Source organism: Telopea speciosissima, chromosome 7 (genome assembly GCF_018873765.1).
Source record: "Telopea speciosissima isolate NSW1024214 ecotype Mountain lineage chromosome 7, Tspe_v1, whole genome shotgun sequence".
Lineage (NCBI taxonomy): Eukaryota > Viridiplantae > Streptophyta > Magnoliopsida > Proteales > Proteaceae > Telopea > Telopea speciosissima.
In genome coordinates this window covers 27626865-27746213 of record NC_057922.1, presented here as the reverse complement: position 1 = coordinate 27746213, position 119349 = coordinate 27626865, and the positions used below count along the sequence as shown (strand labels likewise).

Below are 119349 nucleotides of genomic sequence, written 5' to 3'. Positions count from 1 at the left end.
TTTTACTTGGAACGATATTCTTCATTATACTATTTGGTTACTTCAAAATTTGGATAATAGATTTATTTTTAACATTCTATTATAAGACTCATGCGCAGCAAATACACCAATAGAATGCCAAATAGGGTATCTATTTTGATTTACTAGTATAGTACCAATGAGGATCATATAATACTAAATAAACTATGCTTGTAACTATTTTGAACTTGTTAAGTACTTGATCGATACACCAAAAGCTCCGAAGCTGATGGAACGTGTTAAATCAAGCGCTTCTTATCTCATATTAGGCTGGCCCAATTTAGTGTCCATACACTAGAGTGTGCTCCATTAGGCACATAACAAACCATCATGCTTCCGCAGCCGTCGTCCTTGGTAGCTCTCACTCTAGGTAACTTTGACTCTGGTGGTAGGTAGCCCTTTCCAAGCGGTTTCATTCTACTCTAGGGCTTTTGCCTAGCAGCAGGTAGTCCTTTCTTGACGGTTTTCACTCTATTCCAGGTAGCCCTTTCTGTGATTCGAACCTATGACGTGGTGCCTAGCTCTGATATCAAATGTTATGTACTTGACCGATACACCAAAAGCTCCAAAGCTGATGGAACGCGTTAAATCAAACTCTTTAACCTATCCCATACTTCTAGGTTGGCCTAATCTAGCACTAATTCACTAGAGTGGGCCCCATTAAGCATATAACAGAACTGGAGGTACTAGTACCAGAACTAGTTCCAGACCGGTACCAGTAACAATTCTTAGCAACCTGAAAGGTCAACGTAACCCTTGATTTGAGTAATTTCGTACTCATCTTTTGCTTTTATTTTTGTTGAATAATTTATGGGAAGTAGTCTCCCATGTGTCTATCTCTCTCCTCCTCAAAACAAGGGGGCAGAGATGTCTTTGCACATGGGGAGGAGAGAGAGAGAGTCATGGGAGTGCTGGCATAGGCCACACTCCCGGACAGAGAACTTTTTCCCATACTTAATGTCCACAGTTAGGGGTTTTGGAACCAGATTGAATTGGCGAAGTACTAGTTTACCAAAAAGAAAAAAAAAATCTTTTGGTGAGAGGAAATAAATTTGGGAATAGGAGCGCTATGCAGTCGCAGAGTATGACTTGTACCTATGGTGAGACACAACCGTGCTCGAAATGACCAGTGCAACCCTGATCCTTTCCTCCTTTCCTGGGGGTGCACCAGTCATTTCGAGCATCTATCTGAGTACAGGTACACACCGTTACTGCGTAACTAGGTGGCGTTTTTTCTCCTATTAACTAAATAATACAGAATTTACATCGTCAATTCCAACCCTAACTTATAAAGCACTACCAGCTAACCTAGTAGCTACCGAGATAACATAATCATCCTTACGGATTACATTAACCTTAATACAAGTCATATTAGAGAAGATGGATACCAAAATACTAAATAGATCAATAGGCTAGCCAGCATGATTTCCCTACATCAGCGTAAAGTTTGGAACTAGTAACCCAAACTTCTATTTCCTGGTATCCTTTGTTAGATGGATTGTAATAAACGATAGATTAAATAAATAATTTGTTATTTTGGGAAAAGTGCTTTAGTCCCACATCGGAAAACTACAAGAGTTATAAATGGTATTTATTATATTATCTTCTTTATCTCTTGAATTAAATCGGAAAAGGGAGGCATTCTACGGTGTATATGCGAGGACGGCGTAGCCGTCTGCACACGTGAACGCGCACGCGCGGAGTGGGCAGTGGGCTGTAGAGGCGTTAGTGGCGTATACACGCACTTAGCACTTTACACGCTTGCATCGCGATATCTGATCTGCTACGTTGATTTTTTGAAATGATCAGATCCGTCGGATTAGAAGATCCTACGGTCACGTCTGATAGGATATGACTGTTGTGAACAGGTTCATCTCTGGTTTAATCTGGACCGTTAGATCGGATGGCAATCGATCTAATGGATACAGAATGAATAGATATGTCTATTCAGAAGAGGTGCTCCACTTCTATAGAATAGAAGTTTTGTGTTCAAACAAATTATCTCTCTCTCTTGCAATTCAGTATCTCTAAGTGGAGTTATGTGTTTTATATTTATTGCTTTGTTGATTCCTGAAGGTGAATTTGCCGTGTGGGGCAAATATCTCCTTTAAGATAGCAAGATCGCGTTCAAAATAGTTTGAAGTTTTCTTCTTCAAACAGAGTTTTTCTAACAATTTAAAAGAGATATTTTGTTACCATGGAAGGAGGATTAGACAACGCTGCTTTGAAGATGATGACGTCCCCAGACTTCGTCAAACTTGAACGTTTTGACGGCACCAACAACACCCGTTGGCAAGATAAGATGGTGTTTCTGTTGACTCGTCTGAAGATCTTTTATTTGCTAAGTTCTGTGTTGCAACCATTACCAGAACTGTCTGATAAAGACACTGATACTGTGAAGAAAAAAAGAAGTAAGCGTGAAGAAGATGAGTAAATCTGCCGAGGATATATTTTGAATAGTCTCTCAAATCATCTCTATGATTACTACAAGCCAATCAAGTCACCATATGAAATTTGAAAATAGATTGAAGAGAAATACAGAACTGAGAAAATAGGTATGAGCAAATTTCTCACCATGAAATATTTTGAATTCAGTATGAGTGATGGTGTCAGTATCATGGATCAATTTCATAATCTTCAAGTTATAGTGGAAAAACTCCGTGATCTTGAAATCACAGTTTCTGATTTACTCCAAGTGGGGGCGATTATATCTAAACTTTCCCCCAGTTGGAATGATTACAGAAAGAAACTTCTTTATATGACAGAAGATTTGTCTGTCGGACAACTCAAAAAGCATCTACGAATTGAGGAAGAGAATAGAATTTGTGATGGCTTAGTCATTGGTTCTAAAGTGAACACTGTTGAACAAAGTGGAGTTAAGAAGTTTCATAAAAAACTAAAGATCAATAAGAAAGGAGTTTTCAAGAATAACAGCAAAGACAAGAAAGACAGAGTATGTTTTCATTGTGGAAAAAAGAGTCACTACATTCGTGATTGTAAGTATCGAAAGAGCAGTAGTGTTCCAGACAAAGCAAATGTTGTTGAATCTGCATCACAAGATCTAGTCGTAATGATGGAAATTGGTATGATTACATAATTGCATATGGCTAGTGTGGTGAAATCTCAAGATTGGTGGCTTGATTCAGGAGCAACGGTTCATGTGTGCAATGACAAGATACAGCTCAAGACTTTTGAAGATATTGCAGGACGAGATGTTCTAATGGGGAATCACAATTCTGCTAAGGTCCTGGGAAAAGGAAGTGTTGAACTGCAATTTACTTCTGAGAAGAAATTGAAGTTAATGAATATGTTGTATGTTCTAGAAATTCGTAAGAATTTGGTCTCTGCTAGTGTGCTTTGTAAGAATGGTTTTAAAACTGTTCTTGAGTCTGATAACATGATATTGTCCAAGGGGGGGGTGTCTTTGTGGGAAATGGTTATTCTGTTGATGGGATGTTCAAGCTCAGTATTAATAAGGTGGTTTCTAGTTCTGCTTACTTGATTGATTGTTCTTTTGATTTATGGCATGCTCGTTTAGGACACTTGAATCTTAGATACATGAAAAATATGTCAAAACAAGGTTTAATTTCTTTTAAGCATGAAAATAAAAATAAATGTGAAGTCTGTGTTCAATAAAAAATGGTTAAGAAGCCTTTTCCAAATGTTGAGAGAAAGTCATAAATTTTAGAATTAATACATTCTGATATTTGTGAAATTAATGACCTCTTAACTAAAGGAGAGAAAATGTACTTTATAACCTTTATAGATGATTGTACAAGATTTTCACACGTATTTTTATTGAGAACTAAAGATGAAGCCTTTGACATGTTTAAAAGGTATAAAACAGAAGTAGAAAATCAAAAGGATAAAAGGATTAAAATTCTTAGAAGTGATAGAGGTGGAGAATATTTTTTCAATGATTTTTCTGTATTTTGTGAAGAACATGGGATAATACACCAAAGGTCTGCACCCTATACACCTCAGTAAAATGGCAAAGCTGAAAGAAAAAATAAGACACTTGTTGATATGGTAAATGCTATGTTATCAGGTGCTAGTTTACCGAATAACTTGTGGGTGAGGTATTATTAACTGCATGTCATATAAGTAATAGGATTACTTCTAAGAAAATACAATCAAGTCCATATGAGTTATGGAAAGGAAGGAAGCCTAACATTAGATATTTTAAGTGTGGGGGTGTTTAGCATTTTATAGAACACCAGATCCTAAAAGGATAAAATTAGGTCCTAGAGCACTTAAAAGTGTGTTAGTGGGATATACTAAAAATTCAAAAGCATATAGACTTTTAGACCTGGATTCTAACATAATTGTTGAATCAAGAGATGTGAAATTTATAGAAAATAAATTTATCAATGAATCAAAATCTGAGGAGGTACCTATTCAGGCACCATCTTCTATTTTGGAGTCTAGTGGTTACATTAACGTGGAAACTCAACCATCTCTTAGTTTGAAAAGAGATTCGAGTGTGATTAGTGAACCCAAAAGAAGTCAAAGAGTTAGAAAAGAAAAGGACTTAGGTCCGGATTTTATTTCCTCACAAGCTCTTGTTTTTCTTATGGAAGGAAATAGAGAAGTTGTTCTAAATGAAATACTAATAATATTCAATTTAGACGATGATCTTAAAACATATAGTGAGGCTATGTGTTCCAGGGATTCAGCTTTCTGAAGAGAGGTTATAAATGATGAGATGGATTCCATAATGTCTAATGGCACATGGGTGCTAGTTGATTTACCTCAAGGATCTAAACCCATAGGTTGTAAGTGGGTATTTCGAAAGAAAGTGAATACAGATGGATTTGTCCAAAAATTTAAGGCAAGGCTAGTTGCCAAAGGTTTTAAACAAAAGGAAGGCATTGACTATTTTGATACATATGCACCTGTTGCTAGAATAACATCCATTAGAGTGTTATTTACCTTAGTTTCATTATATGACCTATGTGTTCATCAGATGGATGTTAAAACATCGTTTTTAAACGGTGATTTAGATGAAGAGGTCTATATGGAACAACCCGAGGGTTTTGTTCTACCTGAAAATAATAAGAAAGTCTGTAAATTAGTTAAGTCATTGTATGGCTTAAAACAAGCGCCAAAACAATGGCATGAAAAATTTGATCAAATAATTTTGTCAAATGGTTTTAAACATAATAGTGCAGACAAATGCATATATTCTAAGTTTATAGACACATATGGTGTAATTATATGCCTCTATGTCGATGATATGCTTATTTTTTGAACTAATTTAGTTGGTGTACTTGAAACTAAAAAGTATCTTATTTCAAAATTTGAAATGAAAGATTTAAATGAAGTGGATATACTATTTTAGGAATTAAAATAAAAAAACATAATGAAGGGTTTGCTTTATGTCAGTCACATTATATTCAGAAAATTATAGAGAAATTTAAATTTCTTGACATAAAAGAAGCAAACTCTCATTATGATTCTAGTTCTAAAACAAACGAGCATTCAAGTAGGGTCGTGGCACAGCTTGAGTATGCTAGTGCAATTGGAAGCCTAATGTACGCAATGCATTGTACAAGACCTGATATAGCTTTTGCTGTTTGTAAACTTTCGAGATACACTAGTAATCCTAGTGTGGATCACTGGACAACCATGATCGAGTTTTTGGATATCTTAAGAAGACTATGAACTTTGACTTATTTTATAAAAACTTTCCAGCAATGTTAGAGGGATACTCGGATGCTAGTTGGATCACCAGTAGAGGTGATAATAAGTCCACATCTGGATGGATTTTCACACTAGCTGGTGGAACCATATCTTGGGCTTCAAAGAAGCAAACTTGTATCTCACATTCAACTATGGAGTCTGAATTTATAGCTTTGGGAGCAGCAGGAAAAGAAGCAGAATGGCTTAGAAATATGTTACTGGATATAGAGTTGTGGCCACAATCGATGCTTATAATAAGATCTACAACGGAAAGCCTAGACATATAAGCTTAAGACATAAATATATTAGACAATTGATCCGAGATGGTATAGTTACCATTCTGTATGTAAAGTCTAACAATAATTTAGCAGATCCTTTTACGAAAAGCCTACCTAGGGAGCTTCTAGAAGGTACATCCAAAGGAATGGGGCTGAAACCCTTATAGTCACCAGCAGTGGGAACCCAACCTTATGAATAAGGTTTAATGGGTAATAACTAGCTACTGTTAAGTGATTGTAAAAACATTAAAATTAATAGCCCAAAAAGTATCAATGTTAACTGTTATGAGTTGAGGGTAACTTTTATGAAGTTTTAATAAGGTTTTTTTTTATAAAGTAAGAGTATCTACAATAACAGAGATACTAAAGAAGAACTTACCTATATGAATACTGAAATGGTGTCGTTTCTAAACAAGAATTTAGGGTTTATTCTTGCAATTGGTCCCGAATTCAGGATAGAGCATAGGGCCGTAAGAGTGTTACTATGTTATAGATTTTGACATAGAATCAATCATAGTTGTGTGTGGTATTTTTTATTTTAATACTTGTAAGAATTGGTTTAATGCTAAGTCAATCACATTCTACATTACGACTCTGAAATACTTACACTAATTAAAGGTTTAATGTCAAGCCAACCTTTTCGTATACATAACTATGTAGTTAGAGATATTAAGATGTTTATTACAATCTAGTGGGGGATTGTTAAATAGATTGTAATAAATAAGAGATTAAATAAATAATTAGTTATTTTGGAAAAAGTGCTTTAGTCCTACATCAGAAAACTATAAGAGTTATAAATGGTATTTATTATATTATCTTCTTTATCTCTTGAATTAAATCGAAAAAGGGAGACATTCTACGGTGTATATGCGAGGACGGCGTAGTCGTCCGCACACACGCACAAGCAAGCACGGCGTGGGCAGTGGGCTGTAGAGGCGTTAGTGGCGTACGCACGCAATTAGCACTTTGCACGCTTGCATCACGATATCTGATCTGGTACGTTGATTTTTTGAAATAATCAGATCTGTCGGATTAGAAGATCCTACGGTCACGTCTGATAGGATATGACCGTTGTGAACAGGTTCATCTCTAATTTAATCTGGACCATTAGATCAGATGGCAATCGATCTAATGGATACAGAATGAATAGATATGTCTATTCAGAAGAGGTGCTCCACTTCTATTAAATAGAAGTTTTGTATTCAAATGAATTATCTTTCTCTCTTGCAATTCAGTATCTCTAAGTGGAGTTCTGTGTTTTATATTTATTGCTTTGTTGATTCCTGAAGGTGAATTTGCCGTGTAGAGCAAATATCTCCTTTAAGATAGCGAGATCGCGTTCAAAGCAGTTTGAAGTTTCCTTCTTCAAATAGAGTTTTTTTAACATCCTTTGCCAAAGCTTGTTGCTATCCCCACAAGATCCCTAGGGCATAACTCAAAGCAGCATAGTGAAATTTAGATTGAAAGAGAACTACAAAAGCACAACCACTAAAAATCATAATGATTAAAATAGCCATCACTAAAACCTGATATTCAGCCAATGACACAAGCAAATGGTATTCAGACAAAGAAATAGGGGAAGAAAAAGGTTAAGAAGCTAGAAACAGAGAGCCTTGGACAGTACTTGTACAAGGACATGATCCGTGCTAGAAGGTAGAGCGTTTTGAAAAACACATTTACTATGTTGCATCTAAATAGCATGCATAACGATAGTAGAAACAACTAACACAATTTAATTCTACAGAAGGAAAGTCAGAGCTCGCTATGGTCTAAAAAAGATTATAAATCAACGGAGATCGAAGGATTTTCCTGTGCCACCCCAATGGTCCAACAAACCAAATATGTTTAGAGAAAGAACAAGAGGAAAACAAATGCTTTCATGATAACTCATTAGATAGCCCACAAAGAGAACAACTAGGAACAAGTCAACAAAAACTTGACAAGCTTTCGTTCCACCCTCTTAACAATACCCGTCAAATTTTCCTGCCATGCACAGTTTAACGAGTCTGGTGAATCTTCACGTACGTGAGCGTATGTGAACGATTCACAGTCGTTCAGATGGGATATTCTCACAGATTGGATTCTATTTGAACGGTTGTGAGTCGTTCATATACGCTTACGTACATGAAGATTCCCCGCTCACCAGTTTAACCTACATTTTTTGTTTAGATCTTAATAACTCCATCTTCTTATATCTATACCAAGCAATTTTTCACCTAAATCCACAGGAATTTGTATACTCCATTTATTAGAATGGGGTACAAAAGACTACTAGTGGGAGCATTACTACAAGAAATATTCGGTGCTAAAGTTAAATACTAATTCCAACAAGCTCTTTTATAGAATGTTGCGGGCATGTCCATATTCAACATTATAAGTCAATCACTAAGGTCTCTTTAGCAACTGCATAAAACCAAAAACTATCAATGTCTTACTATATTTTGGTATCCTATACTTAAGGGAAATTTTACTTCAACCACGATGAAGGATTCACCCACAAATTTTCTGTTATAATTACCTACTCCCTATATGTTGGAGGTCCGAAATGTCTTTAACTGTTTTTAGATATTCATCGAATCGTAATGACGACCATCGAATAAGGGATTTCTGCTTCACTATGGGTGAAGAAAAACTCGATCCTTCTAGTTATGTGTACTATTAAAGTTTGAATATGACATTCAGTTTTATTTGGATTGCAAGGGTAATTCAAGGGAAGGAAAGTGAAAATTTTCAAACCTAATAAAGAAACTTTGGTGATCATTACCTTATATGGTTAAGTCGCTAACTCCAATCATTCTGTTTTTGGCCTTAACATTTCACTTTGCATCTAAATCCCTTAGATTTGAAAAATAAAATAAAAATTACATCTAAAAAGCATCATTACTAAATATGATAAGGAATTTAAGTAGTTTATCCGATCATGTTGGGTAATGATTATAAAAGTTCCTTCAAAAAAAGGGAAAAATTACACTGCCACCCTCTGAGGTTTATATTAAGTACAGAGCGACCCCCTGTGTTTCTAAATTATACAGCCACACCCCTTGAGTGGACGGTGTTAAATAATACATTTTAAATACCAACTTTGCCCTCTTCTAAAATAGAAAAACCCTTTTTCCTGTTGTCTTCTTCCCCAAATTTGAAGTTGTCTCCATCGCTGACCTACAACTCCACTGCATATGTCATCTCTCCCTCATCTCTTCTCCCTCTATTCTCTCTCGGATTTTTTTTTCCTGCTCTCATTCATTCTCTATTAGCCCTAAAAAATCTGCAAACCCAATCTGCTATTCCCTCTGCTTTCACCAGTCTAGATGCCCTGACTTCAGGTCAAACTACGACCGTGAAATTCAATTACCCGAACTTAATTGAAATCCCAGCCAAATCTTCTTCCAATCTCACTTCATCCATTCTCTGAAACTTAATCGGTCATTCACCATCTCCATTTCATAACTGAAATCATCCAATCCCATTCTCTATTTCACAGTCCAAACCGAAATCTCTTATTTTCCTTTTGCCTCTGGACCGACCCACTTCATCTCTTCCCTTCCACTAACTGAACCCTTTAATCCATCCCCTTCTTATATTCTTTTCTTTCCTTCCACTAACAAGAACCTCACTCACCGTCTCTTAATCTGAGAAACTCGTCTTATCATGATTCATGGGGTAAAGTTTTTGACGACAGGCAGGGTAAGGGAATGAATTCGTAAGAGCAATATCGATTGCAACAAATTACCGGAAGAGATTTAATTCTTCTCCAACTCCATGACCCTTTTAACTTTTGGAGCATTTGATGAGTAAACAATCGCTTGTCTTCTGGCTAATTCCTATTGAGATTTCCCATCTGAAAACCACGAAGACTTCACCTAAGGATATCAGTCATTTGAAGGGTAAGGTTTTTGGTCAGATTCATCAAAGAGGAGAATGCATTTGAATAAAGAAATTGCAACGGACACTATGCTTTTCTCCTAAGTCTCAACAACAGACACTATGCTTCTATAGCAAAGGGTGTGACCGAGAGAAAGAAACAGGGAATGGGCGAGAAATTGATGGAGGTGAAGAATCAGAACTGCGGAATGTGAGTGACGGAGATGGAGTAATGAGAGAATGGGAAGGGGAGAGAAGTGGTGAGGGACTCCTCTGTTCTGCGAGGAGTTGTAGGTATTCATTTATACATCTCTGTTTTGCAGAATGTTGAATAAAAAAATTGCAAGAGACACTATGCTTCAATAGCAAAGGTTGTGAACGAGAGAAAGAAAGAGGGAATGGGTGAGAAACTGATGGAGATGGAGAATCAAAACCGCAGAATGTGAGCGACGGAGATGGAGTAATGAGAGGATAAGAAGGGGGTGATAAGCTCACACCCCTAATAGGGGTTCATTAGTCATTTTATGTCATGAATTATCAACACCTTACCACTTAATGGGAATGATATAACGGAATGGGGCGGATTGTAACAACTAACCAAAACTCAGGGGGTGTGGCTGTATAATTTAGAAATACAGGGGGTCGCTCTGTATTTAATACAAACCTCAGGGGGTGGCAGTATAATTTTTCCAAAAAAAAAAACCATGGGTTCTTGCCTCTGATTTTAAACCAAGGATCATGGGTATGGAATGGTATTGCCCATGTAGTTCCAGGGTTGAAAGAACTTGTGTGTTGGAAAGTTGGGATTGGGAAATCAAATGATGTTTGGAAAGACCCATGGATTTTTCGTTGGAATTAGGTTTTTCTTGGTGTGAATTGAACCATTCTCCCATCTATTTCTAAAGTTTCTATGCCTTGACTGAGAGGTTTTGGAATTTACCTTTGCTTAGTTCTTTATTTTCTAGTGATATTATTCATCTCATTACTAAAATTTCGTTTGCATCAGTTGTGCATGATAATTTTCTTTTCTGTCCTTGTTCCAAAAATGGAGTTTTGATAACTAAAGACAATGGCAAGATTTTTGTCTTATGTTTACTCATCTAATTCTCAAGAATCTGTTCAAAATTCATCTAGACAATCACAGTCTCTGATAGTATGGTCTCTATTGTGGAAATAAAAAATGCATCATAAATTTCGAGTCTTCTTGTGGAAATTGTTGAATAAAGGGCCTACAACGAAAGATGAGCTATGTTGTTTCTTAAACATAGATAATAGGTGTGTTTTGTCGATTGGAAAAAGAATCTATTTGACATCTTTTGCTCTAATTCTTTCTCAAAAAAAAAAAAAATTGGGCAGCAGGAATTTTAGGGTTTAGTTCTGAATTTATACATGGCTCTTCCTTAATTGAGGCTCTAAATGTTCTATGCAGCTGATTTACATAGACTAGAAAGGAAATATCTTTTTTCTTATTTCACTATCACATATTATTTCTTGTGGATTTCAAGGAACCATTTGATTGTAACTAAGTCCCCGCCCCCAATTCAATGATGATCATGAAAAGCATTGAGAGATGGATTGTTGATTTGAACTATCTTCCATTAGATTGTGAGTATGTTGTCCCCAAACCCTTAATGTTATCCATATCTAATTATTGTGAGCTTCTTTCTGAAAGTTGTACTGTCATTTGTGATGGGAGCTTTGTTAAAGGGACTAATGAAGCTGGGCGGATATCAGTTTTTGCTTTTAATAATATAAATTGTTGGTGTTGTGATGGTTTTTGGGTTTGCAAGAAACACGCATAAATCCAAAGCAAGGGCCATGTACCAAGGTTTACAAAGAGCAAGGGATTTAGGCATCACAATAGTAGCCGTTTGAACTGATTGCCAAAATTTGGTTGGATGATTGGAAGAAGAAAATGAGAATTGGCCATGGGATATTTATACTTTCCTCTTGGACATTAGGATAATTAAATGCCATTCTAAAGTATGTTATCTAAAACAATATCAGGATTGAATTTCTATAGCCCATGAACTAGCTCTGAGGGCTTGAATTGAAAAACTCAATCTCCACATCTCAAATGATGTAATTTCTTTCCTTTTTGCTTAATTTAATAAAGCTTTTCTTCTCATAAAAAAAAAATCACTGTTAGGTTTGAAAAGTAACTTCCCTTCCCTTTAATTTCCCTCGCAACCTACATATTGTCTATGGCTTCTCGAAACTTTTCTGTTGTCTTCTCTTTTCTAATGGTTGTGTCCTTGTCCTAGTTAGAATTCACTATATTCTATCTATACTCATTTGAAAGAATTCTAAGGTTGCTTTTCGTATGCATTTTTGGAATGTCATACTAAACATAGCCTTTGTCTTCCACCCATGATCCTAAACATCTGAATCCACTATTTATTTTACGTATATTTGTCATCTTAACTTCTCAACCTCAACACTTTGTGGATCCAGACATCCCATCCCTTGAGATCTCAACTAGAAATCATGGTTAAAGAGATTGAAATATAAAGCTATACATTGAAAGCGTTTTGAAATCGTATAATGAACTTTTTGAAATTAAGATGGTGTTTGGTGCAATTTCTTGGAATGCATACCAAACAATCCTAATACATTGAAAGCGTTTGGAATCGTTTAGTAGATTTGTTGCAAGAGTTTGATAGCAATTCTAATACATTAATATGCGTGAATAACTTATTGCAGTTGAGAACTGGCAAACGTACAGTTCTAAATACACAAAAAAATGGAGTGGCTTGGATTTTAATTTGCTGCTGAGCTGGTCTTGCTAGGTGCCCAAAATGCAAGGTAGGAGCAAGAAGGCAAGAATGTGATCTTCAAAATTGAATGTAACCTAACGTCTTAACCCATAGAGTGATTTTCTTCAAAGCAAACTCTTAAACATTTGAATTCAATCAAGGATTGATCGTGCTCACTCTTAAGATTTTCAAGGATAATGGGTTTAACTTATTCTCAACACTTCGGCGATATTTGACTTTTTTTAACCATTTACCATTTCTGCAACTCAGATGGGACTGAAATTTTGTAAACATAAAGGCCCCATGGTTCCCTATTTGCATGTCAAGTTTCTGCCTAATCGGCATTGGTCACGACAAACCTTTAAAAAATAACGACAACAAAGAGGATGCAAGGGTCTATATGGGGGTGCATTGGATACATGAGAGGGTATGCCATTACATGGAGGGATAAATAATTGAATTTGAGACTGACATTGGACATGTAACTAATCCAGATCATTTCTTAGATATCCAACAGTCGGATTCTTCACATCACTCTTCCATGAGGAAGAATGAAAATCATGGTTACAATGCATTTGTTGATGGTAACAAGATTTTCCCTCAAAGCTCTGTTTGTTTCAATGTAAAATTTTCTATATAAATTTTACATAGAAAAAATTTTCCATTGTTTTCAGGGCGTAAAATATGATGCATTTCAAAATTTTGATCTTTTTTTTTTTTGTGCGTAACATGTTTGGTCGTCGTCTTCTTAGATTGCTGATCAATTGTTCAGGTACAAAGAACTGCCATTAACAAAAAACGGAGCATGAATCAAGATACTCAATACAACAATCATAACCTTATCCCAACTGAATGGGATTGGCTACATGGATCCAATAGAGGTTTTATAAAAAAAAAAAAAAAAAAAAAAAGATTCTAATCTGATATGGAAAACAAAAGAATCATCATCCTTGCCTTCTTACCTTCTTCATGAATCCAACATCTTTAGACAAAGGAAGACAACAAAACAAATAGGAAAGGAAATTAACCATCTACAATTGAGATAATGTTCTTAATAAGATATCTAATCTGCCATTCAAAAAGATTCCTCAGCTCGAGAAGAAATCTCCTTCCCCAGACCCTTGGCATCTTAATCACTTCTACCCTCAAAATACCTTCGTCACCAAGCCAGTCCTTCAGCTTGATGATGCTAATTGCTTTAGCTTCTTTTGAACCATACTGTCCTATCTCTTCAAGACCCTTTTGCACATACCCTGAGATCATGGCATTCCATGAAACTAAACTTGGGTCAAGAATTAACAGTTTCCAGATCTCTATTTTTGGCCTGCAGAAACTGACAAGGGGTAAATCCAAATTTGAGCATGGATACTTCTCCCTTTATTGGATTGTTTTCTAAAAAAGCATTCTTGCAATAGAAGAGCATTAGTTTTGAGGTTTCAGAGGTGATCCAGTATAGATGCCAACGGCTTCCATCAATCTCCCTGAATAACACAGACCCTTCAATCTTGCACAAAACTCTCACGGGTCCAAGGGGAGACATGACTCTCTCTGTAGGATAGGAATTGAAGAAGGCATTTCAAAATTGAGCAGAGAAATCGAAGAAGTAATGGGAAACATCGAAGTAAGAGAAAACTGGCGCCATGGAATTGGTTGGATGGAAGGGTTGCGATGGTGAGAGGAGCTTCTTTGGGGCTGGGGCGAGAGTTTTACTTGAATCTCACCATGGCAGGCTGCAACATTGAAGGACCGATTGAAGTCTCTCTTCAACGAAATTAATCAAGTGAAGGAAATGGGTAAAAAAAAAAAAAACTCTTCAACCACTTCAGCTTCATCTACAGAAAATAGAGCTCTTGGGCCAGACCTCTACGTGATTGCTGCGGGGGGCTATGATTATCACTCTTGAGCTACCTGCCCTTGGCTCGTTTTGTTTCTTTTGATTTTATCGGGCACAAAAGCATTTAATATTTTTTCAGCTATTTTACTCTTATTTCAGGCGTAATGTTTTTTCAAGGTGTTTTCTGGTAAATGCATACATCTTGGTCAAATTTTCCCTCCTGAAAATTTTCTAAATTACAAAACAAACGGCAGAAAATCTAATTTTGCAGTGAATTTGTTTTCTGATTATTTTACGCTGAAACAAATGGAGCCTCAAGTAACATAAAATAGGCTTGAAAAATTGAAACTGAACTAGAATGTTTTGTTTGAATGTACAATGACATGAGAGGATATCCTTCTACGTTCAGAGATAATAGTGAGTGAATTGGACTGAACTTGCACTGTTTTGGATGGGTTGTTGGTTTTCAGTTGGTTGCATTTTGGTAAAGTAGTTGATACTAGAGCAGTTTATTTCTTGATACTTAAATATATATAGAAATTTGTTTAAAAATAAATAAAAATAAACTGAGGAAAAGGTGGACTTAATAAAACCATTACATAGGCCTGAGAAAGTAACCCATGCATTCAGAACACAAGCCATGAAGTACAAGACAATAGAATCCTATGGGACACGGAAAGAGTGGAAAAAGGCAAATGGAAAATTGTTATCGGGAGAGCACAATATAAGTTAAAAACAATGAGGATAAAGGTGAAAGAATTTGAAAATAGATGATAGGGAAATTTCATATTGGTTGGGTTGGGTTTGACCTTGTGCAGGTTGTGTGCGTACGGATTTGGTCCTGATTTAGAGTGGCTAGCTACCGTTTAGGTACAAATGCTAAATTAACCAATTGCATTGTCATTTTTCATGCAATTTCAATTCAAACCATTCAACATATAGGTTACTGGTCTAACAGATTGATTAAATTCCAACATTCAAATTGACAGGAAAAATTAAACGAAATTAGTAATTGGCACTAAAAATATAGATTCCATATGTTTGATCTGCAAAACCAATAAAATGAGAACTCAGAAACAATCGTTCTTTAAACTCACAAGAGGGTGCATAAGCAAGTCACAGCACCGGAAAAGAAACCCAAGAGAGAGAAACCCAAGCAGGAGGATCAGAAATGAAGTCCTTCAGCATCTGTAATTCATAGTAGGATGAGAATACAAAGGGAGGTCAGGGTAAGAATGTTGTTCTTCCTCCCAACTGTTGGATTCCTCCGTCTTCCTCACTCAGCAAATAAAGCTTTTGTTTCTGGTTTTACGAATACTCTTGTATTGAATAAACTGGGGGTGAGGAAGACAGTTATAGATGCAGTTTTCATCAAGCAAGCAAACAATTCTTCTTCACGGAGAGAGGGGAACAAGAAGAGCTCCAGGGAAAGGAAGACAAAGTACTCCCCAAAAAGCAAACAAATCACGTATGGATTGAAAATGGGGAAAAATAAAATTGAATGGTAAAATTGGAATACTAAAAATGAGATTGGATGAAGTCCAAAGAAACTTTTGTTTTATATTGTGCAGAGATATCAACTAAGCTTTCAATTCATTTGAGTTATGCACTCAGGTCTTTTTATTAAATGTAGGGAATAGTGTAACTCATCTCAGTTCAAATCAAATCTACCAACATTCACTGATCTGAAAAGCTAGAGTTATCAACTATTCCAGTCAAGAGTTCACTACCAACCAAAAATAAAAAAGGAAAAGGAGAAGATAGATGCATAACTGACTTGAGGTTTGCAAGAAACCAAGTAATGAGGGCATCACATACTGCCTACATCACACCCAAAACTGCAAATCGGGATTTCATCCATTCCCAAAAAGTCTTAAACCCACCTCCATATACACCTGCTTGACCTGTAAAAGATCATAAAGCAGATTATGTTTTGCAGCCTTTCACTCTCCACATGAATGTGCCCCTTCCTCTTCCCCTTCCCCTTCCACTTCCATTTCCACTTCCACTTCCACTTTCACTTTCCCCTCCCCTTCCACTTCCCCCTCCTCTTCCCCTTCCCCAGCCCCTTCCTCTTCCCCAGCCTCTTCCCTTTCTCCTTCCCCTTCCCCGTCCATTTCCACTTCCACTTTCCCCTCCCCTTCCACCTCCACCTCCTCTTCCCCAGCTCTGGCCACTTACTGATATTCCTCTTGATTCCATATAAATATTCATTCCTTTCCCAAAAAGGTTAAGGAAAGCATCAAAATCGTCGATCATTTTATCAGCATTAGAAGCACCTTCTTCCCTTTGAAGTCTGTCCCGCTCCAGCCTTTTGAAAAATTGAAGGTCCTCTCCATTTCTTCCCTCAGGGTTCAACCCATGCTCTGAGGGCTGCTTGTCTCCATACTTTACTGATTCACTGCTCAAAGCATATCCCAGATATTAGTCAAGTCAATAAAGTGAGGGTAATAACTTAAATTATCACAGTAGAGAAAGGAAACATTACTGGGCAGGAATTGGAAATAACTTCGAACACCATTCTCCGAAGCTGAAGTTAAATCTATCTCTGCCAAAGAAAAACACAATAGGGTGAATATGAAGTTGCAAACTCCACACATTGGTAAGAATATAATTAAGTTGAAAGTTGTTTCATGGGATCACATATTTGATAAAAATATCAAGAAATTAAATTTAAGACAAAGAAAAAAAGAGCAAAACTTTGCAAGAAGAGAATTCAATCACTTCAGTTGGAAATCCACTCAACTTTTTACTGGTCCACATATCTTTCATCAATGACTCAATGCCATGAACAGGCAGAAGCTCACATGTTCACAATTGACAGGTGGGAACTTACTGTAGCTAAAGGGCATTCATGAAGGAGAAAGAGACAGCTGATGTGAGAAGAGAAGCAGCATTTCCATATTCATCTTACTTTCTACTGCAATTTTTCATAGGAGAACGTCTCCGAAGGACCAGGCCTCAGAAGTTACTAGAATTGTTTTGAGCATAGTTGTCATCGACAATGTTTTATTTTTTATTTTCTCTATTTTTTAATGTTATTTAGTATGCTATAATATATACCCTATAACATAAAAAATCAACAGGGAAGTCTACTACTAATCCACTATGGTTTTATTCATGAAAGTGTAATATTTATTAGTGTACTACTAATCTACATAAGTACCAAAACAAAAAAAACAAATTAAAAGAACACAATTTATAATTTTATATTGAGTGAAATCAGTGAATAAACCTAATAAACAGCTCATATAAATAATAAAAAAAATTGCTGATGTGAATATGTGCTTGCTGTTGTTGTGTGTGTGTGTGTGAGTGATGGACTACTGGCTGTAATAAATCCCTCCCCCCCCCCCCCTTCTGTCTCTGGACTCTCTCCCTGTCTCTGTGTGTGTATGAGTGGCTGTGTGCAAGTTAAGAAGAAGAAAAAATAAAAATAAAAACACCTTCTCTGTGACTGTGCAAGCCTGCATGTGCAAGGCAAGAAGAAGAAAAAAAAACCGAGAGAACTACTGGCTGTACTAAATCCCTCCTCCCCCCCCCCCCCCCGGTCTCGACTCTCTCCTTGTCTCTGTGTGTATATGTGTGGCTGTGTGCAAGGCAAGAAGAAGAAAAAAAAAATCACCTGTCTCTGTGCAAGCCTGCAACTGCAAGGCAAGAAGAAGAAACAAAAAATCGAGAGGTCTATGATTGTGTGCAAGACTGCAACTGCAAGGCAAGAAGAAGAAAAAAGAAAAGAAAAAACCAAGAGGTCTGTGACAGTGTGCAAGCCTGCAACTGCAAAGCAAGAAGAAGAAAAAAAAAAAAAAAAAAACGGAGGTCCGTGACTGTGTGCAAGCTTGCAACTGCAAGGCAAGAAGAAGAACTGAAGAAGAAGTTAAGAAGACGAAGATGTGAGAAGAAGAAGAAGAAGAAGGATCGAATTGCCGGAGGAAGGGAGGATTGGAGAAGAAGAAGAAGATCCAAATTAAAAAAAAAAAAAATTACTTACCTGGAGGTTGCCGGAAAGGTTTGAACTTGCCGAGAGTTGCAGGAACTGAAGCCAAAGTTCTTCTTCTTCTTCTCACTTCTTTGTCTTCTTAACTCCTTCAGTCTCTGTGTCTCTGTCTCATGAACTCTCTCCTGTCTCGAACTTTCACTTTGCGATTTCTATTTCTCCCAAATTCCAATTCCAATTAGTAATAGTGTTTCAAAAAATTAGGGTATAGTGTACTGTTTAATGGTTTTAATTTTTTTATGTTAATGAGTATTGCAGGTGTAACTTTTCAAGTTACACCTCCAATACAAATCAAGGAAAAAGCATTTAAGCTCTTAAATGGTTTTAAAAAAAAATTTTAAAACCTAAGTTTTATACACTAATATCGACCGATATGCCCATATATCGTGGTATGGCGTCCATGGCGGCGCCATGGAGGCCATATCGGGCGATATTTGTACCTCATCCATGTTGGAGCTCGATATGCTTGCTTCTCCAGTGCCAGGACGCCATGGCGACGCCATGACAACTATGGTTTTAAGGCAATAATGAAGACTGTACAATGCCTTGCTATCTGACAGAATATCAAGTACACAAATCATCAGACTACAGGTGACAGGAGGATGAACGGTTGTTAATCTACGAATAAAACATGTATGAATGTAAAGCTTCAAGGGCAACCTCACAAAAAGGCTTACTTATAAGGCTGAAGAGAACTGTCAACACAAATCATGCTCAGGTTGATTGCATCCGTTTTCACTAATAAAAGAATTAGTAACATACATCATCAGGTCACGTGAATTGATTACTAGCAACTTAGCAGATTAGTAAGCTAAGCTTAGTCTCTAGCGAGGGCATTTATGTTGGCCTATAACTGAAGCTATAATTTTATCAGAATACATCTCCTTTATGCCTTCTTTCTTATAAAGGCTTTGTATTCCCGACCTCTTATTGTATCCCACGTATTTTAGTCTTGAAGTCCTTTTTGCCCTTTGACAGTGTCAACAATCAACAGGAGGATATCTTTATAAATTTTTCATTCACAAATTCTATTTTGATTAAAAAAAATCCATGAAAGGAAAAGGAGACATTAGCAAGACAAAAGGAAAAACAACTAAAAAGCATGGATGGCACTCCCTGACCTCAATATAAACAAACCCAAGCCAGACATGCAAATGCAGTATTCACTCAGCATTTCAACCTGATTAATAAAGAGTTGGTTTTGGTTGAGCATTTAGCTAATGGTGCTCAACCTGCCCTAGCCCGTTTAAGAGAGAGAGAGAGAGAGAGCCCGTTTTAAACAGCACTTACGTTAAAATCCCACCATCCAGGACTCAACCTAAACACTTTTCCCTGGAATGGGCAAAGGTCAGGTTTTCTGTGTATATCTAAATGAGAGGTAAATCAAACCAAAACCATTACCAACCGCCATATGAAAGCACAAAAGAAGGAAAATAACCCACCAAAAATGCAAAAAGAATTAGGAAGGCAGAGAAGATAACAAAATAAAACATCCCTGGAGACACTCTTCTAGCTCAAGAATCTGTCAGAGTATTGGCTGAACATCGAGGAAGTATTTCAGGGTCATGCAGATAAGTCACCTAAAGGGCTTATTTTAGTGGAAATAAGCCTTGGGTTGGGTTATGTATTGGGCCTTTGATCTCATCTGTTTTCTTTGTACTAGGCCACTTTAATAGGCCTAAAATGTGGGTACAAGGTAGGGCAGACTGGATTAGGCTTAGTGGTACCTTATTTTCATTGCTAGTTCAAGTAGGATTAGTAAGTTATTATTCTTATATTATTTTTTTCCCAACAAAGTTGTAAGCACTCCTATTCATAGTGGAGTATATTTTAGTTTTCATAGATGGATTAGGAGTTTATTTTTCAGTCTGGATAAACAATGTTAGGCTGCACAGCCAGATAGGATTGATTAATTGGTATTTTGAGATTGCTTTGCTGCAAGAGAGCTTCAAAAGTTCTCTGCTGAACAGAGGACTATAGCTGGAGAAATGAGAGCTATGAATAAAAAATTACAGCAAATTGAGCAACACCAAACTACTCCAGTGAGGAGCAAAGAAGACAGGTAAGAATGTAAGATAGGAAAGACACACAGAAGAAAGAGAGTACTGGGAACAGCCTAGACCTCCAGAGGCGTTAGAGTAGAAGGAATTTGATGGAAGACCAGATTCACAGGTATTTGGTTAGCTGTTTTGGATGATTATTTTGATTGGTATGATTTGCCTGAGCATAGGAAGATGAGACTAGCACATACTAAGCTAGTGGGACAAGCACATAATTGGTGGAGAACCCATGTGAATTATCTTGACTACCATGGTAGAGAACCCGTTACATGGGCAGAGATGAAGATATGAGTAAGAAATATTTACCACGGACATTCAAAGCTCTACAACAAGGTATTAAATTCCCTTCGACAAAAAGCCTTCAAATCTGAAGACAACTTAAAGCCCCCATCCATGAGAATCAGTTTGCAAGTTGAAGAGTGTTGGAAATTTGACATCACCAGCGTTAAATCAGCAGCTGAATACATATTTACATTGCCAAAGGAAATTGAGAGAGCACAAGTTCAAGACAAAGCTGAAGTGATCACAGTGAATTTTGATGAAAAGAAAGAGACAATGCCTGAAGCTTCAAAGACGGAAAGTCAACATGTAGAAGCTTCTACTGAAGAAGTCTACATTGAAGAGATCAAAGTAGACAAAACTGAGATTATGGAAGATGAAGTGCTGGTCGATAACACTCCACAAGAAATCATCGACATTCAAGATGTTGTTCTTGACGAGGTGCAGCTTGTGCCTCAAGTCTTCGATGAGAAGGTTACCAAAGCTAAGGATTGCATTACAGAGGTTCATGAAGACACGATTCAAGCAGTAGTACCAGCTGTGGTCGTGATTAAGGAAGACTAAGCGTACACTCCATAATCCATATAAAGCTGTCACCATCCTTGATGCTATTCCTAGCATTGGAGAGTTTATTGAGTTTGTGATTCCACCTCACTACTTTGTAGAGAAAACTTCTAGGGTTGAATACTTTATTCCTAATGTTCCTACATTACCAGAGTTTTGTTTGGGAATGGTCAAAGCTGTTACTCACAAGTTGTTTTCCCCTCATCACTGCAAAATTCGAGGACAAATTTTTTCAAGCTGGGGAGAGTTTATGCAGATTTATCATCAAACTGTGCTTCTTTTATTAGGAATAAGTCTAGGGTTAGGTAACTTACATGTTGGGCCTTCGATCCCATGGATTTTCTATGTAATAGGCCACTTTTATGGGCCTAAAATATGGGTACTAAGGGTACATACGGAATTAGTTAGTAGATTTCTTAGTGGTCATGTGATCACTTAAATGATCATGTGACTTGGTTAAGTGATCATGCGACAACTTAAGCGGTCATGTGACTATTCAATTGTTATTTAAGCTGGGCTGGATTAGGACTCTATAAGTCCAGCCATGTTTCAAGGATTAGGTTAGGCCTTTCCTTTTTAGAGTAGGAGTCTATTGCAAGCATGGTACACGAATTTTGATTAATTAAAAGCTTTTTGCTTCTCTTCTTCTCCATTGAGGATTTTGTCTTGTGTTTGATCAAGGCTGGTGGGATTGGTGTTTGATCCAATCGACACCTTGCGGTGTGAAGCCCGGGTGGATTGTTTGAAGGAATCGGTGTTTGACCCGATAGACACCTTGCGATGGGAAGCCCAAGTGGTTCGAATTGGTTATTTGTTTTCTCCATTGCCGTTACCTTCAAGTTCTACATTCAAGTTCTGATTTCAAGAGTGATTCTACATCATCAAGCACTGTTCAAGTATACAACATCACCCCAAGTCTGATCCAATCTGTTCTTCATCCACAAGTAAGTTTAGAACTGAACCTGCAACTATTCTTCTTCCCTTCTAGAAGGTCACATGCAAGGTGATTTTCGCGAGAATTCTACCCAGCCAAATCTAACCATTAGAACCTGCTAAAATTTTGATCGAATCTTTCTCAAACCCTAAGAGAGACTCGATCCAAATTTCATTACCGTTCACCCAGCCAATTGTCTGAAATTACACTTTTACCCCTCTCCTATCTCTCCTATGAAACCTCCATAACTCTAGATTTAACCATCTGCCGTAACTTTCAGCATATATTCCCCTCCACCTTACCCACACTCAACCTAAATATTAAGCCCATTCAACCACCTGATTTCCTGCTACCCAAAAAAAAAAAAACCACCTGATTTCCTGTTATTATAAACCCTAGAGGCCTAGATTCCATCATCTTCCACCTTTCAAAACCGTAAACCAAACTTGCTGCCAATTCATTCCAGCACACATTCCTCCATCAAAACTTAACGTAACCTTCACTACTAGACTCCTCTAAACCTGCCTAGCATAACCAACACCTCAAACCCTAACCCTAACCAAACCCTAATTTTGACCTGAAATCATATTCTGCCCCAATCGGACTACCAGTTCATATTAAATCCTAATGTACTGGCTCCTAGTTGGTCTCCTACCAATCTAGGACTACATTAGTGTGATACAGTGGGTGAGAGACCCAGATCTGAGATAGATCAAAATAGTTTTTTCTTCCTCTGTTCTGTTCTACTGCCAGCCACTACTTGAGTCCGATCTTGTTCGATAGCTTTGATTGCTGGAGCTGTTTTATTATCTGATTTCAAGAGGGTGGGTTACCCTTTCATCGTCCATCCTATCACCATCATCAAAGTACGGATCAGAGATCAATTCCTGATTTGATGTTCCTGTGTATGCTCTGTTTTTGGTCTACTTTCAGGCATATAGTTGATCTTCGATTAACCCAAACCCTTGGGCTGTCTGCTGTGAAACTTTGGGATATTAAAGGCCTCCCCTAGGGTGCAACTCGACCTGAGTTTGGACTCCTTTGGTTCTGTTATTTGACTGCTATTTAAAATCACTTCAAACCTGCAAATTTAGGATTTCAGAATTTTTTTTTTCCCCCTAATTACTTTCTATCTGGCCATCTGATTGAGTGCCTACATGCCTGAACTACCTCCATCCATAAAGATTAGTAATGTTCTCAACGTGGCTGATCTCACTCTCTATGTAGGCCACCATTCAGATGAAGGTGCCACTAAGCATGTTCTCCGGCTCCCACAGTTCACCACTCCTACGGATGACATTATTGAGAACGTGCTTGACAACAAGTTCACTACTATGCGCGGTGGTCGTGGTTATTACTCTTTCCTGGTTAAAAGGAAGGACCGCCCTGATAGTGACAGTACCTGGATTCATGCCGACAACTTCAAGCGCCTTGATCCGGATCTCTACAAGCGCTACATGTCTCCATTCGTGGGAGACAAATGTTTTTAAGAGGGGGGGGGGAGCTGATGTAAATTGGCTGTTTAAAACCACCCGCAGGTGTAGGGATTCTTCCCTACAGCAGCAGTAGAGTAGGTATCTGGTGGGTGTAGGGATTCCTTGCACCAGCATTAAATCGTGGGCTGAAGTTAGGGTTTTAATTATATTTTTATTTGGTATTTTAATTAGTCTTTTATTGAATTGTAATTCTAATTAGGATTCCTAGTGCAAGTTAGAATCCTAGTTAGAAGTCCTAGTGCAAGTTAGAATCCTAATTAGAAGTCCTAGTTCTGTTTTGAGTCATAGTTTGAGTCTGTTTTCTTTTCAGCCATAAGGATATAAATATGTAAGAGCTCCAATTGAGCCCCCACGATTTTATGAATAAAGATTTTGCTTTCATGCAACAACACTGTCCTAAAATAGGTTGTGAGGGTGAGATGCCCAGGCTGAGATCCCTTGAAGATTCACAATCAGTTGCTGGAATTTCTCTGCAAGGTTCAAGAATAATTTCATACAACAAATAAAAAGCTAAGTATGGAAATAAAACTAAATATGGAAATAAAAACTAAATATGGGAGCTAATCCCGTATGCAACCTATTTACCCATATTTTAGGCCCATAAGAGTGGCCTATTACATTAGAAACCCATGGGATCAAAGGCCCAACATGTATGTAACCCAACCCTAGACTTATTCCTAATAAAAGAAGCCCAGTTTGATGATAAATCTGCATCACCCCAACCCCAAAACCCTTTTTCTTCTAATCCTCCAAACCAAATCCTTGCACCCCCTCCATCTCTGAACATCACCGCCATAACCTAAACTCCGCTCAGACCAATCCAGCCATCAAAATCCCACCTTTCTTGGTTTGAACTTTCCCTCTCATCATAAGGGAAACTCGATCCCAGTATCAGCCCTAGGTGACCATCCTAAACCCTAGATTCCTCTTCTTCCACTTTCCCAAAATCCAGAAACCCTAAACCTAATCTATTGTCCATTCAAGTTTACATACCTAACCTCATCAAAACACCTCAGGACCTTCACTAGAAGACTCTCCTACATCAACTTATCCTAACCCTACCATCAAACCCTAGGTCCCATCAAATCCTAACCCTAATTTCACAATTTCACATATTTTGACCTAGCCAATTTCCTTAGTCCATATCATATCCTGGTTATTGGTTTCTAGTTGGTCTCCTACCAATCTAGAACTACATTATTAACCCATTGGCTTGATAGATTTAATTTTGGTTTTATTACTCCCAAACTGATCATTGGATCGTTTCCCATCTTTTGAGGGGTCCTTATCCTTCCTATTAACTCTTGTTTCCTAGAGTTTGGCATTATTCTGAGAGGTTTGAGTTTTCAGTCAATTTTTGGGTTCTGAGTGGGGTTTTTTACTCGAGATCCTATCTAGCAGGATTTAGACTTCTACCTACATTTGGTATAAGAGCCTATCACTTCCTAGGGTTGATGTTAATACAAGAAAGATGAAGCCAGAAGTTCCTCAATTTGCTGACCTCAATCTGATAAGGTTGATATTAACCTTATAAATTATGTTTTAGGAACATCAGAACCTGAATAGGTCTAATCCCAAGCAGGATCACATAGAAAATCTCCAAAGAACAAAAAAGAGAGCAATAGGATTCCCAAGAGAACAATGGGATCTCAAAAATTGGTTGGAGAACAATGATGAGATCCCAAAAGATAACCAAAAGAAATAATCCCACCAAGCAATAACCAGTTGAAGTTGTTAAAGCTGCAGTGGTGACTGATCTTGGACTTGGCAGCAACTTGAAATTGATAAGAATACCCAAGAGATTGATGTGAACAACTTGCAGGGAATTTCCAGATTACCTGAACAGCTTCTTGAGATCGGCTAGGGCAGAATTAGGGTTTAATGATAAAAATCAATAGAAAGGGAAGGGGGAATGGAATGGGCATCTCACCCTAGGCCATTCACCTATCCTATCTCAGGATTGCAACATTGTATAAACAACTTTTCTATTCATTCAAATTTGTGTACACAATCCTTGCCTCCTTTACCAACTTATATAGAAGACTCAAAAATAGACTTAGACACTAAAAAGAAAAGGCCTAACCCTATCCTTAACTAATAAGGTAACCCAAATTCACTAGGAAAGTGAAATCATAAAGAAAGCAAACTCAAAACAGGACTCTAACTATACTAATGAAGTAAATCCCGTTTCCTACTTTCTACCCCTATTTTAGGCTCATTAAATTGGCCAATTACAAAGTAAACCCATGGGATCACAAGCCCAACACATATATAACCCAACCCAAGGCTTATTTTCAATAAAATAAACCCTTTAGGTGACTTATCTACATCAATTCTCCCATGCTTGAAAAAAATTCGTCCTTGAATTTTGCAAACTGGAGGAATCAACTTTGTGCGGTGAACATCTATCTTCAAACCATAATAATACTCAGGCAGCTCGTGGATGTTTTGAACATAATCTTCAAGGCATGAAACTTTCTCTTCAAAACACTCTGGTGGCATGACGAACTCTATATGCTCAACTTCGAAATCAGCAGTCATGTCCATGGGGTCTTCTACTTGTGTCTTCAACCTTCTCTGCTTCAAACTCTTCAATGTATGCCTCAAAATTTGAAACATCAAGGACTGATTCTTCCATGATGACAAAAACTGCTAGAACTTCAACAATAACCACAGAGATGTCATTGTTATCATCCACAGTGTCTTCACACTCTTCTCCTTCAAGGGCAGCATTAACAACTCATTCATCATCAAGTTGTGGTTCAAACACCAACATCTCCGGAATGGATTCAATGGTTGTGATCACTGAGTTTGCCTTCTCTTGTTTCTCTTTCATCTTCAAAACTTCAACAACTTCCACGGTAGTATCCCATTGGAGGTAGAGGGTAGAGGGGACCAAACGTGGTTTCAAACTTTTGCAATAAATGTTTCAAGTTCTCTTCAATTATAAATGTATTTTGGAGGTAAAGGTGTTGAAAGGAAAGCTTCCTTTGCATACATTCCGGTAAGAACTTGGTCTACAATTTGTGTTCCATCTCTTCCCAAGTTCTAGGTTCACATCTTCTAGCTCTGAGTCTATCTTCATGGGAATTCCACCAATGCTTAGCATAACCAATCAATCGGAAGTGAACAAACCTAAGCTTTTATGCCTCTATTGGGTTGTACTAGTCAAAATGTTCCTCTAGATGATCCAACCAATCAAGAAACAGGAATGGATTTTGTCCAGCAAAGTAAGGAATTCCTGGCTTCATCTTCCTTGTAATGGTATCAACCCAACAAGGTGTTAGGCTCTGATACTAAATAATGTAAACTAGAACCTGAATAGGTCTAATCCCAAGCAAGATCAAATAGAAAATCTCCAAAGAACAAGAAAGAGAGCAATGAAGTCCCAAGAGAACAATGGGATCTCAAAAATTGGTTGGAGAAGAATGATGAGATTTCAAAAGATAGAATGGGGTGTAGGGTTTTAGCAGGAGATGGGAGAGAGAGGATTGCTGTGAGATGGGGGATGGATTAGGGGTTTTGAGTCCATATCTCTATTTTGCAATAGAGGCAATTTTTTTATTTTATTTTTTGGGTGTGCAAACGAAGGGAGGTGGGGGTTGCTGCTGGTGTCGTTCGATCATAACCGTGGCGAAAAGAAAAGGAAAGAAAAAGAACAAAATGAGGAGAGGGATTGATGTAGGTTTATCATCAAACTGGGCTTCTTTCCTTAGAAATAAGTCCAGGGTTGGGTTATAAACATATTGGGCATTTGGTCCTATGGGTTTTCAATGTAATAAGTCACTTTTACGGGCCTAAAGTAGGGGTACATAAGTTGCATACGGGGTTAGCCCTATACTGAGTTTATTTTCATTTTAGTATTTTAAATTGAACTGGTTGAATCAATGGTCCAATTCAGCAAATTTAGAATGTTCTTTTAGAATAGAATCTTTTTAACTTAAGTTATATTTTAAGGTCCACACCTCTACACGAATTTAGAGAGGGAGTGTTTTGTATTTAGACTCAACCTGGGATTTCTTATTCCTAGGCTACATAGGAATTTAGGCCTTTGGCCCATATAAATAAAGAACAACTGTGGCGCTCCTCTTTACCTCACTATTTTAGAAAATTCTGCTCAAGCTGCTCTGCAACTTTGTTCTCTCCCTCGGAGATTGTCTTATGTTTTATCAAGGCTGGTGGGATTGGTGTTTGATCCAATCGACACCTTGTGATGTGAAGCCCGGGTGGTTCTTTTGAAGTGCAAGATCTGATTTTTATTCAAGTTCAAGTTCAAAGATTAAATTTTTATTCAAGTTTCATCCTCAAACAAGCTGTTGCCAAGAGTAATCTGCCACTACAGTAAGTTTGAGACATCCTCATCCCCATCCTTCTTCTTCTAATCCTCTACAACCCCAACCCTAGTTTTCCTCTTTGTTATTTTCAGTTTTCCTATACCCTAAATTCCCCACAAACCTAACCAGACATCAGAACTTCATCAAATGTCAACCACAACACCCTCTACCCATAAGGAGAACTCGATCTCCCTTGCTGCCCATCCCAACCACTGAAACCCTAATTTCCCCTATCTCAAATCAAAACCCAAAACCCTAATTTCTGCCCAGCCCAAACCAACCGTCAGAACAATCTACAAATCTGACCGATTATCCCTCATATGCTCCTAAGAAAACCATTCAAGTTTGATTAACTTCTGTCTAGCCAAACCCTAGAAATCCATCTTTTCCTCTTTTCTAAAACCTAAAACCCCAACCTTAACTTGCTTTCCATTCAAGTTTACACACTTCCATCCATCAAAACATCTCAGGACCTTCACTGATAGACTCCCCTACCTCAACTTGACATAACCCATACATCAAACCCTAACCCTAATTTCACCAAAAACCCTATTTTGACCTAGCCGATTCACTTGTTCATAACAGATCCTGGTTTACTGGCTCCTAGTTGGACTATCTACCAATCTAGGACTACATTAGGGATACCAAATTGGTGGAGGGCTGGATACGAGAAGGGAAAAGAGATCACACAATCACACACTCTCATAGAGTAAACCCAATAAACTTCTATTCAATTCATTGTGTTCATTGTTGGGTTCCATGCAAGTATATAAAGAGAGAAATAGCAAGACTCCTATTTAATTACAAAATTGAAATAACTTGCAACTCAAACTCAAACTCTTATCTAACTCCTATGTAGTCAACTCAAAATAAATAAGACTTAAATAGATAAACTAATTCCAACCCTTGTTGGAACAAAATCTCGAGTTGGACCGGATCTGTCAATCCGTCTAGGTTTGGGTCTCCAAAGCCTATCATGCTGGTCCAACCAGTTAAGGGACATTGCATCACAACTATGGAAGGGAGAGTGCCACCAGTAGGGAATAAGAAGAACAGACCACCTTTGGAAATTTGGATCGATTCAAGTTGCTTATCAATGTCTTTTCTTGTCCAAGAAAGCATAGGACTTCAAACTTCCAGAAGTGAATAGGCATAGGGATACAGGAACCACATGGCTCGGACCAGAATGGAAAATTGGTTTGGACAGCAAGCAATACAGAAATTTAACGTGAAATTGCTGAAAAACATAGTATGACTATTTCAACATAGTCAGTACAAACACCAAATTGAATCAAAGCTCTATTTACCCATGCCCAATCTTATTTTCTAGGTTCAGTTGATTTGTTAAGAACACAGATAACTTAATGAAGAAAAAAAAATCTTACATATACCATAATGAAAATCATCTTAGGTCAAAATGGTAAATGATACATATACAAGGGGAAATAGGTAGGGAACTTTTTTTTGTCTTACCTCTTTGCTAATCCAACAGCATTCCGGAGAGGGAGAAGGCTTCCAACATGAGTTATTGCTTCAAAACGGGTTGGAAGCCCTCGGATCCGAATATCCCTAAATCTTTTCCTCACAGGGTCATACAAAACCAGACCTTCACCTTTATACGACATCAAAAGTTCACCAGTTTTCATCAATCTCAAAGGTAAAAATTGGCCACTGTCTCGGCCCCAACCTTTCCGTGAGATGACATATTCTTTGGTCCAAGACCCCTTTACCCCGTATTTCTTCATTACCCATATCTCAAGCCGCCTATCGGTTGAATAATCGAATAAACAGAGACATCCCCCTAACACACCTAAATGCAGTCTATGGCTCCGCCAACCTGGGACAAAGCCTGGGGGTGGTGGAACAACTTGGAATTCCTCCCTACTCAAGTCAAAAGAAACAATCAGTTCTTGCACATTCAGAGAGCCATACTCATCTGTCATCCAGTGAAGAGCTCCATTCACGAATGCAGTCGATGCTTTTCCACGAAGCGCATATGGCACATCTCCAATAATTCTCCATTTGCCCAAACTAAGCGAGTACACTTCACCTTCCAATTTAAAACTCGAAGTGCCGTTTCCATACACCAAATCAATTGAATGGAACAACATCCTTACCACTTTATACTCATTAGCCACCTCATCATAGCCAAAACCGGCTACAATGTCAAAATCAGTTTGCTTATCAGGCTTCGGAAGCCTAATGTACTCCCCTGTAACAGGATTGCAGACAAATCGAGGACCATAATACATTGGCTCAGACAAACAAAGCAAGCCATTACAAGAACCCACAACTTCAAACTCCTTCTTTTGGGAGAGAAACCGGGGATTCGCAATAACAGCACGGCCATCTAGAGTATCATCACGAGTATCATGTTGTAACAAGTAAATATCACTACGTAGTTCATCAATGCAATACCTAGCGTGAAGCAGAAGACTAGGAGGAATATCACCTTGGATTGCTCTATTATGGTGCATTTTAATAAAACGACGTATGTAAGTAATGCGACACATACCCTTACACACACATCTGCACCTTGCAAGAGTTTTGATAGGCAATCGAGAAAGAATGTCGAACACAACATCTGAAGGGAGCATCGACATCACTCCGATGTTCATTGGCCTCTCTATCAGTTCGTCCTCTTCTTTTTGGGGAATAGCCATCCTGTATGTATATTCATCGTTATCTTCTTCTTCCTCTTCATCTTCTTCTTGGTCATGGTAGCAAGGGAAAGGATAAGGGAAAAACCCACCCCAGTAGTTACCGTCCTCATCGTAGCGTGAAATATCGGAGAAACCATTCCAACTGAAGGGGTTGGGGAATTCGAAATCATCGCAGCAACCCAAACCGTAATCGGAATCGGAATCGTAATCGTAATCATCACCATAACCGAAATCGAAGCCGTAATCAGAATCGGAATCTTCACATCCAAAGTACTGCGGATAGCTTCCTATGAACATGTGAGGACCCTCTGCTACTTCTTTGTTCTTAAGCTTCATTTGGGCGTTGTTGCTTGAGCCGATATGGCTTTGATCTTCCTTAACTTTCTCCTTCCCTTTGTTGCTGGCTTCTTCCATTTTCGAGCGGTTCCTTCTTCTTCTACCAGGCATGGCGTCAATGGAATGGAATTTGCAGAAATGTTTTGGCGGTTTTTCTTAAGCTCCAGACCTAGAAACTGAAAAAGCGGATAAAGAAATGTGATGGGGCATTAGGTGGGGTGGGGATTTCTAATCTATTCTAGGCCGAAGGGACAAAAAATAGGATTCGGCTCGACACGTGGGAGATTGCGAATCCGACGGCTAAGATTAAACTACCCATATTCAAATTATTTTTCACTCACTTCCTGCCTGGTAAACCCGGCTCTCTACCCAAACCCGATCCACCTTGAGCAACTCTGAACTCCCTTTCTTGGAACGCTGCAATTTCTCCGATCGCCGTTTTCTTCTTTTCCGGTCTCGGTTTTCGTTACAATTTATGTACTCATAAAATGGAAAAGGAACGTGTGGAAGGAAACGCCAGGGAAGAATCTCAATACCTCCATGATCATATCGAAGCCAAGGAAAAGAAGAAAAATAGAAGCAGATAGAAGAATGGCTTTGGGTCTCGTTTTTTAGCAACAGATTCGAAGGTTTCGTCTTCTTAAGGTTCCGTTCACTTCATCGTTGCGACTTCTCGAACGATCGGGGAAATCGTTTTAATTCAAACCCTAGCTTTTGATTGATTGTTTTCCGTCGATTGAAAAACGAAAAATAAATTTGTCAGCAGAAACTAATAAACCTTTTGTTCATTATATGTTCTTAGTTGCAGGAAGCGGGAATGTTGTAATGGAGTCCAGAGATGGCCAGAAGAAATCCAGTACTAGTTTCGTGGATTACTAAGTTCCCCTAGGCTACGGCATTGAAGATATTCGCCCTCAAGGTGGAATCGAGAAGTTCCGATCTGCACCATACTCCAACGCAATTATAAATAACACCAAAAAACAGATCCTCTGTTCTACGAATCATTTTTATTTGCTTCCCTGTAATCCGAACTCTAACGTCTTCTATTCTTCTCTGTGAGAAGTGGATTTTAGGGTTTATATTTGCTACAGAGCAGAGGGTTTACTGGAGAAGAAGATGAAGAAGGGAAGGAGATAAATGAGAAGTAATCGGATTTGGGTAGATCAATCGGGTCAATTGAGAAGTGGGTTTTAGATTTTTTTTTTTTTGGGAATTGGAGGTGTCGGACCTTTGGCCGACTAATTCCCCGGGGCTCGTGCGCGACCTCGTAACACACGAAACCGGGAGATACTGGGCTCCCTTGTTCATCAGGGAGTTTCCTCTCAGGCGGGTGGCCTAAGGAGGGAGGCAGAGTTGAACTCAGGATCTTCAGCTTCCTTAGGCCTCGTCCTTTGCCAATTGCGCTGTCCCTTGGGGTTGGGTTTTAGACTTTTAGGTTTTAAAAATCTGGGTAGCTTAATCAGGGTCGTTGGATTGCAAGATTCCACGTGTTGCCCTCACAAAGCTCACTGGACACTATCTAGGCGAGGCCTTCGTAGGAGAGGAGCCGAATCCCAAAAAATATGGTACTTATTTAACAATAGAATGGGAAGGGAAAATTTTGTTCTTTGTTCTAAGGGCGTAGGCTGCGGCCAAACACATGGGAAGGGCGAAATGACCACCCAGCCCTCTAAATGGTGGAATTGCCGCCCCCATGTGACTAGCAGCTGCACAAAAAAAATATTAAGAAAATTACACGCCCCTCCCCTGTATTTTGCTTGGATGTCAGTCTCCTACCATGCGTATTGACTATTGACACTCCCTTTCCCTAAGTTTTAAAGATTCTATCAATCATACCCATTTTGGCTGACTGTGTTAAAATTGCAAATAAAAAGACAATAATACTCTCATCTCTCTATACCTTTTAAGGCTTCAAGGGATGAACCTTAAATCTGATCGAAATGACTTTACCAATAAAAAAATAAAAAAAAACCAGGTTGAAATGACACATGGGGAGGGCAAAATGACTGCCTTGCCCCCTAAATGGTGGAACTACCCCCCATGGGATTTGGGTCCTCTGTAGTGCACCATCCGATGGCCCGCAGTATTTGAGCACGCAGCCCAATACACAGCTGGGGTGTTGGGCTGTATGCCCAAGCAGTGTGGGTCGTTGGATTTGCGCTACACACAATGCCGCATTACAGAGGAGCCCAACGCCACCCCCATGTGACTAGTTGTTCACAAAAAAACTACTGAGAAAATTACACTCCCTCCCCTGTACTTTGCCTGGATGTCACTCCCCTACCCTCCATTCCCCTCCCCTAAGTTTTAAAGATTTTATCAATACCCATTTTGGTTGACGATGTTACAAAATGCAAATAAAAAGACAATAATACCCTCATCTCTCTATACCTTTAAGGCTTCATGGAATGAACCCTAACCAGGTCATATCGTTTCCAGTGAAAGTTATTAAAATCCTCTGCAGTACCGACGGGGCGGCGGTGCACATCCGGCGGGACAACAGAGGCCATGTGTGCCATCTAACCTCTACTGTGCCATCGGATGTGCACTGCCGGTACTGCAGAGGATCCTAATCCCCCTGAAAGTTTCCCACACCTAGTACTTGTAATGGTTAATAATGATTGTACTCTATGGCAGGTTGAGGTGCGTGTACCCTGTTTTTGGCCGGAAATGGTGAATCACATTGATTAGTGTATCATCAAGAGCACTAGGGCGTAAGATGGATTGTGCCTCTCAGGGCTTTGGAGCCGGCAGGTGTAGCCCACCGTCACACATCATAACCAAATTTTTTACAACCTTGAAAGTCACTACAAAATAAAAAACTAAGAAACAGAACCAATACTTCTTAACTTCAGCATCAATAGAACAATCTTAAAATTTAAATAGTAGAATAGCCAAGGGGATTGACGCAGTGGCCAATGGTGAGCTGGGGCGAGCCCTGAATCGGATGTCCTAAGTTCGAATCCCACTGCCCTCATCTTAGGCCAGCCATCACTTCGTCTCAAGCCAGAATGGCAAGAAATAATTCCCCTTTGTTTTTGTTTAGAGGAGGTGCGGTGGGATTGTACACCACTACCATGGGACTTTGGATAAAAGGGGTGGGATTTTGAAGTGCCACATCAAAAGCATTTAATGATGATCCCTAAGCATTTGCCTTTTTCTGTTCATTAAGTTGATTGGGTCGATCACCACGGGTGAGAATAGTTTTGCTTTTAGAAGTTGTTAGGTTATTTGAAGGCTGTAAACTGGGCGAGATTAGTGCTAGCAACCTATCCAGAAAAAAAAAGGAGCGATGTTTTCTACCCAAGAGTACACAGGGGTGCAGGCTGCGCCCAGGCACATGGGACAGGACAGACACATTATTTCGATCATTCAGTTGGGCGGGCTGGTCATTTTGCGCACCCACATGTGCCTGGGCCGATCCTGCAGCCCCAGAGAACATTTTCTCAAAAAGCAAAAACAAAAAAAAGCACATCAAGGTTCTTCACCAGATGAAAGAACTGTGTATTTTTTACTTGTTAACAAAACACAAGATGAACCCATTTTTTTATTTTTTATGAAAAGGATAAAATTAGTTAAACAGACTCGAGCATCCCCATCCCTACAAAAAATAATGGTTTGAGAATACAATTCCAGCTGAGAGAAAATATAGACAGAATGTGCGTTACAGCAGGCAGAACTGATAAATCATTGGCGAGGATGAAAGAGAAAGGCCAATAAGTTATTGTGAAGCAAGCACTATGCATTCAAACATTACAGAAGTTGAAAGGGATTCTTGGTGACAGTTTATATTCAATAACAAAAAGAAGTAACCTCAATGCTTAATGATACAAATTTGCCCATGAAACAATGAAATAAACATCATGAGCATGATGCTGAAACGAGTAAGCCCCTGACGTGCTGGCTATAGTGAAAGCTGGAACCTCGATGAAGAAGTTGATGAACCTTAGCTTCAATGAATAATTTGTTGACAAAATCCTACTTGTAAAGTTCAGCAATTTGATCACTGTATTTAGCGATAACTTTGTCTCTCCTTATTTTCATCGTAGGGGTCATTAAGCCACCATCAATCTGCAATTCAAAGTGTATAAGCAAGCTGTCATATCAACACAAATGTAATCCAAATGACAAACTGTGATGGTGGTGGAAATTTACCATAAAAGGCGCATCTGCTATCAGAATTGGTCCAATGTGAAATGAGCACTCTGAAGTCCTGCACCATGACCAAACCAGTTAAGACAAGCTCTTATTCCAGCAGCTGACAAAACCACATCCTGTAGATTGGAATGCATTGTTGCAAAATCAGGATAATTTTTTACTGGCTTTAGAATTGATGCTTGGAACAATGGTTATATCTTACCAAGTATTTGTAGTTTTAAGTCTAAAATGTTGTTATAATACTTGCCATTCAGAAGTGCTCCATCATAAAAATTAAGAGTAACATCTTCAGCTTCTTGATGACATGAAAATTAATATATCCAGCATGTGAATTGCTTCCAGGATCACATTTGTTCTGACACTCTACAATTTACAGAACTTGTGCATGCATGGCCATGATTATGAAGTGAAAATTGCATTTATTCTAGAAGATTAGAATATGAACACTTTTGAGTGTGTGTGTATTGGGGGGGGGGGGGAGGGGAGGGAGATTAGTAACTAATTCATTAGAAAGACAAAACAAGAAAAACCTAGTCTTATAGACCTCCAACTGACATCCCACACCCACGGTGTACAAGTCATGAATATCCTCATGTACTACCCTCCTAAAACCCTATCAAAGCCCCTGGAACCCAACAAACGGAAAAAGGAGAGTCACTGATAGAAAGAAAATCAGGCAAAAGTTCCTTTATCAAATTTGCCCCTACACAGTTGTGGCCACTAGTACTGGAAACCCTTCAGCCCCTGGCTCCTCTTGCTATCATTGGTTACAAGTTCCCCATTTGACGCAAATGCCCAAAAGGCTCATCACATGTCCACCTACCTTTTACCTAGTCCCACTTTTCCAAAATTTTGAAGACCAAAAACAATTGTTTGTCCCGTGAGGAAATCAAAGTTGAATGTCATACTCAAACTGAGTATAAGTTCATTTCCTACATTCTATATTAGGTTTGGGAGCACAAGCTCCAGAGTTTTTTTTTTTTGGATAGGTAGAATCAATTTATTGAAAGGAAGAACAAAATACTTACAAGTAAGGGCCAAGGTCAATCGAACTAGGCCTCAAGGACAAAGCACTAGAGGCTTAGAGAAACAAAAACAATACAGCACAAAATCAGATAACCAATTACATATTGCAAGACCCGATCAAATTACCTATTCTCCCAAATCAGATGGACCCTCTATCTTTCAACTAGAAGCAAGTTCCTAGGAGTTCTTCTACCCTTAGGGATAATCTCTTTGTTAGAGTTTATATGTTGTAAGGGTACTTTAGGAACTAGTTAGTTTACTAGTGCCTCATATTGTATTTTTCTGTTTTTTACCTTTGACCTCCCTAGGGGGGTGTATGTAATTTGTTCTATCTTATTAGTGAATTAATATAGGTGTGGTGGAGAGAATCTCTCTAACACACAACATTGCACTATCTTCTCTTCTTCTCTTCTTCTCCTTCTTCAATCTCCTACCTTCGTCTTTCCCTTGTTCCCTTGCTGTCCTTAACTTCCAACTCTCTTTACATCGGTCTTCAACAACTGCTCGGATATCACTAATAATAGAAGGGCTGGTCTTGGTCTTGGTCTTGTTCCTGAAAATACAAAAGTTTTTCACGAGCTCTAGAGTTCATCTAGCAGCTCATCATATCATATGATTCAGATTTCTAGTTGGTTTTTTCCCTCTTTTTTATTTTAATAGGGTTGGATCATCCTGATAGGAGTCAGGAAAGTGTTATAAAGGCTTGCACATGCTTCTCACCCTTAATTACTTTGTGACTCATTCATATTATTAAGACATTAATACTAGTACGGCAGGGTATTTTTATGATATTCTTGCTTATAGGGTCTTATGTGTGTTTTTTTAGTTATGGGGGCATACTTGTAATTCTGATATTTTGTTTTGATAATATAATACACACTACCACTACCGATTGGAGTTAACCCTATTCTCTCCAATCGTTAGCACTACTTCTCTCCCTGTTCTCTTCTCTCTTGTTTCTCTCTTCTTCTAGTAGCCATTGTTGGTTGTTCTAGATCTGAAATTGTCACATGGTATCAGAGTATTAAACAACCAACAGTTTTGATCCGTCTTCTTTGTTGAGAGTCCCATTAGGGCTTTCCCTTGTTGTGGTTTACAACAACCTATATTGTTTTGTTTTTGTATGAATTCCTATTTGATAGAACATGCAAAACTAGGGTTTCTTATGGTGATAAAGGCTAATACTCATATCTACCTACCCTGCACAGGGAGATTCTACATGGCTGTTGGAGGCAAATACACCTGAAGACTCCCTGTTTTCTCTTTTTTTTGGCTGCAACTCGTGATTGGACAAATCATCTCCCTATCCGACCATTGAACGTTTGAGAGATTTTCGAGTTTATCCCAATGTAAAAGGCTCTTCCATTTGTCCAAATTTGGTGCTGATCAGATGAGTGGTTTGGTTGTTTTTGACAGTTACTAAATTCAGTTTTTTTTTTTTGAAGTCTCTGTTTCTGATCCTCTGTTGCAGCCACACATCCAACCGTTGGATTGCCCTAAGCTTCTGGGCTTTGGATCTACTATACCTGCCCTCTACTTAACCAAATTTTTGGCTTGATCTGAAATGCGGATTGGCTGATATTGTATTTCTCATACTACTTTTTTCATATATTGCCTGTGGTTTTAGCTTATTGTGGTTGTTGGTCACTTGCGATTATATCCGTGACCTCTACAATATTAGTTGGTTCTAGTTTCTTGTTACTAGTCTGAAGTAAGTTTTGGCTGATATCTTATGTCTTCTATTGCTGGCAGTTTTGACTCATTGTGTTGCTAGTCACCGACGGTTATATCTGGGGTCTCCAACTGGTCATTGGTTGAATCTATTATCTTATTACTGCTATTTGTCAATTTTTTTTGAGCTGTCATTATATACTCAATGGGTGATTCAAAGTCTTCTGTGAACTCCGTGAATGTCCAAATCACTGTTATTAAGATTAGTGGTGCAACAACAACAACATAGCCTTTTCCCAACTAAATGGGGTCGGCTACATGGATCCTTGTTCTCCAATCAGATCTGTTCGACATCATTAAGATTAGTGGTGCATTCAAGTATATTTTTTGGGTACAAGCTGTAAAGTTAATATAATGCAACGGAAAACTAAAATACCTGATGTCAAAACCCTGTCCTAACTCCAAAGATTATGAGGAGTGAATGCATGGGAATGATATTCTTCTTGTGTGGTTGTGGAATAGCATGGATCCGTCAATCACTGCAAATATTATGTATCATACTACTATGAAAGGTGTATGGGATGATTTGAAAGAAAGTTTTCCTAAGACCAAAATGTCCTGTGTGTATAATCTCTATGAGAAAATCTTCTAAAGGTGATAAGTCTGTAGGTGAATACTACACTCTTCTCATGGGCATGTGAGAAGAACTTAATGTCTATCAACCTCTTACCACTGACTTAGATTTGTTAAAGACCCAATGTGCAAAGTTTCTATCTGGTTTGAATTCTGATCTACAACTTATTAAAGGTCAAATACTTGGTGGTGAAAGAGTTCCCTCCATGAATGAAGCCTTCTGTCATATTCAACGTATTAAATCTCCCTTTCTCACTAATTCTAACTCATCTTCCTCTTCTATGGACCACTCCGCCTTTGATGTGGGAGGTTGTGGGTCAGGAGGAGGTCGCGGATGTGGAATTGGAGCTAGAAGACAACAATCTGATTGTTGAGATGTGTTACCCGATATTATAAGGGTATTTTGGGTTTTTTATTTATGCTTTATTTATGTACTTTTGAACAAGGGTAGGATTGTAATTTGGGCTGTGACACTGTTCACGTGAACAGTGTCGTGAATAGTATCGTGAACAGTGTTTCCCTTTGTAATCTCTTTTATTATTAATTTTATAAATAGAGAGCTTGACTGATCTCATTGATCATTCAAGCCATTCACGAAATTCCTGTTTTGTTAACATGGCATCAGAGCCAAATACACTCTGATCTAGGTTTTCAAAACCCACCTCCCTCCCTTCGATTTTTTTCTCCTTTCCTCCATCGAGCTTCTTCCCTTCTTCTTTCTTCCTTTCTTTTGGTTCTTCTTCTCCCATTAGGGCAGCACTACTGAGGTGATCGTAATGATCTAGCTGCTGCCCCAATATACCTCCTTTTTTATGCCTCTTTTTTGGATAGAGTGGAGCTGAAGCACTGTCTGCGATTTGAAGATTCCTATTTTTTTTTGGAGATTAGGCCTCTACATCTGTTTCGGCTGCATCTTCTATTGTGGGATCTTTATTTGATATTGTTCTCAGCCCCTATTCACTTCATCAGACTGGTTGAAGACCCCAGCCCCTTATCGATCTCTCTTCTCAGGGTTTTTTTCAAAACCCTGACATTAAGCGATCTTGGGGTTGGGTTGCTGGTTCCTGCTGCATCTGATTGGCACCCTTGCTGCCTTCATTCGACATCATTCCCAGCCTACATATCTGAGATTTTTTGCTCCAATACAGCCCTTTTCTATTGGGGGTCGATTCCAAAATTTTTTTGGATATTTTTTGGCTATTTGTTGCTTCATTGAAGATTGGTTACCTGCTGCAATGACTGGTTCAGATTCTTCTTCGGCCTCTTCTGGCATTGATGGCCAGCCCCGGACTGATTTTCTTCCCCTTGCTGCCCCAATCAAACTTGATGGCTCCAACTACCTGAAGTGGTCTCGGTCTACCTATTTGACAGTAGCTGGCCGTGGCCTCACTGGCCATCTTCTTGGGACAACAACTAAACCAGTGGAAGAGGGTTCTCAGCTCAACAAGTGGTTATCGAATGATGCGATGGTGATGTCCTACTTGATCCATTCTATGCAAGGGGATATCTCAGACAATTTTCTTCTACCGGACACTACCCATAATATCTAGAATGGTGCCAAAGAGACTTATGGTCGCACGGGGAATGATGCACAGGTCTATGAGATTAGAAAGAAGGCTAATGCCACTACCCAACAGGAGCTCTCTGTCTCCAAATACTATGCTGCCCTCAAGAACATGTGGCAGCAATTGGATCATTACTCCGACTATCAGCCCTCTACTGCTACTGATCTGGCTGCCTATCCCAAACACGTTGACAAAATACGTGTCTATGATTTTTTGGCTGGACTAAATATGGAGTTTGATCCTATTCGGGTGCAAGTACTTGGGCAGTCCCCTTTTCCATCCCTAGAACAGGCCTTTGCCTTGGTTCATATTGAGGAATCTCGTCGGGCTGCTATGCTGCATTCCTCTACTGTTGATCGCTCCGCCTTGCAAGTTGCTTCCAGTACTCCTTCTCTTACCACTACTGATGGTGGTCCTGCTATCCCTAAAGGTCCTGTCAAGTGTGAACACTGCAACAGGCTCTATCATACTAAGGCTCAATGCTGGAAGCTCCATGGGAAGCCTGCTGATTTTGAGGAAAAGAAAGCCCGTGGGAAGTTTAAGCCCAAGGCTCATATGGCTGATTCTCCTACTCCTGCTGCTGCTGCCCCTTCATCTGACATTGGGCTTACTCAGGATGAGCTCCTAGCTTTCCGTCGCATGCTACAGGCCTCTTCCGTTGCCTCCACTACGGCATCTACACCTGCTGCCCCTCCTGGTTCTAATTTTGCCTCAGGTACTCCAGTCAGTAGTCTGTGTGCATCGGCTGTATCCAGTCCTTGGATTATAGATTCCGGTGCCACTGACCACATGACTGGCTCCTCCCATGTATTTCATCTTTATTCTCCATCTTCTGGCAAAGATAGTGTTCGAGTAGCTAATGGTTCCCTTTCTCCTATTAATGGGAAGGGTTCCATACGCTGCTCCCCTACCCTTTCATTAAAATCTGTTTTGCATGTTCCGTCCTTTTCTACTAACCTTCTCTCTATTAGTAGTCTAACTAGAGATCTGAACTGCAAACTGACTTTTTTCCCTTCTCATTGTGTCATAAAGGATCTGGAGACGGGGCGTACGATTGGGGGTGGTAAGATGCAGGGTGGTCTCTACTTACTTGACCCGGGTCAGCCTTCTACTTTGCATTCGGCTTCCTCTACAGCTCATCATTTACAGTCCACCTCGTCCCCTGACCTTCATCTCTGGCACTGCCGACTTGGTCATCCATCCCTTAGTACTTTGTCTCTTTTGTTTCCGAGCTTGATTAAGCATTGTAATAGGAATGAGTTTTTATGTGAGGCTTGTGTTTTGGCTAAACAGACTCGTTCCAATTATTCTTCATTAAATAAAAGAAGTGAGTTTCCTTTTGCTTTGGTTCATTCGATGTGTGGGGCCCGCCGTTGTACTTCCCTTTCGGTCATCGATGGTTTGTCTCGTTTATTGATTGTTATACTCGTGCGCACTGGTGTACATAATGAGCCATAAAAGTGAGGTCTTCTGCTGTTTTCAGTTATTTCATCGTATGGTTCAGACCCAATTCAATGCCACCTTGCGCATTTTACGCAGTGATAATGGCAGAGAGTACATGGAGGTGGTCGGTTCCAACTTTATTTGGCTGCGACATGGTATTGTCCATCGGACACCGTGTTGACACACCCGCCGGAATGGGGTTCTTGAAAGGAAAAATAGACATCTCCTTGAGGTAGCCCGGCCATTATGTTTGCACGGCATGTTCCTTCTCACTCTTGGGGTGATGCCATTCTTACCGCCGTTATCTCATCAACCGTGTGCTACCCGTGTCCTCGATGGTCGTTCCCCCGTTGATCTCCTCCAGGGTTCCTCCTCCTTTGTGGTTCCCCCCCAAAGTTTTTGGTTGTGTTGGCTATGTCCGCAATCATCATCCTCATGGGAAATTTGCTCCACAGAGCATTTGGTGTATTTTTCTGGGCTATTCTGCCACCCAGAAAGGATACAAGTGTTACCATCCACCTTCTCGTCGTACTTTTGTCTCCATGGATATTGTCGTCCATGAGTCCTCGTCATATTATTCCCGACACCTCTTCAGGGGGAGCAGGATCGGGTTTTGAAGAAGTGCCCGCTATTCTTCCGGCTTCTATTCGGGGGAGCCCTCTCGAACTTCAGCTCCTATAGTGCTCCTATTCAGGGGGAGCGTAGACCCCAAATCCTCGTTGATAAGGTATATACCCGGAGAGCACAGACAAGTTGAGACTACCACCACCACCATACCACCTCCACAATCGCCTGCACTTGATCCGCATCCGCACTTATTACATCATCCGTCGATCCTTCCTCGACTTACCTATCGCTGTTCGTAAGGCGTTAGGTCACGCACTCCAACACCCCATCTCCAATGTTGTTCCCTATGATGCTTTATCTCCTTCCTATCGTGCATTTGTTTCTTCTCTTTCCTCTGCTTTCTATTCCTCGAAATGGCAGGAGGCGATCAAGATCCAAAGTGGAAAGCAACCATGATGGAAGAAATGACGGCCTTACTTAAAAATGAGACATGGGAGCTAGTTGTTCTTCCTTCGGGTAAGAAACCAGTCGGGTGCAAATGGGTATTTGTTGTCAAGCAGAAGTCAGATGGAATTGTGGATAGATATAAAGCCAGGCTTGTGGCCAGAGGCTTCACTCAAACTTATGGGATCGACTACCAGGAGACATTAGCCCTCGTTGCAAAGTTGCACACGTCCGGGTCTTACTGCTTGTCTCAACTTTGGCGGACCTACAGAGCTTGGATGTAAAAATGCATTTCTTCAGGGAGTTGGAAGAGGAGGTTTATATGGATGTTCCTCCGGGTTTTCCTCCGACAAGACCCATGGGAAAGTTTGTAGGCTCAAAAGGGTACTCTATGGGTTGAAGCAATCTCCACGGGCATGGTTTGGTAGGTTTCATAAAGCCATGGTCTCCTGTGGATACAAACAGTCATGCTGATCACACTCTGTTCATCAAGCGAAAGGGAGAAAAGGTCACTCTTCTCATAGTTTATGTTGATGACATAGTTGTGATCGTAATGATACTGAGATGAAGTTTCTCACCAAGGCTTTCTTGGGACGGAATTTGACATAAAAGATCTAGGACAGCTAAGATATTTTCTTGGGATTGAAGTTGCCCGTTCTCCAAAAGGCATCTTTCTCTCCCAGAGAAAGTATGTTCTAGATTTACTATCAGAGACTGGTTTGCTTGGTTGTCATCCTTGTGACACTCCCTTGGAAGCTACTACCCGTCTGCAAGAGAAGGATGGTGAACCTGTTGATAAGGGCAGATATCAACGATTGGTGGGCAAGCTAATTTATCTCTCCCACACCAGACCAGATATTGCCATTGTTGTGAGTCTTATGAGCCAGTTCATGCATGATCCTTATTCCACTCACATGGCTGCTGTTCTTCGTATTCTCCATTACTTGAAGTCAGCTCCAGGAAAGGGGATCCTTTTGTCTCCTCATGACCATCTTCGCATTGAGGCTTACACAGATGCTGACTGTGGTGGTAACCCTGATAGGAAATCTACCTCCGACTATTGTACTTTTGTTGGAGGAAATCTAGTCACATGGCGGAGTAAAAAGCAAAATGTTGTGGCAAGATCTAGTTGCTAAGCTGAATTCCGTGCTATGGCCCTGGGGCATATGTGAGTTATCGTGGCTTGAGTTTACTCCTTGATATTCGTGGTTCTGTTCATCTTCCAATGATGTTGTCTTGTGACAACAAAGCAAGCAATTAGCATTGCCCACAATCCAAAGTGCAGCATGACCGTACCAAACATGTGGAGATTGGGAGCACTTCATCAAGGAGAAGTTAGAGAGTGGGCAGATTTGTATTCCTTTTGTGAAGTCTGGAGATCAACTGGCTGATGTCTTCACCAAAGGGTTGAGTGGGAAGTTGTTTTATCCTAGTCTAGTCAAGTTGGGCATGTGTGATATCTATGCCCCAACTTGAGGGGGAGTGTTGAGATGTGTTACCCGATATTATAAGGGTATTTTGGATTTTTTATTTATGCTTTATTTATGTACTTTTGAACAAAGGTAGGATTGTAATTTGGGCTGTGACACTGTTCACGTGAACAGTGTCGTGAATAGTATCGTGAACAGTGTTTCCCTTTGTAATCTCTTTTATTATTATTATTATAAATAGAGAGCTTGACTGATCTCATTGATCATTCAAGCCATTCACGAAATTCCTGTTTTGTTAACACTGATCAAGCCTTACGTCAGTGTTTGTACTATGGCAAGGTCAATCATACAATTAACAAGCGTTGGGTTAAATATGGGAAATCTCAGTGGGAACAATAACTAGCAAATACTTCAATGACTGATGAGACTTACCAGGTCTGTAGCTCCGTACGTAAAAGGTTGGTCATTTTCTCTTTACTGAATTCAGAAGAATCAGCATCTAAAATAGACAACTTCTTCGCTATCTCTTCTTTATTTGGAACAATTATAGCTCCCAGGCGTCGTTGATCCTGCCTCAAAAATAAAGAGAAATTACACTCAGTATTCGTAAATGACGACAATGACAGCCAATATACCTAAGAATTACCTTTGAGGAGAATAGGGATTGAGAATAACCTGAGACAAAAGATCTATTTAATCTTACCTGGCCAATAATAACAATCTGTTGAATTAGATTACTCTGCAAAGCTGCTTCCTCAATTTCTGATGGTTCGACATTTTCACCTATTTTTTTTTTAAAAAAAAACATCAACTAAAGTTCAAGGTGGTAGAATTGAACAAGCTTTCTGAAAAATGAACATAAGGCAAAGAGAGAACTTATAATAAATTCACAACAATCAATCCTAAACAAATCAAACACATAAATCATAATTTCATTATCTAACTGTTTATTATGTTAAATGCGCTCTAACTGCAAAGAAAGCAAAGACAGAAAACATCTATTTTCTTTTTTTTCAGATAGAGAGGTGTGCTAGGAGTGGGAATATATAGTTCAACCACCATACAAAGAGTTAAATAAAATTTTCATGGCCAAATGAGCGTACTGTAAACCCATTGAAAACTCATAGACACAGCTACACTGACGGATATAAAGTTGCTCACACAAGAATTCATGTCCAACAAAGGGTTCGGATGTAGTTTCTCTAATTTACAATTTCAGATTTTCAGGTATAAACTACTATGCAAATGAACTTGAATGAAAATAGAATCTCTCAGGGGGCATCTACAAATCACATTTCAAGTAGTCAAAACCAAGGTTCTAAATCTCGGTTTTGAGGCCGGTTTCTTGATCAGGCCCGAAACCAAGAGGTGCCCAGATCTGGTTTTGGGTTTCAACCCTAGGCCTCCCTGGGTTGAAACTAGGGTTGAACCCCAAGGAAACTAGAGAAAACAAATTGGCAAGAGGTTTTCAGGTCTACTCCTAGAGGGTATCTCTGAATTGCACACCTAGTTGTGCCACATGGAACAGATGGAAGGGTGATACAACGATTCTAACACCGTTCGATATCTAGGAAATTGTCTAGATTGGCCACATATAAAATTTCAGACTCAGGTTCAATCATATACCCCCTATATTGGCTAGCATCCTCTCTGTAGTCCTAGATTTTTCAATGCTGTTTTTCCACTTGGCCAACTCCATTTGGCTGAAACGGTTCTACCAATCCACAAAATTTCAGCCCCATCTGGCATGCCATGTGGCAGTATTTACACTCAGTCCAGAAAGACCCTCTAGACTGCACAGACCAGAAAAACCATTCATAAATATGAATGGTTTTAATAAATGAAGGGGTACTCATGTCTAATAGGTGTATCTTCCTCCAGTAGAAAACTGTAATCAAAGCTAGTTTGGGTTTATGGGATCTAATTTACACATCAGGTGACTTAAATTGGGGTTCCTCAACCTCGCCTATTTAGGAATCAGAATTCACAGCATGGGGTTACAAGCTGGGAAACAATGGACAAGCTTTGCAAAAACATTCCATTGATCAATTATTTTCAGAATTGGAGGCCTTTAATCTTCTCAAGAGAGAGGGTGGACAGGCCAATGATCACTTGGCAGCTGCCACCTGAAAATATTTTTAGGTTTAATGTGGATGGCTGTTCGTTAGGCAATCCAGGGCCCTCAGGCATAGCCGCACAGGGACTGTGTTGAGCAGATGGGATGGTACGGTTGTTGGAGCTTTTACAGGTCCAATAGAGGAGGGAAATTCAACAAGGGGCATAATTGTTGGATGCTCAAATCAAAAGGATTAAGTTAGGTCACCATAGAAGGAGATTCAACAAATATTATAAGGTGGATGAACCATCCTCAAGAGGAGCCATGGCAAGACATACCAACCATTAGACCCATTTGTTACATGATTGCTCAATAATAAGTTAAGTTTCAGTAAGTCAAGAAGTGCTAATGAGGTAGCTGATGATTTGGAAAGCAGGTGGTAATTAACCGCCAGCTTTGTTTTGGGACTGATATTCATCCACAAGGGTTCAGCATTCAGTTATACTTGAGTCATTCATGTATCCAGGAATGAGGGCATGATGCTATAATTGTTGTTGTATTACTAGCTGTTCTACCCTCTATTTTTTAATAAACAAAATTGTTACATTAATAAAAAATCCCTCTCAAGGAATCTTAGATCTTGTCACACACAGTTAAAGGCATGACCCAGGAACATTATTTTTTCACGTGGATGGCACAACACCTCAAAATTACTGATGATTGTTGTGGTACTTGTGGTTCAAAATGCATCTCATGAGGTACCTACCACACTTCTTTATTGAGATTGCATAATTTGTTTTTAATAGTTAAAGAAAAAAGGAAAATTATAACAGTACAATAGGAATTTGTGTTAGCTTTAGGATCAACAGTAATTTTAAGAGAGGTTTTTGACTTTTTGGTACAGGTTCTTTCACTCTTCATTACTATTAAACTTCTACATTAAAGCACCAGCCACATGGCAGTGGGTGGGTCCATGTAATAGAGGATCCCACACCCATCTGACTGCTAAATGTCAGCGCACAATAAGTGAGGAAGTTACAAAGCTTGGATCAAAGTTTCAAAAAATTATATAATTTCCACAGGACAGATATGAATATAAACATAAAATGACATCTTTGTAATTCAAGGCACTTCCTCTGCTGATCATTTGGGGTCAAAAATTTTCCAGTGAGATGGGTGCGGGGTCCTCTTTCACATGGACCGACCATTGTGATACCACGTTGCATGTGGCAAAGCATTACAGTTCACCAGGCAGAGGTGAAGTATAAAATAACTGTCCCTCATCATTCATCAAACTTTGAATAACACAGATAGGTAAGGCACTACATGACTCCCAAAATTGTACCAGTAAAATTCAATCGCTCGTTACATTTCTGTAGCAGTTCACAGCTCTTGTATTCATAGTTCCCAAAGGACCTTCTTCAAATAGATTACAAGATCGCAGAAACGAAACCAATACAATGTCAGAACAGCACTAAAATATACTCTTATATACACTAAACATTGCCAATAATAAAATGAGGATGAGATGCACATTATCATCAACTATTAGGTTATTTACAATGTTACAGCATGCAAATTATAAACCAATGAGTCTCAAGGCAACAAAACAAATCACCAAATCATAAAGAGAAAGCAATCAGGCAGATAACACTAAAAGAGTGAAATGTAAATCCCAGACAACTCAAAGGCTTCCAAGCTAAACAATTTTGGGATAAAATACAGAGCATTGCAGTTTGATAAGCATTTTGATTTGTACAACCTTTAAATGTGACTCTTTTGACAGTAAGTGGTATTAACAGAGAAGCATTCTTATTGATCACTGTATTTTTTAAGGTTTTCGAACATCATTTTATACTGATAAGTGCCAGTTAGATCTGTAGCAATTATTAACATTTGAAACCATGCACAACTAGCATTAAAAATGAAATGCTAGTTCAGCTGTTTAGCGATGTTAGTACTCTAACATGTAAAAATAAATATGATCAGGCAAGGAGAAATCATTACTTCTCCAAACTCAATTGTTGACAAGATTGTATCATGCCATAGTCCTATAATATATAAAATACCTGTTGTAAGAACTATAGTATCCTTCGCACGTCCTTCAAGAACAATCACCCCCCCACAACGACAACTTCGTCCTCTTGAATGATTGGGAGAAATCCAACCAATATCACCAGTATTTAGCCAGCCATCCTTGTCTAGGACTTGTTTTGTAGCAGATGGATTCTATTCAAACATGAGCAATATTATGTCCATAAATATATAGAACAGTAAAAACAGGGGCATATATTGAAGCAACATTTTAAAAATATATTATTTAGGAACCCGCCACTGTAAGGAGTCAGTCAATCAGCTCGGTAGGGAATTGGAAAAATAGGACCTTCTAAAATTGCGTTTATCACCATATGCTTCAGAAACAATAGTTAATTTTGTTGAAAATGGAGCTGAACAGTGAATTTATTTTACTTTCATAGGAAACTTAAAAACTTCAACTAGCAAGGCAATTCTTAACCAAGCCACCATGCCCCCTCAACCCGATTGACCTGGCCCCACTAATATACAAGCTATTTTCTTACTTAGGAGGCTCATGGAAAGATATAGAGAGGGCAAGAAGGATCTCCATATGATCTTTAATTCTTTATTGACCTTGAGAAAACCTATGATAGAGTCCCAAGAGAGAGAATCTGGCATATATTAGGGAAGAGAAGGTTTTCAAGTATATGGACATAATTAAAGATATATATGATGGTGTTGTGAGTTGTGACTACCGTAAAATCTGTGGGGGGTCAAAGTAGTGAATCCCAATTACAATTGGGTTACACCAAGGATCTGTCTTAAGTTCTTATTTGTTTGCGCTTACGATGGATGACTTAACTAGAGACAGTCAAGAGGAGGTTCTTTGGTACATGCTTTTTGCGGATGATATTGTTTTGGTGGATGAGACAAAAGCAGGGATTAATACCAAGTTGGAGTTATGGAGATCAACCCTAGAATCAAAAGGTTTCAAGATAGAGTTAGAGTCCATGTAATAACGGTACTTTGGGTACTGGGATATATTATGTTGTCTTGTTCTTTTACTTGTTTACCTTTCTACCTCTCTTAGCTATCTTACATTAGCTTGAGGGGTAGATATGTAATTTCCATTTTATTATTGGCTAATGTGAAGAAATAGAAGTTTGAAGCCCAAATTGACAAAGGCTAGCTTCCTAGCTTTTACTGCCAGTTTTTTTTTTCCTTTGACGTTCTTCTCTCTCGTCCAAATGTTGTTGGAGATAAGATAGGACTAATTTCGATCGCCTAAGGGCCCTTTACAACCCCCTCATTGTCTCGGCTAGAGAAGAAAAGAGTTGTTGGTTCGAGTGGTTCCCATTCTACTCAGATTGCCTTTGAGCATCCCAACACCCAAATTTCCATTGTCAAGTAGGACAATGCCAGCTACTTGGACGGGGCCCATTCTGTGAAGCTTTCCCTGTGAAGTAGGGGGAAGTTGGGGTACATTACAGGTACCATTAAGGCTACTGACTCAAGTGATTTAGTGTATCAGAAATGGGAGATTGAGAACTCCATAGTTATGACTTGGTTGATCTTCTCTATGAATCCTGAGATCAGTAGGAGGTTTATGAGAAAGCAGATTGCCAAGGATACATTTGACCGAGTGGGTGACTTGGCTAAGGTTTACCAACTTCTCTAGAAGATCATCACAATAAAGCTGAGGTACAGGACAATTTCTTAATATTATAACACTGTTATTGGTCTTCGGGAGGAGTATGACCATTATAGGGACCTCCAACTATCCAATCCAAAGGATGAGGCAAAGGTATATCGAACACTTGAGAAGGAGTGTGTTCTAATTCTCCTTGGTGGGATGAATCTAGAATATGAACCAATTCGGGTACAAATTTTAGGCCAGACTCCCCTTCCTTAGATGAGGTTTGTAGCTACCTATAAAGTAAGGAGACCCGGTAGCAATGGAAATTGTACCATCTCTTGAGCGGCCTGCCCTTACCTCTAGCTCGTACAGAGATTGGTGTGGTAGAGGAAGAGGTCAAGGGCCACCCTATGGAGATGACAAAAATAGACTCTAATGTGATCATTGTGGGAAATCTGGACACATTAGAGACAGGCGTTGGGCACTCCATGGTTGTTTCCTTGGAACGCGCGACAGTCCCACTAATATGCATGGTGGCAGGAGAGGGGGAGCTAGGGCCCATACAGTGATGGCTGAGACTAAACCTGTGAGGTATTCATTTGGCCTGTAGATAGACCACAGTTCTCTTACTAGGGAGTATATTGCAGCTTTTTGCAGGTTCATGTCATAGTTGGGAGGCTCTCCTTATACATTTACAATGCCAGGCTCTTCGGCTTCAGCTTTGCAGGTCTCCACATCGGCTCCTTCCACTTCTCCTTCTTGGGTTGTTGACTATGGCGCCACTGATCATATGACCGGTATGTCCCGGTGTTATGATTCCTATTCTGTTATGGTAGGGATAAGGTTAGAGTCGCTGATGGCTCCCTTTCCTCCATTTTTGGTAAGGGCAATGTCCATGTTACTTCTTCTATTTCCCTTAACTCTGTTCTTCACGTCCCTAACTTTGCCACTAATCTCTTATCTGTGAGACACTTAACCAAATCTTTGAATTGTTGTGTCACCTTTTTCCCTTCTCATTGTCTTTTTCAGGATTTGGTGACGAAGAAGATTAGTGGCAGTGAATGTGAGGAGAAAGGACTCTACCTTCTTGAACACCGCACACCTGTTATGTCTACAGCTCAGTCCTATGTGTGGACGTACTGACAGCAGTACTGTGGATCTTGTGACACTTTGGCATCAACGTTTAGATCATCCTTCTTTTGTTGTTATGAAAAAAAAATTGCCACACTTGTTTTCTTCATTTTTTTTCTTCCCATGGTTTTCAGTGTAAACCATGTATGTTTGCCAGACATTGTCGTTCTTCTTATCCATATCATGGTAATAGATCCACTGTTCCTTTCATAGTGCATTCTGATGTTTGGGGACTTGCTCCTACTACTTCTTTGTTTGGTTCAGAGTTTGAAAACTCGTCTCGCACAGCCGTCTCGACTAGGTCTAGTTTTTCAAAATCTCATGAGATCTCGACAAGACAATGCATTTTATTCAGAACTATGTTTCGGTGGGCAAATGGCCATAGTTGGCTCCAAAACTTTAAGGGAAGCTTGTTATAGGCTTAATAAACATATTTAAAGGTTCAAATTGAAGAAAAAAAACACCCAATTTGGTGTTTTGGATTTGCACCCTTGGTTGGCAGTAAAGGCCGAATCCTTAATGTAATATTGACTATTCTACACATTGTTTGAAAGAAAACAGGTAATGCAATAATTGATGAAGACACATAATCTTGAAAAGAAATAGTTAAAGACTTCAAGTTTCTACTACAAACTACATTACTTACTAGTTACTACAGTGGACAATAAGTCAATAATACATAACATAAGTCCCAACTCCCAACAATAAGTCAATAATACCAACTACCAAGTACAGTGAACAATTATACATAAAGTCTCCCAAGTCCCAAGTCCCAAGTCCCAACTCCCAGCAAGTGATTGCCTACTGATATGAACTATGACGTATTTGCCATATTTTTTTCTTTCAAAAAATAGATTTTGTGAATAGTAACTTTACCTGAAATGGTTGAATGTAGCAAAATCTGGAGGAATAGGAAGCAATCGATCTCTTCGTAGTGTATCCCAGTAGCAAAGAGTGATGATTTGGCCAAAAAGTGAAGAAACCAAGTTTTTCCCCTTCACCAGACCAAAATAGCACACTCTTTGATGAGAGAGTTCAAAATCTCAAAATAAGAATCGAGTTAGTGCACTTTTATAAAGTGCTTTGTAGTAGTTTGCCGATATTTCGGCTAGATATTCTAAACTACCGAAATATCGACCGAGGTTTTCGAAATTGTGCAGTTTTTAATTCGTATAGTATGTAATCTCGACCAGCTCGAGTTTCTCAAGTTTTTCGAGATCTCGGTGAGATTTTGAACTATGTTTTGGTTATCGTTATTTTGTTTCATTTGTTGCTAATTATTCTCAGTCCACCTGGATTTTTTTTTATGAAGCATAAGAGTGATGTTTATGATGCCTTCAACTCAATTTGAAACTAAAATTAAAATTGTTCATTCTGATAAAGGGGGGGGGGGGAGCACACATGTATGGTGGATTCCAAAACTTTTTTACCGATAATGACATTATCCATCAACTTGCTTGTGTTGACATATCCCAATAGAATGGGGTAGTTGAGAGGAAGAATCGTCATTTATTGGAAGTCACTAGGAGTCTACTATTTGGCATGCATGTCCCTAAGATTTTTTAGTTTGATGCCTTTCTTACTGCTGCCTTCGTAATCAACCACATGCCCACTAAACTCCTTGGTTCCAAATCGCTTTTGAAAACCTTGTCTCCTCAGGTTTCTGCTTTCTCTCCCCCCCCCCAATGTGTCTAGGTGTGTCTGTTTTGTCCATGTTAATAAGTCTGCTTGGACTAAACTTGACTCCAAGGCTCTCAAATGCCTTTTTCTTGGGTATTCCTCCTCTACAAAAGGCTATAATTATTATCATCCCTCTTCCAAGAGGCGGCTTCTCTCCAAAGATGTCACCTTCTTTGAATCTGTACCTTTCTTTACTCCTCATCAGCATCCTCTTCAGGGGGAGAAAAATGAGTGAAAAGGCTACTGATGTCACCCCTCTTTCTTCACCTTTACTCATTCCTAAGTTTCTGTTTGATGTTGGGAAACACAAAGAAGTGGATGTTGTTGATGTTGTTGATAATTCAGGGAGTTCTAGTAATAATAAGGAGTTGCTTGTGTACCAAAGAGAGGGAAAGAAGACCTACCAAAAGTCTTCATTGGATCCACATCCTAAGATCCACCTTCCTCAGTCAGGTAACATTCTTCTCCTTGTTCTGATTTAGATCTCCCCATTGCTATTCAACAGGGAAAGAGAGCTTGCACTAATACTATATCCAAGTTTGTTTCCTATGATGCTATGTCTCCTACAGGAATTGTTTTTTCTGTTGCTCTTTCCTCCACTTTCCTTCCCTAGAATGTCATTAAAGCTATGTTTGACCCAAAGTGGAAGGAAGCCATGTCTGAGGAAATGATGGCACTTAAAAGAACTATACTTAGAAATTGTTTGATCTTCAGAGGGAGAGTTTTAGTCGGATGTAGCTAGGTCTACATAATCAAGTACCGATCAGATGGTACTATTGAGAGATATAAGGCCAGGTTGGTGGCCAAAGGGTACAATCAAGTATATGAGATTGATTATCAGAAGACATTTGCTCCCGTGGCTAAACACAACTCGATAAGAGTTCTCTTATCATTGGCAGCCAATAGAGATGGACCATTGTATCAGCTGGATGTAAAAAATGTCTTCCTCCATGGTGACCAAGAAGAGGAAGTATACATGAAACCTCCACCTGGCTTCAAGTTCCCTTCAACTGAAGAGAAAGTGTGTCTCTTAAAAAGGCATTAAATGGCCTCAAACAATCCCCAAAAGCTTGGTTTGAGAGGTTTAGACATGCCAGTCTGAAGAATTGGTATTCCCAGAATCAAGCTGACCACACTTTATTTACCTAGCGAGGTAATGCTACTATCATAGTCCTTATTGTCTATGTGGATGACACTGTTGTGATTGGAAATGACAGGGTTAAGATAAGTAGACTGAAGTCCTACTTGGGCCAATAGTTTGAGATTAAAGATCTTGGATCCTTGAAGTATTTCTTGGGGATTAAGTGTCAAGATCTAAGAAGGGAATTAATATCTACTAAAGGAAGTTTGTGCTAGATTTGTTGAAAGTAACAGGGATGTTGGGGTGCAAACCAACAAACTCTCCTATTGAACAGAATCACAAGCTAAGAGAAGACTATGGTTCATCCCTTATTGATGCAGGGGAGTACCAGAGACTAGTGGGGAAGTTGATCTACAACTCTTTGACTCGCCCAAATATCACCTATGTAGTTGGGGTGGTGAGCCAATTTACGCATGCCCCCAAGAGTGGGCACTTGGATGCTATATATCGCATCCTCAGGTACTTGAATTCCTCCCTAGGGAAAGGACTATTATATGCCAGGTACAACCATTTGAGGATGCCGATTGGGCTGGTTTAGTTTCTAAGGCTCTCTTTGGTATGCTTTTTATTTTTGATTTTTGCCTATTTAACAAAAATCATTTGTGAAAACCATTTTTGGTCAAAACATAAAAATCGTTTGGTAACCACTACACAGAATAGATTGTAGACAAAGAAATATGTTTGGCATACCTATGTGCAAAATAGTTTTCTGAAGTGGGTGGGTGGAGAGATGTCACCTTTACCCATCTTCCTTCCCAAAGCATAAACTCAGGACCAAGTTGTTGGGTATCAATCTCTTTGGATTTTCCTTATGTCATTTTGGGATTTTGGGTTTAGATCACCCATCCATATGCGATTTAATCCCCTAAGATCCAGATCCGAAAGGTTTCTGCAAATCAAAATTGAATTAGAACTATTCATTTCCACCCAAGATCTCATTTTTATTGACACTCATTCATCCTTGGTGAAGGAAAACTACCTCCATGGCAAATCTAGTTGTCAAGTTTGACTCATATACCTTGTTCAAGGCTAAAGTAGATCCTTTCTTTACAACCCACGGTTGCAGCAAATAAGTGTATGTGTGTGCGATAACCTCAAACTAGAGACTTTTTTTCCTTTCCCAAACCAGGAAGAGAAACCGATCTTGCAAATTGGGATAAGGTGCCATTTGGATTTCATCATTACAAGCATAAATTGCTCCATGGCAGGACCCACAAAAAAAAAAAACAAACAATAAAATCAGGACTGAGTTTCCCTTCATCTATGGCAAAGAACGAATTCTTCATCTTGGCATTGGTATCGTTAGATTGCCAGAGATTTCAGAGGGAGAATAGTTTCAATTTTTTTTTATTTTTTTTTATTTTGGTGAAAGAGTAGTTGCAGGAAAAATAAGAAGAATGGGAAGTGGCGAATAGGGTCGCAGGAAGAAGATGAGGGGGCGGGTGGAGTTACAGGAAAAATAAGAAGAATGGGAAGTGACGGATGGGGTCGCAGGAGGAAGAAGAAGAAGAAGTTGGAGAAGGAGGGTTGATATTTCTAATTAAACAAGGAAATGACGCTCTTACCCTTCAATTTTGAGACCTATGAGCACGTACTCATTCGCATAAATAGTCAAAAGTGATTTTCAATGAAAAACCATAAACAACTCTCTTTTTGGTTGTTGGTTTGTTTCAATCTTTTTTAAATAGAAATAGGCTCCATAAACGATACCAAACACAACCAAAAATGTTATTTAAGGGAAAAATAAAAAATAAAAACTATACCAAAGACGCCCTAAGAGAAGAACTACATCAGGCTAGTGTACGTTTGTGGGTGGTAAACTGGTTACATGGAGGAGCAAAAAACGGTCTGTAGTGGCCTGATCCAATGCAGAGGCAGAGTTTCGGGCTATGGCTCATGGAGTATGTGAACTCCTATGGTTGAGAAGCTGGTTCATGAGTTGGGGTTTGACATTGAGGCACCTATGAGGCTCTATTGTGAATGGATGAAATTTAGTTTCTTTTACTGGTGGATCTCTAGAAATTTCCTTAAAGCTGGATCCCCCAAGTCCCCTCTTCCCATCCTTTGAGGATATCCAAGAAGATAATTTCTATTTCTTCCGTACACTCTCCTCTGAATTCTCTTTCTAGTTATAATTTCTCTACATTCCCCATCAATGGTACTACTCACAAATAGTCTACCAATCAGCAGACCATCTCATATTCATTCTACAAATGTATATACTGTTGACCTTCTACATGTATCCAGAGGCCTCTCAAACCATATTTCTTTGACTGTCAATCAAAGCCAGTCTCATATTCAGCCCCATATAGTTAGTAAATCAAATCCATCAGTTGCTTGCCCACTTTTAGGCAGCATAAATGTAGTCCACCATACTATATGTTGTAGCACAATGATTCAAATTGGGTTTTGTCAGATCCATACAATGATTCAAATCAGATTTTGTCAGATCCATGTTGGATTGGAAAAATCCAGACTATCCTGATCCAATCTACTCTTTAACACTTCAGAATATGTGCATTGAGAGAAGCATTGCCATCAGGTCCATGAGGAAATAATCCAGGTTGAGTTACAAATGTTTGAACTAGAATTGAATAAAATGCAAGACATGTTGACATGACGTAGCCAACTAACCCAGGAAAAAGACTGGCAGACTTTGCCAGGAATCACCATCTAAAAATTGGTTTTACCCAGTTGCTGAAAGGATCAAGGCTCAAAAGCGAACAGAAATTTCATCTCTGCCATTCTGCTTGTTGCATGGCTACAGAGCATTCATCAGGCTCTGGTTAATCCCATTACTCCCTGCAATGAATTATTAGCTCCTTCCATGTGTTCAGTTGATTCTAAGGTCCTACGCTAAAAATTATTCGTGAAATGGTGTGACCAACAATTTTATCCGGGGAGTTTAGTGAAATGAAAGACTAATCAAGCAAAGTAGTCCGAAAGAAAAGGCAGATAATATATTACTAGAATAGATACCAATTCTATTATAAGGGCTCAATTGAGTGCCCCTGTACTAGGAATCAAATTAACCATAACTTCATAATTTAATGGGAGTTCTTATTGACACCCCTTAAGGTAGGGGTGTTAAATAATTTGTAATGAGGGTAAAATCTGTCATTTCACATGTGTACTTGAAAGGCGTGCAAGACAATGACAACTCTTGAAAATGACATAATGGTAAGTCACTTTCAAATAATTTTGAAAACCCTTTTTTAGCTGAATTAAAAAACTTTTGGGAATAAGACAAGGAGTAATCAAAAGAAGGTTACATAATTTAGATAAACCTATAGAGGTATCATTCAGACAATCACAAATTTAATTATCTTAGGCATAAGCTAAAATCTGATAAGGGGATTGAACATATTTTTTTGTAAGAAAACAAAGCCAACCAACACAAGGAAGAAGATTCACATGGACATGCAATCAGATAAAATTTGCTTGAGATATAGATAGAGACAAACATTTCAGTATACAACCATGTAATCTATTTGCAGAAGTATCTATGCAATAAAGGAAACTGAAATGAAATTAAAGAAAATACCTTAAAATAACCCTTCATCACCTGCGGCCCTCTAACCTTAATGATGCCCTTTGAACCAGAAGGTAGAATTTCATCAGTTTCAGAATCTACAACTTTGACCTCTGTATCTCGAAGTGGGTGCCCAACCGAACCAAGAACCTGCAAAGGTTAAATCAGTGATGTCAAGTTCTATGACTTACCATTCTATCTAGAATTAAATAAAACTGAATTCACAGGGAAAACAAAGGAATGAAACTAAAAGAAGAAACAACAAGAAAAAGGACTCGATGCAAATGGATAACAAAATAATAACCCAAGTTTCGACTGAAATTTTATGAAATATTTCATTTTCGAGAAGAATCAAAATGAAACAGGGATCGAGTCTGCAGACATACCAGATTTGGACCAAAATTTCGGTCATTTTGACTCATTCCGGTGAAATTTCAACTCATTTTGAAAATTTTCAAGATTTCGCCCCTTTTGCCTGAGAACCAAAACTACTGGCAAACCTCAACTCTTTGGCAAAGTCCTTCATTTTGCTATTGAATCAAGACTTAGTGGTCAACTGGGGGGGGGGGGGGGAGGAGAGATGAATGAGGCTTCTATTTCCTTGAACTTATAAATGTCTAAAGCCTATAAAGAAATTTGAGTTGAGGTATTTCATTCAACATTGAGGTAGCAAGTTCAAAACATTTCATCAAGTCGTCATAAAGAACAAGTGATAGACTTACTTAAGGAGATGCGGATGCTTGGGTCAAATTCATGAGTCACACCCATGGAAAATAACCACAAAACTTGAAGTAGATGTTGGGGGAACTTTTGATAATCCAGGGAGATATCAAAGATTGGTGGCTAGACATTGCCTATAAAATTCATGCAATAACCAGGTGTGCCACATTGGGATGCTGTTATATCAATACTAAGTATCTTAAGGAAGCCCAGGTCAAGGGAAATTGCACAAGTTCAACGGACTCACTAGTAAGAGATATATCAATGCGGACTGAGCTGATTCATCTTCCAAGAGGAGGTTAATGACTGGTTGTTGCAGTTTTGTTGGGCTAACCTTGTCACAGAAAGGGAAAGAAAAAATGGTATATTGAAGTGCAGAGGCTGACAATTGGACATTCACACCAGAGATGAACAAATTTGGAAGTTCTAACTTCCAGATTAGTTGGGTTTCAAGGTGAAGAGTCTTATGATGTTATTTTGAAGTTTTGATAATCATGCAGGTGCTTTCACAGTGAATGATATTGATATTATATAAAGACCAAATCTATAGGTGTTAATTGTTTTTTTGTTCATGAGAAAGTGATCAGAAAAGAGTATCCACTCCTTCGCTTCCTACACAGCACAGAACCAGTTGACACTTGGGAGATACGCATGCTAAAGTTCTGAATTTTAATCAAATGGAATTTATTTGTTCCAATTTCCAAGCTTGGAGACGAATGAATATACATGTAGCGAAACCTAGCCTAACAAACTAGGAATTGTAGAGGAAGAAGACAACTGAGAGAGAGAGAGGGGGATGTGCTGAACCACGATAGACTCAGCTTGTATCTATCGTGGACAGGCAACCTTTTTTTTAATGTTTAGTTACAGAAAATAGAGTCCAAGTAGAACTCCTACTTGGAGTACAACTCAAGTCACAAACCAATACGGAAACTAAAACAGAAACATAAGAATATGTTAACAAAACTGTATTGAGTGAATGGCTTGAATGATCCATGTGATCACCGAGCAATTTATTTATAACTTTCAAGGAGTGGAGAAAATTACAAATAAATCCCTACATAGCCGACTCTACTAGCTATGGGGAAAAAAATACCCAAAATACCCTTATCGGTTTACATAACTCAACTCTTTGCTGCTGCCCAAGTACCGCCAGACTCTGTTTTTTCAGCCATGATTGAGTTTTATTGGCTGTAATGAGTGGTATGAAGGTTGTTTGTTGAGTGTTTCAACTTCTTGGACCTTGATTGGTGTGGATTGAACTGGAGGTACCCATGAACTGTTTACTTGGGCTTTCATTAGGATTTGCTTTATGTTTGTGTGCAGCTGAAACTGGTTGGGTAGAGTTTTTTGCTCTCTGATTGTTATTTGTTTGCTGGTTTACTTCTATTTGGGTAGAGTTTTACTCCCCATTTGTGCAAGACCTTATATTGAGCTTCTTTGAAGTGTTTGGCATTATGTCTACCATGTTTGGGAATGACTCCAGTGTCAGTGGATCTTTGGGAGCTTCTAGTGGCAGCTTAAGTGGTGCTTTATCCACCATGACCTCTTTTGATAACCCCAACACCCTACTTTCCATTGTGAAGCTTGACAATAGCAATTACTTGGATTGGTCCTATTCCGTGAAGTTGTCCTTGCGCAGTAGGGGAAAGTTGGGGTCTATTACTGGCTCCATCAAGGCACCTGCTCCTATTGATTCAGACTATCTAAAGTAGGAGACTGAGAACTCCACTGTTATGACCTGGCTGATATTCTCCATGAAACCTGAGATAGGTAGGAGATTTATGAGTAAGGAAACTGCGTGGATATTTGGGACAGTGTTTCCAAAGTTTATGATAGAGTTGGTGATTCAGCCAAGGTGTATCAAATCCTCCAAAAAATTTTCCATATGAAACAAGGTGATCGGAGCATATCTGACTACTATAACACTGTTATTAGCTTGTGGGAGGAATATGATCACTACGACAATCTCCAGCTGTCCAATTCTGATGATGAGGCCAAGGTCTACAGGAAACAAGAAAAGAAGAGGATCCTTATTGTTGAATTATGCACACCAGAATACCGTGGGGGTATTCTGGTCTTTTTACTTCTTATTGCTCTTCACTATTCATTCTAGTATGTAAGGGCAATTCTGTCCATGTAATGTTTTGAATTATTATAAATATAGAGCTTGGGGTCAGTCTTAGACATCCAAGCATTAACTTTTCTTAATTTTAATCTCTCAACATGGCATCAGAGCAGGTTTGAATTAGGGAATTTTTTTTCCATTCTCAATTTCCCTCTTCTCCTTTTCACTCTCGATCTCTTCTTCCCACCCCCCTCTTCTATTTTGATCTTCTCTCTCCATCATTCTCCCCCCACTAGGGCAGCACTGATGAGGTGATCGATAGATCCAGTTGCTGCCCTCCTTTACCTCATCCTATGATAAGGTTTTTTTGATCGATAGGGACAAGTTCCAACTCCAGTTGCAGCCTGCGATATTTGCTTCTTCAGTTTTTTTTGGATTGCTTCCACTTCTTTCCAAGGGACCAATCTACCTCATTGAAGACTCAAGAACTGTGGCAGTGTTTACTTCTTTGGATCAGTTCCTATCTCCAACAGAATTGAAGACCTCCTAGATCGATTTCTTTTCACCAACTCAGGGTTTTCTCAAAACCCTGACAAATATCGATCTAGGAGTTTCAGGTTTCCATTGCGGCTGGTTTTTGGAGGAGTACTTCAGTCCTATTAGAAGCACACTTGATCCAAGTTTCAGCTCTATCTGGTGGTTTTTTGTCTGCAATCAGCCCTCCATCGATTTCACCAAAATCAAGGTTTGTTTCAAAACTCTGAAAAAGTCGATCTCAAGGTTTTCTCAATCAAATGCTGCTGGTTTTTTGAGACAACTCTTCCTATATTTAAAGAGGTCTCCCCTCCAATTTTCAGCCATTATCTTGGGGTTTTTATTGGGTTTCTCATCACCACAGCCCATCTCTACGATTTTTTTTTTTTCTGCTGCATAATGGGTGACTCTAAAGTCTCTACTAGCACTTTTGCTGCTGATATGTACAGTAGGAATGAACCCTGTGATCTTCTTCCTAAACCTATCAAACTGGATGGGAGAAATTACCAAATATGGTCTCGCTCTGCCTACTTTGCCATTGCTGACCGTGGGCTTACTGGCCATATTGATGGCACTACTGTTATGGCAACTGAAGCTGGCCCTTCTCTGACCAGGTGGATCTCCAATAATGGTATTCTTATGTCTTATCTGATTGGCTCCATGCAATCAGACCTTGTGGGTGGATTTCTTCTTCTTGATAATGCTGCCCAGATATGGTCTGCCTGCAAGGAAACATATGGACAGCTTGGCAATGATGCCCAGGTTTATGAACTCTGGAAGAAGGTCCTTCATACCACTCAGGAGGAATTGACTGTCTCCAAGTACTATGCTACTCTTCACAGCCTTTGGCAACAGTTGGACCATTTTTCTGATTTCCATCCTTCCACTCCTAGTGATATTGCCTCTTACAAGAAGCATGTTGACAAGATACGGGTTTATGACTTCTTGGCTAGATTAAATGTGGATTATGACCAGATTAGAGTTTAAGTGTTGGGCCACTCTCCTTTTCCCACACTTGAACAGTCCTATGCCTTGGTCTCCTCTGAAGAGAACCGTAGGGCTGCCATGCTCCATCCTCTATCTACTGAGAGATCAACTCTCTAGACTGCTTCCACGGCTGTTCCTATGACTGCTGGTTCTTCCCCTTCTGGTGATGGTTCTACCAAGGGATTGTCTGGGAAGCTGTTCTATCCTATTCTAGTCAAGTTGGGCATAACTGACATATTTGCTCCAACTTGAGGGGGAGTGTTGAATTATGTACACCATAATACCGTGGGGGTATTCTGGTCTTTTTACCTCTTTATTGATCTTAATTATTCATTCTAGTATGTAAGGGCAATTCTGTCCATGTAATGTTTTGGATTATTATAAATATAGAGCTTGGGGTCAGTCTTAGACATCCAAGCATTAACTTTTCCTAATTCTCTTTATTGCCCTTCATTATTTGCTTGGTGGCCTTAACCCAGAGTATGAGCCTCTTCGCTTGCAAATCTTAGGGAGGTCCCCTCTTCCATCTCTGGATGAAGTATGTAGCCACTTGCAAAGTGAGAAAACTAGAAGAGGATCCATGGACACTGCTCCCTCATTGGAGAGATCTGCTTTAGTTTCTAGTTCCCACCAAGACTGGAGAGGTGGAGGGAGAGGCCAAGGGCCAACCCGAGGAGATCACCGAGACAGATTTAAATGTGGCCACTGTGGAAAGTTGGGGCATACTAAGGACAGATGTTGGGTTTATCATGGGCGGCTCTCCTAGTGTACGTGGTGGATCATCTGGTACCCGAGGTGGTAGGCGAGGGGGAGCAAGAGCCCATTCTGTGACAGCTGATACTAAGTCGCCTGAACCTCAGACTGATCCTGATTCTCTCTCTAGAGAGGATATTGCAGCATTAAGTCGGATGATGTCCCGACTTGGCCATTCTTCTACTGATCCTACAGAGCCAAATTTAGCCTCAGCCTTGCAAGCCTCTACATCTACTCCCTCCACTGCTCCTGTCTGGGTCATTGACTCTGGTGCCATCGATCATATAACTGGTATGTCTCAGTGTTATGACTCTTACTCTATTTGCTTTGGTAGAGATAAGGTTAGAGTTGCAGATGGTTCTCTTTCCTCGATCTCTGGTAAGGGTAATGTTCGAGTCACTTCTTCTATTTCTCTTTATTATGTCCTTCATGTCCCTAATTTTGCCACTAACCTGCTATCTGTGAGTCATCTAACCAAATCCCTGAACTGTTGTGTCACTTTCTTTCCTTCTCAGTGTCTCTTTCAGGATTTGGTGACGAAGAGGGTTATTGGCAGTGGACGTGAGGAGAAGTGACTCTACTTGCTTGAGCCCTAGGCACCTGTGTTGCCCGTTTTGCATACTGCTCAGTCCTATGCTTGTGGCCAGACTGACAGGAGTACTGTGGATTCTGTGATGCTCTGGCATCAACATTTAGGCCACCCATCTTTTGTTGTTATGAGAAAACAGTTGCCTCACTTGTTTACTTCTTTTTCTTCTTCTCATGTATTTTTGCTAAACATTGTCGCACATCTTATCCCTATCATGGTAATAGATCCACTGTTCCTTTTAATATTGTGCATTCTGATGTTTGGGGACCAGCTCCCACTACCTCTTTGTCTGGATATCATTATTTTGTTTCATTTGTTGATGACTATTCCCGGACTACTTGGACCTTTTGAATGAAGCAAAAGAGTGATGTTTATGATGCTTTCAAGAATTTCTGTTAGTTAATTTTTACTCAATTTGGTACCCGTATCCAGAGAGTTCGTTCCAATAAAGGGGGGGAGCACATGTATGGGGGGGGCTCCAATAGTTTTTCATTGATAATGGCATTATCCACCAAATTGCATGTGTTGATACACCTCAACAGAATGGAGTGGCGGAGAGAAAAAACCGCAATCTGTTAGAGGTTACTAGGAGTCTTCTGTTTAGCATGCATGACCCCAAGACCTTTTGGTTTGATGCTCTTCTTGTTGCTGCCTCCTTATCAATCGGATGCCAACACTGCTCTTGGCTCCAAATCCCCCCTGGGAACTCTTCTTCCTTAAACCTCTGCCTTTCCTCTTCCTCCCAAGGTATTTGGGTGTGTCTGCTATGTCCATGTCAATAAATCTGCTAGGACTAAGCTTGACCCCTAGGCACTCACATGCCTTTTCCTCAGTTATTCCTCCTCTACCAAGGGGTATAAGTGCTACCATCCCTCTTCCCGAAGGCATTTTCTCTCCAAAGAAAGAGATCAATATTTGCCAGCGGAAGTTTGTTCTAGACCTATTGAAAGAGACAGGAATGTTAGGATGTAAACCAGCTAACTCCCCAATTGATTAGAATCACAAACTTAGTGAAGATTGTGGTTCTCCTTTTGTAGATGCAGGGAAATACTAAAGGTTGGTTGGGAAATTGATCTCTCCCTCTCCTTGACTCGGCCAGACATCAGTTATGCAATTGGAGTAATAAGTCGGTTCATGCATGCTCCCAAAAGTGGACACCTAGATGCTTTCTATCGCATCATCAGGTACTTGAAATCCTCTCTAGGAAAAGGCCTTCTATATGCCAGACATAGTCATTTGAGGATAGAAGGCTACACTGATGCAAATTGGGTTGGTTCTATTACTGACAGACGATCTACATCCGGTTACTATACCCTTGTGGGTGGTAATCTTGTTACATGGAGAAGTAAGCATAGTTGTCACGCGCTACGGCGATCCAAGTCGGTGGAGGGGTGTCACGCCGATATATCGACATGTCGCCCGCCATGGCGTTGCCATGGCGCAGCATGTCGACCATGTTTTATTTTTTTTTTTCTATTTTTAATGTGTTAATAGATGTATACTCAAGCCATGTTTTATTTTTTCTATTGTTTCTCAAGTTTTAAGAAGAAAATTCAGAAATCGAAGAAGAAATCGAAGAGGGAAAGAAGAAATCGAAAGAAATCGAAGAGGGAAAGAAGACAGAAGAAGAAATCGAAGAAGAAATCGAAAGAAATTGAAGAGGGAAAGAAGAAATCGAAGAGGGAAGAAGAAATCGAAGACAGGAAGAAGAAATCGAAGAGGGAAAGAGAGTCAGGAAGAAGAAATCAAAGAGGGTCGCCATGGCGTAGGTCGCCATGCAGCCCTCTCCAGCGCCATGGCGACGCCATGACAACTATGGAAGTAAGAAGCAACCAGTTGTTGCTAGATCCAGTGCGGAGGCTGAATTTAGAGCCATGGCTCATGGGGTGCATGAGCTCATATGGTTGAGGCAATTGGTTCAAGAATTGGGGTTTGACCATGAGGGACCTATGTGGCTCTACTGTGATAACAAGGCTGCTATAAGTATTGCTCATAACCCCGTGCAACATGACCGAATAAAACACATTGAGGTTGATAGGCACTTCATCAAAGAGAAGTTGGATTCAGGTTGCATTTGTACTCCATTTGTGAAGACCAGTGATCAACTGGCAGACATTTTCACCAAGGGTCTCATTCCGAACCAGTTCAGTACTCTCCCATGCAAGCTGGGAATGTATGACATTTATTCTTTAGCTTGAGGGGGAGTGTTAGACTTTATGTATTAGGGGTACATTGGTCTCTGTTTTTATTATAAGTCCCATTGAGTTGTAATTTTATCTTTTTGGTTCTTTTTATCTTTTACCTCCCCAGGGAGGCTTTTGTAATTCCTAAGAGTTTATTAATAAAGTAAATAGGTGTTAGGAGAAGCATCTCCTAACACTCCACGATTTCCTTCCTATCTCTTCTTCTTCTTCTTCTTCTTCCCTTCCAAAATCTCACACCTTCCTTGTTACAATCAATCCATACCTAGTTTCTAACTCTTACACCTCGAGATATCTTCCTTTCTCAAATTGACAACTAAAAGATTTTTATCCCTTTCGCCTTCTCCCTCCTTGACTCCCCCTTCCAATGTTGTGGTCCCCCCTTTATCGATTCCCTTTGTAGCCTGGCCCAACTGTCCCTATTTGGATGGCCCATCTAGTTTTAATGGGCCAATTCCCTCTGCTATATCCTTTCCTCTCCGACCCAGCCCACTCCTTGTTCCTCTTTCACTGGACCATCTGGTTCTAACGGGCCAGTTCCTTCTTCTCTCTTAACCATTAATTCTACCCGGCTTCCCTTCCCTGCCGCCTCCCCTTCTCTTCACGTTTTCCGTCGCCGCAACCCTAGCTCCTCTCCTTTCCCTAAGAAGTGACCCTACCTTTCTTACTACCTGATCGCCCAGGAGTTGCATTCGCCGTCCAATTTAGATATCAGAAATTATGCTCTAAGTGGTGAGCCGATTGACCCGGGTTAGTTGGCCCTTTTCGAGCCGGGCTTGGTACTTTGGATTGCCTGGCATTCTTTTCTTTTTGTGTGCTTTTTTTGGGTTGGGCTTTGGCCCATTGTCTTGTCCCTGCTTTTTGGTAGGGCTTAGTGCCTCCTTTTGCCTGTATCCTCCCCCCCCCCCCCGCTTTTCTCCCTTGGTAATTGAATTTTTTATTCATCCAAAAAAAAAAAAGAGTACAACTCTAGTCATAAACTGTTGAGAGTGTTACCCGATATTATAAGGGTATTTTGGGTTTTTTATTTATGCTTTATTTATGTACTTTTCAACAATGGTAGGATTGTAATTTGGGCTGTGACACTGTTCACGTGAACAGTATCGTGAATAGTGCCGTGAACAGTGTTTCCCTTTGTAATCTCTTTTATTATTAATTTTATAAATAGAGAGCTTGACTGATCTCATTGATCATTCAAGCCATTCACGAAATTCCTGTTTTGTTAACATGGCATCAGAGCCAAATACACTCTGATCTAGGTTTTCAAAACCCACCTCCCTCCCTTCGATTTTTTTCTCCTTTCCTCCATCGAGCTTCTTCCCTTCTTCTTTCTTCCTTTCTTTTGGTTCTTCTTCTCCCATTAGGGCAGCACTACTGAGGTGATCGTAATGATCTAGCTGCTGCCCCAATATACCTCCTTTTTTATGCCTCTTTTTTGGATCGAGTGGAGCTGAAGCACTGTCTACGATTTGAAGATTCTTATTTTTTTGGAGATGAGGCCTCTACATCTGTTTCGGCTGCATCTTCTATTGTGGGATCTTTATTTGATATTGTTCTCAGCCCCTATTCACTTCATCAGATTGGTTGAAGACCCCAGCCCCTTATCGATCTCTCTTCTCAGGGTTTTTTTCAAAACCCTGACATTAATCGATCTTGGGGTTGGGCTGCTGGTTCCTGTTGCATCTGATTGGCACCCTTGCTGCCTTCATTCGACATCATTCCCAGCCTACATATCTGAGATTTTTTGCTCCAATACAGCCCTTTTCTATTGGGGGTCGATTCCAGAATTTTTTTGGATATTTTTTGGCTGTTTGCTGCTTCATTGAAGATTGGTTACCTGCTGCAATGACTGGTTCAGATTCTTCTTCGGCCTCTTCTGGCATTGATGGCCAGCCCCGGACTGATTTTCTTCCCCTTGCTGCCCCAATCAAACTTGATGGCTCTAACTACCTGAAGTGGTCTCGGTCTACCTATTTGACAAGAGTGGCCGTGGCCTCACCGGCCATCTTCTTGGGACAACAACTAAACCAGTGGAAGAGGGTTCTCAACTCAACAAGTGGTTATCGAATGATGCGATGGTGATGTCCTACTTGATCCATTCTATGCAAAGGGATATCTCAGACAATTTTCTTCTACTGGACACTGCCCATACTATCTGGAATGGTGCCAAAGAGACTTATGGTCGCACGGGGAATGATGCACAGGTCTATGAGATTAGAAAGAAGGCTAATGCCACTACCCAACAGGAGCTCTCTGTCTCCAAATACTATGCTGCCCTCAAGAACATGTGGCAGCAATTGGATCATTACTCCGACTATCAGCCCCCTCTATCAGCATCGATCGCAGCTTATCGCAAACACGTTGACAAAATACGTGTCTATGATTTTTTGGCTGGACTAAATATGGAGTTTGATCCTATTCGGGTGCAAGTACTTGGGCAGTCCCCTTTTCCATCCCTAGAACAGGCCTTTGCCTTGGTTCATAATGAGGAATCTCGTTGGGCTGCTATGCTGCATTCCTCTACTATTGATCGCTCCGCCTTGCAAGTTGCTTCCAGTACTCCTTCTCTTACCACTACTGATGGTGGTACTGCTGTCCCTAAAGGTCCTGTCAAGTGTGAACACTGCAACAGGCTCTATCATACTAAGGCTCAATGCTGGAAGCTCCATGGGAAGCCTGCTGATTTTGAGGAAAAGAAAGCCCGTGGGAAGTTTAAGCCCAAGGCTCATATGTCTGATTCTCCTACTCCTGCTGCTGCTGCCCCTTCATCTGACTACCATGAGACATTTGCCCCTGTTGCAAAGTTGAACACTGTCCGGGTCTTACTGTCTTGTGCTGTCAACTTTGGCTGGGACCTACAGCAGTTGGATGTAAAAAATGCATTTCTTCATGGGGAGTTGGAAGAGGAGATTTATATGGATGTTCCTCCGGGTTTTTCCTCTGACAAGACCCATGGGAAAGTTTGTAGGCTCAAAAAGGCACTCTATGGGTTGAAGCAATCTCCACGGGCATGGTTTGGTAGGTTTCATAAAGCCATGGTCTCCTGTGGATACAAACAAAGTCATGTTGATCACACTCTATTCATCAAGCGAAAGGGAGAAAAGGTCACTCTTCTCATAGTTTATGTTGATGACATAGTTGTGACTGGTAATGATACAGATGAAGTTTCTCACCTGAAGGCTTTCTTGGGACGGGAATTTGACATAAAAGATCTAGGACAGCTAAGATATTTTCTTGGGATTGAAGTTGCCCGTTCTCCAAAAGGCATCTTTCTCTCCCAGAGAAAGTATGTTCTAGATTTACTATCAGAGACTGGTTTGCTTGGTTGTCATCCTTGTGACACTCCCTTGGAAGCTACTACCCGTCTGCAAGAGAAGGATGGTGAACCTGTTGATAAGGGCAGATATCAACGATTGGTGGGCAAGCTAATTTATCTCTCCCACACCAGACCAGATATTGCCATTGCTGTGAGTCTTGTGAGCCAGTTCATGCATGATCCTTATTCCACTCACATGGCTGCTGTTCTTCGTATTCTCCATTACTTGAAGTCAGCTCCAGAAAGGGGATCCTTTTGTCTCCTCATGACCATCTTCGCATTGAGGCTTACACGATGCCGACCGGGGTGGTAACCCCGACAGAAATCTACCTCCGGCTATTGTACTTTTGTTGGAGGAAATCTAGTCACATGGCGGAGTAAAAAGCAAAATGTTGTGGCAAGATCTAGTGCTGAAGCTGAATTCCGTGCTATGGCCCAAGGCATATGTGAGTTATCGTGGCTTGAGTTTACTCCTTGATATTCGTGGTTCTGTTCATCTTCCAATGATGTTGTCTTGTGACAACAAAGCGCAATTAGCATTGCCCACAATCCAAAGGCAGCATGACCGTACCAAACATGTGGAGATTGACAGACACTTCATCAAGGAGAAGTTAGAGAGTGGGCAGATTTGTATTCCTTTTGTGAAGTCTGGAGATCAACTGGCTGATGTCTTCACCAAAGGGTTGAGTGGGAAGTTGTTTTATCCTAGTCTAGTCAAGTTGGGCATGTGTGATATCTATGCCCCAACTTGAGGGGGAGTGTTGAGATGTGTTACCCGATATTATAAGGGTATTTTGGGTTTTTTATTTATGCTTTATTTATGTACTTTTGAACAAGGGTAGGATTGTAATTTGGGCTGTGACACTGTTCATGTGAACAGTGTCATGAACAGTATCGTGAATAGTGCCATGAACAGTGTTTCCCTTTGTAATCTCTTTTATTATTATTATTATAAATAGAGAGTTTGACTGATCTCATTGATCATTCAAGCCATTCACGAAAATCCTGTTTTGTTAACATAAACCAATAAAGAACCTAAAATAGAAACAAAAGTATATCTAAACTCTACAACTCAACATAACTCACGATACAGACACTCCCTCTATCGTGAGTAACCTTTAACAGAACATAAATTTATAAACTATTTCATAATTATCAAATGTTATTCATGGTTCATTACAAAAACTGAGGTTTTCTAGGAAGTTTCCCTCTTTGGAGTCAAACTAGCAAAACGATACCGAAACTCGAAATATGGTTGAAATCTAATCAAAATAGCAAAATTTCGATTGAAACCATGCATGTACAAAAAGGGTTTGACCAAAATGATACCGATATCCAAAACATGGTAAAAAATTTCACCGAAACTGCAAAATTTCGGTCTAAACATTGCAATTCTTCAGTATCGCAGGCTGTTTCATTTTGACAGCATGCGGAACCGAAATATTTCGGTTGGTCTCACAAAATCTCATCGAAACCTTGTACCATGATGCAAACCCACCCCATGATAGAAGACCACCTCTAACAGATGACTTGACCTCAGACTCTAGCCCATCAGGGTTGGGTTTTCAATTGCAGAATTTCTCCTTCAAACCCTAATTTCTATTTCTGTTTCTACGAATTATCACGTAATTTTCCTGGTTTGCATAGCAATTTATTCCATCTTCTGTCCAAATCCCTAGCATAATTCAATCCCTTAAATCCTAATTAGGGTTGGGTTTGACAAATGCATAAGTAACATAACAGATGAAATAATCAAACCTCTGTTTGTCATACTCCTTAAACAATATGTTTTTCTTACATTGCATGCAGGTCTTCGAGCAGCAACAACAGGAGAAGCCTCTGTTAGACCATACCCATTCTGCAATTGCACGCCAATTGCCTACAAGTTTTATGTTCCAACTTCTAATCAGTTAGAAGGCCACAAAAATTCCTCACTTAATTCTATTCTGCAATATGAATGTGTAAGATTTTAACCTCGAAAAACCTGTCAACATATAATGGTAGACTGCCACCACCACTTATACCAGCCTGCATTTCGTCAAAAAAATTCTCTGTTCATTCCACATGCTAACAACCAACTGTATAACTTTCATAAAAATAACTCAAAAAAAAAAAAAAGTACACAAATTCTAAATAAACAATGATTACAACATAGTAAGCCAACCTTTGATATTCCAATTGCTGAAAGAATTTTGGAGTATACAAGTTTCGACCCCAAAATATGCAACGGCCACAAGATTGCACAAATAATTCTTGCTAACAACCACTCAAACATAACAAGAAATGGAGGTTGATTCGGATTTCTTGCTAGGAACTTTCCCTGAAAAGCATGCCTGAATCAATTTATGTAATAAATCCATTGGACTATTAATTGGGGAAGGAAAATTAATTTTACTTTGTCGGAGTGCAATACTAAATTCGTTAAACAAGGTAACAGAACTGATTTGTATCAGTATAAGTTTGCAATAATTAATTTTTGCGAAGGTAGTGACACAACAGAGGTTGTGCAGGGCCTAGCATAACAGGCAGCTTATAACTGCAATGCGAAATCTTGTCTTGTACCCGAATTCAGTGACATGTTGGTCCCACCCTCCTCTATCCACCAATCAAATTTTAAGAAAACCAGACCTTGCCATGCAGCGGAAAAAAACTTGAAAAATGGCTGAAAAAGTCAAGAACAGGACAAAACAGTTTAGTGGTTAGAAGAACCAAGGAAAAAGTTCAATACATGGTAGCCCATATGGTTGAGTTGGAACACAAAATTTAGCATGCGACCAATCAAAGGGACATCCTGTCTAATCCAATGGTTAGACTGACCACGTTATCCCTCCAGATGGCAGAAAACCAGGCATGCGTTGTGATAGGGGAAGCAAGAATGCCTGTTGTGCAACACTTTTCCCTTGGTCTTCATCTGAAGAAGTTTCCAACAGAATGATTTTAAGCTAGTCAAGTTCAGTGGAGTGGAATTACTCATCTTAATGTGAATTATAGAAAAGGGCGTACCCAGTGCACAAGGCTTCCGCCACAGTGGGGTCTAGGGAGGGTCATAATGTACACAGCCTTATCCCTTCTTCGCAGAGAGGCTGTTTCCCGACCTTAATGTGAATTACAATATAAAAAATAACATTCATCAGGAAATCAAAACTGTATCTTAAGTTCATATTCAAACCTCACAAATCCTCTTGAACTCCATGTATTCCAGACTGATCTTGATGAATGTAAGTGCGACAAGCTTTCGAGCAGTAGAGCTTGCAGAAATTTGTTTCTGGATTCCTCTGCAGCAAAGAGTTTACTAAATACAAGAGTAGTGCATGGGTACAGAACCCTATCTACCACGCAGCTCAAAATCCTGAATAACTGATGCACAGAAGTTACGGAAAGCTACTAAGAATCAAATAAACTGACTCAACAAGCAATGCATGGCTGAATAGTTACCATGAAGACCTGATGACATCCAGCGACTCCAATCTAGAAAGAAAAGGAAAACTTCATTTATATTGACTAGAGACCTGTTATTGCTAAATTTCTATATTCAGATGTACATGGTACATGTTCATTAACCAATTTATTATGCATTGATTTCAAGATGCCACCTCAGCTGTCAGAGAGAGTCCATATTACCACTCAACAAAGATTGGAGTAAAATTCAGAAGATACTGCCGAAATAGTCCTAAAACAATGAGGTCACAATAGATACTACATTGTGGTGAAAGCATTCCTTAATGCTTTGAGTACAGGACTACCAGAAATGGAAGGCTTCCTGCTTTTACTACAAGCTGACCTCATCCCTGTACTTACCATCAAGAACGCCATATTTCATTTCTTTCCAAATAGACCAACAAAGAGCAACGGGAGAAGGTTCCATACAATCTGACAATGGGAACAAATTCTTGATTTGACCAATGATCAATGATATCAGTCAGGATACAAAGACTAAGCTAACTAGCCCAAGACACCTTGAGCTTTCACAATGTAATCAGGCAGTGGATCAAAACATAGGCCACTAACCAATAGTTTGCCTTGCAAGAACACCACCAGTACTTTGTGCAAATATCAGAGGAAGCCCGTCTATGGAAACAAAAAAGGAGACCACAGATTAAGCATGGGCTTCTCCTGCCTGATCTTTCAGTAGCATCAAAGTAGATCACAGGAAACACCTATTTAGTGATGGCCTTTCAAAAGTATGTATTTAACAGATCAAAGCAAGACAGTTCCAGTTTCTCGAAGGATGAGGAGGGCTCCCACCTCCCTATCATTAGCTTTTCTTCAATTCTAAACAACCAAAAAAACACCACCAACAACTTCTCTCTGGATATTTTTTCATTTAGATCATATTTTTGTCATCTTCTAGACTGTCACAGATATAGCACTTTTCTACATCTTGATAAAATTATCTAGGTTCTTGCTTCCACAGCAAAGCACTACCAAGTACCAACGTGAAAGAAGGAAAAAGAGGAGAGGTATTCAGTTTCCAACATCGTTCCGTCAAAGTTATTTTCATAGTATAGAATTTACCTGTAAAGTGTCTCGTATACTAGAGGAACAGCAATAAGGTAATGTGGTTGATAATGCTTCAAATCTTCCTATCAAGAAAGGTAGCCACAATGATAAGCAAGGAAGACTTGGAAAAGACATCAAAAGTAACACATTACAGGAGCTTGTTCTCATCTAACAAGTGTTGTACAAATAATAAACTAAGAGAAATTAAGTTGAATTAGCTTATCAAGAAAAGTTCACCCCACTTGTGAGATAATATTTAACTTTGTTCTGCTGTTCAGGTATTTTAAGTATGGAGAAGAGACACTGCTAAGAACCAACTGATGATCTGAAGAAAGTACCTTCAAATTTTGCACAGATGTGTATACTTGCTCAACCCCGCAAGTAAATATAAAATATTCAGCAGCTCGTTCATAAGCATGCCAAGATGGAAGCATGCTTAAGAACCTATCCCCAGGTACTGCAGGTACCATGTCCCAAAAGTTCCTTATCTAAGCAAACAATTAAAACAAAGAACAAACTCAGGTTTTTTTCTTACCAAAAGAAAGAAGATTGTGAATAAAAACAATAACAGAAAAGTATAAACATTAAAAAAAATAGACTAAAACACCTTTCTCATTTGTTACAACACTACAAGTAAGATCTCATTAAACTAAACTGGACAAGGAAATGAAGACACCAGCTTTCTTTATTGGAATAGGTTCATAGGAGTTGTATCCTGGCCCATAGATCAAATTACATTTGCATCATTTGGCATGGTATGTGCCCCCCTCTTTCCTTCCACCCTTTTTCTTCCTGGTTCATGGAGTAGTTCTGTTGTCTTAATCAGGTTATGAGTCCTCAATTGAGCCAATTCAAAGAACACGGATAACAAAGAAAATTAACATAAAGAACAAAACATGTATTGTCATTCAAAAATTAATGCTATAAACTAAAATAATATTTTCTTCAACCATTCATGTTATTTGGGAGTGAAAATGTGCCCATGTGCTTATGCACTGGCTTACATATGTAGCTGACACTGTAGAAGGCCGGTTATAACTTGATTCATATAACTCAAAGCAAAATCTTTCATTTCTAACTTCTAAATTAATTTGAAAATTTTTACTTCAAAACTTCCCAATTTCCAACAGCTTAAAAATTCATAAAATGAGTGGGTAAAACCACCAAGTTTGTTCAGCTTAAATATTGACATGTATCAATGAGTTACATAGATAAGAAAGTTGAAAACTAAGTCTTAGAATCTTGCCAAATGACAAACACATGACACTATCATTTGACTATTTGAGTAAATTAAATGTGCATGAACTTTAATTGGTAGGACCATGGAACTGGTAGGCACTATGAAAAGAAGAGAGTTAATACAGCTCTTTAGTGAGAGAGAACAAGTGAAGGAGCATCTATAAGATAATTGATGACTACAAACATTGAAAAATAGGAAGGGCAATAATAGATAGGCGGGATAGTGGTTCTTAAGGATCTAACAGATATGTTATAAATGCTAAGAGAACATAGGTTTTGTCTCTCTCCATCTCCCCACCCTCCTCACTCTCTCTCATGATTAGGATGAAGCAAATCCTTCTTTGAACTTTGATGAACTGCAGCACAGTCCAGACGTCAAATTGGCAGATCATTAACAGATCTGCAATGAAGTTAGATCATCCAATACCAGATAAATGACCAGGTAAAGATCATAATAACAAATTTACACAAGACTCATCAGTTGGTAGTTTACCGGAATTTGGTTTGATGAGTATCAAGGCTGGTCAAAGCAAGTCATAAGATGTCTTTTCTTTTTTCAGACAAAATCAATTACATTCATTTGGATATTGGGGGTAGATGATGGGAGGAATAATAAAGACGGGAGGATGAAGGTGGGACTCGATCCCATGTCTTGGCAACAACAAGCCAAAGCACTTACCAGCTGAGAGAGCTGGCACCTTCCACAAGATGCCTACTCAGGAAGCAGGTGAACTTTTTTTTTTTATTGGAAGGGAGTAAACTTTTGACTGACCCCCAACCCCCTCCCCTCCCCCCCCCCCCCCCCCAAAAAAAAAAAAGAAAAAGAAAAGGACTAGACAGATAACATGATCTGATTGCATAAAAATTTGCATAAAGATACAAAAGAGTGGCGTGCCTCCATTTTGTGGGTTTCATTTGGATTTCTGACTCATCTCCAATTTAATTTATCAATCTTGGAATGGATGGTTATTATTTAAAATATTTGGGTTTTGGTACCTTTCCAAGTTTCCATGAAAAGTCATCCTCATAATTACAGGGAAGAATGAGGGAATAACCCAGGTAAGGGATCATAGTAACGTTCTCACCCTATATAGTAGATGAGGTGTTGAGGTGTTTTTTTGGGGATTTCTTTTATCTCTACTTTTAAGGTCTTTACATTTCTCAAACTCCCCTGGGAGAGGGGATGAGAGTATCAGCCATTTCTTGCCAATTTCCATCTTCTCATTCTATTCATTTAACATCCACCTCCCCCTCCCCCCCCCCCCCCTCTCAGTATTCTTGGCTCCAAAAGGGGCCTGCCAAGGATTGGCCTCCTAGATGCCATGAATCCCTTCAAAATGCAGAAAAAATCTCCCCCAACACCAAGATACTGAAAGGGGAGAGTGGGGTAGCAAGTTGGGGACATTCTCCTTGTTTTGTGAGGAAGAAGCAAGAAATTTATTCAAGGCAGATGAGGAAAGAAAAAGATTTTCTCAATTACCCAAATGGAAATTTAGATCAAGTAGGAAATGAAAGGAAGCCAATGAGCTAATCAAACTGAAACTGGAATCTGGGTAACCCCAAGGGGGTAGCTTAGTTGGCGAGGATCAATACCCCAAAATTAAGAGTCATAAGTTCAACTCACCTTGCGACCTACCGCCTACCTATAAAAAAAAAAGGAATCTGGGCAGAATAACCACAGAATGGGAAAGCATCGCAGTAGGAAGGGGAGGGATGATAAATGATTATCAGTTGGAGCCCATTTCTTATCTTGGATTGTGAGGGAACTGGAGGAATGAAAGGGAGGTAATTGTGGAGTTTGTACTGCAGTAATGATCATGTTAGCTCCAGATCATGCACTGTAGACATGAAAGCCATCAGAAAGCTCAATGTATATCTCAGATCATGTAATTTTGAGTTTAGTGATAGTGAAAACTGGTTACTAATTTATATAAAATTAGATCAGTGCTCTAGATTTATTGAATAGAATAACAAATGTTACTAGTTACAAGGAGCTGACACTATTGAAAACTTTCAGAAGAAATAAATTATAATAAGAAGGAAATCAATTAATACAAAACATGGAACAGAGGGTAGTGACGGGGATCATAATATTCCTTATACTAGATACACGTTTCTCACCCCAAGAAGAAAGGAAAACAAAGAAGAGGCACAAGGGAAGAAAGACTGAATGACTTAGTTACACACTCTGCTTTTTGGAAAATAAAATAGTTTGTTAAGAAAGAGGGGAGGGGCTGAAAATCAGAAGGCCAGATATTAATTAAAAAAGAAGTTTTTTACATAATAAGGTCTAAAAATCAAACATTTACCACCACTATTATCTGCAAAGAGAAAATATAAAAAAAAGACAGCAATCAGACCTGATGCAGTAGATTTTGATGCGTAAGCATAACTCCTTTCGGATTGCCAGTTGTTCCACTTGTATAAACAAGTGTAGCAATATCATCAGAGTTGATTGCTTCGTAAATGCAGTTTAGACCTAGAGATAAATTCGTTAATCAGCCAAATAGTAAACCCACCAATTAACAGGTAAAACATTCACAAGGAATAAAAACTGGATCGTTCCAATTCTCATGCTCAGTTAACAAAGTTCTCTCTATCTTATGCAGAAATTTCACCAATTAAGTGACATCCACTCATATATACAAGTCAAGATTCAGGAATAATCATTAGATCTTAATATTCAAAGTGTCTGAACTAAAAACTTCTTCAAATGAAATCAAGATTTATCAGTAAAAGTTGGCTTTGAGAGAGTGAGAAAACAGTTGCTGCTGAGTAAATCCAGTTAAATGCCCACATCAAGTATCCAAGGTTCTGGATTTTTAACCATTATAATTAATCAATACGTAGCATTTGCTATGCTGCACCATCTCTATATCACTCACGGACTCTACAGATGGGTATCAGAGTTTTTTCCATTCTACCCTGACCATTAAGATGAGCCTCCAAATATATCTTGTGGTTGAAAGCACCTACCAATCTGGTTCTACCAAACATGACCATTACCATCATTCATCATCATCATCATTGTTAGCAACATGCCTGAGCCTTCTTTGGGCTGCCTGCACAATATTTTTTTTGCCAATACAGTATCTGTGACTGTTAGAAGTTGATTTATTAAGGGGGAGGGAATCGTGAATTAGAGTCAGCGCTAATTCACGATTCCCCAAGTAGGGGATTTTGGTCCTTGGGTCTTTATGTTAAAACCTATTTATATATTAATCGTTTTGGGAGCAGTCTTAACAAATGACTGCAACTCCCAACTAGTGCAGCAGCTTTTCTCTTCTTCCTTCTTTCTATTTCTCTTCATTATTATTACATGGTATCAGAGCAAGGGCTGTAGGAGTCGATCTAATATCCTCAGACCTTCTCTATTCTCTTCAATTTGATCAAAACATGGTTGCGGCTTTGAAGACTTAAGGTTATGAGGGTTTTCATGATCTTACCTTGAAGGGGATGCAGCACCCTACGCTGCAGTTTTGTGGAGCTGCTTGATACTAGTTCATGTCTATATAAAAGAACTAAGTCTCGTTTTTTGGTAAGTGTGAAGGTTGAGATCGATTCAGGTATTGTTTTGTGATTTGGAGATTGATTTCAGTCCTTTTTGTCTGAATCGATTTATTGGTGGCTATCGGTTTTGCTGGCTGGTGTATTGATTTCACTAAGAAATCAATTTCAGATTTTTTCGTGGTTGTTGAAGATCTAAACTCCTTGCTGGTTCGTCGGTTTCATTAAGAAATCGATTTCTTTGTGAAGATTTGACTTGATTGATTGAGAATGGGTGAAACAAAGACCACTGTGACTGAACTGTCATCATCTTCTCATCACATTATTGAAAGGAAACTCGAAGGAATCTCTAACTTTCAGCAATGGAAGAAGGTGGTTCAATTGGCCTTGACTGGGCGTGATCAACAAGATCACTTGACAAAATCAAAACCTGAAGGTTACACAACATGGGATACTGTGGATGCAAGGATATTGAGTCAGATGTTGAATTTGATGGATAACCAGATTGCAGACCTGGTTACTCATATTGACACGGTAAAGGATTTAGGGGAGTATTTGAATGTCCTCTACTCTGGGAAGGACAACTTGTCTCGAATCTATGATCTATCCCAAGCTTTTTATAAAGTGGATCAGAAGACCCTGACTGTTACCCAATATTTTGCTGAATTCAAGCGCCTGTATGAGGAGCTGAATTCCATTCTGCCTATCACTTCTGATGTACAAGAGATGCAGTGGCAACGAGAGCAGCTTGCTGTTTTGGTATTTTTGGGAGGACTTTGGAAAGAGTTTGAGCCAGTATGGTCTCAAATCCTCGGTGGTGATAGGGTCACCACACTTCCAGAGGCATTTTCTCGTGTTTTACGGGTTTCCCGTGAGAGCAGCCAAGATTCCACCAATGGTGGGACAGGCAATGGTGGCAGTGGTGGTGGTCGTGGTCGTGGGCCAGGGAATAGTAAAGCCCCCACGTCTGGTACTTCAGAGACTTCAAGACAGGTGCGCACTTATCATCATTATGGCAAAGCTGGTCACATTCAACATTTTTGTTGGAAGCTCCATGGTAAACCGCCTCAGTTTGCAAATTCAGCCAACAGTGATCCAGTGGTTCCTCCTCCTTCCAAGCCTAAGGGTAAAACAGTAACCATATCTGATGAAGATTATGAGCAATTCACTCAGTTTCAGAATTCTCAGTCATCTCAGTTCTCCACTGCTACACTGGTTCAGCTAGGTAATGCTATTGCATACCTTTCTCCACTTCTCATCCCCTGGATCATTGATTCAGGTGCTTCGGACCATATGACCTGAGCTTCAGGTATTTTTTCTTCATTTCGTGAGTCTTCCTCTAATGTTGTGTTAGCCGATGGATCTCTTGCTAAAGTTTGGGGTACAGGCACTGTGCATGTTACCCCTTCTTTGTCATTGTCCTCTGTTTATTATTTTCCCAAATTTCTTTTTAATTTGCTGTCTATTCGAAAATTCACCAAAGCTAACAATTGTTCTGTCACCTTTTTCCCTGATGATTGTGAGTTTCAAGATCTCAAGTCGAGGAAGACGATTGGTAGAGGTCGCGTATCTGGGAAACCGTATCTTCTTGAAGACGCATCACCTGTGGCATGTTAGAATGTGGCACTTCCTCATCAAATCCATTGTCGTTTGGGTCATCCTTCGTTGCAGAGTTTGAAAATTTTAGGTAGTAGGTTTCAGTCACTGTCGAGTTTGCATTGTGAGTCTTGTCAGTTTGGGAAACTTCACCGTGTAAGTTATCCCCCTCGTGTCAATAAACGGGCTATTCAACTCTTTTCTTTGGTTCATTCAGATGTGTGGGGTCCTTGTCCTGTTACTTCTATGTTGGGTTTTCGTTACTTTGTCACTTTTGTAGATGACTTTTCCAGAGTTACCTAAATTTATTTAATGAAAGATCGTTTCGAGTTATTTTCCATTTTCTGTGCATTTGTACTCGAAATTCAGAATCAATTTACTACATCATTGAAAATTCTTCGTAGTGACAATGCAAAAGAGTATTTCTTTGCTCCATTTAATGAGTTTATGATTTAGCATGGGATCATTCATCAATCCTCTTGTGCGGATACACCTCAACAAAATGGTGTAGCCGAAAGAAAGAACAGACATTTGATGGAAGTCACTCGATCTCTTTTATTTGATGAAAGTGGCTAAAATCTTTTGGGCTGATGCTGTTTTGATTGCGTGTTATCTTATTAACCGCATGCCTTCTTCAATTTTAGGTGGTGGTATTCCGTATTCTTTGTTGTTCCCTTCTCAACCTTTGTTTGTCTTACCACCAAGGGTGTTTGAGAGTGTTTGTTTTATTCCGGATCATCGTCCTGGTCGCTCTAAGTTGGATCCTAGATCTCTTAAATGTCTTTTTGTGGGATATTCTAAAACTCAAAAGGGTTATCGTTGTTATTCATTTGATTTAAGGAAATACTTTGTTACCGTAGATGTATCTTTCTTTGAATCCACTCCATTTGTTGAGTCCTTGCTGTTCATTTCAGAGTTGGAAGATTTGCCTCTTTATGTTGTCGACACTTCTTCTGTGCAGGATTCTTTGCCTGTTGTGCCACCTCCAACAAACCCACTTACTATGTTTCATCGTCGTTCTTCTGATGAGTCCATCCATCGCATTACACCTTTCGAGAAATACAGCAACCGGTTAGCAACCTCTACTATATCTTCTTCGCCTCCAGATTCTCCCTAAGGTAATTCCTCATCGACTACTATTCCTGCTATTCCTGATCTAAATGTTCCTACTGCTTCCTGTAAGGGGGTTCGGAGTTGTACCAAACATCCTATAAATCGTTTTGTGTCCTATGCTGGTTTGTCCTCTTCTTTTGTTGCTTGTTTGTCTACTATTGATAGTTATCCTATTCCTAAGTCTGTGGCAGTAGCCTTGGCTCACCCTAGGTGGAGGGCAGCAATGACCGAAGAATTATCTGCTCTACAGGAAAATCAGACATGGGACCTTGTTTCTTTACCCTCTGGTAAGTCTACCATTGGTTGTCGATGGATATTTGTAGTGAAGGTTAATCCTGATGGGTCTGTGGCTCAGTTGAAGGCCCGCCTTGTTGCTAAGGGTTATGCCCAGGTCTATGGTGTAGACTATCTGGATACCTTTTCACCAATTGCAAAACTTACTTCTGTTCGCATTTTGATTTCTTTGGTTGCTATATATCATTGGCCTTTGTTTCAGTTGGATGAAAAGAATGCATTCTTGCATGGTGATCTCCATGAGGAGGTATATATGGAGCAACCTCCTGGGTTTGTTGCTCAGGGGGAATCTGGTAAGGTGTGTAAGCTGAAGAAATTTTTGTATGGGCTGAAACAGTCGCCGCGGGCGTGGTTTGGCTGTTTTACAGATGTTACGTTGGAATTTGGTTTGACTCGGTCTGAGAGTGATCACTCAGTATTTTTCAGGCATTCTGATGCAGGGAGGATATTTTTGGTAGTCTATGTAGATGACATTGTTATCACAGGAGATGATTCTTCAGGTATTGAGTGCTTGAAGACACATTTGGGACAACAATTTCAGACTAAGGACCTCGGACGACTTTAGTATTTCTTGGGTATTGAGGTAGCTCAATCAAGGAAAGGGATTTCGCTCTCACAGCGAAAGTACGTTCTTGACCTATTCTCAGAGACAGGGTTACTGGGATCTAGGCCTTTGGATACTCCTATGGCTCCTAATGTGAAACTTATGACAGAAGATGGTGATGTCCTAGATGATCCAAAGAAGTATTGAAGGCTTGTAGGGAAACTCAACTATTTGACTGTAACTAGACCTGACATCTCTTTTCCTGTCAGTGTACTGAGACAATTTATGTCCACCCTCGGACAGCTCATTGGGATGCAATTCTAAGGGTATTACGATATATTAAGAAGGATCCAGGGCGTGGTCTCTTATATTCTAATCATGGCCATAGAAGAATTGATGGCTTCACTGATGCTGATTGGGCAGGATCTCCGATTGATCGAAGGTCTACTTCAGGCTATTGTGTATTTGTTGGAGGGAACCTAGTTTCATGGAAGAGCAAGAAGCAGACCATGGTAGCACGGTCCAGTGCAGAGTCGGAGTACCGGGCTATGGCACATGGCACTTGTGAGTTAATGTTGATTAAACAATTGATGATTGAACTTGGGTTTGGTGATGATTCTCCTATGTTATTATGGTGTGATAGTCAGGATGCTATTCATATCTCTGAGAATCCTGTGTTTCATGAGAGAACGAAACACATTGAGATTGATTGCCATTTCGTTCGTGAGAAGCTGCAACAAGGGATTATTTCTCCTCGTCATGTTTGTACTGGGGAGCAACTTGCTGATTAGTTTACAAAGTCTTTGGGGAGTGTGAGAGTGAATTATATTTGTAACAAGCTGGGCATGATTAACATCTATGCTCCAGCTTGAGGGGGAATGTTCGAAGTTGATTTATGTAAGGGGGAGGGAATCATGAATTAGAGTCAGAGCTAATTCACGATTCCCCAAGTAGGGGTATTTTGGTCCTTGGGTCTTTATGTTAAAACCTATTTATATATTAATCGTTTTGGGAGCAGTCTTGACTAACGGCTGCAACTCCCAACTTGTGCCACAGCTTTTCTCTTCTTCCTTCTTTCTATTTCTCTTCATTATTATTACAGTGACCATATCTTTTTTGCAGAAGAATATAAATCCATGTACATTTAATGTCTATTTAATACCCAAAGCTGGGAACCAATAGCCTACAAAGATATAGAACATCAGTCAATCAATAATCCCAAATAACAACAAACAGCATCCTGGTTTAGGGTGATACAGATCTGGTTGCAACTCTGGTCACAAGGCCTTTAAGATGTATGGAATGGGTTGCAAAATTTATGAGTCAAGCACACGCAACCTATAAGCTTGCTCCCGCGTCAAAGCATGCTAACACACAAGGGTAAGGGTTGCATCAAGACAGAGCTTTGACGTCAACTTCACACACAAAAAAACTCTCTTTTCTTATCAAAAGAAAGCTTCTGTTCTATCTTGGAAAAGTGACTTTTTCGTAAAAAAGGAAAGCCATTCAAGTCAGGCTCCCGAATATTTGCATTTCATCTGACTTTGATCAGAGAAAGCCTCTGGAATTGGAACAGATGTGGTTTGCTTGCCCCTGTCCTACACCCTCCTTTTCTAAGAGGTGATCCATTAATCCTTTTTCAACCTCAAGATGGATTTCAAAGCCAGCAATCAAACCAAAACTCAACAGGAGCGCCAGTGGTAAATAGCTCGACCACCGGGAGAGAGTGGTTATAGATCAGCAGCAACAAAAGGTTGGTCGTAGATCACTAACGCAGCAAGAAAAGGTTTGTTTCAAATAGTGGAGGAGGAAAGACTGCGTTGGAAGGCAGTTAGTAAAGACCCTCCAGACCGTGAAACAATGCCTAGGAATGTGGTGCTTGAACCAAAGAAGCTTCCGCGAAGGTGTTAAGGTACCTCTGGAGCGAATGAAATCCCATGCCGCCTTTGAGCTGAAAGAACCAGAAGAAGTCGGGGACCAGACTACTCGATCTCCCCTCCCAGAGGGTCTTCTAGAGGGCAAAGCATTCCAAATATCAGTAAGCGCCGGGATATCAACAGCCAAGGCCTGCTTAGTTAGAGAGACCGGAGTTGTAGATGGCCCTAGAGCATAGTTGTCACGACCATAGTTCAAAATCTCGCGAAATCTCGATCGAGATTTCGGTAATTTCCGATATTTCAACCTCCTCGAAACGAAATGCCACCTCGAATAAAAAAATTACAAAAATTCGATCGAAATTCTCGAAATTTCGAGATATCTCAAGATTTTTTCAACATATCGCGAGATTTCGAATTTCTCGAGAAATTGCTTTATATAAATGAACATGTTTCGTCAGTCTCGGTCGAAATTTCGACCGAGATTGAGAAACAGCCCTGGTTTTGCACTTTTGCTTGGTTTTTGAAGGTTTTTGCTCATTTCTTCTCCATTCTTCCACTTCCCACTTGAATCCTTGCCGCATCTATGCCGGAATCACTTGGAGAACAAACTTCTTAGCACATCTGTGAAGCCTTTCCACTATTCCAAGTAAAACCATATTCTCAAAATTGATTTTTTTAGGGAAATGCATGATCAACATGTTTCCGTGCCCCATCTTTTCATGTAGACAGCAGTCCATCTCCAGCACAATCAGAGCATGGTTCATCTCATTCACATCCATATGGCGAAGGGCATTCTAGGCAGTACCCTTGGGGGCAGCAGCCTATATCTTCTCCATCCATTCCCAGTTTTGAGTATGACTCCCACTCACAGGGATATAGTGAATCGTCTTTTGTGGATGACTTCTTTTCCTACCCTGGCTACCCAGCCCACCAGCCGCAGCCGTACAACCCGTACATGCTCCCAGAGCCGTCATATGACTCATATCATAGTGGATCAGTGGGTAGTACTTCTTCACAGTTTGGTGACCTATATCCTAGGATAGGTTACCTTCAGCATGTTGATGATGCAGTTTACATGGCCACTGTGGATGACTACACTCGCTTCTTCTCCCAGACTATGACGTGGCATGCATTTGTCCTACAGTCGGAGAGCAATACACATCGGCTCCAACGGACCATGAGTGGGGTTGATCCTGGACGGCGGAGTAGTTATTATTAGCAAATTTGTAAACATTTGAGATGAATGATGACTACTTGACTACTTGACTTGTAGCCTTGTAGGGGACAATTGGGGATATTGTGATTTGGAATGTTTGATATCATCTTCTTAAATCTTAACTCTTAAGTTGTTATTTGTTAACTTGTTATTGACTTGATGTCTTATGTACTTAATATTATGATTTATGACTTAATTTATGAGTCATTATGTTTCCAACTTAGTTTCAAGTCAATTTACTTGTTTAATGTACAATGTGTATGTGTAAATGTGTAATTAACTAAGTTATACATTAGGGTTCGACCGTACGTTGCCAATCAATGGTGCACATCCAAAACACCATTTTGGGTGACTATTTTTGCAATTTGAACATTTAAATGTGTTTATATAGCCTAAAATAGGGTTTCCATGAAGTTTCAGGCCTTAACTTTGCCTTAAACCCACCGAAATGACCTATCGAAACCTACCAGAAAAAATACAATATTTCGACCGAAATATCCGAAATTTTGAATATTTCGAATATTTCGGTCAGCCCGAAATACCGAAACGAAACGAGTTCTCGAACTATGGTCACGACGTCTAGGCAACCCAAAGGCGTTGGAGAGGGTCCAAAATCAAGGTGACACCAAATAGGCGTCCAAGGCGTCCAAGGCGCCTGGATGCCTTGACAACGACGCTCTAGGGCTGACAAGATGAAGAAGAATTCTCATAGGGTGCCAGTGGTCCATCCAAAGCTTGGTGGATGCTCCATCATCAATATGGGACTGTAGAGAACCAAAACACTAGGACAAAGAGCCAGGATCTTGCGCCACATCCAAGAAGCACCTGACGAGGGCGAAACCGTCCAGATGGAGTCAAACCGAAGCATCCCAAAGTAGACCCAATCCACCCAAATACTTTTGTCCTTATTGATAAGCTTCCATATCAACTTTGTCATTCCAGCTGACTTAACATCTTTGATTCTTCTTAGGCCCAGCCCTCCCTCCCTCCCTCCTTGGGAAGGCAAACAGAGGCCCAACTAATGGGGTGAAGAAATCTGGAGGAGTCATTTCCATTCCAAAGTAATGCAGCCATGAGAGACTCAAGAGATTTGATGGTTGCAAGAGGAAGACCAAAAATGCCCGACCAATATATATAGGAGGAGGATGACCGACTTGATGAGGACCAGCTGACCCGCATAGGATAGCAGATTACCTTTCCAAAGTTGGAGCCTCTTACGAATGGCAGCATTGGGGTGCAATGGTGGGTAAAGAGCCTTGCTGGGATCAAGGGAAGACCCAGATATTTGATAGGGAGCTGACCAATGGCAAAACCAGATTTCTACGCCAGAGCCACTTTATCAATCTCAGAAAGACAGAAACCCCAGCTAGGAATAAAAGAGATTTCCTAGGGTTGATGCGGAGGCCCAAAAGAGATTCAAACTGCTGGAGACGACTCATAATGGCCTCAATAGAAGACAAAGAAGCTTTGGAGAAAATCATGAGATCTTTTGCGAAAGCCAAGTGGGAGAGGTTAATAGCCTTGCATTTGGAGATGGGTTGGATGAGCTGCTGATCTGTTCTACATTGGAGGCTTCGAGAGAGCACTTCAATGGTGTTGCTAAGAGGAAAAAACCGGCATTTGTTAGAAGTTGCTGCTCGTTCTTTAATGTTTCATATACATGTTCTTAAGGCTTACTAAGGTGATGTTGTTCTTACTTGTTGTTATTTGATAAATCGTATGTCATCTTTTGTTCTTGAACATCAGTCATATTTTTCTGTGGTTTTTTCCCAATCATCTCTGTTTGGATTACCACCACGGGTGTTTGGATGTACATGTTTTGTTCACATTCTTCGCCCTACTCTTGACAAGTTGTTTGCACGTGCTACCAAGTGTGTGTTCCTTGGTTTTGTTCACACTCAAAATGGTTGTAGTGTTATGATCATGTCACGCTTCAGCAGTTTGTAAGTGCTGATTTCACCTTCTTTGGAACCACACCGTATTTTTCTGATGAGTAGTAGGATGGATACAGACCTTTTTAGTCCACCTATTCCTACTGTTATTCCTCTTACCAACTCACTTACTACTTCCCAACCAGTGCCATTGCAAGTGTATAAGTGCCATCCCAAGCCGGATTCAAAGGTTCCAGTTGATCCTTCGTTACTGCCCTCTACCATCAGACTCCCTGCTTGGGGATTATTCTACCTCCACTGACTTGCTAGTTGCTCTTCATAAAGGTATTCGTACTTATACTCAAAATTCTAATATTGTCTATCTTATTTCTAAGTTCGTTATTCTCTTGTGCCTTTCTCCTTTACTTCGCAACTTTGCCTCGTCTTTGTCTACGTTTTTTGTGACTAACAAGTTCCACGAAGCATTGTCGCATCCTGGTTGGAAGAATGCTATGGATGTAGAAATGGATGCCATGTTGACAAACCAGATTTGGTCTCTGACTGACTTACCCCTAGGAGAGGAGCTTATGAGGTTTCGTTGGGTATACACAGTCAAATATCTTCTTGATGGATCAGTTAAGCAGCTGAAAGCTCGCTTGGTTGCCAAAGGTTACACTCAGACTTATGGAGTCGACCACTTTGAGACCTTTTCCCCATTAGCTCTGTTTGTGAGCTTATATTCTTGGCAGTTAATCTAAACTAGCATCAGTTTCATCTTGATATAAAGAATGTTTTTTTCATCTTGATATAAAGAATGTTTTTCTCTATGGTGATCTTGAGGATGTGTATATGGAGCAACCTCCTAAGTATGTTGCTCAAGAGGAGAATGCATCAAAGGTTTGCCATCTTCACAAAGCTATTTATGGGTTGAAACAGTCCCTTTGTGCTTGGTTTGATAAATTTAGTAAGATTATTGGTGGTTATGGGTTCACACAGTGCTTCTCAGATCTCGCTGTATTTGTTCGTCATCATGGTTCCAAGGTTTCTATTCTTGTTGTATATGTTGATGATATTATTATCTCTGGTAATGACTCTTCTAAGATTAAAGATGTCAAGGTGTATTTACATCAACATCTTCAGATGAAGGATTTAGGGATGCTCAAATATTTTTTGGGAATTGAGGTTGTTTGTAGTAAAAAGGGTGTTAGTTTGTCTCAAAAGAAGTATGTGCTTGATCTTCTGTCTGAGACTAGCATGTTGGACTCTAAGCCTGTTGATAATCCTATGGTCCTTGTCTACAACTTAGGTGCATGTGATGACAAAGAGTTTATGGACAAAAATCAGTACAAGCAGCTGGTTGGAAAACTTATTTACAAACTATTACTCATGGACCGAGAACATAGTTGTCACGGCGGTTAGGCGACCCAAGGCGGTGGAGAGGGCCAAAGTTTAAGGCGACACCAACTAGGCGAACAAGGCGTCCAAGGTGCCCGCCTAGGCGACCAAGGCGCCCAAGTCGACCAAGGCGCCGCCTTGACAACTATGACCGAGAACTCGTGAGATCTTGCCGAGATCTCGCCAAGATTCTCGATTTTTTGAAATGCCAAGTCAAGATAGCCAGGGAGTGATAAAAGTGCAATTTCTCGCCGCTCGGTTCATATCGGGTTTCGGGTGGGATGGAAAATGAGTGAAAAAAATTTCAATATCTCGGCGAAATCTCGGGTCATGGGCATGGTTTCGGGTCTCGGGCCATGTTTTTTACCCATTTCACTTACAAATAAGGAAGCCATCTCGACAAAACTCGCTAATCTCAGCGAGTTCTGTCAAGAGGCCTCTTTATCCTCTCTTCTACACTTCTTCTCTCAAATCCTCTCTTCTACTCTTCATTTTTTCCATGGATTGAAAGCTTTGGAAGGTGATTTTGCTGCCAAACTAAAGATTGAAGCTCACTTTTACAAGATTGATCAAGTTTTGGAAGGATTTTTGAAAGGTAAGCCATTTTCCCTAAATCTATTTTTTTCAAAAAAAATTGATGAAACCTTGGTAGATTCATGTGATTTTGAGTTATGTTACACAACTTTGGCCGATCTATCACTTGATGGAGTCCGAATTTTTTTTTTGCTATTAAATTTTTTATTATAAATTCTGAAAAAAAAATGAATTTTTTCAAAAAAGAAATTGAAAAAAATAGGATAAATACTTATTGTTTGGATGTGATTTTCATATATGTTAGACAAGTTTGCTTGCTCTACAGCCTCATGGAGTCATATTTTTTTTTCACCCATTAAAAAAAATATTTTATTTTTCAGATTTAATAATAATATTATTAAAATGTTTAAAAATATATATAAAATTAAGGAAAAATACCTGTTTTTGTTGGAAAATTATTCACAACATATGTACTTAATGTCCAACTTCAAATGGTGTCAAATACATCATTATGTTATAATATTTTATGCTTTAAGGTATAATTATTTTTAATAAAAATTATAAATATTACTTTTAATTAAGAAATAAATACTAGGGTTAGGGAATAAATAAGAGATAGGTATTTGATTGTTCTAGTAGCTTCACAATATGTTTAATAATTATGAATACAATACTTTAAGTGTTTAATACTTTACTTTAAGTCTGTAATAGTTACTAATACATGTTTTTTTATGTAACAGTGTAAAAAATAAGATATTTCTTACACAATGGGGGATATAGCATGGCTACATGGAGTCCCGATGTTTGAGGACAAAAAGAAATCAAAGTGTAACTACTGTGGAAAGATTCTAAATTCTGGAGGAGCAACTAGGTTAAAGCAACATTTGTCTGGTACAGGCAAGGATGCTGCCTCATGCCGAAATGTTCCGAGCCAAGTGAAACTGGCAATGGTACAAAACTTGAGAGGAGTACGAACAAAGAAAGCTGAGAGGGAAAGACAACAAATAGCTTTTGATGAGGCAGTTCTAGAGAGGCCTGGTGTAGAGATCCGTGGAGGAGTAGGAGATGATACTGAATATAGGCCTATACCTGGTGAATTCGAATCAGAGGCTGAACGGAGGATTTACCATCAGACTTTGGCAGAGAGTAGACAAAGTTTTCCTTTTGAGAATATAAGAGCATATGAGCAAGCAAGAGGAGCTGGTGGATCTGGCTCAGCTGCACCAATGCAAGAAGATGAGAGGAGGAGAAGCACTGGCACAAGAGATATCCCACGGCCCCAAGCCTAACCACGAGCACGTTCCCCAGATCCCATTTTTGAGCAGGATCCATCTACCTTTAGGCAACAAGATGCCTACCAGCCAACCATCCCGCAAGTGTTTGGTGGTAAACAAGAGGAAGTACGGAAATGCTTCGGCAAGTTCATGCTATACAATGGCATTCCAGCTAATGTAGCATAAGGAACATACTATAATGCATTCCTTGACGCTGCAGGGAGGGCTGGCCCAGGATGGAAGGGACCTACACCATATGAGTTATATAATGTATATTTGCCTCAAGAGGTAGAGGAGCTGAAAGAGTACATAGAGGGTCTGAAGCCAAGGTGGGACACATATGGGGTTACTCTTATGGCTGATGGTTGGACTGGACTTACTAGACAGTCCATTATAAATTTCATGGTGAGTTGTAATGGGAAGACTGTATTCTTGAAGTTTGTTGATGCATCAAAGCATGTAAAGGATGCATCATACTTGTACAAGCTACTGAAGCAAGTGGTGGAGGAAGATATAGGAGCAAAGAACGTTATCCAAATTGTGACGGATAACGGTTCTAATTCTAAGAAGGCTGGAGAGAAATTGATGAACAAGAAGAGTAAGAGGATCCACCTCTTTTGGACTCCATGTGCAGCACATTCCATTGATTTAATGCTGAAGGACATGGGGAAAAAAGCTTTGGTGGCTGGTGTAGTCAATAGGCAAGGCAAGTGACCAACTTTGTGTATAACCATGGTTATGCTTTAGCCATGATGAGGGAAAAATGCAAGGGAGATTTAGTGAGGCCTGGTGTCATTCGATTTGCCACCAATTACATTGCATTGAAGAGCTTTCAGACGAAGGTGATAGGTCTGAGGTCTATGTTTGCAAGTGGACAATGATTTGGTTGGCAAGGTTCTAGGACAGAAGAAGGGAAGGCAGCACAACAGACCATTGCAAGTGATCAATTTTGGAAGGACTTGTATAAAGTTGTTGCCATATTAGAGCCAGTGGTGGCAGTACCAAGGATGGTTGACACGGAGAAGAAGCCTAGATCGGCGGTGGGAGAAGCACTTGAGTCATCCATTGCATAAAGCTGGTGAGTTCAACACTTCAACATACTTTAAACTTTATATGAGTTTTTACATTTTCATATTCAAAACTCAAAAGTATTAAGTCATTAACAAGTTATATTTGTGGTTTCCCCTTTACTAGCATACTATTTGAATCCAAAATACCAGTACTAGCATAATCTTGGGCTAGACACAGATTTGTTAGTGGCAGTTCAAACTGTTATTGAGAAGTTGGAGCCCAATGCCAAGACACAAGCTGACTACAATGATGAGGTGAGAGTATGGGACTTTGGTAGTAAGTAAAGGAATGTAATTACTAAATAGCAAATACTAATGCCTCTAACAATGTTTGAAATTTAAAATGAAAATAGATCAAATTCTTCAGAGAGGCCTCAGCAAGTTTCAGTCGAAAAGCTGCAGTGGAGGGTAGACAAAAGTCAGACCCTGGTAGGTGGTAATGTGGCATGACATTACATTTATGAATTATAATTTTATCCCTTTAGAATGCACATATTCTTAATATTCTATGTTTACAATGCAGCTGACTGGTGGGTGCTTTATGGTACAAGTTCACCTAACCTGAGGAAGTTAGCAGTCAAAGTGCTCTCACAAACTTGTTCATCCTCTGGGTGCGAGCGCAACTGGAGTACATTTGCATTGATACACTCAAAGAGGCGGAACAGATTGGGTAGTCAACGACTGGAGCAGCTGGTGTATGTGCATTATAATATGAGACTAACGATGAGGCACATACGTAAAGAATTTGAGACCAATGACAAAGATCCCATCGAACTAGCCAACATATTCCAGGAGGACTCTGATGATGATGAGGATCCCCTATTCCAGTGGGTGAGGGATCGTGGTGCACCAGAGATGGATGAGCCTGGAGGTAGACCCGGCTCTACCATTGCGTCCGTAACTAGTACAGATGTTGACGACTATATGTCGTAAGAGGGGCGTGCACATTCAGAGTCACCGAGACCTTTTGAGGCTACAACAGGAACTGCTCCTGATGATGATGATGATGATGATGGTGGTGATGGTGATGACCCTGCTAGTGGTAATGCTGGTGGTAGTGGTGGTGGTGGCATGCAGAGTGGTGGTTATTATGATGATCGGCATGAGGGGATGTGCGAGCAATACCAGCATGAAGTGGGAACACATGAGGACCCTGTGCGTTTCACAGGTGAGTCTCAGTTTACACATGCCACACAAGATCAAGACCATGGTGGCCACAGAAAAACGTACAAGAGAAGGATGGGTTGCAAACACAACCAACCTCAGCATGATGACACGAGTATGAACACCATGCTAGCAAGTTTTGGAAGCATGAGTATGGATACTGGTAGTGAGCATCAGTCATGGCATTCATCTCAACCTCATCATCACTATGATTATGGCCAAGAGAGCACTGGTTCTGAATATAGTGCCTATGGTTAGTTTGGCCAGTCAACACATGAGTATGACTATCAAAGCACTGGGTTTGGCATTGGGCCCACATTCCTAGTCCCATACATTCCTCAATATGACAGTAGCAGAAGCAGTGGATCTCACACTTCATGGCAACTGTCTCACGCCACTGTGCAACAGCTATACGCTAGGATAGGGGCCTTGCTATATGTGGATGGCAACTCTTATATGACTGCTGTGGAGAACTATATGCAACAGTGGATCAACAATATGTCATGGGAAGACTATGTGGGACAAGTGGGGAATGAATATGTGATTCAATCTCATTTTATGTGATGATAGTTGTAACTTGTAACATTGTTAAACTAAAGCAATTTGATGTATCACTTATTCACTTTAACATTTGTAATGCTTATTAAGTTGTTTTACTATTAATTGAATGTTTTGCTAGCTTTCTATTACTAAATTATGTCATTAATGTATACAGTATGGTATTTTAGTACATCGTCGCCTACCAACTTAGGGTCCAATGTAAAAGTCCTATTTGGACTTTGTTTTTGTAAAATCTAATAATGCCATTGTGTTTAAATGGCCTAAAATAGGCTGAATACCAACTTTCAGACCCAAAAGAGGTCTAAAACCTACCAAGATGGGCTTTCGAGTTGGAAAAAAAAAATTACACAAACTCGCCGAGATCTCGACTCGACTCGGTTTTGGGCTGGGCCAAGATGGCTCCAAGACCCGAGTTTTCGAACCTTGCTATTACTCAGCCAAATATTTCATTCGTTGTTGGTGTTATTAGTTGGTTTATGGAAAATCTTTTTTTTTTTTTTGGGTGAATAGAAATTTATTGACCAAAGAGAGAAAAACCCCAAAAGGGAAAACAAAGAAAAGCTCCAAAGGACAAAGGAAAGGAGGTAAAAGACAATAAAAAAATAACCCTTAAAGGGCAAAATTCTAAGAGGAAATAATATGTCTATTTCTGGGGGAATCAGACTATCGCAATGGGACTGCCGATAATTTGCTCTTGATATCAAAGGAGATGGAATCCCAAATCTGATTGAAGGATCTAGATTTGGTAGTCCATCTTCTAATATTTCTCTCAAACCAAATGTGATGAATAGCAGCACTGAAAGCTAGTTTTCCCACGCAACCACAAAAAGACGAGCCTCCAAAAGTCATATCCACCCAAATCCATTCTCTATGGAAAGGAAAGATTCGCCGATGAACCGGCCAGCAACGAGCTAGGAGCCAAGATCAGATCTTCAAGGAGAAAGGGCATTGGAAGAACAGGTGATCAATATCCTTAGTTCCAGACCAGCAAAGGATGCAACAAGGAGAAACAGGGATGTGCCTACTAATAAGGAAAGCCTGGGTAGGGAAAATCTTAAGTAGGCTCATTGGAATGATGCATGTCGCATTTTGAGATATCTTAAAGGTACACCAAGGAAAGGTCTTATTTATCGGCGTCATGGTTATACTGATATTGTAGGTTACTCTAATGCTGACTAGGCTGGTGCTGGTGGTGATTGCAAATCTACTACTGGATACTATACTTTTATTGGTGGTAAACTTGTTACCTCAAGGAGTAAGAAGCAGACTACATTGGCTCGATCGAGTGTACAGGCTGAGTACAGGGCTATGGCACATACTGTAGGCTGCAGCCGAACTAATGTGGCTGAAATCTCTTGTGCTGGGTTTTCAGTCACTAAACCTATGGAGATGTATTGTGATAAACAAGCTTCTATTTATATGGCTAGTAATCCAGTTTTCCATGAGCAGACGAAACACATTGAGGTCAACTGCTATTTTATGAGGAATGTGTGAGGATCCGTTCTTCATTTCCCGGGGCGGTGCTAGGCGAGCACAGAGCCGGGGTTTGGGGTTGTGCTCCTTGGTTGGTGGGAGAAGGAATGTGTCTTCTCAAGGGTATGGTGTCAATTTATCAGGGGATGGGGGTCATGCAATAAATGAAATGGAGTCAGCACCTAGGATTAGGAAGGGTTATGAGATTTCGATTGATCTGGTCAAAGATTCGGGGTAAGTGGTCAGGTTATAAGAGTGGGAAGGTGTTAGGCACCCACCTCGCCCGAATAAACCGGTCTTTCTACTAGATGCTTGTTTTCGAATACTCTCCCTTCATGAATGTTCTATTCCCACATGTATGGCTAAATAATGATGCATAAACTATTTAATTAAATTAAACTATGTTACACTAACTACTGTACACTACACGAGAGTACTTGAAAGGATTACATCCTACTGGAATTAAAAAGTTAATGGAAGAAATGTACACCTGTACGCTTTAAATAAATGCAATTATGCAAGACAGGCGGCGTCCCCCAGCTTAGGTGGAGGCAAAAGACTGGCTTCGTCCCTTCGTCGAACAAAGTAACGGTTTGCTGGTATCGGATCTTAAGATCTCAGACAGAATAATGACGTTCCAAGGCTTTGGAAACTAGGGGCTCAAAGGCCGAACAAAATGGTTATGCCATGGGAGGTTTCCCAGATTTGGGCAAGAAACTATTTAATTAAATAAAACTATGTTACACTAACTACTGTACACTACACGAGAGTACTTGAAAGGATTACATCCTACTGGAATTAAAAAGTTAATGGAAGAAATGTATACCTGTACGCTTTAAATAAATGCAATTATGCAAGACAGGGGGTGTCCCCCAGCTTAGGTGGAGGCAAAAGACTGGCTTCGTCCCTTCGTCGAACAAAGTAACGATTTGCGGGTATCGGATCTTAAGATCTCAGACAGAATAACGACGTTCCAAGGCTTTGGAAACTAGGGGCTCAAAGGCCGGACAAAATGGTTATGCCACGGGAGGTTTCCCAGATTTGGGCAAGAAAGGGTCGAGGAAGCCAGACTCGAATAGCCCGGACTTCAGATAGAGAGACGAGGCTCGAAGGCTTGAAATCGGATTGGGGAAGAGCCCCGAAACAAGCAAAACAAGGAAAAACTGGAAAATTGGAGCTCTGGGGGTGCCCCCTCTCCCACAAACTTCTCTCTTCAAATGAGGGCAGTGACCCCCTTTTACTAGGCAAATTTTGGGTTCGGTGGCGCCGCGGAAAACGTACAAAGCCGCATGGCGGGGCCGTGACAGCAAAAATGGAGAAAAAATCAGATTCTGGGCGCCCGCGGGGCCGTACGGCCGACCGTGATGCTGCCTCGTGGGGTTGCATGGGCCGTTTGGGACTATCTGGGGGGTCGCGCGCACGATGTACGCTTTACAGGACGAGAGGAGATGTTTTCTGATATAGTGTTTGGCTTTTGGGGACATTGCAAGTCTTCTGCGTCCGATTGTCGTCATCGCGGGGGGGGGGGGGGGTGACAAAATTCAGCATCTACAGAATGCTGTTATGAAGAAACTGATTTCCACTTTCTTTGTTAACTCTGGCAATCAACTTGGTGATAAGTTTCACTAAGACGTTTTTTAGGTCTGCGTTTCTTAATGGTTGTTCCAAGCTGGGCATGATATATATATATATATGATCCAGCTTGAGGGGGAGTGTTAACAGTATAGCGTAAGGGGTTTTATGTAATGTCTTTATTATTGGTTGGGTTAGTAGTAATAGGTTTAGTTGCAATTATGTTAGACTGTCTCTGTCCTTGTAATTTTCTGTTTATTAAGTTATAAATAGGTGGACCTAGGCTAATGGTAGGCCATTCTGAATCCTACTGTGAACTCTAGGGTTTCCCTTCCTCCTATCAAGTTCTCTCCCTTCTCTCTTCCTTTCTTCTTCTTCCTCCTCCTTACTTTTGTAGGTACTGACTTCCTGGTTCTTGTATCGTCACAGCATCTACAGTCATCTAAGCAGTTCCACTTTCGGCTGTATAGCTATCAGGTATCATTGACCTTGCCTTACCAGTTACCACCTCAAAATGTGGACAACTGGACATCACACAACCTGACTGAAGGTGGTATTCAGAATCACCATTGGAACTCTAAATATAAAGGTTAGATGTAGACAGCATCAGGTATTTCTTGCTTTGGACAACAATAACCAATGTGCTATTAGAGACAAAAGCATAGACAAGGTACAACACAATAAACAATTAAAGGCAAACTTCAATCCAACAACAAATCTGCTGAAAGCAATACCCTCTTTATGAGAGTTGATCAACTTTTGATGGCTTTCTCGTCCCAATTCTATGGTCTCCTTGAAGCTAAAAACAGCAATGTCCTCTGTTACTTTAGAAGTTATGCCTGATTTCTCACCCCAGAGAAGGATGATAAATTTTATAGATGCCCTGGAAATGAATGTTTCTGCAATCCTGTTGAAGAAATCTGGATTGTCCACAACAAGAGCAACACTGAAACAACAAGAAGAAAAAAAAGGACAAATGAGAACTTCACTGATGGTGGGGAATTCCTTATATAGTTTCCTGGCCTCGGTCAGTGGGGCCTCCCAGAGTATTTCATCTTTTACTATCCTACTCTTACCTTCTTTTTCATAAAATCCTTTCTCATTCTTATCAGAAAAGAACAAAAAGAAAATAAGAAAAAATAAAGGACAAAGTTCCTACAGCATTCCTCCTCCCCTAAAACATGGACTTTGGGGAAAGATGATGAAAAATGAGGTGAAAACAGACAATTATAGATCCAAAAAGCATAATAAACAATAAATAAAGCATCAAAACTTTAAATCTTTAAAGTCGATGAAATCTGTATTAAGGAACACGAAATATTCTTCATGCCATAACAGAATCAGTAGGATTAAATCCTTTTCAGAGATTCGTGACTGGACATATGGAAGATTTCCTATTATGAACGTTGTTGGAATTTAAGAAAGAAACAATCATCAAAGACAACTATGATCCCAAAAGGAAGTTCGTCAATAAGAATACGGATCTTTCTGCAAGTACAACATTTCTGGAGTTTTAAAGTTCCGATAACTGTTCAACTCCTTTAGAATATTTAATTCTTCCGTAGGGAATAGAGATCTTTTCTCACATACAGGATCTCTTGAAGTAAGAGATTCTTCCAGTTTTACTTATTAAGCATGTGATCCCTCCAAAGAACCAGCGGTTGGCCCAATGCTGGCCAATGCTATTTTCACATAGTGAACCTTCCCGAGCAACAATATCCTTTTGTATGGGCAATGGGATTCATTTGCTTTTAGTTTTTTGGGATAGACAACAACAGAAGCTTCATTAAATTTGAAGATAAAGATTTCTTGTACCATGGGACTCTCTGCCCTAATCTTTTTTTTTTTCCAGAAAATTATTTATTAAAAAAGAAAGGAAAGAGTTCACAAATCAGTACTCAAATCCAAAAGATTATAGGAAAGAAAATAGATTATTAGAAGTTGTGTCTCCATGGATTCAAAAATCGGAATCAGATCAGCCTATCCAGATCGGGATGCCCCAATTCCGGGCGATCCATGTACGGAAATCTAGGGTTAGGGCAGATAATGGCTGATTCCTAACCGATCCAGCCAGATTCCAATCCGATGCGGATCAGAATTGGCTTGATCTAATCCTGATCCCGATTCCAAGTTTAACAACCTTGGTCTCCACAGTTTTGTCCACCTCCCCCCCCCCCCCTCCCCCCAGACCAATCAGATTAGTTTTCTACCATAAGATTATGAACAACACCTTAATGTTCAACAAGCAGTTTCCAAGTGGAAGATAAGAGTTCTTCTGTCGACCAGGCATTGATAATAAATAACAATACAAGAATGGCATCACCTTTTTTTTTTTTTTTGGGGGGGGGGTGGGGGGGGGAGGGGTGTTACTAACAGTATCACTTGATCACAAATATATCTTCTGATCTACATCATAGGCTTTCTTAAGCAAGAAGCATTGAGACACCATGCAGAGAATTACAGAGACAGCAGAGATGCTACATTACATTATATGGTTTGCAAACAGTGCCATCACTTGAGAATTGAGATGCAAATCAAGCTTAGGGGTCTTATATTTGTAAAAGCAGAAACAACTGAGATAGGTCACAAAGATTATCAGAAGTACACATAAAAGGGACCTTTTCTCCTAACCTTTCAGAGTGATTGTATATGTGCAATAGCTCTTCATTAGATGATCTTGTACCTCTTACCACATTAATTGCTCCAGTGGCCATGATTCCTACATCAAGATGATTTCTTCAAATGTGAGAACTAAGTACCAATGACATAACTAAGAAAGCTATGGAACTTTTTTAAAAAAAAAGTAACCACATAAGTTAAATTGGAACCAAAGCAAGACTAACAGCTTGCAATACTCATTACAAGAAGATTACATTTCAGATAAGGTTTTGGAAATAGAATATCCCTTCCCCCCCCCCCTCCCCCCCCCAAAAAAAACAAAAATAAATAAATAAATAAAGAGTAAAAGACTTTGGAATACCTTGATCAGCAACAAGCCACCTGCATGAATTGTCTGCAAAAAGGGCAAGCTTTTCATCTGGTTTCAACCCAACAACTCTAAGACCTTCAGAAAATTCTAAAATCTGCTGCTCGAGCTGCCAGTGTCACAAGGAAAAAGGATTTCAAAACAAGCCATAGAGAAAACTTAAAAAAACATGTTACATTAGCATCCAAGCAATTCATTTCTGAAATCAAATTGGAACTGTTTATGAAATATATTATCAGATCAATATAGAACAAATTTGAGCATACTTGAGCAACCATAAGGATCACAAATATGTTCAATGAAAACACAACAGACTAAAAAATACAATCCCTTTGGATTGCTAGTTTACCTAAATGATAACTCCAACATTTACCATCCCCTCAGAGAATGAAATTTCAAGGATCCATCCAAGGAAATTTGCTTTACAAAAACAAGAGGAAGGCTCTAAATCTTGTTACAACTTACAACCAAGATATGGCACTAGTAAGGCAGTGAAAGTGGTTCATTGACATTTCATGCATTACTTGACTGACGGCAACTTAGCCACCAGCCCACTACACATTTATCAAACAATGTGATAAAAAATCTTAGAAAATGGGAGAGAATGACTTGTGTCAATGAGACACAGGCCAGCTTTATTTATAATGAAGAATAGAAAATTCTAGAATGAGTACAAGACCAAAATACCCCTATTGACAATTACACCCTTGTACCCATATTACAACACTCCCCCTCAAGTTGGTGCATAGATGCCAATCATGCCCAACTTGCTAACAATATAACTAAACAACTTAGAACTTAGGGTAAGAATATCCGCAAGCTGATCATCAGAGGGAATGAAGGTAATGCACATCTGACCACTGACAAGTTTCTCCTTAATGAAATGACGGTCTATCATCTGGCACCGCACCAGGAGACCTCTGCCTTTTGAAAGAGACTGGCTCTGGGTGGTTAAGTCCTTCTCTGGGGCCTCGATTTGTGACACCATTGGCAAGCTGGTCTTTGGAGCTATTATTCACCACATTTGGATGGAGCATAACCTAAGGAGATGGACTTCCAACTCTTGATCCTTTGATCTGATTTGGAAAGCCATCTCCCTTGAAGTCTCTTCCAAACTCAACCGTGCCCATCTTCGCGCCGTCAGGGACACCCTAGGAATAGGCACATTGCCATGTACTGGGGCCTGGATATGCCCTCCCTCTTTTCTTCCACCTCTGCGTAGGTTGGTTGGTTGCCCCCCCCCCCCTCTCCCTTGTATATTCTTTATTTTCCTGCCCCCTCCTGGGGAAAGGTAATACATATTTATTCATCCAAAAAAAAAATGATGGTCTATCTCCACGTGCTTTGTTCGATCATGATGTACAGGATTGTGAGCAATGCTGATGGCGGACTTACTGTCAAAGTAAAATCGCATAGGCAAATCAACCTCGATTCCAAGGTCTTGCAACAATCCTTGGAGCCAAGAGCCTCACAAATACCTTGGGCCATAGCCCGAAACTCAACCTCTGCAATGGAACGAGCAACAACTGTTTGCTTCTTGCTCCTCTAGGTAACAAGATTTCCTCCAACATAAGTACAGTAGCCAGAAGTAGAATGCCTATCATCAGGAGACTCAACCCAATCTGCATCTATATATATTTCAATCTTCATGTGTCCATAAGGAGAAACCGAAATTCCTTTTCCAGGAGAAGCTTTCAAATATCCCAAAATTCTGTGGACAGCATCCATATGTGTAGAGTAGGGGTCATGCATATACTGGCTTACTAGACTTACTGCAAAGGCAAGATCAGGACAAGTGTGGGACAAGTAACTCAGACGTTCTACCTATCTCTGGTACTGCTCTCTATCAACAAGTTCCCCTTCTTTGGACCGAAGGTGACAATTAGGCTCTACAAGAGTGTCAACTGGCTTACATCCAAACATACCTGTCTCCGATAATAGATCCATGGTGTACTTTCTTTGGGATAAAGATATTTCTTTGTTAGAATAGGCAACCTCAATACCCAAAAAATACCTAAGCTTACCCAGATCTTTGATAATAAACTCAGTACCCAAAAATTTCTTCAAAGCATCAATCTCCTCTTGGCTGCTCCCTGTGGTCATCAACATAGTCACATATGTGGTAGTCCTTTTAATAAAGAGTGTGTGATCTCCATTGCTTTGCTTGAACCCAATGGAGACCATAGCTTTGTGGAACCTACCAAACCACGCCCTAGGAGATTGCTTCAACCCATAAAGAGCTCGATTGAGCTTACACACGTTTCCCTGAGTCTTTTGATAATCAAAACCTGGTGGAATATCCATGTAGACTTCTTCAGCCAATTCACCATGCAAAAACGCATTTTTTATATCAAGTTGGAATAAGTTCCATCCCTGATTTACGACATAAGACAGGAGAACTCTTGTAGTATTCATCTTAGCTACTGGAGCAAACGTCTCCTGATAACCAATCCCATACGTCTGGGTAAAGCCTCTAGCAACCAGCCTGGCTTTATATCTCAAAATACTTCCATCAGCCTTGTGTTTGACAGCAAATACCCATTTACACCCTCCATCTCTCTTTCCCAGTAGAAGCTGAACCAAATCCCACGTGTTATTTTTGCCAAGGGCTCTCATCTCTTCCTCCATAGCTTCTTTCCAATCTGAATGTGCCATAGCCTCCTGCTAGGAGTTAGGAAGAGAAACAAAAGATAGGGAAGCAAGAAAGGTCTGGAAACTAGGAGACAATGAGTCATAAGAAACCACATTAGAAATCGGGTGATGAGTGCAACTACGTTTACCTTTCCTAACAGCAATAGGAAGGTTTAGAGTAGGATCATAAGGAGGAACAGATGGAAGCTTACCAGGGGATCCAGAGTTAGTAGAACTGGGAACCGTTTCAGTCAATCTTATAGGAAAGATGGTAGTAGGCCTGTTCTGGTCGAGCTTTCTCTTCTTAGCATATATCTGAAGTGACTCATCTCCCTGAACCATTTTCTCCTTCCCAGGCTGAATGGTAGTTTCATTAGGCACAGAAGACACAGGAGTCTCCCCCTGAACAGGAACCTCACTTTGGCTTTGCACCTGTTCCTGATTATTAACCCCATCCTCAAGAACATCTTCTTCCCATGGGGGATCTATAGGAATTTGAAGGACCTCTTCCTGGTGGACAGACTCCCCCTAAAGAGGGACATGGTAGAAAGGAACATCTTCCTGAAAAACAACATCCATGGAAACGAAAATTTTTCAAGAAGAAGGATGATAGCATTTATATCCTTTTTGGTAGCAGAGTAGCCCAAGAAAATACATCTAAGACCCCGAGGATCTAATTTCCCATGGACATGTTAATTACGAACAAAAGCAACAGCCAAAGACTCTAGGAGGGACAGGAAAGGTTACAGTACCAAGAAGAGTTTCGATGGGACTCTTATTATTTAGGAGACGGGAAGGCATCCTATTAATGAGAAAAGCAGCAGTGGTAACAGCATTGCCCCAAAACCTAACAGGATCATTCATAGCAAACATGATGGACCTAGCAACCTCAAGAAGGTGACGGTTTTTCCTCTCTGCCACTCCATTTTGAGGTGGAGTATCAACATAGGATGTTTGATGGATAATCCCATGGGCAGAAAAATAGGACTGAAATGTCCCAACCGAGTACTCAGTACCATTATCAGACCGAAGAATTCTGATTTTAGAATCAAACTGAGTAGAAACCATATGGTGAAAATGCTGAAATATAGAAAACACATCACTCTTCCGTTGCATTAAATAAACCCAAGTTGTACGACTAAAACAATTAATAAAAGTCACAAACCATCTATAACCAGAAGAAGATACCACACGGGCAAGGCCCCACACATTAGAATGAATTAAACTAAAAGGAATCATACTACGATTATCCGACACAGGATAGGTATTTCGAGTTTGCTTTGCAAGAATGCAAGCATCACAATGAAAATTATTCAAATTACATAACTTAGTAAAACTAGGAAATAAACTAGAAAGAGTTCTTAAGGGTGGGTGTCCCAAACGACGGTGCCAAGTGTGCAAATCAGCAAGGGCTTTCGAAGCAGATCCTGGGAGAGAAGCCACGATAGATAATGCAGTAGGAGGCTGCTCTAACAGGTACATGCCACCTTCCATCTTACCACATGCAATCGTACTGCCCGTTTCCAAGTCTTGAAATACACAGTCAGAAGAAAAGAAAATCACCTTACAATTGAGCTCACGTGTAATACTACTAATGGATAACAGGTTAGTTAAAAAATTGGGAACATGAAGAACAGAAGATAATGAAAGGGAAGGGGAACAATGAACAACACCCTTGCCAGATATAGGGGAAAAAGAGCCATTAGCAACCCGGACTTTATGGTTACCAGCTAATAGAAAATACTAGGAAAAAATTTTAGGAGAACTCGTCATGTGATCAGTAGCTCCAGAGTCAATGATCCGAGAAAAGGATTTGACAAAGGAGCTATGACCATAAAACGAAATACCTGTGGAAGGACTATCCGAGGAAGGTGCAGTAGTGGCAGAGGCAACACTGACATGGACCGAAGGTGCTGAAGTAGTAGATTCCAGCCTTGACATCAAACTCCGCAGGTGACTCATCTCATCGGTAGAGAGGGGTGTACTAGAGGAAGCATCCTCAGAGATCGACTGGTGGGCAGCACTGCCTCCAATTCTTGGCAGACCACACCTGCGAGGCTCAGGTGGACGACCATGGACTTTCCAACAACGATCCTTGGTGTGGCGTTTCTTCCCACAATAGTCACACTTCATAGGAGAGCAACCAGTAGGGGCAGTAGGACCACAATTCAGGACCCCAAATGAGCCAGCAGAAGTAGAAGAAGTCATAGTCCCTTTGGAAGGAGCAGCATATAGGGCGGCACGCTCCACCATAGTTATCAAGGCGGGAAGGCGACCATGGCATTTTAGAGGGTAAAAAATCAAGGCGACACTGCCATAGCGCCCAAGGCATCCAAGGCTACCAAGGAGCCTGGACGCATGGCGACGCCTTGATAACTATGTGCTCCACAGGTGGAGGGTGCACCATAGCGTCATGCCAACTTTCTTCAAAGGCCACAATTGTATAGGCCTGTGCAAGGGTAGGAAAGGGATCCTTATTCAAGACATGAGCACGGATGGGATCATACTTCATATTCAGCCCCGCCAAAAAATCATACACCCAAAGCTTTTCTTCCCATTGGCGATAGGCAATAGTGTCAACCTGACAGGTAGCGGTAAACTTCCCATAAAAATACAGGGTCTGCCAAATACCCCGCATAGCATTATAGTACTGGCTAAGAGTGAGATCTTTTTGTTCCATCTTATGAATCTTCCGTCAGAGTTCGTAGCACTAGGCAGCATTACCAACCTTAGACTAGGTTTCTTTGGCAACACTCTAGACATCGGTAGCAGTCTCTAACAGAAGATAACTCTGGGAAATAGACTGATCAATTGAACTGAGAAGAAAAGACATCACAAGGCACTCATCAAGATCCCATTTATCTTGGGCCTTCCCTGCAGCAGTTGGACGAACAGAGGTACCTGTCAGATGGCCTTTCAATCCACGGGAACCAACAAGCAGCGAAATAGACCTTGACCACATGAGGTAATTATTGCCATCGAGTTTAACATAGTTGGTCTGGAAGGTAGGGAAATCCTTCTCACGGTGCACAGCAGACCCTCCTTGTCTAGAAGAAATGGCAGAATTTTCGTCATCAGACATGGCCGCAGAGAAAGGCAAAAAAAAATCACAAGGCTTCATGCAAAGAAGCAGCACATAAAAAAATCTTCAAAATAAGCGGGAGATTTAGCACATAGTGGAAGGGAAAAAAAGCCCTTGGTGGGATACACTCTCCACCAAGGGAGGTGGAAAAAGAGAGGCAGGGAAAGAGAACCCTGCAGCTGTAGGTGGTGGCGGAAAAAAATGAGAGGCTGAAAAAAGAAAAAAAGGGAAGAAAACGAGAGAGAGGAGGCAGAATTAGTGGTGGAGGTGGAAGTGGTGGTGGTGCTATGGTGGTGGTGATGGTGCAATCTTGTGAGAGGCGGCTGCTATTGGTTTCTCATGCATGGCATGAAACCCTAGGTCGATTTCTCTTGGCTTTGGATACCATGATGAAATCTTAGAAAATGGAAGAGAATGACTTGTGTCAATGAGACACAGGCCAGCTTTATTTATAATGAAGAATAGAAAATTCTAGATTGAGTACAAGACCAAAATATCCCTATTGACAATTATACCCTTGTACCCATATTACAACACAATGTCACAGAGGTTTTGATACAACGAAAATTTGAACAACGGTATCAACTCTTCCAGGAATGACAGAAGGTGATATGTGCTCTAATAGGCACAAAGATCAAACTCTTCTAGCCTTGGATGAAATTTTTCAAGGTTTCAAAGGAGGAGAAAACTCCACTACTCAGTACTCAATTCATTATCAAACAAGAACCACCCATTGATGTTGGAACATTGTTTTTGGTGATTACTAACTTGTGTTTGTTGATTAAAAAAATAAAATCTATGTGTTCAACTGGTATCCTCTCAAACATCAAGGAGTTGAATGAAGGCAAGCCCAAGCAAGCTTCTCAACTTGAAGATCTTGGCAAGCTTGTACAACCTGTGGCATGAAATTGTGAAGCCTCAATTGAAGACTAGGCTTTACTTCAGTATGACCAAGAGAACAGCGCCTAGAATCATATTGGCTATGGACATCAACAAGAATGTACTATATTGGCGTGAAGACTCAGGAATTAATTTCAATCTCATAATTCATTTTACATTACTAAGTTGTAATGATTCTCAAGTAGCTCGTAGAACCCAACAACTTAGTCATAGGTTACCCAAACTAGACTGATTGGCTCAAACTTTATTGGGGACTTCACTTGTGACCCAAACGAGAACTTATGGAATTAGATTGGTATATTAGACTAGGCTTATGACTTACACAAATTGGAGGTCAAATAGCCAAAGTCATAAGCCCGATGCTCTTATTGCAGCAACTCCTACCTCGACAATAACAAGAATCGGGGTGTTCAGATCGGAGTCGTGTTTCCATCCCACCCCCAATTCATAATAGTGGGAGGGCAGGAGGGACGGGTTGGATCAACGGAATGGTTGGTTCGGTGCCTTACTATCCAATTCTGGCCTGAAAAGGTCAGCCGGATGAACTGTCAGCCGAACGGCCTGAAGCCGGATGAAGTTTCATGATAGGACCAGTTATGGGAATTAAGAGATGCCGGTTGACCAGCTCCTCAGGTGGTCGAACAGCTACTTTCATTCCTCCCAACATCTCTCTCAACGGTAATAACTTAATGGCTATTTCCCAAGGGGTCGACCGGCTCTACTCTGAATGGAGTCGTTAGAGACTCTAATAGCCATATTTTTTTGCCATTCCTTCTCCTCTATTTAAGAGAGGTTTAGGGGAGTTCACTAATACTTTTAGCACTTAATTGGTAGATCATTTCCTTGGGTTTAAGAGCTTTACATTGAGAATTAAGTCTTTGTTCTTTCATCTGTAAATCTAGCTTTTGAGCTTTGTAAAATCTCTTCATTGGAAGAGTGGGAGATAGGGTGTCTCCGTATTTGTAATCACAAGGGTGATTAGTATATGATTTGATTGCTATCTTTGGAAACACAACCGGGTAGGCATAATTGGCTTCATTAAGGGGGAAAAGATATTTTGTGCAAGTCATTGACAAGATATCAATATTTATAAGGGCTACAGAATAATGAGACTTTCTATCAAAGCCTCTCACAATCTCATTACAAAGAAGGATATTGTTAGAAATGCATCGACCAGGAATGAAAGCCGATTGGTTATCACTAACCAGGGAGTCAACCACTAGCTCAAGCCTGTTAGCTAGAACATTGGCAATGAAATTGTAAAGCAAATTACAGAGGGCAATGGGGTGGAAGTTTGAAATAGAGGAAGCACCTTCTTTCTTAGGGATGAGGCAAAGGAAGGTATGATTAATCCCTTTGATCTGACTAGGGTTAAAAAAGATGCTTTGCTGGGTTTTGATGAGGTCCACTTTAATAATGTCCCAAGTAGAAGAGAAAAATTCCATGCTGAAACCATCTGGGCCAGGAAATCTGTTGGCCTTATGGGAGAGGACAACAGAGAGGATTTCTACTTCAGAAGGGATAGACTGAAGGCTACCAAAAAGGGACGAGGAAATGGTTTTGTTGAGAAGACCGTCCAGGATGGGGTGGAAATGAAGGAGGCTTTGAAGAGCTGCTTAAAATAATCCATAATCTCAGACTTGATATCATCAACCTTGGTGAAGGGGAGCCATCCCTAGACAGCAGAGTGGCAATGGAGTTGATATTGGTTCTAGCCTTCAACGACCTGGGATAATAAGCTGAATTGGAATCCCCTTACTCCAACCAGTTAATGCACGACTTCTGGCGAAGGAACTCTCTTCTTGAGCAATTAAAGAGAGGAGATCCAAGGAGATAGCTTTCTCTTCTAGAGCCCGAGAAGCATTATGAATACCAGACAGGAGTCTCATCTTGATATCGGAAAGATTGGCTCTACAATCTCAAACCAAGGAGGTGATATTACCAAAAGTGGAGGAAATCTACACTGTGAGGGCACTTTTGACATTCCGGAGTTTATGGGCAAAGGAGGATGAGAGGGGTAAAAAGTGAGTGGACAGGCTTGGCCCAGGCTTCTGAGATTATGGAGACAAAATCAGAGTGGGTGGACTACATGTCAAAGTATTTGAAAGGATTAGGACCAAATGAGATGTAAGGGTGGATGAGAATAGTGATGGGGCCAAGGATCTAAATCTTAGTTTCGAGGCCGGCTTCAACCCTGGATGAAACCAAGATTTTCCAAGTTTTGACTGAAACCTGGTACTTTTATGGCCAAACTTGAAATGTTATGGACTCGTTGAAACTGGTCAAAACTACCAAAATATTTGAAATATGGTCGAAACCTGGTACGATCCAGTATCGACCTTAAGTTTCGTCTCGTTTCTATTGAAACTGAGATATCTTGGTCAAAACTGCAAGTTTCGATCAAGATTTAGTTCCATGGATGGGGATATAGTTAGAAATACCTAGGGGGTCGAAGGTAGCATGGGAAAATGGGAATAAGATAACCAGGCCTCGTTAACCAAGACTATGTCAAGCTTACAAGCAATCTTGGAGTCACCACTTCTCCAATTATGCTAAGAGAATTTCAGCCTCGACCTTCTTAGATCATTCATACCAATATCTTCAAGGCAATCATTAAAGGCATCAACTGAAGAGTCCACTAGCCGATCACCCCCCTACTTTTCATGGCCAAACCAGACAACATTGTCAGGGTTATATTTATTGGTTGATCCATAGATTTTCCTTCGGGTAATTTATTGTGTGATGTAGGACAGTCACATAGCAAAGCTCTGATACCAATTTTATCTGGAAAAGTGAAATCTAAATCATTATCACCATAGAATAGTACTCAGTAAGTTAAATAGGATTTGTAGCTGCTGTTCAGGTTTAAAAACAGTTGAAAGAGCAGGAAAAATTAAGGTTCTGTGGTGAAATTAAGCTTATTTAATAGAATGGTTGGTGAAGAACACGATAGGTTAGGGTATTGGAAAAGTGCATAAAGAATCAGATGCTTGATTAGTACAATACAGCATAATAGCTTAAAAAACAAACTAGACTGCCTGACAAGTTCAAGTTCAATACCGCAACCCAGACATATCTGTCATAAGCTTGTTTATACCTTTCAGTCATAAATCTAGAATAATTAATTTCAGAAGCTAAATTAATTTGATATTATTTCAACAATGTTACTGTCAAATGAAACGAAAAGGAACATGATTTATTCATTGAAAAGGCCCTCTTTGTCTCGTTGCAAAATTTTCCTTGCAAAGGAAATTTTACATAAATATCTTAATCCATGTGAATTTTTTTCTCATTTTCCAATGTCATTTTTTGCAATTTATGTCAAAAAAACAAATGGTGTAAATTCACATTTTACTGGAAATTTTTCTTTTTACATGGAAACAAATGGAGACAATCCCAGAATGTAAAATTTTATTCATATTACTTCACGAATATGATTTATTTCTGGATTTTCTGATGTAGTAAAATACAAAGAACACTTGCCTGCTTGTAAGTCAACTCTGAAGGAGGGTCATGATATGGATCCACCAGTGCTATCCGATCGCCATATTTTTCTGCTGAAGACTTCCAAATATCTGGAACTGCCTTCCAATCTCCAGAGTCCGGGATGTTATCACTTGGAAGTAACACACTCTCTAAAAGAGGGGAGCACCTCCTGACTTGCTGCTCTTCTGACTGCAAGTATAGAAACAATCAAACAGATGTTTTTTAGTCACCAGTCTAAATATTATCAATATTTCTCTCTCAAACTGTAAACCTACTAAACGCAAGGTCGTTTGCCCTTGGGCTTGTATATTCCTTCTTTTTTCTTCGTAATTTAATTTTTATTCATCCAAAAAAAAAAGAACAGTGAATTTCTGCAAAAGAATATTTCAGGTTTCACCTTTTTCTTGCTTTGTCTTTATTTCGATTATTTTTGTTGTGCAGAGAGGAATAAGGATATGAATCAGGCACTGGTCTTTTGCATCTATATGAGATCTGATATACTGAAGAACCCATTCCGCTATGATAGAACATGCACAAAAATTACATCAATAAAATTTAAAGAATGTTCCTTCCCCAACACTGCTTCCCCTTTGAATTCTTGAAGGGTCTGCCAAGTTTCCCTCTTGACACAAGAACCAATAAATCAACCCTCTCTGCAACTCTGGCTCTCCTCCCATTTAAATGAGTTCATTTACATTTTACAGGCTTCTTATGGTTGCAAACCGACATCATAAAGCCACTAGAAGCCTTCCCAATAGAAAATGCATCTACTACTTCCCCATATAGAACAACAACTACTCAGCCTTATCCCAACTAAATGGGGTCGGCTACATGGATCCTAGCGAAGCCAAGATAATAAAGATAAAGGAAAAGAAAAGGAACACAACAACAACAAATCAGTCTTATACACACTAACCGGGGTCAGTAACACGGATCCTTTCCCTCCAATCAACTCTATTTGACGTCATCCTTGAAACAAGACCTAAACTATGCAATTATGCATGTCTTTCCTCACCACTTCTCCTAGGGTCATTTTAGGTCTGCCCCTAAGTTGAGAAAGAGACAAAAGTGAAAATTCAGCTTATCAGTTATGACAGAGGCCGCTCTTATTTTTAATGGGAATAACGGTTACAAATAAGGTATGATGGCTGAGTTATAACACAGTCACAGCCCTACATACAATGAATCTGGACACAGTTATCCTCAACACTCCCCCTCAAGTTGGTGCATAAAAATCCCACGTGCCCAACTTGAATACAACAGGATGGAATGACTTAGAAGTCAAACCCTTGGTGAATACATCAGCTAATTAGTTCTCAGTAATGACAAAAGGTATGTAGATCAAGCCTTCTTCAAGCTTCTCCTTAATGAAATAGCAATCCAGCTCAATATGTTTAGTTCTATCATGTTGAACTGGATTATGAGCAATGTTGATTGCAGCCTTGTTGTCACAGTAGTGTCTCATAGGATCTTCAGAAGTAACACCCAGATCTTTGAGACACATTTTAAATAGATTACTTCACAAACTCCTTGTGCCATAGCCTGATATTCAGCTTCTACACTCGACCTAGATACAACAGTTTCTTGCTACGCCATGTAACCAAATTTCCACCTAGGAAGGTACAATATCCAGAGGTGGAATGCCGATCATCTATGGATCCTACCCAATCAACACAGTGGAAGACTCTAACTTCAGGCTGTTGTTATTAGAGAACAAAAGATCTTTCCCTAGTGTAGATTTTAAGTATTGAAGAATCCAATACACAGCCTCAAGGTGAGGAGTCTTTGGATCATCAAGAAATCGGCTAACAATTCCCACAGCATAGGCAATATCTGGTCTAATGTGAGAGAGGTATATCCGGGCTAGGCATTGATACATTAGATTCCATCATGCCATTACCTCTGTTGGTTTTGAAATGATAGAAGAAGACCACTACATGTATATGAAACGGTCCAAGGAAGGTTTGCATTTTCTCTCTCTCTATGTTGATGACATTCTACTGGCTAGGAATGACATTGAGATGATTGTAGCCACTAAAGAGTCGTTGTCCTCCACTGTTGAGATAAAGGACATGGGTGAAGCCAACTTCGTGTTGGGCGTGAAGATTGTGAGGGATCGCTCTAAGAAATTCCTTGGTTTGTCTCAAGAGACTTACATTAAGAAAATCCTTGAGCGGTTCCATATGAACAACTCGAAACCCATTGACACTCCAATGGACAAGGCGTATGCCTTGAGCCTTGACCAGTGCCCTAAGGCTAATGAAGAGAGGAAGCAAATGTCCAAAGTACCCTATGCAATTGTGATAGGCAGTCTGATGTACGTGATGATGTGCACACATCTAAACATATGCTTCACAGTTGGAATAGTTAGTCGTTATCAGAGTAACCCAGGATTGGGTCATTAACAAGCTGTGAAGAGGATCCTTCGATACTTATGTGGGACTACAAACCTCATGCTCACCTACAGTGGTTCAAACTTGAGACTGAGAGGATATAGTGATGCTGATTGGGCTAGGGACAAAGACGAGTGCAAATCCACCTCAAGGTATGCATTTGTCCTAGGAGGCAGGGTTGTTTCTTGGAGCAGCAAGAAGCAGACCTCCATCGCCCTATCCACGATGGAGTCAGAGTACGTCGTATGCTACAGTTCAGGAGGTTCTTGTAGCGCCTCAACATTTCTGCTCATTCAGGTGACGCTGTGCTTATACACTGACAACATAGCTCATAGCTGCCTTGGCATTTGCAAAGGACCCCAATTTCATGGGAAGGCCAAACACATTGACATACGTTATCACTACATTCGAGACATGGTTGCACAAGGTGAAGTGGTCCTGAAGCATATCTCCACTAGCAATATGGTGGTTGATCCCTTGACTAAGCTTATTGCTAGAGATGTTTTCCTAGTTCATGTTGGGAACTTGGGATTACGGTGAGCTTGATATATATTTTTTCCTTTCTTTGGACTTTTTTTTTATGGACATTTATTTATATATATATATATATATAAGGGTAGAATTATCCTAGGTGTTTTATGTTGTGTTGCCCTAGGGGCATTTCTGTCCTTGTATTCTCACTGCCCTGATACCATGATAACTTTGGGAATTGTGACTTGTGTCAATGAGACACAATCACATGTCTATTTATAATAAATGCAATGAGGATACAAGGACAGAAATGCCCGTAGGGAAACACAATATAAAACACCTAGGACAATTCTACCCTTATATCTCATATTACAACAATATATATGAGAAATATTTCTATGAACGATGATGTGTGCACACATCTATTTGTTTTTATAAATATGTCACCAGGCTTGAATCGACCTACTCACACGAGTGATTCACCTTGGCGCTTAGGTGTAGCAAGCAAGATAAGCCTATGAGCATTGGTGTTTAGTGGTGTCGTACTCATAACTAAGATGAGACCTACTGTGGTCGAACATGGAAGAGTTTACACTTCTATGTAGCCTGCATATAGTTGAATGTGAGATTTTAGACAGAAGCCATGAGGGTGACTGTGCTAGAAACTCAGGTTAGGCGAACGTCCTAATGATTGAACCCAGATTTATATGGCGTTTATTTTATGAGTGACATGCCCATTCCAATCGGAGTTATGTCATAGCATACATATCATACTGTATGTGCTAGTGTCGACTATGAGTTGGAGTGATTAAATGGATCCATGCTTTGTCATTGTGTGAGCCACATGGATCATATCTAATTGGTCCTATTGATACAATTATTACATAAGACCATGTCATGAAGAGGACGCTCAATGCCGCTACTTTAGAATACTCTTTAAGATCATGGATGATGCGGACTGGCGGGACTTGTCTGGGAAAGTGGTTGAGAATAGTTGGATTGACATGTTGGGGCTCAGGGAAAACCATTAGATAATACACCTTTGTTTTGTGACTCATTGCCTAGGCAGCTTGCCGTATTTGTGATCGACGTAGTCATGAGTATATTACATATTTGGGGTTAGCACTGCTCATCATGAGGGATTGAGAGTGTTGAATCTAATGTAGTTGGATTGTTTGGGGTATTTCGAGATTGTTTGAGAGTGATGTGCCATGTTGGTTAGATAGAAGCTTGATATAGTATCCCTACCTTATTCTATCTCGTTAGGTTGCATGTCACATTTCCTGTATGAAAAGATACACGTGTCAGAGAGGATTAGATGAACGATTGAGTTGATATGCCCTGTGTGGGAGAGCGGGAGATGTAACCTGATCGGGCCTGGCCCTATCAGGGCGCCCAACATGGGGCAGCCACAGGCTGCAACCCACTAGGGTTTGAGAGGGTTGGCCACTTTATGTGGCCTTCCCCTAATTGTATTCCTTCTATGAGTGGGAAAGGGGGGGGGGGGGGGGCGCTATATATATACACATATATCAACAGCCCCTTAACCCTAAGTTGAAAATTTTGATACTCTCACTCTGTCTTAGTTCTAATCCATCTCTTTGCTAGCATTGTGTTCTCTGTGGGAGTCCATCGTCTCCCTTGGATTTTTGGTGTGGACTCTCATGTGGAGAAACCTAACGGGCATCTAGAGATCGAAGAAGATACGCGAAGTTCATGTGGCTCTTAACCTTACCTGCTTGTGATCCTCTTCCTCTGCATTTCGTCACACACTCCGCAAACCATTTATCAGGACTATTGATTCACTAACTAGTCCACTTTATCATGCCAACTAAATGCTCATTTCTTCATCACAAATTTCATTATTTTATGAAACTTCCTTGTACATGTAAGCTCATGCCCAAGCCCCAAAAACACATTTCTGGTTCCACAACCGTAAATTGCATTCCAAAGTTTAAAATCATGGTCGAATAAGTGAACACAAGTTAAGAACAAGTGAAATGGTGATCAATTTGAGTCAACAGTAGTCATAACCTTATCCAAAAAACAGAGCAATTAAAAAAAAGATTGCAGAACACTCACCAAGGTTTTGAATTCGCATTTTATGGTAGGTCTCCGAGCCAAACGAAAGAAACGGCCTCCAACGCATCTTCTGTACGAGAATTTCGCACTGCCGAGACAACGAAGAGGGAGTAGAAATGCGAATTCTGGTCCAAGTCCAGGTCCATGGTCAAAAGAGCTCGAGATGAGATTTGAATGAAGAGAGACACTCGTCATTCGATTCAAAGAGGTAGAAACAGAGAAGAGACAGCTCATACTGTTCTCAGAAAACGAAAAGGAGAATCAAATAGACAAATATTGACCTGAGAAGTTATAAGAGAAGAGAACAGAGCTCAAGTAGACCCTAGAGAGAGCGAGAGACGACGGCTCCAACTGTTTTAAGATTGCGGAGAAGACAAAGTGATTAGAAGACAAAAGATTGACCTATGATAATCGACAAGCTGACAAAGACCCGCTTAGACAGCCGTTCGCCATTGCCTTCAGGATTTTCCGGAGGAGTAGACAGAACATGCATTTGTTTTTTTGCCCCCAGTAATCATAGACAGATGAACATGGATGTTATATGACGAAAGGAATGTAATTACTGATTGGGACTCTTCATTTTCTAAAAGACATCTTTGTCCTTTTTTGTTCAGCCCTATCCCGCCAGCTTAGCTTTGTGGCAAATCAAACCATCTCTTTTCGTGATTACTAATAAGGGTTTCAATTTAGAATCGAAACCGAAACCGATCGTTTAAAATCGATTTGGTTTTTATTTCAAAAGTTGGAATCTTTTTTGGTTTGGTTCAGTTCAGTTTGGTTTCGTTTCATGTCTAACATTGTTAAACTAATCAAATTATCTATTTTATACCAAATAAGGAACCGGATACAATTATATTCTTTTTAAAATTTTCAATCAAATGTAAATGATAAATTCTATTCCTTTTTAATGTTTGAAAAAAATTTGGTGGACTATGATCCTAAAAAATAAGGATTTTTTATTGGTGAAGATGTAAAAAGATGGCCCAAACACTTAAAATAGGAGTTAAACCGAATATGAAACCAAATTAAAACCTACTAAGAAACCGAATACAAACTGAAACCAAATTGAACTGAGTCGGTTCAGTTTTTGTTTTGAAAATATGTTCATATTCTCAGTTCGATTTGGTTTTGATTTCTACATTTTGTATCTTAAACCGAACCGATTGAGACCCACTCTTTACTATACATCGTTTTAGATTATTTTTTTGGGGGGGTAAATTACACGTCACCCTTGGTATTCAAACGAAACTCAAATCACCCCTTGGTTTTTGAAAATACTCAAATCACCCCCTCCCTGTATTAGACTCCAATATGACAAATTAGTCCCCACCGTTAGTTTTATGTTGTTCTATGATGAGTATTTTAAAAAATCAGGGAGTGATTTGAGTTTCGTTTGAAAAACATGGGATGACGAATAATTTACCCTTTTTTTTGTAACATAACCTCAATCAAATGGGAAGGAGGGTGATGTCTATCTTGGAGAGGGTTTCATCCACATAAACTGTGCACTTTCATAATTTGGAGAAGGGATATTATGAGAAAGCATTAAAAATAGGGAGTATAAAACTGACATCGTACAAATCTTTTACCCTATCTACAACTAAGGAGAGCCCTGTCAATTGCTTGTTTGACAGTCTGGCCTATTTCCACTTCCTGGCTACTTTCCCTCTGCAAAGGGGAGATGCCGAGTGACCCAAGCATTCCTCGTCAACAGAATTTTCTTCTATCAAAAAATATCTAGAACTAAGGAGAGGATTGAGCACGCCGTCCGCTTGCTGCAAGCTAATGATGTGCACCAATGCGAGCACAAGGTTGGGAGGGGCTGGAGAGTCATTTTATAGGGAGGGAAGAGAAAGCCTTTTTTCCCTATAAATATTCATGTAAATGAACATGCGAAGCATCTTTCTTATACGGCACGACACACATTACACACCTATATTAAATCCCCCTGCTGCTCCATGTTCTTTTATTAATTTATAATTTAAATAAGAAAATGATTTTGAATGCCAACTTAGATGTCGTATTATACTAGGCTTACTACTAGTATTTGTTGGTTTATCGACAATACAAAAAATCCTCCGAGTTTAATAAACAACATCTCACGTCTCTTCTCTTCTCCACCTTCTACGATATTTACCAAAAAAAAAAAGATATTTAAATTATACGATTTTTAAAAGAAACAAATGATCCATCATATCCACTCATCAGTCATTATATTCAAAATGGGCATAAAATCGCTGTCATGCTACGTGGTCTCTATACAAGTACGGGTTAATGAGAACGCACATAAGGACATCAAGAGGGGATTTCACTTCAGGGGGTGGGGTAGTCATTTTATGTGATCTGTGTCTTGGCACAGGCTACACACAACATGATAAGGATCTTTTTTTTATTTAAAATATACGATATTTTTGTTGCAATAGCGTACACATGATTAATTATTTCTTCGGATATTTTTATTGCGATGAATAAGAGCAAATATGTCAAAAAGAAAAAATGCCTATAGTAAGGGGTTGTTGTACATAGAATCGGCATTGTTGAAGGTATTTCAATAATACACATATTTATTCAGGATAAATTGATTTTAAACAAAAGGTTGGATGATAATTTGGTAAATTAAAATCCATTTTTAAGTAATTTAGTATTCTTTTCTTCTAAAATATCTCAACTTAGATTCTTTCTTTTCGTGTCACTCTCTACCCTCTTGGGAATTTTATTTTTATCTAATCTAAATATTTATCTTCTTATTATTTTACTATAGAAAATTCTAAGGGATTTAATCCTTGAAGAATCTATAATTTTACTAGGGATTAAAAGTTCACTGCTGTCACTTGGTTTGAGATCTCTTTAATGTTCGTTCTTTTTTAGTTTGACTCTGATCTACAAGCTACTTCCCCTAAACTAAATATATTTACTCGTGCACATTCATAATATATAAACTCAAGCAAACGTCCCCATGGACATACATAAATATGACTTTGGCATGAGGAAATAAATTGTATGAGGGACTAATTAACCAGAGATCTATTTCGTGTTGGTTCGTTTTCTTGCTTTATTTAACGATTGACTGTTATTGGAGTGTTTGGATTATACTTTTATAAGTGTATTTAGAACTTGACACCTTCTTTTAATTGTTCTTTGATTTATTCTCAAAATAGTTTTAAGATAGGGGTATAAAAAGGTTTTCGAAAATAAATTGAAAATGACATATCATTATGCCATTATTATGTACATTTTTTGGAGTATACATGTGAAATGACATTATTACCTTCATTAAAAAAAATTTATGTTATATCAAAAGGGTAAAAAAGTAAAATTAAAAATTATGTGTCACCTTGAGAGGTGCCAATAAGAACATCCCAATTATAATAAACCCAATAAGATATTGACAATTGTGTAAGTTTGTGATTGGGGTGGGAAGCCTTGTATGTCGTAAGTCATACACTCGTACGCATTTTTATCCTCTGTTGTCTGCTGCTCAGACAGCAGAGTGTTGTCCCCTCACATGGGCGCGTAATGACGATTTAACCACCCCTCGAGCAGTGTGTTCGGGCAAGGTGGTTAAATCGTCATTTTGTAACAATGTGAGGGGACAATACTCTGCTATCCAAACAGCAGACAGCAAGAGATAACGATTCCACTCGTACCTGGAAGTCCCATACAATCTTCAAAGGACTGAGTTCCCATTACGATTTCTTTTAATCGAGGTCACTAATGAATTCAAACTTGCAACCATATTAGCGGTTCCAATAATAAATTTTGTTCCAACTTCCAATAAATTCTCACTGTACCAATATTGCTTGGAGTGGAAGAGAGGGGAAAATGTATGAGGTTGAGATAAAGACCGATTCACATAAAAAAGGAAGACATAAGAGGTAGGGATGGGGATGGGAGTGAGTGGGAAGAGAGGGTGACGTTTGAAAGAGGAGAGAGGTAAAGGGCGTATTAGTAATTATATTATGTTATGGCCACATTATTGTCTAATTAAAAATATATTAGGGACATTATACTCAAGTGAAAAAGTATACCAAAAAAGAGAGAGTTTATACTTTTAGATAATAATAATAATAATAATAATACGAAAAAGGCAGGGCATGTCGTCAGGTATCCAACATATGTGATCATCTCTCCTCTCTTTGGAAAAGACCCTCTTGCCTTTCTCTGTCCAGCATAATGATTGGTGCATGCCGCTAGCTTATTGAAAGTTGGTGCTTGGTGCTTACCAAGGGGTCTAAGCTTCTCGCAAGTTCAGGTGCATTCTAATTCGCCCACTGCTATGCAAACAATCTTGGGACGATTCTAGACCCCTTGGTATCTCTTTGGAATTATTGGAGATATTTTGGAGCTGCGAGATTGCTTTAGGAGCTGTGTGTTTTTACACCATGTTAGAGAGGTTAATTCTTGTGCGGATTTCTTGGCAGGGTTTTTGAATACTTGTCAAGAAATTCACTTCTGTACAGATAGTCTCCCTGATGCACTCTCTTGGTTAATAAGGGACGATGTCTCTGGGAAGAGGTTCTGTAGGTTGTAAATCTGTTATTCTTTACTATTTATTATAAAAAGCTCCTTTATTCCAAAAAAAATTGGTGTTTGGTCGTGTAGCCCCTACACTAGCGCGAGAGTCAATGAAAGCAGGCGCAGAGGCATCAACATGGATGAGATTTTTTATTTTTAGAGGGGTTGGGTGGTAATTTTGCATGATTCTATGTTTGAGTGTAGGATCCACTATATATATACACGGACCTTTATCCGCTACTGTAACTGGAGCGCTATTGCTGTGCGCATCGTGCGGCTCAGCAGCGGCCATGTGCGCACAGTGGGGCCCGCTGTGCACACATGGCCACTGTTGCGCCGCACAATGCGCACAGTAGCGCTCCAGTTACAACAGCGAATAAAAATTCATATATACACACACACCAAGGTAGTGAAGTTCAAAGTTGTAACCTCCTTTTGATTTGATTGCCCCAAAATTATCTTATTTCCAAAAATTATTTAAGTAGAGGATAAAAAACTTTTTCAAAATAATTTGAAAGTGACTTATTATTATGCCATTTTCAACAATTATCATTATTCATGTGAAATGACATGATGTAACCTCACGGAAAAAGAAGAGTGATGTACTAAAATGATAAAAAGAGCAATTACATGCACCCCTTGGTGTTTGAAACAATAACAGAGCAAGCCCTAGTTTCACCATTTACGTATGACCCCCTGATGGCTAACGGTATTAATGAGGTGTTAGTTTTGAAAGGTAAAAGGCAATTTTACCCTTTTTACATCAGTGACTTAATTCAATTACCATTTTACCCTTATTTATATCTTCTCCTCCAACCAAAAATCCCTAAATGGATTTAGGGTTTTGCTACACACCAACTCCAGCGAAGGTTGCAGAAGACCAAACCATCTTCGACGGACATTCCCTACCCCACTTGGGCAAGGTGCTCGGGCAGTGGGTAGGGTAGGGTGTCAATCAGTCGGTTCGGTTCGAGTTCGGGCCAGTTTTTTCAATTTCGATGTGGCTTTTAGGGAAAATCGAAACCGAACCAATAAGGACTTTATGGTTTCGATTTCAGTGCGCTTTGGTTTTGTTTCAGTTTTGGTTTATGATAACAGTTTGGATTCGGTTTGGTACCGGGTTTTTTAAAACGGGTTGGGTTCGTGTGTGCCTATTTTCTTCTTTTTCTCTTTTTAACTACATTAAATATTTCATTAGCCTCACACTTTAAAAGGAGATCAATGGAAGAAGCATTGTTACAAATCAATTTCCATATTTTCATAGCCTCATATTCATTGATTTGTAACAATTCCCCTTACAACCAAAATTTTGCTCACTAATATTGAAATCAATTCAATTATTCATAACCTTATACTCAATGATTTTTGGTGCGGTTTGGTTTTCGGCTTGTTATCGGTCGGTCCGATTTTTCAGTCGATCTTAACGGTTTGGGCTAGGTTTTGACACCCTTAGGGTAGGGCAGTGTTTCGGGTCCTCAGATGCAGCGATTAAAATGGTGATCTTTTAATGGATAGATACCCAGAGACACACTCTCTCTCTCTCTCTCTCTGTATAAGCTATGAGCTTTGCCATCTTTAAACGGGGTTCAACAGAGAAGCCTCGTTCAAAGTACC

The 119349-nt window shown here is 39.8% G+C and overlaps 2 protein-coding genes across 3 annotated transcripts; both read right to left on the bottom strand.

Annotated features, from left to right (window-relative positions):
• Nucleotides 1-13618: 13618 nt before the first annotated feature.
• On the bottom strand, nt 13619-30845 carry LOC122668409 (F-box protein At3g07870-like). Its single transcript, XM_043864977.1, has 5 exons — nt 29567-30845; nt 16918-16977; nt 16421-16830; nt 16255-16333; nt 13619-13919 (listed from the first exon to the last, which is right to left on the bottom strand). Exons 1-5 carry the CDS (start codon nt 30754-30756, stop codon nt 13619-13621), a joined length of 2040 nt encoding a protein of 679 aa, XP_043720912.1. The 5' UTR covers nt 30757-30845.
• Nucleotides 30846-34884: 4039 nt separating this feature from the next.
• Nucleotides 34885-113497, bottom strand: LOC122669445 (probable acyl-activating enzyme 16, chloroplastic). Of its 2 annotated transcripts, XM_043866211.1 has the most exons (19): nt 113221-113497; nt 108272-108463; nt 98170-98284; nt 97821-97908; nt 95924-96135; nt 86236-86238; nt 76489-76607; nt 73228-73377; nt 72905-72972; nt 71559-71664; nt 70554-70709; nt 70364-70417; nt 70188-70268; nt 57234-57371; nt 48155-48314; nt 44733-44812; nt 44462-44598; nt 35248-35305; nt 34885-35163 (listed from the first exon to the last, which is right to left on the bottom strand). In XM_043866211.1, exons 1-19 carry the CDS (start codon nt 113452-113454, stop codon nt 35071-35073), a joined length of 2244 nt encoding a protein of 747 aa, XP_043722146.1. In that variant the 5' UTR covers nt 113455-113497; the 3' UTR covers nt 34885-35070. The 2 variants fall into 2 exon arrangements, with proteins under 2 accessions (XP_043722146.1, XP_043722147.1); XM_043866212.1 differs by lacking the exon at nt 86236-86238 and having other exon boundaries at nt 113221-113496.
• Nucleotides 113498-119349: the final 5852 nt, after the last annotated feature.

Excerpts from the sequence above, each read along its gene's own strand:
- LOC122669445 (XM_043866211.1), bottom strand. The coding sequence starts at position 113,454 with ATGAGCTGTCTCTTCTCTGTTTCTACCTCTTTGAATCGAATGACGAGT. Across the intron at positions 98,285-108,271 it reads CAGAGTTGACTTACAAGCAG|CTCGAGCAGCAGATTTTAGA; the intron begins GCAAGTGTTCTT and ends TGACACTGGCAG. Across the intron at positions 48,315-57,233 it reads TGATGAAGGGTTATTTTAAG|AATCCATCTGCTACAAAACA; the intron begins GTATTTTCTTTA and ends ATGTTTGAATAG.
- LOC122668409 (XM_043864977.1), bottom strand. The coding sequence starts at position 30,756 with ATGGCTATTCCCCAAAAAGAAGAGGACGAACTGATAGAGAGGCCAATG. Across the intron at positions 16,978-29,566 it reads GCTGTTGGATTAGCAAAGAG|AGATAGATTTAACTTCAGCT; the intron begins GTAAGACAAAAA and ends TTTCTTTGGCAG. Across the intron at positions 16,831-16,917 it reads TTATTTCCAATTCCTGCCCA|TGAATCAGTAAAGTATGGAG; the intron begins GTAATGTTTCCT and ends TGCTTTGAGCAG.